This window comes from Nicotiana tabacum, chromosome 19, assembly GCF_000715075.1.
Source record: "Nicotiana tabacum cultivar K326 chromosome 19, ASM71507v2, whole genome shotgun sequence".
In the NCBI taxonomy this organism is placed as follows: Eukaryota; Viridiplantae; Streptophyta; class Magnoliopsida; order Solanales; family Solanaceae; genus Nicotiana; species Nicotiana tabacum.
The window spans coordinates 128,885,095-129,029,273 of NC_134098.1; the positions used below are offsets into that span (position 1 = coordinate 128,885,095).

General features: G+C 37.7%; 6 protein-coding genes and 1 non-coding gene across 10 annotated transcripts in view; 3 read left to right on the forward strand and 4 right to left on the reverse strand.

Moving 5' to 3' along the window:
• LOC107823474 (leucine-rich repeat receptor protein kinase HPCA1) overlaps window positions 1-2,337 on the forward strand; it is a 10,708-nt gene extending 8,371 nt beyond the window's left edge. Inside the window, 3 exon segments of the mRNA XM_016650114.2 lie at window positions 1-162; window positions 1,244-1,476; window positions 1,786-2,337. The exon segment at window positions 1-162 is cut by the window's left edge and continues 58 nt beyond it. Coding sequence (XP_016505600.2) covers window positions 1-162; window positions 1,244-1,476; window positions 1,786-2,271 — 881 coding nt within the window. The 3' untranslated portion in view covers window positions 2,272-2,337.
• A 29,160-nt stretch (window positions 2,338-31,497) lies between these two features.
• Window positions 31,498-31,604, reverse strand: LOC142173943 (small nucleolar RNA R71). The gene has a single exon (XR_012703308.1). It is a non-coding gene; the product is annotated as a small nucleolar RNA R71 (small nucleolar RNA).
• A 32,031-nt stretch (window positions 31,605-63,635) lies between these two features.
• On the forward strand, window positions 63,636-71,789 carry LOC107795352 (leucine-rich repeat receptor protein kinase HPCA1). The gene is made up of 19 exons (XM_016617972.2): window positions 63,636-64,069; window positions 64,896-65,016; window positions 65,101-65,172; window positions 65,278-65,352; window positions 65,437-65,508; window positions 65,987-66,148; window positions 66,223-66,297; window positions 66,756-66,827; window positions 66,932-67,003; window positions 67,089-67,157; window positions 67,322-67,396; window positions 67,614-67,685; window positions 67,799-67,933; window positions 68,093-68,568; window positions 69,141-69,299; window positions 69,381-69,517; window positions 69,692-69,911; window positions 70,301-70,536; window positions 71,033-71,789. The coding sequence occupies exons 1-19, from the start codon at window positions 63,967-63,969 to the stop codon at window positions 71,501-71,503; spliced, it is 2,874 nt and encodes a 957-aa protein (XP_016473458.2). The 5' UTR covers window positions 63,636-63,966; the 3' UTR covers window positions 71,504-71,789.
• Window positions 71,790-71,903: 114 nt separating this feature from the next.
• On the reverse strand, window positions 71,904-73,584 carry LOC107795355 (putative methyltransferase At1g29790). Its single transcript, XM_016617975.2, has one exon. It carries the CDS (start codon window positions 73,449-73,451, stop codon window positions 72,093-72,095), a length of 1,359 nt encoding a protein of 452 aa, XP_016473461.2. The 5' UTR covers window positions 73,452-73,584; the 3' UTR covers window positions 71,904-72,092.
• A 3,970-nt stretch (window positions 73,585-77,554) lies between these two features.
• On the forward strand, window positions 77,555-96,897 carry LOC107795351 (leucine-rich repeat receptor protein kinase HPCA1). 3 transcript variants are annotated; one of them, XM_075238623.1, is made up of 21 exons: window positions 77,708-78,030; window positions 78,128-78,163; window positions 78,798-78,918; window positions 79,392-79,463; window positions 80,088-80,162; window positions 80,261-80,332; window positions 81,157-81,318; window positions 81,393-81,467; window positions 91,328-91,399; window positions 91,513-91,584; window positions 91,680-91,748; window positions 91,905-91,979; window positions 92,179-92,250; window positions 92,419-92,553; window positions 92,695-93,170; window positions 93,969-94,013; window positions 94,290-94,445; window positions 94,540-94,676; window positions 95,266-95,485; window positions 95,569-95,804; window positions 96,146-96,897. In XM_075238623.1, exons 4-21 carry the CDS (start codon window positions 79,405-79,407, stop codon window positions 96,602-96,604), a joined length of 2,667 nt encoding a protein of 888 aa, XP_075094724.1. In that variant the 5' UTR covers window positions 77,708-78,030; window positions 78,128-78,163; window positions 78,798-78,918; window positions 79,392-79,404; the 3' UTR covers window positions 96,605-96,897. The 3 variants fall into 3 exon arrangements, with proteins under 3 accessions (XP_016473456.2, XP_016473457.2, XP_075094724.1); XM_016617970.2 differs by having other exon boundaries at window positions 77,555-78,163; XM_016617971.2 differs by lacking the exon at window positions 93,969-94,013 and having other exon boundaries at window positions 77,555-78,163.
• A 1,014-nt stretch (window positions 96,898-97,911) lies between these two features.
• On the reverse strand, window positions 97,912-100,412 carry LOC107795354 (uncharacterized). Of its 2 annotated transcripts, XR_012702961.1 has the most exons (6): window positions 100,026-100,412; window positions 99,643-99,892; window positions 99,352-99,510; window positions 99,113-99,259; window positions 98,436-98,615; window positions 98,211-98,347 (listed from the first exon to the last, which is right to left on the reverse strand). XR_012702961.1 is itself a non-coding variant. In XM_016617974.2 (5 exons), exons 1-5 carry the CDS (start codon window positions 100,064-100,066, stop codon window positions 98,487-98,489), a joined length of 726 nt encoding a protein of 241 aa, XP_016473460.1. In that variant the 5' UTR covers window positions 100,067-100,412; the 3' UTR covers window positions 97,912-98,486. The 2 variants fall into 2 exon arrangements, 1 of the variants encoding a protein (XP_016473460.1); XM_016617974.2 differs by having other exon boundaries at window positions 97,912-98,615.
• Window positions 100,413-101,606: 1,194 nt separating this feature from the next.
• Window positions 101,607-106,338, reverse strand: LOC107795353 (cinnamoyl-CoA reductase 1). Its single transcript, XM_016617973.2, has 3 exons — window positions 105,789-106,338; window positions 104,138-104,487; window positions 101,607-101,892 (listed from the first exon to the last, which is right to left on the reverse strand). Exons 1-3 carry the CDS (start codon window positions 106,272-106,274, stop codon window positions 101,736-101,738), a joined length of 993 nt encoding a protein of 330 aa, XP_016473459.1. The 5' UTR covers window positions 106,275-106,338; the 3' UTR covers window positions 101,607-101,735.
• Between the last annotated feature and the right edge of the window lie 37,841 nt (window positions 106,339-144,179).

Here is a 144,179-nt window from a genome sequence, read left to right on the forward strand (position 1 = left end):
GATCAATGCAGGGGGCATTTGAGTTCAAAACAGAGATTGAACTATTGTCAAGGATTCATCATAAGAATGTTGTAAAACTGGTTGGATTTTGTTATGAGCAAGGCGAGCAAATGCTGGTCTATGAGTACATTTCAAAGGGTACACTAAGGGAAAGTCTCTCAGGTAATTCTTCTCCTTTTCTCAATGACCTTCAAAGAATATTTATCCCTTCATCATTTCATATGTTTGCTTCAGAGGAACAGATGCAAAGTCCAGACCAATCTGGCAAATATGAAAGATAAAGTAATATTTCTTCACTAAAACAGTACTGATCTGTACGATAATTGTCCTGCTCATACAGTGTAAAGTGTTTCATTTATCTTTGTGTAAAATTGGATTCATTATATTGCTTCAGCTCCTTTATTGGACCTGTTACTGTATATGGATATTCACCCATTCTCCTCCAAGAATATTTCCAACCAAAACTCCATCACTATCATGATTCATGGATTTTCTCCTAGTCACGAATAAAATGGGTACTCAAATATGTGATTGTTGTAGGATACTAGAGATTCCTAAGGACCCGTTTGGCCATAGATTTTGCCAAATTTTTGCCAATTTTTTTTTTGGCAAATACATGTTTGTTCATAAATTTTATCCATATTTTGGCAAATTCCCAAAACCCATCACCCAAATCCCAAGAGTTGGTTTTGGCCCAAAATATTACTATTACATTTTTTAAAAATTACCCCAAACTTTTGTATTTTATAAAAGAGCCTACCATTTATTATTTTGTAACAATGTTGCTTCGTCTTCTCGGTCATTTGATAGTGTATTAGGTAGTTCATTATAAAAATGATAATTTTGTGCCAAATTTATTTATGTTCAGGACTGTGAATTGTGATAATGATAATGAATGTTATTAATGAAGGTACTCTTGGGTATTTGTGATAGTTTTAGAACTTGTGGGTATAAATCATGTTTCATGTTTTTTTTAAAAAAAAAGTGAAATATGTTTTGAAAACTGATGTCCAAACGCATTTTCATCTTCAAACCAAACTTAACCCAAATCAGATTTTTCAAAACAAATTTGGGAATCTATGGCCAAACGCTAGCTAAGTTTTCTAGCCCTCTCTAGCAAAGTTGAAATGAAATATCTCTAGTACAATATCAAAAATGTGCACAGGAAAGTATAGAGTGACAGTTTTTGGGCATATATACAAGTTTAATTTGGTAATTCTTAATCTGCATATGGCTCTTGCAGTCAAGCCAAAAATCCAATTGGATTGGACAAGAAGACTTAGGATAGCCCTTGATGCTGCTAGAGGTTTGGCATACTTGCATGAGCTTGCAGATCCTCCCATAATACACAGGGATGTTAAGTCGAATAACATCTTGCTGGATGACCATTTAACTGCTAAAGTTGCTGATTTTGGCCTATCACTTTTGAAAGACGATGACAAGGGACATGTGACCACTCAAGTCAAAGGTACATTGGTGAGTATTACAACCTCAAACTTTAGTGGATCAATTTGAGCTGTATTACAATTATTATATATTTTCCTTATGTTAAACCGTAAAATTTGAAGGCGTTTGGATAGCACAAAAGCTAACCTGACCATGAATGACTGAACAACATGAAGAAAGATCATTTTGAATCCAATAAAAGATTAGTCATTACATGTTATTCATTATTTAGTGTGGTGATATATGCAAATCTTGATTTCAAAAAACATCATTTGTAATTCCATAATGCACCATCCATATTGTTTCGAAATTCCACTTTCTAAGAAGTTTCCTACGTAGGGGTATTTGGATCCTGAATATTACATGAGCCAACAGTTGACCGAGAAAAGTGATGTGTATAGCTTTGGAGTGGTGTTGCTAGAGGTGATAACTGCAAGAGCTCCAATAGAACGAGGAAAACACATTGTGAGACTGGTTGCAGAGACAAGATATGATTCAAAAGATAACAGCAAGCTCTACCAATTAATAGATCCAAGAATAGGTCCAGGTTCAAAACTCGAAGGCGTTGATAGACTATTTACATTGGGAATGAGATGTGTTAATGAATCCGGGGCTGAGAGGCCTTCCATGGGTGAGGTTGTGAAAGAAATTGAGAATATCATTGAACTGACCAGCTTGACCAAGTATACAGATGAAGACCTCACTTCAACTAGCTTTGAGGACACAACTCAAGTCAGTCTTGACGATTTTTATAATGACAAGGCTTTTGATTATAGTGGTAAATTTCCTTCTGTTGGCGTGCGGAACGCCACTGGAAGTTACTAATGTTTATAACTGTGATATACATTTCTTTGTTATATTTAATATAACTATGAATCACATTTGTTTGTTTGTTTGGTACTATTGATTTTTCTGTTTTATATTTGAAATCAATGTTACATATGGCTTCTTGAGATTAAGGGATCTTTTTATCAATATTTGATGGAAAAAGAAGTTAGATCATACCGTAATACAGGACTACAGATGAGTTCTGTAACTCAAAACCTGGAGCTGTAAAAAATCCAGAGTTCTCTTGTTACACTGACCTTTGCAGCTATGTCAACAAGTGCAAACAATTTAGGACCTTTAGGTCTTTGACTATGAGGATTGTTTTTTATCACTGCATAATTAGTTCCAAGAAATCTATAAAAAGCATTCAATTTCATCAAGGATTAAATGTGCATGAGGTTTTGGTTTGTAACACCTTTTGATATCAGGCAAACGTCAATTGTTTCAATTTTATGTTATAAGATCTATTTCATAACGATAGTGTCTGAGCCAGCTTGCGCGCACATCTACTAATCCACCGCTAACTTTGCTTACCAAATCTTAGGTAGATTTAAAAAAGGGTGAACGACACAACTAATCACAAAAACAAAACTATTTACCCTTGCATGCTCATTTACTTTTCTACTGATCAAACTAATTACCTTTCCTACCCATGACAGCTTTTGTGGGTAATTTTCTCTTTTTTCTCCTTTTCTTTTTTATTTCTCTGCTTCTTTTCTTTTTTCCTTCTTTCCTTTCTTTTCTCCTTTTTTTTTTTTCGTTTTCTTCTTATTTTTTTCTTTTTCTCCTCTTTGGTTCATTTATTTATCATCATCATCATTATTATTATTATTTAATTTCACACTCAATTTTAGCTCCTTTATTTTTTTATTTTCTTTTATTTATTTTCTTTATTTCTTGCTCCTTTTCTAATTTCATTTAACTCTTTTTTTTCTTTTATTTCCTTTTTCTCTTCATAATATAATTTCATTTACTTTTTTCCTCTCTTTTTATTTCTTCTATACAATAAGAAAAGATAACCGATATAGTAAATATTTGTTCACCTTTTTTAAAAAATATAACTGGTATAATATACCTTCTCTTTTTGTTTAATTCACATATTAGAACAACTTATACATTATAACTATTTTCTCCTCTTTTTTGCTTTCATTTTTTTTAAATATTATTTATTATTATTTCAAATCATTTTTTATTTTATTTTTTTATAATATAATTTTGCACATATTTTTGGCTTCTTAATTTGTTATTTTTATTTATCGGTATTTTTATATATATTAATTATTAGAAAATAACTCTGGCATATAGTATATAAAAAATAATATATTAGTAGCAGTTGAAATATATTACTGCAGTATAGTATAATACCCACATGCTATATATTATATACTGACATGGTATATGATATCGAAAACTCTGTTAGAAAATTTAAAAAGGACCCATTGAATTGTTTTTTGAAAAATTAAAAAAAAAATCTTTAATTGTATTGTTACATTATATCATATACTAATAGTATATTGTGAAATAAATTATACACTATTGAATTAAATATTATATAATAAAATGATATATAGTATGTTATTTTGGTATATAGAATAAATTAGTCATTTTTGCTACTTCAACCTAAATGTCAAAAATCTACTCAAGAATTTTCATCAAATTGACGCAAACTTTAGCCACAAACCTTCAATCAAATATTTTAAACTAAATATTATGATTTAAGAAAAAATATTTCGTTGAAAAGTTGAAAATAAACTCAATAAAAATTTTAAAAAATTCTAAAATGACTAAATTGTAATAGTATACTATTACAGTATAAAGTATACTGTAACAGTATATCGTTGGGATGAACTGTATACCAAAATGGCATATAGTATATCATTTTGGTAGTACAAATTCTTCTTCGCCGGTTCAATGCAATAAATTATACACTATTGAATAAATATTATATACCAAAATAGTATATAGTATGTTATTTTGGTATATAGAGGATTGATTCATTCCTTAAAATAAATAGTGGTATACAACTCAATTTCAACCCAAATTTTAAAAATCTATTCTAAAATCTCCACCAAATTGACTCAAATTTTTAGCCACAAACCTACAAACAAATATTTTAAACTAAATATTTTGGTTTAAGAAAAAAATTGAAAAAGCATTAGAACTCTGTTTAAAAGTTAAAAAATAACTCAATTAAAATTTTAAAATATTCTAAAAGGCCCAAATTGTAATAGAATACTATTACATTATATAGTATACGGTAACAACATATCGCTGGAATAAACTGTATACCAAAATGGTATATAGTATATCATTTTGGTATACAGTGCAAATTCTTTTTTGCTAGTTCAACTCAATAAATTATACACTATTGAATTAAATATTATATACTAAAATAACATATAGTATTTTATTTTGGTACATAGAGGATTGGTTAATTCCTTCAAAAAGAATTAGTAATATACTATTGTAATTAATTATATACTCTTGAATTAATTGTTGTATACCAATATGGTATACAATACAATATTTTGGTATACATTACAAATCTATCTTCTTTGCTAGTTCAACTCAATTTCAACCCAAATTTTAAAAATCTACTCTAAAATCTCCACCAAATTGACTCAAATTTTAGCCACAAACCTACAGACAAATATCCTAAACTAAATATTTTGGTTTAAGAAAAAAATTAAAAAAGCATGAGAATTCCATTGAAAGGTTAAAAAAAAATCAATTAAAATTTCAAAAAATTCTAAAATGCCCAAATTGTACTAGTATACTGTTACATTATATACTATACTGTAACAATATATCGTTGGAATGAACTGCATTCCAAAATGGTATATAATATATTATATTTGTATACAATACAAATTCTTCTTCGTCAGTTCAACGCAATAAATTATACACTATTGAATTAAATATTACATATCAAAATAGCATATAATATGTTATTTAAGTATATAGAGGATTGGTTCATTCTTTTAAAATAATTAGTAGTATACTGTTGTAATTAATTATATACTCTTGAATTAATTATTGTATACCAATACGGTATACAATATAATATTTTGGTATACAGTAAAAATCTATCTTCTTTGCTAGTTCTACTCAATTCAACCCAAATTTTAAAAATCTACTCTAAAATCTCCACCAAATTAACTCTTTAAACATAAATTTAATATTTTAATTATTATAACATCTTTAGCAAATATTACTTGTGAAAAAAGTACAAAGAAATAGAGTCATATTTTAGATATTAAATTATTTTTGTATACAGAAGAAAAAGAAAATTTATAAAAACATATTTTCTATTAATTAGGTTTTAATAAAAAAGCTAGTTATTTTAGTTTTTTTAATTACTTCTTGTTGTAATCGAATTACTTATTTGTACATTTTTATGAGTCTAAAAACAATAAGATACTGTATTTATTTTTATTTTTGATTTTGAAAAGAAAAAATAAGAAAAAAAAGGGAAAAGATAAATTAAATCAATGGACAGAAAAATAAAGAAAAGAAGAGTTGGGGAAAAAATGAGTTTCTTAAAAAATAATTATTGGCATACGGTGAAATAAAATTCAGTGTTAGCTAATTTACTTTCTAATATGTTATTTAATGTGTGAGCATAAACATTGATGGATACCTTTTCAAAATAATAATAATAACAATATCCTTTGCTCTCCAGGTTCATATATTTTTATAATATTATATATTATTTAATAAATATTATATTATATTATTTTTAATTAGTATTATTATGATAAGATGATAAAACATATTGAAAAAATATGATGCACTTAAAAGATACAACAAAGGTGCATATGAATCTGAGAACATGAACTTTCATGCTAAACAGTGGCAAAGATAAGAATGGGTATAGGGGTTAAATTAAGTGTGCCGCATAGGTATAAAATGTAAAAGAAATGAACATGGGTAGATAAGGGTAAATATTTTATCTTTTATGGGTATATAGCATAACTTTCCCTTTAATTAATTTAGACAGAACTAGGCGGAAATCAAACTTTATTGTATTTTTAATGAAAATTGTCCAGATAAAGTTGACTTTTTTTTTTGTTTTTGTTGAAGAGTTGGAACCTTTTTCAAACTAATAGCGAATCTGGCTAAACTTTTTTAAAACGGTTAAGGGTCATATTTGCCCATGTACTCTTTAAAAGGGTTATATTTGTCCTTCTTTATATTTTTTAGATATATTTATCCTTATCGTTATATTTTAGGATCATATTTGCTCCTGTACTCTTCAAAAGTGTTATATTTGCCATTCGTTATACATTTTTGACATTTTTTCCTTACAATTATAACAAAAAAATAACGTCTAAATCTAAAAAGAATTGAAAGTAGACGAAGTTTGTCACGACCCCAATTCACCCTCCGTAGGATGTCGTGATGGCACCTAGTCTCTAAGACTAGGTAAGCCTAACAAATTGCGGAATAACATAATAAGAGTCTGAAACTCAAACCTCAATAGTTGTAATAAATGAAAACTGCAAGTCAAAGAACTACAATCTCCCAAAACCCTGTAGAAACAAGTCACAAGCTTCTAAGAGAAATACAAATGTCTCTATACATCAGAGTCTACTAAAACAAGGAAACAACATGATAAGGATAGAGGGGGGACTTCGAGGTCTGCCGCTGGCAGATGTACCTTGAAGTCTCCGTATACAAGTAGCTCACTGATATCTGGGCTGGTAAGCGGTACCTGGATCTTTACAAAAAGATATGCAGAAGAGTAGCATGAGTACACCACAACAGTACCCAGTAAGTGCCAAGCCTAACCTCGGTAGAGTAGTGACGAGGTCAGGTCAGGCCCTACTGAAAATAATAGAAAAAATTAAGACAAAGGATATAATAATATAATGAAATAACTGTGGAGCGAACAACACATCAAATAGAGGTAAACAACAGGGGGCGCTCCCGAGATACCGTCTCGTAGTCTCAAAAGTAAATGCTCAACAGCGGATCTCCCGAGATACCGTCTCGTAGTCCTAAAAGTAAATATGCAAGGGGACCTCTCGAGGTACCGCCTCGTAGTCCCAAAGTAAATATGCAATAGAGGAGGATCTCCCGAGGAACCGTGTCGTATTCCCAAAATAAATATGCAGTACATGGGGATCTCCCGATGAACCGCCTCGTAGTCCCAAAATAAATATGCAGCAGGTAATCGGAGGAACAATAAATTTTCAGCCAGAAATCTTACAATTAAAGATTTAAATCAAATCGAGGAAAGCAGGTAATTCAGCAAAGCATGTTACACATATTGCAAGTAAGAGTTAAGGCACGTAGACATGTGATACTAGGCTAATCATGATCACCACATATACTAAGGCAACTCAGTTAAAAAATTTAAAAGAAAATTACTCAGCAAGAACCGATATTTTCAAATTTAGCCCGTATACGCACTCGTCACCTCGCTTACACGGCACTCACATATCACAAAAATATTACAACAATATCAAATTCTAGGGGAATTTCCTCCACATGGGGTTAGACAAACCACTTACCTCGAATCACGCTCAATCAGTTAAGTAGATTGCCTTTCCCTAGATTTTCTGACTCCGATCGGCTCGAATCTAGTCATAATTAATTTGATTCAGTCAATACAAATTATAGGAATAAATTCCATATGAAAATATAAATTTTCCAACAAAAATCCAAAATTTAACTCAAAAATCGCCTGTGGAGCCCACATCTCGGAACTCAATAAAAGTTTAAAAATATGAACGCCCATCCAACTACAAGTCCAACCATATCAAAATTATTCAAATCCGATACCAACTCGACCTTCAAATCATCAAATCTTATTTTCAAATTCCTAGGCCCAAATCCTCGATTTACACCTCAAAAATATGTAATCTAGTCGGATTATTCGATGATAATTCAATATGATGGAGTAGAAATGATCACAAGTGACTTACCTCAAGAATTTCCGTAAAAACCTCGCTTAAAATCGCCCAGCCCGAGCTTGAAATGCCCAAAAAAGGCAAAAAACTCGGAACCCCTCTGTTTTTGTACTATCCAGGGGTTTCCGTTTCTGCAAGATTTTTAGCCGCATATGCAGTCTCGCAGATGCGAGAATTCCTTCGGTTCTGCGGCTTCATCACTTCTGCGGACAAGAAGTCCGCTTTTGCTGACTCGCTTATGCGAAGCCGCCTGGCCCCCCTCATTTTCGCTTCTGCGATCAAACCTTCGCAGGTGCGACGCCTTTTCTGTGCTTGCCATGCTCGCTTCTGGGAGCTCGCACATGCTAGCCAATTTCCGCAGGTGCGATTGTATTAGATGGCAGAAACTTTCAGATTTTCTTCTATGTCCGAATTCGATCCGTTAACCATCCGAAACTCTCCCGAGACCCCCGGGACTTCAATCAAATACACCAACAAGTCCTAAAACATCATACGAACTTAGTCGAGCCTTCAAATCACATCAAACAACGCTAAAACTACGAATCATACCCCAATTCAAGCCTAATAAACTTTAAAATGTCAAATTTCTACAAACGACGTCGGAACCTATCAAATCACTCCCGATTGACCTCAAATTTTGCACATAAGTCATAAATGACATAACGGGCCTATTCAAATTTTAAGAATCGGATTCTGACCCCGGTATTAAAAAGTCAACCCCCGGTCAAAGTTTTTAAAAATTCAACTTTTGTCATTTCAAGCCTAATTCCACTACGGACCTTCAAATAATTTTCCGGACACGCTCCTAAGTCTAAAATCACCATATAGAGCTATTGAAATCATTAAAACTTTATTCCGGGATCTTTTACACATAGGTCGACATCCGGCTACTATTTCAACTTAAGCTTTAAACCTTGGAACTAAGTGTTCTAATTCATTCTAAAAATTTACCGGACCCGAACCAATTACCCCGACAAGCCACATAATAAATGTAAAGCATAATTTGAGCAGTAAATGGGAAAATGGGGTTGTAATACACAAAACGACCGACCGAGTCGTTAAATTTTCCTACATGGTGCCTATGTGGATTTATTTTTCTTTCAATTTAAATATGGTCACCTATTTAAGATAATTGAACCCGCCCACCCAATTTAAATAAGACTTCATTAACTCCATTATTGTGCAACTTCTCGTAATTTACTTTGGTTACTACAATAATTGTAAGATGTATTAGATTAGTGATTTTAAGTTCAAAGTTATTGTTTGCCAATATATTGTCACTGCAATATCGCTATTGTATTTCGCACAATCTTCATAAATGTCGTATCAGGAAATTACTTTTCGTGGATCAATCATGGTCAATTGACCAAGTTTAGACTTTACAGAGTTGTATCTCTACAAACACTTCAAAACATCATTGAGTGATTCATGTCTCCTAACTCCTAAGTATTAAAGGGAAACAAATTAACATAGACAAAGGTCAAATAATTAAATAAATCAATTAGAGATAACACTATAGTTTCATTCACTCACTGTCCAAAATTTTCTCGCTCTCCGAAAAATATGGAGCTGACCCGAAGAAGAGAGATGGACGAGTGGGGGATGAGTGGGGGGGAGGGGGGTTGGGAATTAGGATTTCTATTTATTTTAGTTAGTGTGTCTTATTTAAATTGAGTGGGTGGGATTAAATTATCTTAAATAGATGACCATATTTAAATTGGAAGAAAAAAAAATCCACATAGGCGCCATGTAGGAAAAAAAGGTGGGACATGACGATCTAACGGATGAGGGGCAAATGTGATCCTAAAATATAATTATAAGGATAAATATGTTAAAAAAGTATAACCAAGGGCAAATATAACCCTTTTGAAGAGTACATGTGCAAATATGATCCTAAAGTATAACGATAAGGATAAATATATCTAAAAACTATAACGAAGGACAAATATAACCCTTTTTAAAGAGTACATGGGCAAATATGACCCTTTTCCGTTTTTAAAAGGCTATATTTTGGGGAATGAAGATGTTTGATCGTGTATTCACTTCATGAAATAAAAGATTTATATTAAGCCCAGAAACTGGACAACTGACCACAAGAGTTACGAATAATATCGAGAAACCAATTTGCCTAACTAGGTTCGGCCATCCAAAAGACATTGCATATTCTTTCTATGGCTATCCCTAATTTGAGGGTAGTCCCAACGTTCAATCCCAAATCCATCTCTATATTGATTCATCAATTTTAATCAATTTGCTATAAATAGCCCCTACCCACAAGCAGACATACATAATAGAGAGACGGGCCATCGACATCTGAAAATTTTAGCAAAAACGTTATATTTACTTGTAAATGTCTTCAAAAATAGTCAAATATTAACAAAGATCCCCTATATAATTTTAATGAACAGTAATAAATTTATATTAAATATAAAAATACTCCGGTGACCGTCAAATCCTGAATTTGCCTCTGCACCTGCCCACTTTTCGTTGAGTCAATTTTTTAGGTGTTTAAAGAAGGAACAACTTGGTTATTTTTACGTTTGAAAAAAAAATGGAAGGAAATCTAATCATGTGGCATAACTAACAATTTGCACAATGATATAAATTCAGGATAGGAGGAGTAGTTGGTTTCATTCAATAAAATTGGTCCCCAATTCCTGCCGTCTCCTTAAGTTTAGGTTTCTATTATTCTTATTTATTTATTTCAAGGAAATCCCACACCCATGCAGGTTCTGCTGGACAAGATAAAATAATCTTCTGGCAGTTAGGTTCCACCGAAATATTAGCTTGAAATAATTAATCTTATAGTATTATATCAACATATATAATAACTTATTCTAAAAAGTAAAGTTGGTAAGTATCTTTTTCCTCTTCGTTTTGTTTCTTATGTTTTGTCAACTAGATCAAATTGGATACTTGTGTTTGTCATTTGTTTCTTATCTCATCCCACCACATCAAGTCAAATACGTTCAAAGGTTATCCTAATGGGCATATAATTTAAACGGGAAAAGGCCCAAAAATGAATTTGTGGTATTTGAAATGGATCAATTATAACCCCCGTTTAAACTTGAGTCCACAAATGACCATGCCGTTATAGAATGGATCTAATAATGCCCTTGTGTTATTCGAAATGGATCAATTATAACTCCCGTTTAAATTTGAGCCCACTAATGACCCTGCCGTTAAAGAATGGGTCTAATATTGATATTTTTCTCAGTTAGTAATGATTAGGGGTGTAAATGTATATTTAAAAACCGACTAAACCAACATAATCGTACCGTATCGAACTGATTTTTAGGTTTCTTTTAATAAAACCGTAGGTTTTTATATAAATCTATAACTGTACCGATAATTAGGGTAGGTTTTTTATTTTATAAAAATAAACCAAAAAAATATCGAACCGTACCGAATAAATTTACATGTGAAACATATATTTATATATTAAGTTTAAAAATAATAATGTATTAAAATTTGTGCATTATTTATATTAATATATTATTATTTATAAATATAAATATTAGACCCTTTCTTTAACAGCATGGTCATTAGTGGGCTCAAATTTTAAACTTATTCAACCCATTCTTTATAAATATTAGACCTATTATCATTTTTAAACTTAATATATAAATATTGAACCGTACCGAATAAATTTACATGTGAAACATATATTTATATTGGGTCTAATAATAGGTCCGATATATTTACATGTGAAACATATATTCACATGTAAATTTATTCGGTACGGTTCAATATTTTTTCGATTTATTTTTATAAAATAAAAAACCTACCCTAATTATCGGTACAATTATATGTTTATATAAAAACCTACGATTTTATTAAAAGAAACCTAAAAATCGGTTTGGCACGGTACGATTATGTCGGTTTAGTCGGTTTTTAAATATTTATTTACACCCCTAATCATTACTAACTGAGGAAAATAACAGTATTAGACTCATTCTTTAACGGCAGGGTCATTAGTGGGCTCAAATTTAAACGAGAGTTATAATTGATCCATTTAGAATAACACAAAGGCATTATTAGACACATTCTATAACGGCAGGGTCATTTGTGGACTCAAGTTTAAACGGGGGTTATAATTGATCCATTTCGAATACCACAAGGTCATTTTTGGGCCTTTTCCCTAATTTAAACTATAGTTAGGCTAACTCTAGTTTAGGAAGTGATTTTGGAGTTATAAGGTTTTTAATCGAGCTTGTTATTTGGGTTAGCTTAAGTGGAGCTTAATGAGGTAAATTCATTATAACTGACAAAATTACCGAGTTGTGCCTGTAATAGCACGTGAGTTGAATTTTGAGTGAATTATATTGATTGATTTAGCATTACTCTCGAACAAACAACAGTTTGATGATCAATAGGTTATGGATACAATAATTGGAAATTATTTACCCCAAGAGGTCGATTTAATAAGTAAAATCCTAAACTCAGGTCTTCGACTGAATTTTCCCTCCCCAAAAGACACAAAAGTAATAAGGCAACATAATCTTTTTCTATATTGATTCATTATAATCTTTTTCATTATTCTGTAATTTATTTTTTCTGATTACAATCCTTATTCTTTCATGTATATCTTTGATTGCGATCCTTTAGGATCCTTCTTTCCTTTTGTACCTGAGCAACCTTGCTCCTCCATCTTGTATTTAAAGAATCTCAATGTAATAGATGAAACAGTTCTCGGTAAACTCACTCTTGAATCTCTTTATGGTATCAAGAGCCTTTACGCTCTAACGAGTTTTTTTCCCTGATCTTTTCCTTTGCTGGTGTTATTCAACATCCCTTCGCTACCATGACTGTCAACTCAAGTTTAGTAGCCACCCCAATTGTGCCAACTTCATCTACTGATTCCAGTTCATCTATTCTTCTTTTCTCATGGTGTTATTAATCCAATCGCTCAGGCTAGCCAGTTTGTCACAATCAACCCAACCTCTCAACTTCCAATCAAGTTGACCGGTAGCAGCAATTTCCTAACATGGAAAGCACAACATGAGATGCTTTTTCTTGGATATGATCTTGTTTCATACATTGATGGAACACTTCCATGCCCGCCAGCCACAAACCCAAATTACAAAAATTGACTCCGACAAGATAGCCTTATTCGACATGCCATCAGTTGATGCCACTATTGTGCCCCTTGTTTCCACGGCGCCCAATGCCTATATGCTGCTTGGACAAAACTCACTCAACAGTACGCAAACAAGTCGCAAACAAGAGTCTATGGTCTCAAGACTTTCTCAATTGCCTTGTTAAAGGCACCAAGCCCGTCGCTCAATATCTCAATGAGATACGTGCCCTTGCTGATGAAATTGCCATTGCTGGATTCCCTACTGATAGTGCTCAAGGTTCTTAGTGGCCTTGGTCCTGAAATACAATAATATGAGTGCTGCTATTCACGTCAGAGACATACCCATCACTCTTGAAGAGCTTTTCAACAAGCTAAGCAGTCATGAAGTTTTCCTTCATCATCGACAAATATCCGATGTCATCACAACCCAATATACCCAAAGATCCAACCAGCAAAATCGCCATCACAACGACAGAACAACTATAATAGCAGTAACAACTACAATGGCAATAACAACCGAAAGAACTACCAACAGTCTCCCAATGAAAACAACAATTGGCCTCCGAATCAATCTACTGGCAACTCCAATCGCCGGCAGAATTGGCGCTCATCCATTTCCAACAACAACAAACCTCGAGTTCAATGCCAGTTATGTGAGAAATTTGGAGATGTTGCCAAGGTTTGCCGGTCACGTACTCACAATGCAAATGAGCCCCAAGCCAACTTTTCAGTTAAGGGATCATCAGGAAATTCTAATTGGGTCATGGATACTGGGGCTTCACACTACATTACTTCTGACATACAAAACCTGCAGGCTTAGTCACACTGTTATTATTCTATATTTGTAAAATAATTCTGGAGAAGAACACAATATATAAACAGAAATATAGAAGAAGTAAAAATTAATCCGAGCCCACTAAATTTACAGTGTTTCCTTAAGGAACTTAATCCCCTCCTAGTACCCGAGGTTGTGAATTATTTCCTGCCACGATAGAACAGATTTATAACGACCCGACCGGTCATTTTGAGTATTACAACCTTGCATCCCCATTTACTGCTCAAATTTTACTTTACAGTTATTGTGTGATTTGCCGGGATAATTGGTTCGGGTCCAGTGAGGTTTTGGAAGGAATTGAAACATTTAGTTCCAAGGTATAAAGCTTAAGTTAAAATAGTGATCGAATGCGGACTTATGGGTAAACGACCTCGAATTCGAATTTTGATGATTCCAATAGCTTCGTATGGTGATTTTGGACTTAGGAGCGTGTTCGAAAAATTATTTGGAGGTCCGTGGTAGAATTTGGCTTGAATTGACGAAAGTTAAATTTTTGGAAAGTTTGACCGGGGGTTTGACTTTTTGATATCGGGGTCGGAATCTGATTCTGGAAATTAGAATAGGTCCGTAATGTGAAATGTGACTTGTGTGCAAAATTTGAAGTCAATCGGACATGATTTAATAGGTTTCAGCGTCGTTTAAAGAATTTGGAAATTTCTAAATTTATTAGGCTTAAATATGTGTGTAGTTCGTATTTTGAGGTTGTTTGATGTGATTTGAGGCCTCGAGTAGGTCCATGGTGTGTTTTAGGACTTGTTTGTATGTTCGGACGGGGACTCGAGTGCCTCGGGTGAGTTTTAGATGGTTAACAGATTGATTTTTGAATTGGGAAGACTGCTGGAACTGAAGCCTTCTGGTGTAATCGCACCTGCGGAAGAGTAGTCGCAGGTGCGAGCTCGCAAGTGCGAGCAGGGGTGCGCTGAAGCGAGGTGCCCAGGTGCGCAATCGCACCTGCGCGAGAAGGAGCGCAAATGCGGGCAGAGGGCTGTGAGGCATTGGTCGCAGGTGCGAGGGAAAATTTCGCACCTCCGTGAGCGTAGATGCGGATGGATGCGCACAGAAGCGAAAACTGGCAGGCGATGGAGTCTACAAATGCGACGATTTTCTCGCACAAGCGGATGCTCAAGTGCGCAAAACTTGTCCGCAGGTGCGGAAATCGCTGGGGCAGAACCTTAAATTCGAGGGTTCGACATTTTCACCCATTTTTGGATTTTGGAGCTCGGGTTGGGCGATTTTAGAGAGGAAATTTTTCACACAATATGGGGTAAGTGTTCTTAACTCCATTGTGATTGTATTCGATGAATTAATCTTCATTTTTGGTATAAGATTATTGAATCTTCAAGAGAAATAGAAGGAAATTTCTATAATGTCACAAAACGAATATTTCAAGTTTGAATACAGATTTGGAGTCGGATTTAAGTGAAATTAGCATGGTTGATCTTTTAATTGGATGGGTTGTCGTATTTTATGAGTTTCTTCGGATTTCGAGACGTGGGCCCCACGGGTGATTTTTGAGGCGTAATTTCGGATTTTGTGGAAAATATTAGCATTTTGATATGGAATTAATTTCTATGAATTGTGTGGACTGAATCAAATTAATTGTGGTAGATTCGAGCCGTTCGGGAGTTGATACGCGCATTATGGGTTAGCTATTGGATAGTTTAGCTTGTTTAGCTTGCTCGATATTGGATTCGGCTTGTTCGAGGTAAGTAACTCTTCTAATCTTGGAGTTGAGGGTATGAATCCTGAATATATGCATTTTGTGAATTGTTGGAAGGTAACGCACATGCTAGGTGATGGGCGTATGGGCGTGCACTATAGAAATTGTGACATAATTATTTCTGTGGAATTTTATAGTTAAATAACCTTGGCATTTTTCCATGCGATTTTATGTGTTAAAGAAATTGAGCTGAAAAGCATATTAAAAATCTCGTTGAGGCTATGTGCCAGTATTATTGGGACCCACAGAGGTCATATTGCTGTAAATTATTGTGTTAAATTAAAAGTTCATACTCAGTCATATTCAATTCATTGCATATCACAACTCAGTTTTATGACCCTATTTTGATGCATATAAATGTTTTGGGCCGAATTACCTGTTTTACAGAAATACCCGAGTGGCTTGAGAGGTTTATGACTGAGTGAGGCCGATGGCCTGATTTATGTTACATATTTATGGGATCGGGCTGCACGCCGCAACATGTTGCATGTTTATGGGATCGGGCTGCACGCCGCAGCATGTTACATATTTATGGGATCAGGCTGCACGCCGCAGCATGTTTGATATCGACCGAGGGCCTGATTGTGAGGATGAGTGTGGATCTGAGCTGCCCGCCCGCAGCATACTTTATTATTATTATAGCACGTGAGTTGTCCGTGCAACACGTGAGTTGTCCATGCAGATTATAGCGCTTGGGTTGTAGGAGCCCCTCTGAAGTCTGTACACACCCCTAGTGAGCACAGGTACCAATTGAGTGCGAGTGCCGAGTGCCGAGTGACTGGGAGGCATGAATGATTGTGAGGTATGCCCGAGTGGCAAGAGTGATTGTGAGGTATGCCCGAGTTACAAGAGTGATTGTGAGGTATGCCCGAGTGGCACGAGTGACTGTGAGGTTAGTCTGAGGGGCTGTATATGAGTGATGTTCTGCCCGAGGGGATGTTTATGATTTTATCAATGAGTTGCATTGCATTGGCATGAACACATGACATACATGCATAGAGATGTATTTCCTCATGCTGTACTGCATCGCCCCATTCATGATTTTGTTTTCACACATTGTTGACAGATGGGCATAGTGATGCATTTATTTTTACACGGGTTATTCGGAAGGAAAATGAAATATCTTATTTATTATTGACAAGATTTTGGGAGAAATTTATTGTTTTCAAGCTATTCATATTTTTGGCAACTCTGGCAAATGATTTGGGTTTTCACTGATATATTTGAAAGGAAGAACTATAATTTTTGAAATCATTATTTGGCTGAGTACTTTATCCCTGAGTTACTTCTGGTATTATTTGCTTTATGTTGTTTTGGATTGTTGTGGACTATTGGTTTTGGACCCAAATTGGTGGAAGCTCGTCACTACTTTCAACCTACGGCTAGGTTTGTTACTTACTCAGTACATGGGGTCGGTTGTACTGATACTACACTTCTGCACATTGCGTGCAGATGTTGGCTGCTGTTGTTGCTGTGCTCGATGGTTGCGGGACTTGAAGATGTACCTGTGTTTCTGTTGTAGCTGCCTCTTGTTCAGGGTAACCTTAGATTTATAAAAACTCTGTTTATGTATTATTCAAACAGACTATGTATTTATTTCATTTCCGCTTTGTATACTCTATTCTTAGAAGCTCATGATTTGTAATACCAGTTCTTGGGGAAAAGTATTGGTTTTAGATATTTTCTTTTAATTAATTGCATCGTTAATTTCATTAGAATCAGATAGTTGGTAATTGGCTTACCAAACGGGTTAGGTTAGGTGCCATCACGACTAGTTGAATTTTGGGTCGTGACAAGGTGGTATCAGAGCCCTAGGTTCATAGGTTCTACAAGTCATGAGCAAGTGTCTAGTAGAGTCTTGCGGATCGGTATGATGACGTCCATACTTATCTTCGAGAGGCTACATGGAATTTAGGATATATACTTCCTATCTTTCCTTCCTTATCGTGCGGAGTTGATTTAGCTTGAAATATAACTTTTTAAATTCCTTCCACGTATTCGTATGCGCACATGAGCGCTCGGTATCAGCTGTGCATCGCCGGTTCAAGATGTGTATTCTATGTTTTGATGATGGGCCAGTCTGGAGGACTTGAGGCTAGGTTTAGACCGCAACTTAGGTTCGGTAGCTTCAGTTGTAACCTGTACATTTGGATTCATATGTCTGGTAATGCCCCTACAAGTGGAATTTGTGGCTCGATGTGCGGTGGAATGACTTTGTGATGAGTATGATGTAACTGCGAAACGTGTTAAGACGTTTTGAATATGACGAGAAGTGTTTCCTTGAAATGTAAAGGAAAGGTCATTGGGTGCTTGATTTTCATTTCTATGTGACGTACAGTCCCGAGTGTGAATGTTTTGAAGGATCTTTCACGATTGTTAAATTTTGGGACAAATTAAGTTCTCATGTCTAGTTAGTGAGTTTGGACTCAGATAGACTAAGTGATTTCATAGTAATTGTGACTGCGAAAGGGTATAACAAGATACCAGTTTGAGGTTAAGCAGGTGGGTTATCCCTTGCGGAGTATTCTACGTAGGTGTATTCCTTATGATGTAAGTAGAGAGTTTCGTTTCTGCCTACGGGGTGTATGGGTGGAGATTTGAATCTAAATCTGGTTGAGAAAGTTGACTTGTGTGTTAAGAGGATGAATACGAGCTTAGCGGATGATTGAGGTATTTTATGGTTGGCATTGTCTGAGTTTGAGAAGAATTTTTTTCGTTGAACCGACTGAAGCATTATGGCAGTAAGAGAGTATTGGTATTGTGAATTATGGAATGTTTTAATCTATGATTTTGAGCCAAGTGGGAGAGTCTGCTACTGACAATTTGATTTCATGGTTAGGTATTGAATTTTAATTTTGGTCTGAGGCATACTTGTGGGTTAGCTATGACTTGCAGAAGTTGAGTTGAGATCAAGGATGACTTGAATAAGGAAAATTCCTGGTTAAGGATTATATTGCACGTATGAGTATATGAAATCCGTGGGATGAGTGAGATGTTATTGGTGAATGATGTAGTGCACACGGAGTATGAATTTGATATGTGTGTTAAAGTAAAGTTACTTCTTTGAGTATTGTTGTGCTAATGGGGCACGTATCTTTGGGCCCATTTGGGCGGTGCAATTAGATTTGAGTAAAGTGGGTGACTCCCGAGAAAAATAAAATTCCAGTGGGTTTGAGAAATTATATATAGCAATTGAGAATATTTCTGGACTTGTGTATGGATTCTACATTTTTTTTGTGTAAGGAAGGTAAGAAGAACAATTTCAAATTCACATAAGGTATTCTCAGAGTGAGTGTTATAGTTGTGGTATTTTTGAAGGTGCTTAAGAAGACTACAGTTGCTTATGGGCCGTAGGGCATTGTGGTTCTATGCTAAGGTTTGTAGGGTGAGTTGTGGTTAAAGATCGTGGTATTTTAGCAATAAGAAGTATCAATCTGAAGACAAATTCGGAAGGGACTTGGAGACATAGGACAATTTGGTAGTAGGTTGGATCAGTATGGTAATGGATATGATCGGTTCTTTGAGTGCTTATGATGTGGGGGTTTTCTACAGGTGCTTTGTGGTAATACACATAGGCTTGGCGACCTGCGTGGCTTGGTTGATTTAGAGAGATTCAACTCTGATGGCCTGATTATGTGCAAATGGATTCCAAAGCATTCTCGAAGTTTTCTACCACGGTTTGAGATGGGTATTTTCCTACCGGCCTGAGGAGCATGTTGGGTATTGTGATTTTATACCGGATGGGATCAAATGTAATGCTTCTGGCTGATCAGATATGTATTTTACTTGTGACTCAGAATGATTATGAGGTTCTCGTATTTTTTTTCTTCAAATAATGGCATGATAGATGTGGTGTGTTGTGTGGAATTAAGGTTGGCGTGTGCAAGGTCATGATTTAGCTTTGAAAGGGAGGTCATAAATTCTTAGAGGGCATGAGCAGTTTTCGATGTTTAGATGAATGCTATAACTATTTGGTATTGCGTGAGTAGAGTGTATATTTCAGAAGGCGCACTATATTTTGAATTATGGATATCTCATAGGTATTGCGTCATTTTTCATGGTTGATCGACTGCTGATATTCAAATTTTGCCAAGTGGCATGAAAGAACCTTCATTTCTCGTGGGATGATCGTGTATGAGAGAGGTGTTAGACATTCGAGCGATGGAGATGGAATCAAATATGGTGATTTGCGTGTTCTATGGATTTAGAGATTGGGAGTTCTCAGGAGCGGATTGTTCATGGTTGTGGACTGTGAAGTTGTGGCCGGAGCTAGCCAGATGATAGAATGTGTTATGATTCAGTCATTATGGATTTTTGGAAGAATTGCTTTTTTATCTATTTGTGGGTAACCCGAGTTGATTTGGTGGTCCATTGGTAGGCCCAATTAAGATGTGTATTCTACACCGAGCCGGAATGGTTGGCTCCATACTGCTATTGTTGAGGGATGTGTCATTCGGTTGATGTTGAGCTTATTCGTGTTCCGAGATGATATGTGAGTTACTCCTTTATGCTACGAGGAGTTGTGATTCATTGGTTATGTGCACATATGGTGCGGTTCTATTTGAGCTTTATAGTAGAATTTGAGCGTGATGAGTATTTGGGTATTGCATGATTGATTGCTTAATGGTTATGTTCTTTCAGGTTTTGTGTGGCATTTTTGTCATTTGCCTCTCTGTGGTTATTGATTTTGAGCAGGGTGGCTCAGGGTATATAATAGGGACCAACGTTTGGATGGGGACATCTATTGCAGCGAAGCTATGTTAAGGTATGAACCTTGTGTTAGAATCGGGTGATGGTTCTATGGTATATGATGAATTTTCAGCGTTTCGTTGTGGCGGTACTTGTTAATCTTGTGAGGCAGTTCTCTCATTTGTGTCATTTTCATGACTGAGTACATTTGAATTGTTGCATATTGGTGCATGGATGGCATGAGTTGTGGCTCTGAGTTATATTGGTGCGGCATGTCCGTGGAATAGTTGCGTTTAGTAATATAAGGTAATTGGACCTAGAATGGGTACTATCAGGTTTGATTTCGGTATATTCAGGAATATAATATTGAAAGTCGACTTAGAAAGGGATCATGGTTCTGGTTGGGGCGAGAGGGCTCAGTGACTTGTTGATCTGGTAAGTGGTCATGAAATTATGTGTGTTTCTTTTATTATCAACAGTGTACGAAGGTTTTGGGATGAGGTTTGGTTCGATATGGGTTTAATACTAGTATGTGGTTGGTTTTGGAGTAGTCACTGCGATCAGGAATGGTGCTACGAGCATGCGAGTTGTGTAATATGTTGCTTGATTATATCCGTGGTTATAGTTATATCTCGATGCAACTTGTTCGGACTTATACGGTGTTTAAATGTAAGATTTGTGTCTTGAAAGAAATTCTAAAGGTTGAAAATTAAATTCCAAGGTTTATGGGCTAGAGTTAAATTAATGATTTTCAGTTGCATTGTGTAGTTAAGCCTGTGTGGGATAGGGTGACGTGGGTTCACCCCTGGGTACGTGTGTGGTAAGATAGAACAGTGATTTGATGGCTTGGAAATAACTCTTGGCACGTTCGAGGACGAACGTATGTTTAAGTGGGGGAGAATGTAACGACCCGACCGGTCATTTTGAGTATTACAACCTTGATTCCCCATTTACTGCTCAAATTGTACTTTACAGTTATTGTGTGACTTGTCGGGATAATTGGTTCGGGTCCAGTGAGGTTTTGGAAGGAATTGGAACACTTAGTTCCAAGGTTTAAAGCTTAAGTTAAAATAATGACCGAATGCGGACTTATGGGTAAACGACCTCGGATTCGAATTTTGATGATTCCAATAGCTCCGTATGGTGATTTTGGACTTAGGAGCGTGTTCAGAAAAAATTATTTGGAGGTCCGTGGTGGAATTTGGCTTGAATTGCCGAAAGTTAATTTTTTGGAAAGTTTGACCGGGGGTTTGACTTTTTGATATCGGAGTCAAAATCCGATTCTGGAAATTGGAATAAGACCGTAATGTGAAATGTGACTTGTGTACAAAATTTGAAGTCAATCGGACGTGATTTGATAGGTTTCGGCGTCGTTTGAAGAATTTGGAAATTTCTAAATTTATTAGGCTTGAATCTGTGTGTAGTTCATATTTTGAGGTTGTTTGATGTGATTTGAGGCCTCGAGTAGGTCCGTGGTGTGTTTTAGGACTTGTGGGTATGTTCGGAAGGGGACCCGAGGGCCTCGGGTGAGTTGCGGATGGTTAACGGATTAATTTTGGAATTGGGAAGACTGCTGGAACTGAAGCCTTCTGGTGTAATCGCACCAACGGAAGAGTAGTCGTAGGTGCGAGCTCACAAGTGCAAGCAGGGGTGCGCTGAAGCGAGGTGCGCAGGTGCGGAAGGTGCTTCGCAGGTTCGGAATCGCACCTGTGCGAGAAGGAGCGCAAATGCGGCCAGAGGGCTATGAGGCATTGGTCGCAGGTGCGAGGGAAAATTCCGCACCTGCGTGAGCGTAGATGCGGACGGATGCGCGCAGAAGCGAAAACTGGCAGGCGAGTGGAGTCCGCAAATGCGACGATTTGCTCGCACAAGCGGATGCGCAGGTGCACAAAACTTGTCCGCAGATGCGGAAATCGCTGGGACAGAACCTTAAATTCGAGGGTTCGACAGTTTCACCCATTTTCGGATTTTGGAGCTCGGGTTGGGCGATTTTAGAGAAGAAAATTTTCACACAACTTGGGGTAAGTGTTCTTAACTCCATTGTGATTATATTCCACAAATTAATCTTCATTTTTGGTGTAAGATTATTGAATCTTCAAGAGAAATAGAAGGAAATTTCTATAATGTCACAAAACGAATTTTTCAAGTTTGAATACCGATATGGAGTCGGATTTAAGTGAAATTAGTATGGTTGAACTTGTAATTGGATGAGTTATCGTATTTTGTGAGTTTCTTCGGATATCGAGACGTGGGCCCCACAGGTATTTTTGGGGCGTAATTTCGGATTTTATGGAAAATATTAGCATTTTGATATGGAATTAATTCCTATGAATTGTGTGGAATGAATCAAATTAATTGTGGTAGATTCGAGCCGTTCGGGAGTTGATACGCACATTATGGGATTTCTGGAGCATTGTTTAGCTTGCTCGACATTGGATTCGGCTTGTTCGAGGTAAGTAACTCTTCTAATCTTGGAGTTGAGGGTATGAACCCTGAATATATGTATTTTTTGAATTGTTGGGAGGTGACGCACATGCTAGGTGACGGGCGTGTGGGCGTGCACTATAGAAATTGTGATATAATTATTTCTGTGGAATTTTATAGTTAAATAACCTTGGCATTTTTCCATGCGATTTTATGTGTTAAAGAAATTGAGCTGAAAAGCATATTAAAAATCTCGTTGAGGCTATGTGCCAGTATTATTGGGACCCACAGAGGTCATATTGCTGTAAATTATTGTGTTAAATTAAAAGTTCATACTCAGTCATATTCAATTCATTGCATATCATAACTCAGTTTTATGACCCTATTTTGATGCATATAAATGTTTTGGGCCGAATTACCTGTTTTACAGAAATACCCGAGTGGCTTGAGAGGTTTATGACTGAGTGAGGCCGATGGCCTGATTTATGTTACATATTTATGGGATCGGGCTGCACGCCGCAACATGTTGCATGTTTATGGGATCGGGCTGCACGCCGCAGCATGTTACATATTTATGGGATCAGGCTGCACGCCGCAGCATGTTTGATATCGACCGAGGGCCTGATTGTGAGGATGAGTGTGGATCTGAGCTGCCCGCCCGCAGCATACTTTATTATTATTATAGCACGTGAGTTGTCCGTGCAGCACGTGAGTTGTCCATGCAGATTATAGCGCTTGGGTTGTAGGAGCCCCTCTGAAGTCTGTGCACACCCCTAGTGAGCACAGGTACCAATTGAGTGCGAGTGCCGAGTGCCGAGTGCTGAGTGACTGGGAGGCATGAATGATTGTGAGGTATGCCCGAGTGGCAAGAGTGATTGTGAGGTATGCCCGAGTTACAAGAGTGATTGTGAGGTATGCCCGAGTGGCACGAGTGACTGTGAGGTTAGTCTGAGGGGCTGTATATGAGTGATGTTCTGCCCGAGGGGCTGTTTATGATTTTATCAATGAGTTGCATTGCATTGGCATGAACACATGACATACAGGCATAGAGATGTATTTCCTCGTGCTGTACTGCATCACATCATTCATGATATTTTTTTCACACATTGTTGACAGATGGGCATAGTGATGCATTTGTTTTTACACGGGTTATTCGGAAGGAAAATAAAACATCTATTATTGACAAGATTTTAGGAGAAATTTATTGTTTTCAAACTATTCATATTTTTGGCAACTCCGGCAAACGATTTGGGTTTTCACTGATGTATTTGAAAGGAAGAACTATAATTTTTGAAATCATTATTTGGCTGAGTACTTTATCCCTGAGTTACTTCTGGTATTATTTGCTTTATGTTGTTATGGATTGTTGTGGACTATTGGTTTTGGACCCGACTTGGTGGACGCTCGTCACTACTTTCAACCTACGGCTAGGTTTGTTACTTACTCAGTACTGACGGTTGTACTGATATTACACTTCTGCACATTGCGTGCAGATGTTGGTTGTTGTTGTTGCTGTGCTCGATAGTTACGGGACTTGAAGATGTACCTGCGTTCCTGTTGTAGCTGCCTCTTGTTCAGGGTAGCCTTAGATTTATAAAGCTCTGTTTATGTATTATTCAAACAGACTATGTATTTATTTCATTTCCACTTTGTATACTCTATTCTTAGAAGCTCATGATTTGTACTACCAGTTCTTGGGGAAAAGTATTGGTTTTAGATATTTTCTTTTAATTCATTACATCGTTAATTTCATTGGAATCAGATAGTTGGTAATTGGCTTATCTAATAGGTTGGGTTAGGTGCCATCACAACTATTTGGATTTTGGGTCGTGACAAGATTATACTCCGGTGTAGCGGTACTTCAAATCCCAATGTTTCAAAGAACACAAATGGTAGCAACAAATCACACTTATTGTTGCTTTGTTATAGTAAAAACAATGCAGAAATGAAGAGGTGAATTCAGAAATTTCGTAAGGAAAATCTGAGGGAATGGTCTTCTATTTATAACCAATAGGTTAGGGTTAAATGAAGAGATGCAACTTTTCAGAAGGTCTGTCATGACTGTTTACGTAAAATGGCCATAACATAAAGGACTATTTACGCAAAATAAAACGGGAATTCAAAACGCGGAGGAAAATTAATTTTCCATTACAAAAATGGATAATTTGGATTAAATAATATTACATTAATATTTAATATTAACAAATAAATTTGGTCCAAAAAATTAATCAATCAATCATTTGACCGAAGCCGAAGCCGAGCGAGCGACGACGACGACATGAGGTTTGCCTTCTTCTTAACTCTTTAAGAGCTAGAAGAAGAGCAATTTTATATATATATATATATATATATATATATATATATATATATATATATATACCCATAAAAAGTCTTTTCCTCCTCAAATTTGGGATAATGTCCCTTTTGTCAAGGAGGGAAAATTAAATTTTTATTTTTCCTTCCATTTCCCATTCGCCCTCTTTTAAGCTAAAATAAGCTTAAAACCCCAACACAGACTACACTGGTACTGATGATGTAATTGTTGGTGATGATAATGGTATTACAATTACCCATACAGGACATACAACTCTTCCCTCTACTTCTCAAAACTTTGTTTTGAAAAATGTTTTATGTGCTCCTTCCATTCATCGCAATTTAATATTTGTTCCTCAATTTTGCGAGCAAAATAAAATATCTGTTGAGTTCTTTCCTACTGTCTTTGTTGTGAAGTATTTGGCCACGGGAGCACCTTTGGCTCAAGGCCCGAATAGAGCTCGTACTTACGAATGGACTAAATCCTCGCCACCACCAGCATCCTATCTTGCTTCTTCTGCCAACAATTCCTCGTTCACCCTTTGGCATCGTCGTCTTGGTCACCCCCATTTAAAAGTTCTAAAGTCAATTGTCTCTCAGTTTAATTTGCCCATTTTCACTTCTTATCAAGATCATTGTAATTCTTGTCTTTGCAATAAAAGTCACCGTTTACTATTTAAACAATCGACTTTGAAAAGTTCAAGACCACTAGAACTACTATTTACTTATGTATGGGGACCTTCTCCAGTCACATCCTCTCATGGATTTCACTTCTATGTTATCTTTGTGGATCATTTCACCAAATACATATGTTTTTTCCCTTTAAAAAGGAAATCTGATGTTGTTTTAACTTTTATCAACTTCATATTACTTGTTGAAAAATATTTTAGTGTTCCAATTCTTACTGTTTATTCTGATAGTGGTGGAGAATATGAGGGTCTCACAAAAATACTTTCAGATATGGGAATTCAACACCTTTTCTCACCCCCTACAATCTTCAAAGAGTTAGTAGTGCTGAATGACGCCATCGTCATATTATGGAAATAACTTTGACTCTTTTACATCAAGCCTCCATACCACTTGCATACTGGCCTTACGCGTGCTCAACAACTATCTATCTTATAAATAGAATGACCACGCCGATACTACAAGGCAAATCTCTATATGAATATCTGTTTCATACCCCTCCAAATTATAAACCACTTCGCACCTTTGGTTGCTTGTGCTATCCTTGTCTACGTCCCTATACTAACCATAAACTTGATCCAAAATCCAAACCATGTGTCTTTTTTGGCTATTCCACCAAATATCATTGCTACTAATGTTTTGATCCTTCTACCTCTAAGCTTTTATTTTCCCGCCATGTTGTTTTCTTAGAAAATAACTTCCCTTTTGTCACCATGTTCTCCTCTTTACCAAGGCAAACTAAATCTAATCTCTACATCTTGCTTGATGTTGTACTTACTGATTGCTCACCCCATACCTCTCATGATCAGAACAATACTACAATCACTTCACATGACCTTTCTCTACCCCATGTCATGTCAACTCCTCTGTTGCAGCCATCAGACACCATCATTTCACCACCTGCTACTTCTAGTTTGTCTTCAACCACCAGTTCTCATGAGTCTCCAGTCCAATCACAGTCCACCTCTACTTCGGCATTGATTGAAGATGCTTCCAACTCTCTTTTGCAGCATGTAAGTAGCCCTACTACTGAACCTGCTTGTATAGCTACTTCTTCTCAGCATAACATCTTTAAACCAAAGAAGCCTCTTGATTACTCGGCTTTAGTTATATCCACAGATTCCATGATCACTCCTCACACATATAAGCATGCAGTCAAATCTAAAGAATGGCGAGATGCAATGCAGAAAGAGGTTGATGCACTTGTGAAGAACGAAACTTGGAGTCTAGTACCTCCCTCATCCACACAAAATGTTATTGGGTGCAAGTGGGTATTTTGGGTCAAACAAAAAGTAGATGGTAACATTGATCGTTTAAAGGCTCATTTAGTTGCAAAAGGTTTCCATCAGCGCCCTAGCATTAACTTCAACTCCACATTCAGCCCCATAGTCAAGCCTACTACCATTCGCCTCATTCTCACATTTGCCACTTATTTCAAGTGGCCTCTCGATCAGCTTGATGTCAATAATGCCTTCTTGCAAGGCACTTTAGAAGAGGAAGTTTACATGGAACAACCCCTGGTTTCGTGAACTATCAGTACCCCTCTCATGTTTGCAGACTTCACAAGACAATCTATGGTCTTCGTCAAACATCTCGAGCTTGGTATATTGAGTTTAAGAATTTCATATGTTCCATTGGGTTTGTTGATTCCAAATCAGATACCTCTCTGTTTACAATGCGTGGTCCAGGTTTTGTTCTTTTCCTACTTTTGTACGTAGATGATATTATTTTAACAGGTTCATCCAGCACCAAGATACTTCATGTCAACAAAGTGCTTGCTGCCCGCTTCTCGCTCAAAGACTTGACTGCACTCACTTATTTTCTTAGTGTTGAAGTTTGTCGAACTACCGCAGGTCTTTATCTCTCCTAGAAGAAGTATATTACTGATCTTCTTCGGCGGTTCAATATGCTTGATGCCAAATGTGTTACTACACCTCTTTCAGCCTCTGTTGTACTTAAGCTTGCAGATGGATCTGCCCCTATGGATCAAAAGCAATATCGTCAGCTTGTAGGTGCTCTTCAATACATCTCTATCACTCGACCTGACATTGCATTTGCTATCAACCGGCTTTCACAATTCATGCACCAGCCGACTCACCTCTACTTGCAAGCTGCCAAACGTGTTCTGCGTTATCTCAAGGCTATATCTACCATTTCTCTTTATATTGCTCCTCGTGCCCCATTTGATCTCATTACTTACTTGGACTCTGATTGGGGTGGAAATCCAGATGATATGTGCTCCACTGGTGCTCCACTGATTCATAGCATGGAATGCAGCTTACCGTAAGTCCCCGCGATAGCTGCGCCTCTGTGCCCAAAAGATCACTAGACATACATGTACCTACACAAAAATGTGCAGCAAGTGTAGTATGAGTACGTAAACAACGTGTACCCAGTAAGTATCAAGTCTAATCTCGAAGAAGTAGTGACGAGAGGTCGATTTTGACACTCACTATGGGTCATTAATGTTAAAATATAAATATTTAACTAGACATAGTTTATGTGAATAACAATAATTTTTCTTAACAAGAGGGAATAAATAATTCTTTCAAATTCAATAATTTCCAATTAATCAATTATCTTCACAAGCTGCAATAGAATGCCAAGGTATCGTGTAATTATTATTATTAAGTATGATTTCTGCCGAGGTCGTACGACCCAATCCAGAGTGTCGTGTACACTGTCGAGGGACGTGTGGCACGATCCATAGATGCATCTATACTTCCAAGGCGTTTGGCCCGCTCCACAAGAAAGGAAGACATTTTCTTATGAACTTCCGGAATGAGAAGTTATTAAAATGCTGACACATAAGGATGTACAATTTCTATTAACAATCAAGTAATTTGCACAAAAATTCAAGTATGCGAAATTTTAGTCTTTTACTCTTTCCTCTAACAATTTCCAATATAATTCTAGTACTTTAATTAAATAAAGGATGCAATTATTATAAGTAATTCATGATTTGAGTCCTAAACTACCCTGACGTAGCATAATTAGTAGCTACGCACGGACTCTCGTCACCTCGTGCGTACGTAGCCCCCCACAATTAGCAATAATTATTAATTTAAATCACTTATGGGGTAAATTCCCTCTTACAAGGTTAGACAAGAGACTTACCTCGCTCTGAAGCTCCATAGACGGCTCCAACGCCACTCTAACACCTCAAACCGATGCTTGTCGATACAAAACTATGCAAACAAGGTGCAAACCAATCAAAATGTGTTATAATACCCATAATTAATCAATTTAAACAATTTTCAACTCCGCTCAAAAAGTCGATAATATCGACCATCGGGCCCACGTGCCTGGATTCCGAAAATTATCGAAGATAAACTTTACCCATAACATCACGAACTCAAATATACGATTTATTTCTAATTCCATGTCCGATTCGTGGTCAAAATCTAAAAATACCAATTTTTATGGTTTTCTTCAAAATCCCAAATTTCTACAATTTTTCATGCTTGAATCCATATAAAATTGATGTGATGCCAAAATGCTTTACTTTTAGCACATTACTCACCCTATATTTTGTTGGTCTAATGAGTTATTGTGTGATATTTGAGCTAAATTGTGTTGTTTTATGTGTAGGAACATCAGAAGGAATCATCAAATGAAAATTTCACAAAAAGAGGACAAAATACAAGAAAAGAGCACAAAAGCATCAAGTATCCAAACCGTGCTACAGACCAGAATTTGCAAGGTCTATAGCCAGGTTGACCGTGCTATAGACCAGGCTTTGCGAGGTCTATATCCAGGTCGACCGCGCTATAAACCAGGCTTTGCAAGGTTTATAGCCAGGTCGACCGCGCTATAGACCAGGCTTTGCGAGGTTTATAGCCAGGTTAACCGCGCTATAGACCAGGCTACGCAAGGTCTATAGCATGGTAATTAAAAGTCACGGGTTAAAAGACCCAAACCCGAAATTGGACCGGGGGATTGACATAAATACTCCCCAAATGAGTTATTCTAGGGTTGGACATGATTTTGGAGAAGAAATAGGCTGCCAAGCACTGTGGAGCAAGAATCAAACGAGTTTTCCCTTCCTTTATCTCTTTACTTTGTAGTTTCATGTTTTTAAACATTATGTTGATTGTTGTTGTATTTATGAGTATCTAAACTCTTTAATCTAAGGTTTGATGGAACCTATTGGAGGATGATTCTTTACTGCGTTTAATATAGATTTGCCTTTGATTTTTCTCTACTTGTTCAACTATATTTTCATTGTTGTTAATTGAAGAGCTCTCAATTAACTGTGCCTATTTAGTGTATATATTTCTTAAGAGAGAGTGCACATTTAGGTAGTTATTGAACAACACCACTCCTAACGTAGTTCAGAGATCGATACGGAGGGTTTAAAGGCGGGATTAGAGATAACGAAGCCTTAGTGTGATCGTCGTGAGCGGTAAATTAGTGCTAGCTAGCGTAGTTCGAGAGAATATGTCTAGTAAATTGTAATAGCTACTAGAGAGAGAGCTACGATACTTAAAGTACTCACGATCGGTAGAAAATATTTAGGCGAATTTATAGGAAACGTAGCGGGTAAGATTCCGATAATAGGGAAAATCATAACCTTAGACTTTTCCAAATCTTATCTACAATATTTGCCTTGTTAGTTATAAATTACTGCATTTTTAATTACTTTGATCTTAGTTAGTAAACTCTCAAATTATTTTATAATATTTCTGAAGGTTGATTACTTAAATTCGTGCAAAACTATTAGTTGTAATTAACACGTTATTTTCCTATGGGATTCGACTCTGGACTTGTAAACTGGATTATATTTGCAACGACCGCTTAGTCCTTTTTATAAGGCATAGTTGGGCGTGATCAAATTTTGGCGCCGTTGCCGGGAAAGCAACAGTGTTACTAATTATAGCTATAAGAATTGTTAGGATTCTTAGTTTAGTCAATTTTCTCCATTTCTATTCATTACATTGAAATTCTAACGTTTGTGGTCTTGTGTGTTATAGGTGTTGCCTAGAAACTCTTCAAGAACTGGTGAATTGTTTAAAGCATTACCGGATCTTGAGAAAACTTTCAAGGCATTAAATCATGCAAACAAGAAAGACAAACAACATCATCACCCAAGAGAACAAATTGAACCAGACATGAGTGACTCTTTGGATAATCAAAACAATCGAAACAATGTGAATGACCCGAATAATCAAGGTGTGGTACCTCTTGTGCCAGAAGCAGCTTTGTATGATTGGGCACAACCCACTGTTGAAAATTTGGCAACTGCAATTGCAGTCCCTCAGATACAAGCAGAGTCATTTCAAATCACAAACAACATGCTACATCTACTGCAAAACAAGGGACTGTTCTCCGGGTCTTACATTGAAGATCCACAACAGCATATGAAAAATTTTCTATCAATTTGTGTCACGCAAAGGCAACCAAATGTGACACCGGAAGCAATAAGGCTGTCGTTGTTTCCATTCTCAGTGACAGGAGAAGCCCAAACTTGGCCTAATTCGCTCCCCATAAATTCCATTACCACTTGGGAGGAATTAGTCAAGCAGGTTTTGAACAAGTTTTACCCACCAAATAAACCGCCAAGCAAGTTGATGAAATATTGAGCTTCAGGCAGAAACCAGCTAAAACATTACAAGAAACATGGGAGAGGTTCAAAGGTATGCTGGTTAAGTGTCTGCATCATGGCATTCCAGATAAGATGTTGGGACAACAGTTTTACATAAGATTGGCGGATAATTTGAAAGCCAATATTGATGCTTCAGTAGGTGGAGCATTTTTGAGCAAGTCATTTAGAGAATGTAAAGTACTGCTAGATAAAATGGCTCAAAACTCAGGCTGGGTGACAAGAGACACTACAATCACCCCTATAGTTTACTCAGTAGCATTGGACCCGAACAATTCCATTGCCGAGAATATGGCTACTCTGATGAAACAAATGAGTATCCTCACCAAGAAGATTGATGAATCAGGCCAGAAGCAAGTACACATAGTTGACATGACTAATGGAGGATTATGTACACCATGCATTAACCAACACACGTGTGTTCATGGAGTGGTGAGAGTGACAACCAGAACTATCAAGAGAACATGAACTATGTGGGCAACTATGGAGGCCAGAGGCAAGGTGGTCAGAATTGGGGGCACAAAAATCAGCAATATAGACCAGCACATCAACAATACAATAACACCAAGAATCCTGGAGCTATGCGACCATAGGGTAAAGTAGTACCTTACCAAAGGCAACATGGATACAGTCAACAAAATCAGCAGCTAGCTTATCAACAACCTCAACAGCAAGAACTAGTGAGACAAGATGATGGGTTGCCTGAAATTAAAGGAATGCTGCAGCAACTGATTAGGTCTAATGGAAAAATGCAAGAGAAGGTGGAAGCACATGAGTCAGCAATAAAAGGCATTGAGATTCAATTAAGGCAGATATATGTTGCTCTGAATAACCGTCCCCAAGGGACTTTACCTGCGGACACACATGTCAATCCGAAGGAGCAGGGCCCGAATCAGCTTATAGCGGTGAGCTTGAGAAATGGTAGAGATCTTGATTTAGAGCAAGAAATTGCTCGTGAGAGCCGGTCAACTGAAACACTTGTGACATTGCCAATTGAGTTAGATGAGTCAACTGAGCTAATAGAAGTAAGAGTGCAACCAGCCCAAGAGGAAATAAACAAGGAAAAAGAGGTTGCAGAGGAGACTAAGAAAGTGCAAGAGAAGGCATTAGAAAAAGTGCCTGAGCAAGATCTAACTCAAGCTACAGGAAAGAAGCGACCTCCGACACCATTACCGCAGAGGTTGGTTAAATATCATAAGGATGAACAGTACAAAAATTTCATGGAAATGCTGAAGGAAATTCAGGTAAACATTCCTCTAATTGATGCTTTGAGGGAGATGCCCGGTTATGCAAAAATGATGAAGGACTTGATGTCTCGTACGTTCGACTTTCAAGACTTGGCAACTGTCATATTGACACAGACTTGTAGTGTTGTTGTGTCAAGACCTATAGCTAAGAAGTTATCCGACCCTGGAAGCTTTACAATTCCATGCACCATAGGCAACTATGCAATTGCCAAAGCATTGTGTGATTTGGGAGCAAGTATAAATATGATGTCATTCTCTATCTATAAGACGTTAGGCATTGGAAGAGCAAGGTCCACATCTATGTTACTGCAGCTGGCTACCCGAACGGTGAAAAAGCCATCAAGTTGGAAAATTTGTGTTTCCAACAGATTTTGTCATTCTGGACTGCAAGGTTGATGAGGAGATTCCCATAATTTGGGAAGGCTATTCTTAGCCACAGGGAGAGCTCTGATTGATTGTGAAACGGGGGAGCTAAAAATGAGGATGAATAATGAAGAAATAACATTTAATGTGCAAAAGTCTATGCGGAGACCCGGTGAGTTTGAAAATGCTCTTTGTTAGACACGGTGGATGTAATCATGGAGGAAGATGAAGAGGCACTTAATGCAAAAGACCCTCTAATAGCCTACCTTATGAACTTAGAAGAAGTAAATGGTGAGGACTTGGTGGAATGGGTGTTGGCTCTTCAAGGGCAAGGGTACTGGAAAAGAGAGCTTGAATTCGAGCCTTTACACTCGGAAGAAAGAAAGAACCCTCCAGCCAAGCCATCGATCGAAGCACCACCATAATTGGAGCTAAACCGCTACCATCTCACCTCAGGTATGCTTTCTTGGGACCTAATTCAACTTTACCTGTTATTATCTCATCTGGTTTGTTAGATCTACAGGTAGAACAACTTTTGCAGGTGTTAAAAGAGTGCAAGAATGCAATTGGTTGGACCATTGCAGACATTAAGGGTATCAGCCCGGCCTTCTGTATGCATAATATTCTACTGGAAGATGGGCACAAACCTTCCAGAGAACATCAAAAGGCTTAACCTTAACATGAAGGAAGTTGTAAAGAAGGAAGTGATCAAGTGGTTAGATGCGGGAATTATTTTTCCCATTTTAGATAGCAACTGGGTTAGCCCATTTCAGTGTGTGCCAACGAAAGGTGGGATGACTATTATGCAAAATAAGAACAATGAATTAATCTCAACAAGAATAGTCACCGGATGGCGAATTTGCATGGACTACAGAAGATTGAACAAGGCCACCTAAAATGATCATTTACCCTTGTCGTTCATTGATCAGATGCTAGATAGATTGGCAAGGAGGTCTCATTTTTTCTTCTTGGATGGATACTCGGGGTACAACCAGATATCTATTGCCCCCAAGGATAGAGAGAAAACGTCATTCACCTGTCCATACGGCATTTACGCTTTTCGGAAAATGCCATTTGGCTTGTGCAATGCACCCGCCACATTCCAAAGGTGCATGATGGCCATCTTCATAGATATGGTAGAAGATATAATGGAGGTTTTTATGGATGATTTCTCAGTGGTGGGAAATTCTTTTGATGATTGCCTTAGAAATCTGAAAAGAGTATTGTGGAGATGTATGAAGACTAATCTGGTGCTGAACTGGGAAAAATACCATTTTATGATACATGAAGGTATAGTCTTGGGCAGTAAGGGCATTGAGGTGGACTGTGCCAAGAATGATGTAATAGAGAAGCTTCCACCACCCACTTCCGTCAAAACAATAAGAAGTTTCCTTGGTCACGCCAATTTTTAAAGGCGATTTATAAAATATTTTTCCAAGATTGCTAACCCTTTGTGTAAATTGCTTGAAAAAAATCACCCTTTTGTGTTTTCTGATGACTGCAGGGTAGCTTTCGAAGGATTGAAAAAGAGGCTAGTGTCTGCACCTATCATAGTTACACTCGATTGGGAGTAACCATTTGAGTTGATGTGTGATACAAGTGACCATGCCGTGGGAGCAGTACTTGGACAGAGAAAAGATAAATTCATTCATCCAATCTACTATGCAAGTAGAACATTGAATGGCGCCCAACTGAATTACACAGTGACATAAAAAGAGATGCTAGCAGTGGTGTTCGCATTTGACAAATTCTGGTCTTACTTGATAGGCTCGAAGGTAATTATTTATACTGACCATGCTGCTCTCAGGTACCTAATTGATAAAAAGGAAGCAAAGTCGTGCCTGATTCGATGGGTTCTACTGCTGCAAGAGTTTGACTTGGAAATTTGTGATGAAAAGGAACGGAAAACCAAGTTGCCGATCACTTGTCCAGGTTTGAAGGAGCTGAAATGAAGCTTGAGGTGGAAGATATCATGGAGACTTTCCCAGACGAACAACTGTTGGCCACGAGCCTTGGGGTAGCGCCATGGTATATAGACATTGCAACCTAACTGGCAAGCGGTATTGTTCCCTATGACTTATCTTCTGTGCAGAAGAAAAAGTTCTTTCGTGATTGTCGCATGTATTTCTGGGATGTACCATATTTATTTCGGATTTGTATTGATAACAAGATCCGGAGATGTATTCTCGAGATAGACCAAGATTTTGTTTTGCAGGCATGTCATGCTTTGCCTTATGGAGGTCATTGCGGAGGAGTAAGGACAACTGCTAAAGTTTTGGAGTCGGGCTTCGATTGGCCGACATTTTTTAAAGATTCACACTTTTGGGTAAAGAGCTGTGATGAGTATCAAAGGACGGGGCATATTTCCCATCGACATGAGATGCCCATGAACCCATCACCCAGTTTAATGCACAACGCACCTGGAAGCTTTACCTCGCGGCACAGATTGCATCGCTTACTGCCCAGCGTGCTTTCCAGCTCCCGTTGCAAGGTAATTACCTCGCGTTTAACATTTCATTGCAAGGGATAAAACAAGCAAAACCTGGCATTAGACTCGCCTCGTGCGGGATGCAGCAACCGAAACCTGGCAGAAGACCTCACATCGCTAGGAAAGCACCTCGTGTTATGCCTCGCGTCGCCAGCTTCTCCGCTCGCTAAGGAGCTCGCCTCACCAGGTAAGTTTCTCGCTTGGAGCTCGTATCGCCAGGTTCTCAGCACACGTTAGACATCACCTCGCACAGTCCTTTGCTCACTGAATGCCTCGCCAACCATGTTTCTTGCTCGCTATTGGTTTCACTGGCCATCCCCCATTTTCGCTATAAAACTCAGCTTCAGAGATCGCCATGAGCCTCACATGCTATTGTCCAATGCTCGCTTGGGAGCTTTCCTAGCGAGATATCGCATTAGCCTTGTGTCGCGCGGGTTATCGCGAGGTACAACTCGCGTTTTCCTTGCATCGCTCGGGTTATTGTGAGGTAAGTTTTCTTTGCTTCTCAATACCATGCATCAGACCTCACCCAACCAGACCACCAGCTCGCTATGGACATCGCTTCGCCTGGCTCTCATCTAGATCTAGAGCTCGCTTCGCCAAGTAAATGTCTTGCTGGGAGCTCGCGTCTCCAGGTAATGTGTGTTATAATTATTTAAGCTTTGTTTTCTAACTTTCTTCTATTAAACAACTATACAAACACACACACCTAACTTAACACTACACTTTTTTCTATTAGCCACACCTCACTGTCCGTCCCTTTTCCCTTCTAATTTTTTTTTAAGCTTTGTTTACTAACTTCTTTATATTAAAACACTACACAAACACACACCTCACTAAACACAATACACTGCCCGTCCCTTCCCCTCACACACAAATTTCATTGAAGACCTTCGCTCATCATCTCTTTCAATCACTTGGGACCTCAATTGAAGAACACGTCAATCCTCCTTAGCATATAAGGTATGTTTCTAACTCTCTCTCCTCTATCAAAAATTCGAATTTAGTTAAAGAAATGCAATTCCACCATTTTTGTGTATATCTTCAAAGCAACAATGTGCTTGCTCGCCCTAATCCCATAAACCCCATATGATTGGTATTTTTGTTGTGTACAAGAGTGATAATATGAAATCCCCAAGCCGATTTGGGGAGGGTGAGGCAATCCCTCATATCGACAACCAATTTGACAACACTAATGCACGCTAAGTGTTTGTCGAAATGCCTCATAGGCATTCTTGGCCCAAATGGAGTTCTACTCTCCGGAATTGTAATGACTAATGTTATGTTGCATTGCAACACTCCAAATTGCTAGTTTAGGCGGGCTAAACAGTAGCTATATGCATGCAATTGTGGTAAACACCATTTTAACATTGTGTAACGACCCGGTCAGTCATTTTGAGAGTTGTAACCTCATTCCCCCATTTACTACTTAATTTATACTTTACAATTTTTATGTGACTTGCCGGGATGATTAGTTTGGATCCGGTGAGGTTTTAGGAATGAATTGGTACACTTAGTTTCAAGGTTTAAAGTTTAAGTTGAAATAGTGACCGGATATCAACTTATATGTAAACGACCTAGAAATGGAATTTTGATGATTCCAATAGCTTCGTATGGTGATTTTAGACTTAGGAGCGTGTCTGGAAAATTATTTGGAAGTTCGTAGTGGAATTGGGCTTGAAATGGCGAAAGTTGAATTTTTGGGAAGTTTGACCGGGGATTTGACTTTTTGATATCGGGGTCGGAATCCAGTTCTGAAATTTTTCATAGCTCTGTTATGTCATTTATGACTTGTGTGCAAAATTTGAGGTCAATCGGAATTGATTTGATGGGTTTCAACATCGTTTGTAGAATTTGAAAATTTCAAAGTTTATTAGGCTTGAATTGGGGTGTGATTTGTATTTTTCGCGTTGTTGGATATGATTTGAAAGCTTGACTAAGTTCGTATGATATTTTAGGACTTGTTGGTGTATTTGGTTGAAGTCTCGAGGGTCTCGGGTGAGTTTTAGATGGTTAACGGATCAAATTCGGACTTAGAGGAAAAATTGGAAACCTGTTGTCATCTGATGCAATCGCACCTGCGAAAATTGGCTCGCAAGTGCAAGCTCACAGAAGCGAGCCTGGCAAGCGCAGGTGCGTGCAAGGGGCTGTGAGGCAGTGGTCGCAGGTGCGGAGCGAGCCTCGCAAATGTGAGCCCGCAGAAGCAACTTCTAGCTCGGAGAAGCGGAGGCAGTGGAGGATTTGGCAAACCGCAGAAGCAGTTGGTTTCTCGTCCTGCGAAACCGCAGGTGCGGAACCCCTGGACAATATACATTTCGAAGGGGCTCCGAGTTTTTTCATTTTTTGACTTTCAAGCACGGGTTTTGGGGCGATATTCAGAGAGAAATTACGGGAAATCTTGAGGTAAGTCACTTGTGATCATTTCTACACCATAATATTGAATTATCATCGAATAATCCAACTAGATTACATATTTTTGAGGTGTAAATCAGGGATTTGAAAATAAGATTTGAAGATATGGTGCTCGATTTGAGGTCGGATTTTGGTAAATATGGTATAGTTAGGCTCGTGGTTGAATGGGCTTTCGAATTTTGTAACTTTTATCGAGTTCCGAGATGTGGGCCCCATAGACCATTTTTGAGCTAAATTTCGGATTTTGTTAGAAAATTTATATTTTTGTATGGAATTATTTCCTATAATTTGTATTGATTGAATCTAATTAATTATGATTAGATTCGAGCCAATCGGAGTCGGAAAATCGAGGAAAAGGCATACTACTTGACTAATTGAGCGCGGTTTAAGGTAAGTGACTTGTCTAACCTTATGTGGGGGAAAATTTTCCCTAGGATTGGTATTGATGTGATACTTGTAATGTGGTGAAAGTCATGTACACGAGGTGACGAGTGTATACACGGGTTAAATGTGTAAGATTATGTCTCTAAATTGTGTAGATTACTGATGCATATTAATTAAATTATTTTATCATGTTATATTCATCATCATTGATCTATTTTATATTCTTAAATTTATCTCATATTTTTCCTACTAATTGTTTTTCCTGTTTAGTTGAAACTTTATTTTCTTTTATTCGGTGCAATTATTTGAAGGTTGGATTTCTTAATTTAAATATTATTAAAATAAAGTATTTTACATTTAAAAATTTTGATATTAAAGTAAGGTGTTAAATTTGAGAAATATTATTTTGCTGAGTTATTCATTCCTGAATACTTTGTGAGATTTTGTACTCATTGTGATTAAGCCGTGAGCTGCTTATTGTGAAAAATATTGTTGTTGTAGATTTAATTTTGGTAAATTGAAATATTTGAGCACTTGACGTACAGATTGTGATATATTATGATATTGATATGCATGCGGTAGTATAAGGCCTCGGTGTTAAAACGCATGCGGTGAAATAAGGGTGGCTTGATATGCGTGGCTAGTAGGGGAACGACTAGAAGTCATGCTTTGTGATAGGGGTGGCTAAAACGCGGTATGCTATTTCGGGAAAAATGTTTTCTTTAAAATTAAATGTGAAGGCTCCCGCTGTGATATAAGAAAATGAGATATTGTGAATTTATTTATGATTTTGGGATTACGAGGCGGTACCTCAGGAGTGCCCTTGTTGATATTTCTTTATGGCTGCATTTGCCTTTGATTATTGTTGTGATTTTCTTAAAGTTGTAAATTTTTGTTTTCTTTCCGCGATGTATTATTTGTCCTTATTCTGTGTAATTTAATGGTGACATACTACTTACTTGATTCATTTCCATTGTCATTTATTGTTATTATATTGTTAAACATTTCACCATGTCTTTTATTATTTCCAGTAGGGCCTGACCTGACCTCATTACTATTCTACCGAGGTTAGGCTTGGCACTTACTGGGTGCCGCTATGGTGTACTCATACTACGCTTTTGTACTTTTTTTTGTGCAGATCCAGGTACATCTTATCAGACCAGACATCAGTGAATTAGCCGTACGAGGAGATTTCGAGGTATATCTGCCAACGTACGCAGACTCCGGAGTCCCCTTTCTATCTTATTTATGTTGTCTTCCTTATTTTCTTTAGACTCTGATGTATAGAGACATAGAGAATAAATTCTTTTAAGCTTGTGACTTATTCCTACCGGGTTTTGGGAGTTGAAATTGTTAAATTTGCAGTTCTTATTTATTCGACTATTAGGATTAAATTTCAGTTGATATTCAGTTATTCCACATTGATAGGCTTACCTAGTCTTAAAGACTAGGTGCCATCACGATATCCTATAGAAGGAATTTGGGGACGTGACAAGTTGGTATCAGAACCCTAGGTTCATAGGTGTTATGAGTCACAAGAAGGTTTAGTAGAGTCTTGTGGATCGATACGGAGACATCTGTACTTATCTTCGGGAGGCGACAGAACTGTTGAGAAAATATTCACTTCTTTGATTCCTTATCGTGCGCATTTGTTGACTTCAAAATTTTAAACCATTGTCTTTTTATTCTCTCACAGATGGTGAGGACACGCATAACTGGATCCGATGATCAGGCACTCGCGCCCCCTATTGGAGCTGTAAGGGGTCAGGGTCGGGGCAGAGGCCGTGCCAGAGGCCGAGGAAGACCACGTGGTGCAGCCAGGGAACCTGCACGAGCTGCTGCAAAGGAGCCACTAGTAGCTCCAGTTGGAGAGCAGGCACCTGAGATGCCTGTTACTACCCCTGCACTTCAGGAGACTCTTGCCCAGTTTTTGAGCATGTTTGGCACTCTAGCTTAGGCAGGGCTAATTCCACTTGCTCCTGCCACATGTCAAGCCGGGGGAGGATCACAGACTCCTGCCATCCATACCCTAGAGCCACAGACCCAGGTTGACCATGCCCCAGAGGTTATACCAATGCAATCAGTTGTTCCAGTTAAGCCCGAGATTAGGGCAACAGTTTCAGAGGGGGAACAACTCAGGATCGAGAGGTACAAGAAGTACCACCCTCTCACATTTAGCGATTTAGCTTCAGAGGATGCTTAGGGTTTTCTTGAGGAATGTTATTATATCCTCCGTACTATGGGTATTGTGGATTCCAGTGGGGTTTCTTTCACGGCATTCCAACTTAGAGGAGCGGCCTACCAGTGGTGGGGGGCATACGAGTTAGATAGTCCGGCTGAGGCAACTTCACTCATTTGGACTCAATTTTTAGATATATTCTTGAGGGAGTATGTTCCTCAGAGTCTTAGAGATGCATGGCGCACAAAGTTTGAGCAGCTGCGCCAGGGTTCTATGATAGTGTCGGAATATGCGGTCCGATTTAATGATTTGGCTAGGCATGCACCGGCCTTAGTTGCTACTGTTCGAGAGCGGGTTCGCCGATTTATTGAGGGGATCCACCCTAGTATCAGATTCAGTATGGCCTGAGAACTGGAGATGGATATCACATACCAACAGGTGGTGTCAATTGCAAGTAGATTGGAGGGTATGCAGATTCGGGAGAGAGAAGAAAGGGAAGCTAAGAGATCCCGAGATTCTGGCACATATAATAATTCTCGTGCCCCAACTGCAGCCCATCATGGTAGAGGTTATGTGATCTGTCCTATTCATTCAGTACTTCCAGCTTCCAGTAGTATTTCGGCTACTTCCAGACCTCAGGTTCCATATTATGCACCGCCAGTGTCTACTATACCTCCTGTATGGGGTGCCTTCAGCGGGCAGTCTAGTCGATCAAGCCCAGCCAGTCCCAACAGCCACGTCCTCCGAGGGCTTATTTTGAGTGTGGTGACACTCATCAAATAATGAGGGATTGTCCCATACTTAGGAGGGGTGCACCTCCACAGATTTCTCAAGACCCACCCATTCCACAAGGCCCCCAGGCTTCTCAGGCCATGATCACTGCACTAGTTGCCACTCCACCTGTATAGCCAGCTAGAGGTGGAGGTCGGGAAAGTAGAGGTCGCCCTAGAGGGGGAGGCCAGGCCAGATATTATGCCCTTCCTGCTAGGACGAAGGCAGTTGTATCTGATTCTTATATCACAAGTATTATTCCGGTCTGTCATAGAGATGCATCAGTCTTATTTGATATAGGCTCCACTTATTATTATGTGTCATCTTATTTTTCCCTGTATTTGGGCGTATCCCGTGATTCTTTGAGTTCTTATGTTTATGTATCTACACCCGTGGGTGAATCTCTTATTGTTGACCGTGTGTATCAGTTGTGTTTAATTGTTATCAGTGGTTTTGAGACCATAGCTGATTTATTATTGCTTAGTATGGTGGATTTCGATATTAATTTGGGCATGGACTAGTTGTCGCCCTATCACGCTATTCTTGATTGTTACGCCAAGACGGTGACGTTGGCTATGCCAGGTCTACCACGGCTAGAGTGGAGAGGTACCTTGGATCATGTTCCTAGCAGGGTTGTTTCATTTCTTAAAGCTCAGCGAATGGTTGAGAAGGGGTGTGATGCGTATCTGGCCTATGTGAGAGATGTTAGTGTTGATACTCCTACCGTGGAGTCAGTTTCGATAGTAAGGGATTTTCCAGATGTATTCCTAGCGGATCTTCCGGGTATGCCACCCGACATGTATATTGACTTTGGCATTGATTTGTTATCGGGCACCCAGCCCATTTCTATTCTACCATATCGTATGGTCCCAGCAGAATTGAAAAAATTAAAAGAGCAGTAACATGAGCTGCTTGATAAGGGTTTTGTTTAGCCTAGTATATTGCCTTAGGGTGCTCACGTCTTATTTGTGAAGAAGAAGGATGGTTCATTGCGGATGTGTATTTATTACCGCCAGTTGAACAAGGTTACAGTAAAGAACAAGTATCCATTGCTACGTATTTATGACCTATTTGATTAGCTTCAGGGTTCCAGGGTATCCTCTAAAATTGACTTGCGATCTTAACTTGCAGCAGCGAAGGTTGGAGTTGCTTAAGGATTATGATATCACCATTCTCTATCATCCCGGAAAGGCCAATGTGGTGGCCGATGCCTTGAGTCATAAGGCGGAGAGTTTGGGTAGCTTAGCATACTTACCAGTACTAGAGAGGCCTTTAGCCTTGGATGTTCAGGCCTTAGCCAACCAGTTTGTGAGATTGGATATTTCCGAGCCGGGCCGAGTTTTGGCTTGTATGGTTTATCAGTCTTCTCTGTATGATCGTATCAGGGAGCGTCAATATGATGACCTCTATCTGGTTGTCCTTAAGGACACAGTTCTGCACGGTGACGCCAAGGAAGTCACTATTGGAGATGACGGTGTATTACGGATGCAGGTCAGGCTTTGTGTGCCTAATGTAGATGGTTTACGTGAGTTGATTCTTCAGGAGGCTCACAGTTCGCGGTACTCCATTCATCCAGGTGCCGCAAAGATGTATCAGGACTTGAGATAACACTATTGGTGGAGGCGGATGAAGAAAGATATAGTAGAATATGTATCTCGGTGCCTAAATTATCAGCAGGTGAAATATGAGCATCAACGACCGGGTGGATTGCTTCAGAAACTAGAGATTCCAGAATGGAAATAGGAGCGGATTACTATAGATTTCGTTGTTGGGCTCCCACGGACCCAGAGGAAGTTCGATGCAGTTTGGGTGATTGTGGATAGATTTACCAAGTCAGCTCATTTCATTCATGTGGTTACTACTTACTCTTCGGAGCAGCTGGCTCAAGTTTATATTCGCGAGATTTTTAGGCTTCATGGAGTACCGGTATCTATCATTTCTGACTGGGGTACGCAATTTACATCACAGTTCTGGAGGGCCGTACAACTAGAGTTGGGTACTCGTGTAGAGTTGAGTATATCATTTCACCCTCAGACGAACGAGCAGTCTGAATGCACTATTCAGATACTGGAGGATATGCTTCGTGCGCGTGTGATAAATTTTGGGGGTGCTTGGGATCAGTTCTTTCCACTTACAGAGTTTTCTTACAACAATAATTATCAGTCGAGCATTCAGATGGCGCCATATGAGGCCTTATATGGTCGGCGGTGCCGGTCTCCAGTGGGTTGGTTCGAGCCGGGTGAAGCCAGGCTATTGGGTACGGACTTGGTTCAAGATGCTCTAGAAAAGGTTAAATTGATTCAGGATCGACTTCATACAGCCCAATCTAGACAATAGAGTTATGCGGATCGGAAGGTTCGTGATATTTCATTCATGGTTAGTGAGCGGGTCTTGCTCCGGGTTTCGCCCATAAAGGGTGTTATGAGGTTCGGGAAGAAGGGCAAGTTAAGCCCGAGGTATATTGGGCCTTTTGAGATTCTTGAAAGAATTGGAGAGGTGGCTTATAGACTCGCTCTACCACCTAATCTCACTGCAGTTCATCCAGTGTTCCATGTTTTCATGCTCCGAAAGTATCACGACGATCCATCTGATGTGTTAGACTTCAGCTCAGTCCAGTTAGACAAGGATCTATCTTATGTCGAGGAAACAATGGCCATTTCGGACAGACAGGTTAGAAAGTTGAGATCGAAGAGCATCACCTCAGTAAAAGCACAGTGGAGGGGTCATCCAGTTGAGGAGGCAACTTGGGAGACCGACCATGATATGCGTAGCTGCTATTCTCATCTTTTCACCATTCCAGGTATAATTCTAAACCCGTTCGAGGATGGACGTTTGTTTAAGAGGGGGAGGATGTAACGACCCGGCCAGTCGTTTTGAGAGTTGTAGCCCCATTCCCCCATTTACTGCTCAATCTATGCTTCACATTTGTTATGTGACTTTTCGGGGTATTTAGTTTGGGTCCGGTGAGGTTTTAGGAATAAATTGGAACACTTAGTTCCAAGGTTTAAAGTTTAAGTTAAAATAGTAACCGGATGTCAACTTATATGTAAACGACCCCGGGATGGAATTTTGATGATTCCAATAGCTCTGTATGGTGAGTTTGGACTTAGGAGCGTGTCCGGAAAATTATTTGGAAGTCCATAGTGGAATTAGGCTTGAAATGGCGAAAGTTGAGTTTTTGGGAAGTTTGACCAGGGATTTGACTTTTTGATATCGGGGTCGGAATCCAGTTCTGAAAATTTTCATAGCTCCATTCTGTCATTTATGACTTTGTGCAAAATTTGAGGTCAATCGGAATTGATTTGATAGGTTTCGGCATCGTGTGTAGAATTAGAAAATTTCAAAGTTCATTAGGCTTGAATTGGGGTGTGATTTGAAGGCTCGACTAAGTTCGTATGATGTTTTAGGACTTGTTGGTATATTTGGTTGAAGTCCCGAGGGTCTCGGATGAGTTTCGGATGGTTAACGGATCAAATTCGGACTTAGAAGAAAAATTGGAAACCTGTTGTCATCTGATGCAATCGCACATGCGGAAATGGGCTCCCAGGTGCGAGCTCGCGGAAGCGAGCCTGGCAAGTGCAGGTGCGGGCAGGGGGCTGTGAGGCAGTGGTCGCAGGTGCGAGGGAATTTCCGCACCTGCATGATCACAGATGCAGACGGATGGGCGCAGAAGCGAATTCTCCGCAGAAGCGGAGCGAGCCTCGCAAATGCGATCCCGCAGAAGCGTAGGTAGTGGAGGCTTTGACAAACAGCAAAAGCGGTTGGTTTCTCGCACCTGCGAGACCGCAGAAGCGGCTAAGTGAGTCGCAGGTGCGGAACCCCTGGACAATATACATTTCGAAGGGGTTCTGAATTTTTCCATTTTGAACTTTCAAGCATAGCTTTTGGGGCGATTTTCAAAGAGAAATCACAAAAAATCTTGAGGTAAGTCTCTTGTGATCATTTCTACTCCATAATATTAAATTATCATCGAATAATCCAACTAGATTACATGTTTTTGAGGTGTAAATCAGGGATTCGAAAATAAGATTTGAAGATTTGAAGGTCGAGTTAAAGTCGGATTTTGGTAAAATTGGTATGGTTAGACTTGTGGTTTAATGGGCTTTCGGATTTTATAAATTTTGTCGGATTCCGAGATGTTGGCCCCACATGCGATTTTTGAGCTAAATTTCAGATTTTGTTAGAAAATTTATATTTTCATATGGAATTATTTCCTATAATTTGTATTGATTGAATCAAATTAATTATGATTAGATTCGAGCCGATCAGAGTCGGAAAATCGAGAAAAAGGTATACTACTTGACTGATTGAGCGCGGTTTGAGGTAAGTGACTTATCTAACCTTATGTGGGGAAAATTTTCCCTATGATTGGTATTGATGTGATAATTGTAATGTGTGAAAAGTCGTGTACACGAGGTGACGAGTATGTATACGGGCTAAATATGGAAGATTATGTCTTTAAATTGTGTAGATTACTGATGCATATTATTTAAATTATTTTATCCTATTATATTCATCATCATTAATCTATTTTATATTCTTAAATTTTTCTGACATTTTTCTGTTAATTGTTTTACCTGTATAGTTGAAACCATGTTTCTTTTGCTTTGTGCATTATTTGAAGGTTGAATTTCTTAATTTAAATATTATTAAAATAAATTATTTTACATTTAAAAATTTTGATATTAAGGTAAGGTGTTAAATTTGTGAAATATTATTTTGCCGAGTTATTCATTCCCGAATACTTTGTGAGATTTTGTACTCATTGTGATTGAGTCGTGAGCTCCTTATTGTGAAAAATATTGTTGTTGTTGATTTAATTTTCGTAAATTGAAATATTTGAGCACTTGAGGTGCATATTGTAATATATTATGATATTGATACGCATGCGGTGGTATAAGGTCCGGGTGTTGAAACGCATGCGGTGAAATAAGGGTGGCTTGATATGCGTGGCTAGTAGGGGAACGACTAGAAGTCATGCTTTGTGATAAGGGTGGCTAAAACGCGGTATGCTATTTCGGGAAAAATATTTTCTATAAAATTAAATGTGAAGGCTCCCGTGGTGATATAAGAAAATGAGATATTATGAATTTATTTATGATTTTGGGACTACGAGGCGGTACCTCGGGAGTGCCCTTGTTGATATTTCTTTATGGCTGCATTTGCCTTTGATTATTGTTGTGATTTTCTTAAAGTTGTAAATTTTTGTTTTCTTTCCGCGATGTATTATTTGTCCTTATTCTGTGTAATTTAATGGTGACATACTACTTACTTGATTCATTTCTATTGTCATTTATTGTTATTATATTGTTAAATATTTCACCATGTCTTTTATTATTTCCAGTAAGGCCTAACCTGACCTCATCACTACTCTACCGAGGTTAGGCTTGGCACTTACTGGGTGCCGCTATGGTGTACTCATACTACGCTTTTGTACTTTTTTTTTGTGCAGATCCAGGTACATCTTATCAGACCAGACATCAGTGAATTAGCCGTACGAGGAGATTTCGAGGTATATCTGCCAACGTACGCAGACTCCGGAGTCCCCTTTCTATCTTATTTATGTTGTCTTCCTTATTTTCTTTAGACTCTGATGTATAGAGACATAGAGAATAAATTCTTTTAAGCTTGTGACTTATTCCTACCTGGTTTTGGGAGTTGAAATTGTTAAATTTGCAATTCTTATTTATTCGACTATTAGGATTAAATTTCAGTTGATATTCAGTTATTCCGCATTGATAGGCTTACCTAGTAGTCTTAGAGACTAGGTACCATCACGACATCCTATGGAGGGAATTTGGAGTCGTGACACATTGCTTTATTCTCATGCTAAAATAAATAGGTGAAGTCTGAGTAGCCTCAAAATGGTTGAACATCATGTAATGAACTCTTAAGTGTGGGGTCGCAAGACCATGTTTTGAATTGATTCATCTGCTTTATCACTGAGGAACATTCACTTATATAGGTACGAGTATGCCTCCTAAAAAAGACGATGGTAAAGGCAAGGGCAAGGCTACTGTTCCGACTAGGGCCAAGGCTTCTTCCAAGCCTCCACAGAAAAAGAGAAAAGGTAGGGAGGCCACTTCAAGCCAAGTTAAAGGGTTGCAAACAGTTGCAGCTATAGCAGCCACACGCCCACAACTTAAGGGACAATAAGAATTTGGACTGAAGAGCATACCTCAATCTACCAAGGCTTGGTACAAGCTTTGTCGGCCGAGTCATATACATCCCGATTCAGCTATTCATGAGCGGCGCCTACAAACGAAGTACCAATCAATTTGGAAAGGTATTCACGACCTTGGCTTAAGCTACATGTTTAGAAACACCGGGGATATAAATGTCAACCTTGTTTGGGAATTTTATACCGGTCTTGATTCAAATGATCCTGAGCAGCTGGTGCCTATTAGAGGTAGGTTGATCGATTTTTTGGCAACAACTATATGCAATTTTTTGGGAGCTCCGGATGTTCCATAGCAACCATTGGAGAACTTCATCACCCATCCTACATATCCGGCATTGAGACACACTCTTTGTGGTGTCATTTCTGTGGCTGCTTCGGTTCGTGACAAGAAGACCCAACGCCAAAGGAAATTTCCAAAAAACAAATGAAGCCGAAAGCTCAGGTGTGGCTGAAATTGATCAACACACGACTATTACCATGCAATCATGAGACTCTTATAAGATATGAAAGGATATGCGTGTTGTACTTCCTCATGACTGGTCAGAAAGTGAATGTGGGCCACTTAATACGCTACCAAATGTCCCAGGTGAGAAAAATCAAGCGCATTGACACATTGTCCTTTGCCAACATGTTGACTCAGTACCTGCGCAAAGAAGAGGTGGAGGAAGAGCGAGATTTTAATAAAGTCATTCCTCCACCCCTCATACTAATGGACATCACAAGCATACAAGTGAAAGAGGAGAATGCCATGGCGACAATGACAGGTACCGAGCGCAATGCTCGAGATGACAGCCTTATGGCACATGTATATGGGATGATGGATTTACAGCTCAGGATTGGGGGAAGACTGGCCACTACTGAGGAGAGGGCCACCTTGGAGGAGCATTATCCATTAAATCCTCATGCGCAACAGCTAGTTAGGCTTGGCGATGGGCAGCGACTCCCAGATGATGAGGATGTCAACACACCAGAATGTTCTGAGGCCAAGCCAGAGTAGTCCGACGAGGATGACGATGATGATGCCGAGGGAGAATAGGACGAGGACTGGACAGATGCAGATGGAGCCTTCGACGATGAGGGCGAGGACGATGTCTGATCAGGGAGTTTTTTCAACCACCTAACATGGTTTTTTTGCTTATGAATTTATACATGCATTGAGGACAATGCATGATCTAAGTATGGGGTGGAAGGTATTCTCTGTCATTTGTAAATATTAGATAAACTAATTAGTTCGTATGTTTAATGTTTATTTTATTTTCGTATTTACCCTTATTTAATATTTTAAAAAATATATATATATATATATATATATATATATATATATATATATATATATATATATATATATATATATATATATATATATATATATATATATATATATATATATATATATATATATATATATATATATATATATATATATATATATATATATATATATATATATATATATATATATATATATATATATATATATATATATATTATTATTGTAGATAGCAATAATCCCTCGTGATTTTTCTTTGTGCATCGGTTCTTTTCCGCGGGATGTAATTGAACTGGGTAGTAGTTTTTGTTTTGTCTTTAGATTAGAATAGAATTTAGGAAATAAAGAAAAAAATGAAAAATCCTAGGCGCCTTTGACTAATTTGATAATAGCATATTTAGGCTCTAGCATGTGTAGTACCTTCCCTATGGTTTGAAAATATTTATTTTGCTTTGTTGAGTAATAACATGTTTATTGACGCATATATCTCATTTTCTTGGCTTGTGTCACTTTATGTTTGATGCTTAATATTTTGTGGCTCTGTGAATACTTGCAATTGTTTGAGAATAGGAATATTACCGTCCTTAGTGAGTCATGTGCCATGTGTGGTGAGAAATTGTATAGTCTCTGTCATTGCATTAGAGTCCAGAACTTGCCCAGCATGTGAGTTGAAGTGAAATTTTAGGTTATGCTCGGTTTGAAAAATGATATTAGGCTTTCTTTGATTTGTTTGATCTTAATGCTTAGCACAATAAAAATTATCCCTAGTCAACCCTTTTTAGCCTATAAACTTTTATTTGGCAACCACATTACAAGCTTATACCCCTTTGTTCTTAATTATCATTGTTTTGATCCTTTTACCTCTTAAAGTACTTTAATTGTAAAATAAGCAGTAAAAGAAGTAAGGATGAAACTTGGGTGGCTTTTGAGTGGAACCAATGAAAGAAAGAAAGGTGCACTTGTATTGTAAGGAATACACCACTAGCAGAAAGGGTAGAAAAAAAAGTATTGTTGAAAAGAAAAAAATACTATGTAGCAAAGGAAAATAAACATATCTTGTCCTTGCTAGTGTGTATGGATTAATGTGGTGCTTAAAGAAAGAGAAAATATTTTTGGGGGTGATAATGTTTGTGAAATTGAAATGGATTGAAGAATTTGCGCTTGAAGTTAATTATGTGATGCGTTAAAGTGTTTAGGAGGGTTAGTCACTATTCCTAAATTTATCCTACCTGTCTTTAAGCCAACATTACAATCATAAAAAGTCCTAATTGATTTTAGATCGAGCAAGCCTACATTAGTAGATGTTTAAATAATGGGCAAGCCTATGGTACTTTGTGCATGCATGTGACTTCTTTGTGAGAGTGAGGGATTTCTTTGATATATGAGAATCCTTAAAATATATTTGAGCATTTGATTCGAATGTGTGGATTCAGCTTACTCTCTTGTTCTTGTTGTGAGGGCACGTGATTTTGCAAGGGATAGGTGACGTTATTAGATTTTTCTATGATGTTAAGTGTTCAAGCCATGAATGCATTATGATATTGCTTCGGTTTGTGAGGTTAGGATTGTTAGAAACATGTTGTCCTTTTGTTGAATAAAGATTTGAAGTATGGCATATAGTAAAGGGAAATGTGTGTCGAAGACATATGCTAAAGTTTAATTGTTGCTATCAACCATAGTCATATGTATGGTGTGCTTCGAATGTGCTAAAAGAAAATAAAAGTGCTCTAGGAATTGGTGGTTGACTTGAGGACGAGCAACGTTTAAGTGTGGGGTGGTGATGTGATGCCAAAATGCTTTACTTTTAGCACATTACTCGTCCTATATTTTGTTGGTCTAATGAGTTATTGTGCGATATTTGAGCTAAATTGTGTTATTTTATGTGTAGGAACATCGGAAGGAATCATCAAATGAAAATTGCACCAAAAGAGGACAAAAATACAAGAAAAGCGCACAAAAGCATCAAGTATCCAAACCGTGCTACGGACCAGGCTTTGCAAGGTTTATAGCCAGGTTGACCGTGCTATAGACCAGACTTCGCGAGGTCTATAGCACGGTAATTAAAAGTCGCGGGTTAAAAGACCCAAACCCGAAATTGGACCGGGGGATTGACATAAATACTCCCCAAATGAGTTATTCTAGGGTTGGACATGATTTTGGAGAAGAAATAGGCTGCCAAGCACTGTGGAGCAAGAATCAAACGAGTTTTCCCTTCCTTTATCTCTTTACTTTGTAGTTTCATGTTTTTAAACATTATGTTGATTGTTGGTGTATTTATGAGTAGCTAAACTCTTTAATCTAAGGTTTGATGGAATCTATTGGAGGATGATTCTTTACTGCGTTTAATATAGACTTGCCTTTGATTTTTCTCTACTTGTTCAACTATATTTTTATTGTTGTTAATTGAAGAGCTCTCAATTAACTGTGCCTATTTAGTGTGTATATTGCTCAAGAGAGAGTGCACATTTAGGTAGTTGTTGAACAACACCACTCCTAACGTAGTTGATAGATCGATACGAAGGGTTTAAAGGCGGGATTAGAGATAACGAAGTCTTGGTGCGATCGTCGTGAGCGGTAAATTAGTGCCAGCTAGTGTAGTTCGAGAGAATACATCTACTAAATTGTAGTAGTTACTCGAGAGAGCGCTACGACACTTAAAGTACTCACGATCGGTAGAAAATATTTAGACGAATTTATAGGAAACGTAGTGGGGAAGATTCCGACAATAGGGGAAATCATAACCTTAGACTTTTTCAAATCTTGTTAACAATATTTGCCTTGTTAGTTATAAATTACTGTATTTTTAATTACTTTGATTTTAGTTAGTAAACTCTCAAATTGTTTTATAATATTTGTGAAGGTTGATTACTTAAATTTGTGCAAAACTATTAGTTGTAATTAACACGTTATTTCCCTGTGGGATTCGACTTCGGACTTGTAAACCGGATTATATTTGCAACGACCGCTTAGTCCTTTTTATAAGGCATAGTTGGGCGTGATAAAAAAATCCTTGTATTTAACTCACAATAGATGGGGATAACTTACCTTGCCATTGATGATGAAAGCCTCAACTTCAAGCTCTCCAAAAATCGCCCCAAACCAAGAGAGAATGAAAGAAATTGCCAAATCCCGCCTTAAAAACAACTCACTGCCCAGCCCCGACCTTCACACCTGCGGTCCTTTTTCTGCTTCTGCGGAGGATTACTCGCAGGTGCGGCTCTCCCTCAATGCCAGCTCTTCGCTTTTGCACTCCTTCACCACAAGTGCGCATCCGCTTCTATGGAAAATCTTCTGCACCTGCGGACTCCCAGTCCCTCACTCCCTTCCGCTTCTGCGATTTGCCTGGCCGCTTTTGTAGCGTCGCACCTGCGGTCCTTTTTCTGAGAATGCGATTGCACCAGCAACCAGAAAAATCCCAACATTCCCTTAGTTCAAAAATCGATCCGTTAACCTTCCGGAATCCACCCGAGGCCATCGGGACCTTAACACAATATACTAACATGTCTGAAAATACAATACGAACATAGTCGGAGCCTTAAACCACGTCAGACAACATCAAAAATCATGAATCGCGCCTTGAATCAAACTTATAAATTTCCAAAATTTCAAATTCTATAACTTGTGCCGGAACGTATCAAATTAAGTCCGAATGACCTCAAATTTTGCACACAAGTCATAATTCACATTATGGACCTACTCCCACTTCCGGAATCAGAATCCGACCCCGATATCAAAAAGTTCACTCTCGGTCAATCTTCCCAAAAAATCACCCAAATTCCAATTTTTGCCAACTGATGCCGGGATGACCTACGGACCTCCAAATCAACATCCGGACACGCTTATAAGATCAGACTCACCAAACAAAACTATTTCCAGGCTCGGAATCCCAAATGGACATCGATAACATCAAAATCCACTCCAACCCAACTTAGAAAATTCTTAAACCTTCAAAATGCCAACCTTCCGTATTAAGCACCGAAATACTCCCTAGCCACCCGATTCTCGAACTGAACATACGCCCATATCCGAAATCATCATACGAACCTATTGGAACCTTTAAATTCTTATTTCGAGGTCATTTACTCAAAAGCCAGAGTTTGGTCAACTCTTCTAACTTAAAGCTTCCAAATTTAGAATTTTTTTCCAAACCAACTCCGAACTTTTTGAAATTAAATTCCGACCGCACATACAAATCATAACACCTGAAGTGAAGCTACTCAAGGCCTCAAGCCACCGAATGACGTGCTAGAGCTCAAAACGACCGGTCGGGTCGTCACATTCTCCCTCATTTAAACATATGTTCGTCCTCGAACGTGTTAGGAATTGCTCCGAAGTTGTCCAAAATCACTGTTTAACACCTTGTGCACCTACCCGTGCCATCACAATTCCAGTTTAGCACCTCAACTCGAGCCGGACTGAAGGTCCTCTCTTTTATTCAATCTATGAGCCTTAGGCCTAAATTCCAACCTCCGAATTTCTTTACAATACCTTATTCTAACATACGAACACCGTATCAATCACTACACACTGTGCTAAAACACGATTGTGCATCTATGCAATAATCACACCACGCACCGCATAACTCATTTGCCCAAGACAACATCCTCCGACCACAATAACTGAAATTTCATGAACCTGATGGTAGCAATACACCTTATAATACAAATAAGCCCGGTTTCAATCCTCACAATACTGCCATGACAAAGAAGATGTGTAGAAATTCATTACCACCTGCTGAATCAATCAAATCATGGAGTCGCTTCTCCTGATAAGGACCATAGCCTCATTCTGAACCGAATAACGATATTCTCTCTTTAATGTACTTATATAAATCTGATTGCACTAAATTTCAGGTCCAATAGTCTCGTCTCACCCAGTATAAGCTACACAGGTAATAAGCCACCTCAACCACTGACCAAGATCTCGTATGACACCAAAAATGCGCCAACAGGCTACGAACTCGAATGCGATATATAAGGAAAACGAACTGTGGAATGGAGCTTCCCAGCCCGTGTAACGAATAAAATGGTCAAACAGACTCTATGTAACTGTACTCAATATCTCACTGTTGCGGCATGCAACCCGATCCAACATGACACTGTTGCGGTGTGCAACCCGATCCAAACAATATACCCATGGTAGCGTTCCACCCGATCCGCACATGAAAATCAAGAAGAAAACACGCACATTAAGCCGTAACGCTTATACTTACGAAATGCCCGAATATTACCACAAGCATGCCGAGTGCAAAAAACAAAATACAACTCTGGGGAGACGAATAGCGCCACACGCTACGAAACTCAAGCATAACTCACGTGCAATAAATGACGTGCATCTCGAGAGCCATCCTACTCACATAATATTACAAGCTACACGGGACCTCACACCGATTCTGATCATACCATGCTAGGCTAATAACCTTTCAAGGATCCATAATGGCCTTATTCATGACACACATGAGCAGCCGTCCCAATCCGGAACAACTTTCACATTAACGATAGTACCCCAAAATCTCCATACTTGGTTTTAATCTATAACAATCAAGTGACTAGCATGTCACACTCATACAATTTCCCCGTGGGGTACGCTCCCATGACCTTCCGCTCAGGTAGCCGAGTCCGCACATCCATACCACAAACTGTACTAATTCTGTAAAGCAAATCACAATCTGCAAATCAATACACAATGCCTCTTCCACAGAACACCATTCTCAGGCGACACTAAGATAACGCCAGCTCACTCTAATCATCTGAATACTTTTCTACTCATCCGAGCTCATGAAATTTTTATCAACACCGAACCGCAACCTTGATCCTCAACCTTCAATTTCTCATGCCGCTCACTGCACCCATCATGCCACTACGTGAGAATACATGAATTCATCATAACCCCTGAACTACCAGTAAAATAAACACTTTATTAGCTAGATGCCTTTCACTTAGCTCATTTCAGAAGAGCCAATGCAAGACGCAACTAAATTCCCAAACCGCAAAAAATAAATACAACCTCAAGCCGTGATCTAAACTGCCATGACTCTTCCAGAAGTCCATTTATGCCACAAGGCCATTTAAAATCACATACCTCCCAAATCAATCAATTTATGGTGGCTATCAAGCCTGCACGTACAACCACAAACCACATGTTATAACTTCACACACCAAATGAATTGACCATTGCCACAAACATGCTGATTCATCCATTACAACCGACCCAACTTCTTTAAATTTACCCTTGACATGCCTTAGAAATAACGTTAGCTCCATTCACAACATAACGAACTCAATCCGCACTCATCCCGAGTGACTCGAATCGCGAGACTACATCGTATCAATACCCATGAATCACCTCATACCTTTCTCCAATGCATAATAGTATCTCCGACTGGTATACCCATTATGCAAAACCTCCCGCAAATCTGAAGCCATTTCTTCCTTTCCTCCAATACTGCACCGCTTACCCGATAATAACATAGAACACTCTAAGTCCATTCGCAATCCACTGCAGAACTCGATCCTTAACCATACAACGGACCCGAAATCTTTAAGTACCAGAATTAAATTCTTGAACTCACTGAACCGTTGTTAAGAGTCACCCACTCTGACCTGGTCTCGGATATAACCAAACTCCATTGCCCTGCTAGTACATGAATACCCTCACAAAGAAGCAACTGGCTAAATCCTTGTACATTACCTCCACAAGAAGCATAACTCTGAGTCTTCCTAAAACCTGTACCTGAATCGATAAGACGAAATATATCACACATTTATCAATTTCTTTACTCGAATTACCCCTGATGTTTCCTTTTTTATTAGTCACAAATAATCCACCAATGCGCCGATAACCGAAAGCTGCACAAGCCAACAACCACGCGATCCAATCGTAGACGGTGGGGCTCCCCCACTTAGATTTAAGATACCATCACCTAATATAGAGCCCACAACTATTCCTCCTCCTCATTTACCTTGATCATGCGCTGTTAACCGCCAAATTTCTCGAAGTCTTTTGTTAAGATTTTAATGAACATTCTGAATCATTCGTCCATCTTATTTCGACCACTTATCGGGCATCAATTAAAATCCTTCGTAGCAACTTCATCAACATAATGCAACCGCTAGCCTGTTCACAAGAGAAAACCCACCTGTGAAAATTCCATGCCGACGTCTTCCAATGAAGCTGCACTAGGTGCAACTACCACGCATTCGGTAACCCTCCGGAGCCCATGCCCATCCACCAGTTGTACAAGTCTGCTCTTTCCTATTGGCATCAATTGAAAGTTCAACCATACCTTCCGAACACAAGTCATATTACATCTGAAATGATAATCTGATCTTCACACCCCTCTTCATTTCAAATAAACTCCTTTCTGCCATATTCAATCTTTCTTCATACATTGACCACCACTTCAAATAAAATCCATAGGCCAAATCACCCTCCATCACGATTCCCAAATTATTCTACACTTTCCCAAGGCACGCGACTATCCTACCACAGAATCCATATGCTAATTTGCCACTCTTACTTCGGTTAAACCATCTCCTTTAAGCAACTTCTCAATCTATGCTTTTATACTTGACCTGCTAGTACTTCAACCACCACGAAACGTTTCCCGCCATGTTCTCCCCCATACTTTGCTGCCCAAATGTTGCATCAAATCAAAATCCATCTTTGTAGCACCTGAACCAATAAATTGCTACCAGCTTTAACCTTCCTAGAAGGTCATCTTACTCGAGCCGTCATATTAGAAATACCAATTCGATTCTGGACCGCTGCACATCTCTGGCAACCACCTCTCAGGCACCATTTCACAACACCCTGACCCGAAGGCTAAATCCAAGAAGACCGTAATACCGGCGAACCGTAATGCATTCAAACGAGGACGGCAACACCGCATCATAATAAAATTCCACCACGCTCGAAAATATCAAGTCTCATTACTCTATCAACCAAACATGGACATCTATAGTCTGATTGCCTTTCCTCCGCTGGAATTAAATGTTAAACCCCTTAATCATGCACTAAGAAATCCTCTCTTCAAGCCATTCACTGCTACACCAACATTGTGCGATAACAACACATAGACATTGTAGCAACCCGTGCACAGTCTCTAAACCATAAAAAATATCGATACTGAGCTAGAACAAAAGAACATCCTTCCGCAAGGTGACGATAATAACTTGATTGAGTGCGCAGGGAGAAACATCCTGCACCATGTCTGTAGTACCATTATAACTCCTTGATGCCCAATTGACACGAGCTCTTAGCATCATATAAGAATGAGTAAGAATGAAATAAAGTCACAAGCCTCAATGGAATCAAACCGCACGATAAAGAAATCAAGAAGGGAAATGCTACTAACAGCCCTGTAGCCTCTCGAAGATAAGTACAGACGTCTCTGTACCGATCCGCAAGACTCTACTAGACTTGCTCATGACTCGTGAGACCTAAGTGAAACTAGAGCTCTGATACCATGTTGTCACGACCCAAAATCCACTGTAGATCGTGATGGCACCTAACGCCGCCGTCAGACAAGCCAACGGTAATTTACTAATTCAATTGCCCATCTTTATTACCTTTGAAATCAAAATTTTCATTAACTAATTAGTATAAAATAGTATTTACAGAGTGAAACAATGATGGTTATGTGGACTACCATACCAAACATCCAGTAGGAACCCCCAAAACCCGGTGTCACAAGTGCATGAGCATCAACTAGGAAAAATATGATAAATGCAACATCTATCTGGAATACAAATTAGACAGGAGTATATAAATAACTTTGATAGAGACTCTGTAGCTGCGGATTCGTAGCATGGAATGCAGCTCACCATAATTCCCCGCGATAGCTTCGCCTCTGCGCCCAAAAGATCACTAGACATACATGTACCTGCACAAAAATATGCAGCAAGTATAGTATGAGTACGTAAACAACGTGTACCCAGTAAGTATCAAGTCTAATCTCGAAGAAGTAGTGACGAGAGGTCGACTTTGACACTCATTATGGGTCAATAATATTAAAATAGAAATATTTAACTAGACATGGTTTATGTGAATAACAATAATTTTTCTTAACAAGCGGGAATAAATAATTCTTTCAAATTCAATAATTTCCAATTAATCAATTATCTTCACAAGCTGCAATAGGATGCCAAGGTATCGTGTAATTATTATTATTAAGCACGATTTCTGCCGAGGTCGTACGACCCGATCCAGAGTATCGTGCACACTGCCGAGGGACGTGCGGCACGATCCATAGATACATCAATACTACCGAGGCGTTCGGTCCGCTCCACAAGAAAGGAGGATATTTTCTTATGAACCTCCGGAATGAGAAGTTAATAAAAGGCTGACACATAAGGATGTACAATTTCTATTAACAGTCAAGTAATTTGCACCAAAATTCAAGTATGCGAAATTTCGGTCTTTTACTGTTTCCTCTAACAATTTTCAATATAATTCCAGTACTTTAATTAAATAAAGGATGCAATTATTATAAGTAATTCGTGCTTTTAGTCCTAAACTACCCCGGACGTAGCATAATTAGTAGCTACGCACGGACTCTCGTCACCTCGTACGTACGTAGCCCCACAATTAGCAACAATTATTAATTTAAATCATCTATGGGATAAATTCCCTCTTACAAGGTTAGACAAGAGACTTACCTCGCTCCGAATCTTCATAGCCGGCTCCAACACCACTCTAACACCTCAAATCGATACTTGTCGATCCAAAACTATGCAAACAAAGTGCAAACCAATCAAAATGTGTTATAATTCCCATAATTAATCAATTTAAACAATTTTCAACTCCGCTCGAAAAGTCGATAATATCAACCCTCAAGTTTACGTGCCCGGATTTCGAAAATATTTGAAGATAAACTTTACCCATAACACTACGAACTCAAATATATGATTTACTCCTAATTCCATGTCCGATTCGTGGTCAAAATCCAAAAATACCAATTTCTAGATTTTTCTTCAAAAATCCCAAATTTTTATAATTTTTCATGCTTGAATCCATATAAAATCCTTGTATTTAACTCACAATAGGTGGGGATAATTTACATTGCCATTGATGATGAAAACCTCCACTTGAAGCTCTCCAAGAATCGCCCCAAACCAAGAGAGAATGAAAGAAATGGGCCAAATACCATCTTAAAAACAACTCACTGCCCAGCCCCGGACTTCGCACCTGCGGTCCTTTTGCCACTTCTGCGCCTCCACTTCTGCGGAGGATTACTCGCAGGTGCAGCTCTCCCCCAAGGCCAGCTCATTCGCTTCGGCGCTCCTTCACCGCAGGTGCGCATCTGCTTCTGCGAAAATCTTCTGCACTTGCGGACTCCCAGTCCCTCACTCCCTTCCGCTTCTGCGACTTGCCTGGCCGTTTTTGCGGCATCGCACCTGCGGCCCTTTTTTCGCAGGTGCGATTGCACCAGCAACCAGAAAAATCCTAGCATTCCCTTTGTTCAAAAATCGATCCGTTAACCCTCCGGAATCCACCCGAGGTCCTCGGGACCTTAAATCAATATACCAGCATGTCCCAAAATACAATACGTACTTAGTCGGAGCCTTAAACCACGTCAAACAACATCAAAAATCATGAATCGCGCCTCAAATCAAATTTATAAATTTTCAAATTTTCAAATTCTATAACTTGTGCCGGAACATACCAAATTAAGTCTGAATGACCTCAAATTTTGCACATAAGTCATTATTGACATTAAATACCTACTCTTACTTTCGGAATCAGAATCCGACCCCGATATCAAAATATCCACTCCCGGTAAAACTTCCCAAAAAATCATCCAAATTCCAACTTTCGCCAACTGATGCCGGGATGACCTACGGACCTCCAAATCACTATCCGGACTTGCTCATAAGATTAGAATTACCATACAAAACTATTTCAAGGTTCAAAATTCCAAACGGACATCGATAACATAAAAATCCACTCCAACTCAAACTTAAAAAATTCTTAAACTTTCAAAATGCCAACCTTCCGTAATAAGCACTGAAATACTCCCTAGCCACCCGATTCTCCACCCGAACATACACCAGGTTCAAAATCATCATACGAACCTATTGGAACCTTCAAATTCCGATTTCGAGGTCGTTTACTCAAAAGTCAGAGTTTGGTCAACTCTTCCAACTTAAAGCTTCCAAATTTAGAATTTTATTTCCAAACCAACTCCGAACTTCCCGAAATTAAATTCCGACCACACGTACAAATCATAACACCTGAAGTGAAGCTACTCACAACCTCAAGCCGCCGAACGATGCGCTAGAGCTCAAAACGACCGGTTGGATCGTTACATCGCTCCTCCACTGAAGCTGAATATAAGGCCATTGCCAATGCAGCCGCAAAAACTAATTGGACTGTCAACCTTTTGAGTGAACTTCATTTCTCTACCTCCAACACTCCAACAATCTGTTGTGATAATCTAGGAGCCACTTTTCTGAGTCAAAACTCAATCTTTCACAGGGAAATGAAGCATTTAGCTCTTGACTATCACTTTGTACGAGAGCAGGTCCGAGACAAAACATTAGTTGTTCATCATGTTCCTTCTGAATCTCAGCTTGCTGATTCTCTTACTAAGGTGGTATCAGCTACAATGTTTCATCGTCATCGATCCAAAAGTGGCATTGTCGAGTCACCGCCTATCTTGCGGGTGCATAATAAGGCAACATAATCTTTTTCTATATTTGATTCACTGTAATCTTTTTGATTATTTTGTAATTTATTTATTTTTATTACAATCCTTATTCTTTTATGTATATCTTTGATTGCGATCCTTTATGATCCTTCTTTCCTTTTGTACCTGAGCAACCTTGCTCCTCCATCTTGTATTTAAAGAATCTCAATGTAATAGATGAAGCAGTTTTATGTAAACTCACTGTAATTAAAATAAAAAGGACTTACACATATTGTTACTATTACATGAATATACGTTGAACATCCCCAGATGGAGCTACTTAAGATTTCATGAAACTGTTAGAATCTTTAATTGCCTGAAAGAGAATTATACGGTAGTTTTATGTGCAAACTTTTAAGAGCTTAGGTTAGGTTTGTATATCCAGAAAGAGAACCAAAAGCAGCTAATTAAAATCTTAGACAATAGTTGAAAAGTCAGAGGAGAATAAGGATATATAACAAAATTAGAAGTGTTTATCTTTGTTTTAAGTTTTAACCTTGTAGCCTGTAGGAAGGATCAATGGTGATTGGATATGGACATAATGAATTCGAAAACTTGTTCGTACGACATTTGACAAAAGGTTGGACACTTAGGTGGTCACACCAACAAGTGGCTAACTTTGTACTTATTTCAAGATGGTATCTAATCTGATTTACAAACTTTGATTTCCACTTGCTACTACCACAATTAGGAAAATTATTAATTTGGTTGCGTGTGCCTTATTGAATAATTCGTTTCTCTCACAACTTACCAAAAAAAAAAAAAAAAAAAGAGAAGAAACGGAAACTTGATTGAATTTGATTTTTAAAAGTTAGATAGAGAAGTCTCTTTCCATATAAAAAATTAAGTTAACATATGTTACTTAGAAATAAATTAAATTTAGACAGTAATACTACAACCCTATAATTCGTGCATGCTTTCGTCGACATACTACAACATATCTTCCTTTTGTAGTGAATTCAAATTACACGTTGGTATATGTTGGTATAAAGTTTGACGAAAGCAATAAAATAGACAAAAACACAACAGCCTTTCAGATAATTATCTTGAAGACCATAAATTTTGCATACCATTTGGCAAGAGAACAATCATTATCTCAATGTCACATGTCTCTTCAAAGTCAGCAAGAGAAATGAGTCTTAACAACATTTTTGATATATAAATTAATTTGTGGTCGACTAAGCTAAAAGAAAGAGAGTCTTTTAGTATAAAATAAACCAAGATTAACACTAAACTAGAATGGAGCATGAGAACTGAGAACTGAGAACTGAGAGGTGAATTGGAACGGTTCGAGTAATGACATAATACATCCATAGAAGACAAAAAAAGGAAGTTTGCGTCAAATCTTAAAGATTTCCGTTTGTCCTTTACCGACAGAAGCTTCAATCTAATTTATTTCGTATGTTCAAATACTCCCACCAGCCTCAACTATGGCACTACTAGGCTGTCAACGTCAACATCCACCGTCAGGGCCGGCCATGACGTGGCTCCTCACTCTTTCTTTCTCGGCCGAATTCAGTTGTAGTATATCTATATATATATAACTTTAAATTTGGAAATGAATGTTTTGTGCTATAATAGTCTCGTAAATAATTTTTACGGTAATTTAAATTGACATAAAATAATATATTTTTAATATCAAGCATGATATGACAAATTTGGAAAATAAAGCAACAATTGTTACTATGAATTAAATTGCATTGATAGTATACTCTAGAGTTAAATAGGAAGGGGAACTTTGGCGTAACCGGTAAAGATCAGGAGGTCACGGGTTTGAGCCGTGGAAATGGCCTCTTGCACAAATGCAGGATAAAGTTACGTACAATAGGACCTTGTTGTGCGACTTTTCCCCGGATTTCGCGCATAACGAGAGCTTAATGCACTACGAGTATACTTTAGAGTTAAGAATTTAGTGGCAGATCAAATTAACAGTGCTTACAGGTCCAATCCGCTATATATACATGCAATAAAACAAGTATAAGCAGGTTAGACATACATTTCACAACCTAGTCGTTCAACTCAGAATTCACCTCATTGCCTGCGAACTCTCTCAATTCGAGGCAACATGAATTCATTTATTAATTTCCAGATATACATCATCAGTTATGATAATGGGACTACATTCACTGTCAACAAGACTCAGTCAAGTCGTGAGGCTACTCAATAATAGTGAGTCTCAGACGTAGACAACACGTTAAAATTCTTCAAAAACCTTCTTGGGCTGTTGACAATATTGATAACTCTAAATACCAACTTTGTATTACTAGTATTTGTTTAACTTTTATTCTTGATATACAATAATGCGTTGACATTGACATGATAAAGCCAATTCAACTATTTAAACAGTACAAGGTAACACTGCCCACCAATATATATACAAGGTAGTTCTTCTTATCAAAGCAGCTTAGATTGACGGGATGTAAGATTTAAACTATAGTCTACCATGATTTTCACCGGTTAAATATAGAAAAAGAAATCACTTAGTGTTTTTTTATTTTCCATGATTCTTTCACTCATTCTAATGACGGCTAGGCTTGGTAATTCTCTTAGGTGTATGCAGGGGCGGATGTAATCTTTGGGTTACGGGTCCATCTTAACCTATAACTTTCGACACGGAATATATATATATATATATGTAAAATTAACTTACTAAACTCTCAACAAATTTTAACGGTATAATTAATTATGTACATAGTTGAACCCATTTAATTTCAATCTTGGATCCGTTGGGTGAGCACTCTTTTTAGCTTATGGGTTTTCCACTCTCATGGAGTTCAACTTCCCTAAAGCGTGTATAGGATTATTCAACTGGTCCCTCTTGGCAACTTCTTTAAATATATAACTTATAGTTGACAATGACATTAAAATTTGATTTTCCACAAAAATCTAAAAAATTGCTTTTTTGAAGAAGACTTTGTCTAATTATGCTAAACCTAATCAAGTTGTTAATATTCTATTTACGATTAACACCCTCTATGGTCAACTATTATCATGGAAAGTGTTCAATATTTGATGCCTGTGATGAAGGGTTAACCAGCTTTGCAAAGAGTTATAAAAGTAATTTGTTGACTTTTTTGGGCATATAAAGACCGAGTAAACTCAACGTGGTCGTGAATTTTACACTTCCAATATTTTATATAGGTGAAAAATTTGAAGTTGGAGGTCAGTCATTGTGTTTAAATTATGTGAACAAAATAAAATAAATATTTCACGTAGAAGATAGTTGTGTGGGAGGAAGTAAAAGTCTGTATTTTTAAAACTTAGACAGTGATTTGGCTAATTGAATTAAACAACCCCTTATTGATGAATACTAGTAAATGCATCAGATAGCTGTCAGCTAAGAGATAATCTTGTCGTGGGGAGCAGAACTTGAAAAGGGATTTGAGGTTGAAATTCTCTTCTAGCTTTTGTGGAGGAGTACTGTTTTTCTTGAACGTTGTCACATGGTAGTTTCTCTGGCAATGATGCCAAGGAGAATTCAGCTTTGTTTTCTTGTTGTTTGGATACATGTTCTGGCAATATCAGCATGGACAAATCCTGATGATTGTAAGTTGATTTTGTTCTTCTATCAATTGTTTCTTAATTAATTTACAGAACTACTTGATTATCTGTGAGTACTGGTGTTCAAATCTTAGTTTTCCTTCAGAATTTGTCCCTTTAGGTGATGTAGGATTCTGATTTTAGAGAAATCTTTGAATGAAATGGTCTATTACTTAATTTGTTCAGTATCAGAGAGGTGGAATAGGATCAAGAATATGAATAAATGCTGCTTTGAGTTCCAGGTGTAGGACTATAACGTCTATGCTGGAATTGGCAATGTTTTGGTTTGCTTTGGTTTTAGTTAATCCCTTAGGAAACACTAAAAGCAAAATGATTTGCTGTCTAAAATACAGTGTCTTGCTTCCATTTTTTCTCAAATAGGCACTTGAATGGATTTTGTTATTTTCTTTTTTCCCCTCAAGATGCTGTTATCGCTTCGACTTTCTGTTAAGCTGGAATATATTGTGGATCCAAGAGTTTTGTATAGGCTTAAGTTGATAGCATTAGAAGGTTTCATAATATAGTATAACTGGTGTGAACTTTGCATCCTTCCTATTTTTCTTCTTGGATAGGTCATTGTGAATTCGAGCATCTTATGTTGTATTTTCGTGTTGTGTAGTTGTTTAAAATTCAATAATCTTGGCTGTCTTGCTCATATATGCAAATAAGACAGATAAAAGAATTGTTCCAGTAAAGGTGTATCCAGTTCTTGATTCAGCGTTTTAGCCCTATGTAAATTTGTGAAAAGGAATCATCAGATATCTCATGTTCTCTTCGAGATATGGTCAATTCAGTTTCTAGTAAAGAAGAACTGATTTAATATTGTATTCAGTTGCTGCACTACAGTCTCTCAAGGATTCATGGCAGAATGTTCCACCCAATTGGGCTGGAGCAGATCCCTGTGGGAGTCAATGGGAAGGAATTGGATGCAGAAATTCACGAGTGATTTCTATGTAAGAATTCAACGCGCCTCCCATTATCGACTACATCAAAATTATATACTTGTAAGGTTGATGTCATCTTTCTCAATTTTTCAGAACATTATCAAGTATGAGTTTGAGCGGTCAGCTATCTGGAGACATTCAAGGATTATCTGAATTGCAGACTTTGTAGGTCTTCTTTCACATTTCCTGATTCTCCTGCACTTACTTTTTCTTATGAAAATAGAGTTGTGAAACTTAAAGCCAATTCTAATTATTGACTGCATGCTATAGGGATCTTTCATACAACAAGGAGTTGACAGGATCTCTTCCTCAGTCTATTGGAAAATTGACAAAGCTATCAAATTTGTAAGTGAATCTGAATAATTGTCCCATTCATTTACCAGCTAATCTCATGATAATATGCTGATTTTTTTCTTAATTTCATGACAGGATCCTTGTTGGTTGTGGGTTTTCTGGACCAATACCAGACTCCATTGGATCTCTGACTCAGCTGGTTTTTCTGTAAGCATTCTACTCTTTTCACTCTGAACGGGAGACCAGTATGCGACATATTTTACCAGTATGCAAAGAAGTTTACTCATCTATTTGGTTTAAGTTGTTTGCACTGTACAGAATATGATGGATCAGGGAATTGATGTTTATATCAGCTTAAACTATGATTCTTTTAGCATTATAAAGTTACATATTACATGATCATTTTCTGTTTTCGTTTCAATCAATGAAATGATGAGCATCTTGAACGAATATTTTTGACGAATACTCATATTTTGGTCCATCTCTTGGACAAGCAATGCACTTCTAAACTGAGAAAACAGTTCACGAGGAGTTAACAGTACTGCTATATATTCTTGTGTTTATACATCATCAAATCCAAATAATTGTGTTTTTTACCATATATATCTGTATATGAAACTTCTGAGTTCTTTCAATTCCTTCTTCTTGTAAACGCTCTAAAACAGCCCCATTTTGCATTATGCAGATCTTTAAACTCTAACAACTTTATTGGACGAATACCTGCTACCATTGGCTATCTTTCAAAGCTTTATTGGCTGGATTTAGCTGACAATAAGCTTACTGGAACACTTCCAGTCTCTAGTGGGAGCTCACCTGGACTTGATATGCTTCTTCACACTAAGCACTTGTACGTATCTCCTTTATTTGTTGTTGCTTTTTCTCTCAAATGTATGTTCTAAGATTATTTACATCACTTCACAGTCATTTTGGGAAGAATCAGCTATCCGGTGAAATCCCAGCTCAACTTTTCCATTCTAATCTGACTCTGATTCATCTGTAAGTTTACTATTGGCAAAATAGATTGAATGTATTATTACATTCGTTAATATTTGAGACACCCACTAGTATTTAGCTTACCTTTTGATAGTCTTGTTAGTGCATGATCTTGCTTCTGAGAGTAATCATGTGAGAGAGGCTTGGAAATCATATCTTTATGGTATTTATATGTTTCTTTGGATGACATAGCACAGACCAATGTATTTAAAATGACTAGGTGAACCTAGGCAAAATGGTCCTGGTCATTGCCCAAGTTATAGAGTGATTGCCCGACGAGTCTTTCTAGGATGTTTGAAATAAAAGAGTACAAATCCCTTTTTTTGCTTATCATGTACTTCATCTACATTTTGTTCTGTTAAGTTTGTCCATATGATAAGTTACCCCCATAACTATAGCAAATAACATTCCTTCTGACCGTGCTTTCTTGTTTCCTCATGCGCGTATATTCTAACTTCTAGGCTAGTGGAGAACAACCAGCTTACTGGAAATATACCGGATACATTAGGACTTGTCCAGACTATGGAAGTGCTGTAAGTATTGCTATCTTGGGCTTTCCTTTTATAATCTTGTAATGTTTCTAGTACTGTCTATACAAAGTGAGTTTTTGTGAACTAAGCTACTGTGCTTGCAACAGTCGTCTTGACAGGAATTCGTTAAGCGGATCTGTGCCACAAAACCTCAACAATCTCACACATGTCAATGAACTGTAAGTAGAAAATGAAACAATTTTCTGAACCTACCTTATGTCCTTATGATTTCCTAATGTAGCATGCTTTGACAATGTATCACAGCCACATATCAAACAATAATTTGAATGGTCTTTTGCCGAATCTCACTGGCATGAATGTCCTCAATTACTTGTAAGTTGCTTATCCTAAGTTTTGTGCCTTGATCCCTTTGAGCTGATAATTGGTTATTGCTCAGAATCGTACTATAAATATTCCTCCCAATCTATTTGTTACTTTTTCGGAAAAAAAGGAAATTTGTTAATCTCAGTATCATGATGAGGGACTTAATTTTGCAGGGACATGAGCAATAATTCATTTAATGCATCAGATTTCCCATCATGGATTCCAGACCTGCAATCTCTGACAACAGTGTATGTTCTCTCTCTCTCTCTTCAGAGCGCGTGTGTGTGTATATATATGTTTGTGTAGGCACGTCCATGAGCAGGTGCGCAGGTGCATGTCAGCATGTGTGCACTGTGCTAGTGTATGCCTGCATCCATTTGAATATGGACAGGTTCTCTTTTTCTCATTTACGGTCTCAATTCCCAGAAGTTCTTCTTAACCTAATAAATGACCTTGTATTGACAGGGCAATGGAAAACACAGGACTCCAAGGATTAGTTCCAGCTAAATTATTCAGCCTTTTCCAGTTGCAGACTGTGTAAGGGTCCCTATAACTTTGTGTCTGTTGTATTTCATGGAACTTGGTTTTATAAACGATAGATATTGAGTATGCTGAGATTTGATGACAATGCACTCATTTCTTATTGACAGCAATATGAGGAAAAACAGACTTAATGGCACACTTGAAATTGACTCCTCGTATAGCAACCAGTTGCAACTCATTGATATGCAGAGCAATCTTATTGATTCATTTACTCAAAGACCAGGATATCCCTTTCAGATCTTGTAAGCTCTCTTCCTTGTTTTTTATCCCTTTCAGATCTTGTTAGCTCTCTTCCTTGTTTTTTTAAACGTCTAAGCCTATTCGGCCATATGATTATGTTCTACGCCAAACTTGACTGTATCATGTTTATTACCTTATTTTGTTACTGTTTTCCTTTGCAGACTTGCAGGTAATCCTGTCTGCAATGAAGGAACAACACAAACTTACTGTGTCCAAGCTCAACAAGCTGATTCATATTCTACTCCACCAGAAAATTGCTTGCCAACTGAGTGCAGCTCTGATCAAATTTCTAGTCCTACCTGTAAATGTGCTTTTCCATATACAGGCAACCTAGTCTTCAGAGCTCCTTCCTTTTCCAACTTGGGAAACAAAACTACCTATGAGACTCTCCAAAAGTCTTTGATGCTTTCATTCCAAAACCGTCAACTGCCTGTCGACTCAGTTTCCCTCAGCAACCCTACAAAAAATTTAGATGACTACCTTGTAATACACCTGCAAGTCTTTCCTTCTATCCAAGATTATTTCAATCGAACTGGAGTTTCTGGAATAGGTTTTGTGCTTAGTAATCAGACTTTCAAGCCTCCGTCGACATTTGGACCTTTCTTCTTCATTGGTGAAGGCTACAAATACTTCGATGGTAATACAACTTTTCCAGATCTATATTTCCTTCTCCTTTTTCTTGGCTCATTTCTCTTCTCCTACTTATATATGCTATCTAATCTAGAATAGTAGAAATTTGGTGGGTGAAAAACCAACAAATATTTGGTATTGATGATTAAGTTTTCATAAACTTGGTTTGACAGAAGAATTAACTCTTCCTGATAGGACTTTGAACATGAAGAGCAATTACTATAGGTCCGCTGTTTTGATTATAATATCAGCTTTATAAGTATTCAACTTAAGAAGTACAAGATTCTGAAAAATTCATCGATCCTCTTGATGGCAAAAATTTAGTTTGCATACATGTGATGGATCAATTTCCATTCTTTGTTCCTATGTTTCTGTTAAGAATTTGGGTAAACCCTAATGAACTTATCAATAACTTATTTGTAACGACACAGGTTTTTCTAATTGGTTTTCTTAGGAAAACTTAATCCTTAAATGACTGCTAGGAATTCAAATTATTTGTTGGAACATTATGAAACTTGCATAATATGGATTTGAACTTGATAGTTATAAGTCTGAGTCTCTGAGTATTCTGTTCTCCAGGTGCATCCAGTGGATCACACAAATCATCTAGTACAGGCATTATCATTGGAGCAGCAGTTGGTGGTTCTGTCCTTGTAATTTTAGCACTAATCGTTGGTCTTTATGCTTTCCGGCAAAAGAAAAGAGCTGAAGATGCTGCAAGGAGGAGTGATCCTTTTGGTAAGATTTAGAACTAACTATTTTCCATTTACCTATTACTTCATCTTACGGTGGTTGTTGCTATCTTTCACTTTAATGCAGCATCCTGGGACTCAAATAAACATAGTGGTGCTGTTCCACAGTTGACAGGAGCAAGATTTTTCTCATTTGAGGAGCTCAAAAAAATGACAAATAACTTTTCAGAAACCAATGATATTGGATCTGGTGGTTATGGCAAGGTTAGCTTTCATTGACTAGGTGCACCCTCCCCCAAACCCCATCCCCCAACCAACACCACCGTAAAAAGAATACTGAATGATATTTCTTAAGGCATAGTCTACCATTTCAGTAAGAAGGTGTTGGCAACAATTTAAACTGAATTAAGTTACAAGTGTGGAAGTTACATCCTGCAGGTTTACAGAGGAACTCTTCCAAATGGACACCTGGTTGCAGTTAAAAGAGCTCTACAAGGGTCTATGCAGGGTGCACTTGAGTTCAAAACTGAGATAGAACTTCTCTCAAGGGTTCATCACAAGAATGTCGTTGGCCTTGTTGGCTTTTGTTTCGATCAAGCTGAACAGATGCTGGTGTATGAGTATATTCCTAATGGCACCTTAAAAGATGGTCTTTCAGGTATATCTTGGTCCCTACCATTCTCTTTCACCATTATTATGAGAAGACTATAGGGTGGTACTTGCTGAATTAGCTATCCAACATTGTCGGAAGTCCAAGAATTTATTTATGATTAGTTGTTGCAAAGTAGTCATTAACAAAGAAAACCAATTTCTTAAATAGGAGTGGAAGTACTGAACCATTTTCACTGAGATAAAATCTCCAACCATTTTGCTTCCTGTTAAGTTCTATATAGAGAACATTAGACTATGTTTAGGTAGAATCAGAAACATGTTCATCGACTAGCACCTTAGACTTTTCCTTCTTATTGATTCTTTGAAACTAGCTTCTTATAACTTCACCAAAGGAAAATGTGCCTCTGGAGAATGTGATGAAATTTATACTTGTAGGCAAGACTGGGATCAGGTTAGATTGGATGAGGAGACTGAAGATAGCCCTTGGAGCAGCCCGAGGTTTGCAGTATCTGCATGACCTTGTCAATCCTCCTATCATACACAGAGACATCAAGTCCAACAACATCTTGCTGGATGAACGCCTAAACGCAAAAGTTGCTGATTTTGGTTTGTCCAAGCTTCTAGGTGACTCTGAAAGGGGTCACATTACCACTCAGGTCAAAGGAACAATGGTGAGTAAAGATTCTCTTCATGCCTGCCCAAACTTGTTTGATTAAGAATATTGTATGCTTATATCCTAGCATTTTCTGATGTCCACAAGTTCAGAAATTGTATTGTCTCGATAATTTCTAGTCCAGGAGGAACCATTACAAACACTATTTCATTTTATAACAAGAACCCTCAAGCTCCTCCTTTCTCGTTGGCCAGCCACCTCTCTCCACAAACAATGAGTAAATAAACACATAGGAATAGGAAAATATGAAAACAAATTCTCCTTTTCACAAATTCTCTTAAGTTAGCAGACTTGGAAGTAACGATCCTTGAATGTTTTGATCACCAAATTCAGGGAGATGTACCTGAATATTATGTTACAGGTTGTAGAAGCTAATATTTGATGATCGTATAATGATCTGTCCATGTAATAAAATTAAGTTAGATCTTGCAGAAGATTGTGCCAGTAATTACCCATAATCTATGTCCTTCTGATGGGTGCCATTCATTTGTTAGGGCTACATGGATCCTGAATATTACATGACACAACAGCTGACTGAGAAGAGTGATGTTTATAGCTTTGGAGTGGTACTGCTGGAGATTGTTACAGGAAAAATTCCTATTGAAAAAGGAAAATATATTGTCAGGGAAGTGAGGACTGCAATGGACAAGACAAAAGACATGTATAACCTTCACGAAATTTTGGATCCTGCTGTTCGCTCAGGTGCAACTCCTAAAAGCATAGAGAAGTTTGTGGATCTTGCAATCAAGTGTGTTGAAGAAGAAGGAGTCAAGCGGCCTACAATGAGTGAAGTGGTGAAAGAGATTGAGTATATTATGGAGATCGTAGGACTGAACCCAAATGCAGAATCAGCTTCCACTTCAGAAACCTATGAAGGAGCAAACAAAGGCCTTCATCCTTATACTGATGAAAGTCTCTTTGTCTATAGTGGGGCATATCCACCTTCAAAGTTAGAGCCCAAGTAAGATCAATGTCTTAACAGGTTTGCCCAAAGTTGAAACATAAGATCACACATGATATGCCATTGCCTGTTAGTTGTGCACAAATTTGAGAGAATGTAGAATGATTCAACTAATTTTGTATATTAAAGAAAAGTGTTCTGGAAGTCCAGCAACGTGACTAGAGATATTGAAATTTTTTGGAAACATTTATTTTTACCTTATGTAAAGTGTGTAAACTTTCCTGGTCTCAATTAGGCTGGTCATTTGTATATGAGAATATATTTCATCCTAAAAAAAGTTGTGCATTCAATATTGCAGCTTTATCTAAGTTTCTTTTACAAAGCTAATTGTGAAATGTTGACATGAGATCAATTTTATATCATTGTCTTTCTGCAGTAATTTGTGCTGATACAAGCAAGACGAATTGATCACTATAGATAATACTATTCCTCTTTCAATTTTCTAATGATTATCTCCTCTTGTATTCTTTCAATTGCATTACAAAAAAAGCACAAAATGAAACTAGCCAGTCAATGTTGGTCACTTGTGCTTGCATTGTGAAACAAAAAACCATCATTTTACGAACTGTCTAAAGATTTACTAGCTAAGTACTTTAGGACATTGGTTTCCCCAACAAAGCAGAGAAATACCACTCATTTTTATCGATCCCTCGATCAAGCTTCATGCCAGCATTCCACCTCAGTTTCTTGAATCCAACGCGCTCCAGCATAGGAACATAAGTTGCATTCAACTGTGTTCCCAGGCAGAAGAAGTGATCCAACCAGAACAGTCCTCCTGGTCTCAGAACTCTGTATATGTCATACATAATTAACTCAAGCATGGTATCCGGGATCCAGTTGCTCAAAATATGCATAGAGTGCACGATATCCAGAGTATTCTGGAAGAAAGGAAGCCTCTGGGACACACCAACGTGCATCGATATCAAGCCCCTGGATGCAATGAAGTTGTTGAATGGACCATCCAAATTCATGGAAGTGGTGACAATGGTTACATTCCTTTCCTTCATCCTAGCAGCAAACGTGCCCACGCCTCCTCCTATATCAAGTCCAATGCGGATTGTGCCCTGACGTCTTGTTGACAGAACCTGATCCATTCCAAAATCAAGACCTCCATTGTCAAACTGCCACCTTGTTTTCTCTCTAAATTGTAAGTCAAAGCAGTCTTTACAATCATAGAATCCTGGAAACTTTCTTCTATCTATCAAACAACTGTAGTTTTTACAAGTATATGGATCCCAAATAATACTTGTATCTGGTGGTGTAGACCACAGGCTTTTTGGCAATGGAGTTGGTTCGACATAACCAGAAGGCGCTTTAGGATGGCACCGCCTTATTGGAAGTGGCTCACAGCCCTTGAGCATTAGCCTTTGCGCGAAAACATCATCAACAGGACACTCGTTTCCAACATTATATGTCATGTACTGTGCTAAATCTTCTTTATACATCAGACAACCTCCTCCAACAGAGGGATAAACCTCATCTGTCCCTGATCTTGGCGAGAGCCCGAGTGGAAGCTTGTGAGGGCCTAAACCAAGCTTAGCTTCATTTGACAAATCATCAAGAAGATCATTGAAGTTTAGCAAGCTGGAATCCGTGGTCCTGTTTATGGACTGGTTAAGGAGGTTAAGTTGAGCTAGAAGTTCAGTGACAAGTTGGTTAGTAGACTTGAGCTGCTGATGCAAAACTATGATTTGGGATCGACTCGTTTCGAGTTCTTTCTTAGTGGCATTGAGCTCTTGCAAGAGGGAAGTAGAATCAAATGCAGGGAAAAGAGAATTAGTTGTGTACTTGGAAATGGGATGCAAGTTGAGAGAAGGGCTAGTGAAGATGTAAATAGTAAGAAGATTGGTTAGGATAATGAGGACTAGTAATTTGAGCTTGTACTTGGTTTGATCATTAATACTCTTATGTGTTTGCTTTTTAGGCAAATGGTCATCATCTGCACTTCCCATTTTCTCTCGATATATTTACTAGTCTTTCCTTTATCAAAGATTTGTGTTTTTAGAGGAAAGTAAAGTGACTGGTGATAATGTTTTGGGGGAATGAAGTGAAGGGAATGGAATATAATGGAAGTAGAAGGTGAAGAATTTGATTAGTACTTAAAGCGAGGCATGCTTCAATGTTTTGGGATGCTCTTGTAGTACAAGAAAGTATTTGTTTTTGTTTATTTCTGCTGTTATTTTATTGAAGACTAAAACTCAGATTTCACTTTGACGATCTGTGCAATTAAAGGACGTTGTTCATTGTAATACGCCGTTTTAGACGTTCGAGAATGACTTTTGTATTGCTATTTAAATTAGTCGGTTCCCTGGGAAAAAAATAGTCCTTGGAAACAAAGATCTGATATGGGATACAATGGATTTAATATAGGTCAAAAGTTTTTTACACTTGTTAATTATTTAACATGCTATGTAGGTAACTTACTGGAGTCTTTGTCTTTTTTGTTCTTTGTTATGGTTGCTCCTTTTCGAAAAAATATATCATATATAACAATTTTCTTTGTTTATTCAAAAAATGATAAAATTTCTTAAAATATTACTATATATTTATATTTTTTCCCTACCCAAAAGACTAATCTAGTAGGTGGGAGAGTCCATTTAGCTATAAACTCCTTAGTATTTTTCTTTTTAACTGATGAGTGACAATTAGGGGCATAACAATTGCGCCCCGCTTGAGGACCAATGACCTTGTTGGTTACGACTATTGGGTCTAGACCATCACTCCGAGTAGTGGTCTCAAGCGTCGATGGACCTACTCTGAAGTATAAAGAGATTGAAGTATAAAGAGATATCAATGTATTCCATTGAAGTAAAATAAATTCTACTTACAGAGATTGTTTAACGAATCTGAGTTGTAGATTATGTATTATAATAAGTTATGTATTTGTTAATAAATCTGTCTGAAAATCGGGCGAAGATTGAAGCAGCACCCACCGACGGCGACGTCATCATAAAATCAACCATTTTCTTCTTCCATCTCAAAAATCAACCATTTTCTTCTAGGAAGTAATTCTAGGGCTCAGTACTCTTAAAACCCATAATTTTTCGCTACCCATTTTCCATATCAATCAATGGCGACTCAGTCATTTACCGAAAAATCCCACCGTTATTAATTCACAATAATCGCCGCCGAATTCCAATAATATAACCTCCCAATCAGATCCATCTCCGGCATCGTCGATCCAGCCTTACTCCGCCATACCTCCGTCGTTTCTTCCTGCGACGCCGCCAGCACTGGTAGTGAGTGAGAGAGATATTTCGGAGAAATATTTTGAGGCGTGTTGATGAAGGAAACGGGCCGGCCCTCTTTGTCAATTTATACGGGTCTAACTTATTTATTTAGTGGGCAAACGGGTCACGGGTCACGGGTGGGAAAAATGTGATGTAATGGGGTCTGTAGGGTTTAATTTGGTGGGGTCGAGTGACTTGGCAGCTGACATGGAAAAAATTGAGGGGGTCTGTAGGGCAATTTTTAAAAGTTGATTAATGACAGGGGCTAGATTGGATGAATAGTATAACGGGTGTCAGAAGTAAACAATATAGTATAGTAGAGGGGCAATTTTGAACATTTTCCCTTATTTATATTATAAACAAAATTTGAAATAACTTAACTGTGTGTTTCTATTTGTTAACTTACTAATAAATAAAGATTTTTACCGAGTAGATCACTTGTCTAGAATTATTCACATAAATAATACTACTTTTCGTTTATTTTAAAAATAGCAGTTTTTTTTTTTTTACAGTTTTAGATATCTCAAAGATTATGCATTAAATGACAACAGATTAAAAAAATTTACAAACCCACAAATTAAGGAATTAGTATTTAAGTCCGTATTAATCTTTACACTTTCTCCCTCATCTTAGAGAAATATTCTTCTCTCCGAAACTTTCCACTGTTTTTTCTTAGCCATTGACTCGACAACTTTCTTTCACTCAATCTTCACATAGGATTTGCTCAATTGTTTTTAGCAATATTGTAAATAACTTAGATAAAAACATAAACTCTCATATTATTATCCAGGTATTACGTTCTGCAATTATAACACTTGCAAATAAACTACATAACAAAATACATCTGAAATATCAAGATTTCGTTATTATACAATAATTATATCATATTTTATATCTGGGAATAACTTATATGATAACACATATGAAAGTACTCATGATACAATACCATTATTATACAAGTATTATTCCATGTATCATACTTAAATTAATCCATGAATCATTAAATACTACTATGATACTAGAATTATACCATATATAATACCTGCAAATAACTTACATAAAAAAATACATCTAAAGCACTGAATATAATTATTATACCAGTATCAAACTATATATACCATCTCCAAATGACATACATAAAAATACATGAAATATCAATATACCATTTTTAACAAGCAGCGATAACACTTTTTTCTGTGTGTTCTAATTGTAGAATACAAGGAATATGTTGAATATAATGAATAGGGACTTGGGAGCATTTCTATTTCAGTTATAGAAATTAATATCTTAGAACGAAAATATAGGAAGTGAATCATTTGCGATTGTATTCACGTGATTCTCGGCTGAATTGCTTTGCTCTATTAGAATCTTTTATGATATGTTAATATTTCATTGCCAAAAATATTAATTGATGAATCCTGCTAAGACTTTGTAAAATTTTTGTAAATACTGCACTATTATGTTTTTTCCCCATAAAAGTTTTCATTAATCCTAAACGATTTGAGAAAAAGATCAGTTCTCACACTTTGACTTTTGATTCCAAAATATTTTAACATGTTGGCAGGCTTTGGCTCCCCAAACGCTTGCAGTCAACTCTTTCGAAGGTGTAAAGTACGTAGGGGTAGAAAATCACTTGGCAAAATCTATAGTAACTTTAAATATCTTTCCACTAGTTGGAAAGTTACAGGAACCATTTCTCTAAATTCAATAAGTTATTCTAAAACCTTCTTTTTAATTAAAATAGTCTCGTTTAAATTTTTTTTCTCTCTAATCTTTCCGATGACGGTTAGAAAAACTTTAGTAAAATGTAAAATTTTCGTGGATCTATCATTTTAAATGGGTCCAAAGAATCCTTCTCGCTACAATTCCAGTCTCCATTATAAATTTCCTTCAGAAGATGCGAAAACATCAAACGGTTCAATCAAGCCTTGGGTGCATAGCCATAGCATCAAAGAATTGAAATGTTTCACATACTTAATTTATTTATTTTTGGGTAATTAAAGACATTTATTACCAGGGAAAATTATGTACATACAAAACAAATTAAAACCTAATAGTTGGACAGGACTCCAACAATTGTACAGAATATATAACAAACTTTAATGGAGTATTAAACTTTACTAACTGCTGAAGTTCTTTTTTCTATTTTCTTTTTTAGTTTTTCCTTTCCATCTCACCAATATATCCAACTAGGGCAACGTCAAATCATCAATAGGTCATTAAGGATGATTAAGAACATCGGAGTCAGCACGTCTTCTGCTATTTATTGGGTTTACTGTACATTATTGGGTGTATTTATTGGGTTTTTATTTTAATTTTCTGCCAGAGAGACTGGTTTCATGACTATAAATTGTGATATGAGCAAAAAGAAAAAAAGAAAAAAAAGGAAAAAATACTTTGATAGTATATTTTTCTCAATAATTTGCTTCCAAAATAGCAATAGCATACCTTCTGAAAATCAAATATATTTTTCTTAGATAACACTCCTTGCCAAATTTCCTTCCTTGTGTTTGGACAACCAATATTAATTAGACTGACTGACCAGTGACCACACCTCATTAAGAGCAAGATGCCTGAGTCAACAAGAATGGACCCCTCGCTATGGGTGATCACATAATAAAAAGAACATATTTTGACTTAATCACTTGCAACGAAACTAGCTGGCGGCTATAGAGACCAAAGTTCTACGTTCCCTCCGTGGACACCAAATTTAACTTTTTTGTGGTTTTGTTTTATTGGACACAGAAGAAACGAAAAAATTTGAAATTTGTAAGTTATACACATTGGAGACAATATAAATTATTTCATTAAGGATTAAATATATTAGGGTAAAGTATTTTGTTTTGGGATGGACTATTTCATCTAAGTAGAACAAAGTCGTTCGATCAAGTAGTTAAGTACAGGTTCTATGGGGTCCAACACTAGGTGTAACATTACAACATTAGTAGAGTTACACCTTTACATAGATCGAGGGAACTGTTTTTAGACCGTAGCAGGGTTTATCTTATTGTTCAGAATGAGTTGGCATAGGTTTTGTCTCTGAGAGAAGACTAGAGTCAAGTCTTCTACGTATAGAGATAGATATTATCTTCTTGCTGTTTAGAGTCCTCAACCACTTGTGGTTTGATCTTCTTCCCATTTCTTTTCAAAACCTTATTCTTTCTTAATTTGACCCCTTAGAAAGAAGAAGAAGAAGAAGAAGAAGAAGAAGAAGAAGAAGAAGAAGAAGAAGAAGAAGAAGAAGAAGAAGAAGAAGAAGAAGAAGAAGAAGAAGAAGAAGAAAGCTTAATTAGCTTGCATGGTGGTGGTTAATTCCTTAATTTGAACAATATATATATATATAATGGTCCAAACAAGAAGAATCCAACTGATCTCTTGGTTGCTTATTTTTATGCAAGTTTTGGGGCTGGATGCACTGACCAATTCTGGTGACTGTAAGTCTTATTTAATCCATCTATATATTTTTGTACTAGTAGTTGAGCTTTTCAATTAAAAATTTAGCTTATATGTACCGACTCTGTACAGAATTTTAAACTATCAGCGTTACTTAATTTGTTGTCTACATTATTTTCTTAGTTACTAATTACTCGTACTTATTTTGGCAGTTAGTTATTATAGTTACTTGTAAATGACCTTATAGCCTCACGGAGAAGCAAAATGTTTTCCAGCTTTGCTTCCACTCACGAGTATGTCTAAAATCATGTATAGATGTACATGCTCCAAATCATATGATAATATCAGGGATTCGAGCTGTGGAAGCCGCCACTAGTACTTGCATTAGAATAATATCACACTTATTAGGATGCGACTCTTACTGGACATGCGGGCTACTTTATGCGTTAGGCTGCCTTTTATAAGAGTCATGAAATTGAGTTCTCAAATAATGATTGTATAGCTCAAAGCCCTTCTCCACTTTGCTATCTCTCTTAGTTTTAAAAATTGTTCTATTTGATTATAGAAGTTTGTGAGTACCTAGTCTTCCAAATATGATTTTTTTTTTTTAAAGAAAATTTATAAAATCATATCTGAATGGTGACGAAAAATTAGATAATTTGACAATTGATGCAGATGGCGTTCTGGAGTCACTTAGGGAAGAATGGGAGAACGTACCTCCAAATTGGAGTGGTACAGATCCTTGTGGGGATCCATGGGATGGCATCGAGTGCAACAATTCACGTGTTGTTACTATGTAAGTTTCTTCTTCTTCTTTTTTTCTTTTTTTTTTGGTGATTAAATGAGGATCATATTATTTGAAAGTTTTTTTTTAAACTCTTTAAGATATTCTTATATTTTGGAATAAAATATTGAAATTAAGAAATGAAAACACAGGTGCACTTACATATGCTCTTTTACTTATCGCTCCAATATTTAGTCAAGAGTTCATTTTTCCTTAGCTCAACAATGTCACATGCTAATTTAATGTGCATCCTACCTCATATTGTGCCAGCTAATTCTAATAATTCCTTTTCGCATTAAATTTACTAGAATAAATAACAGAATTATTTTTGAAATCAGAAAATTTGAGACAATTATATAACTGGTATTGTATTTGCTATTCCATTTGACGCATATCCAACGTAAATAGTTTACTTCTCTTTGCGACTTGAGGCTCTCCAATATATTAAATTTAAGTTAGAGGTACTAATAATTCTGAAATTTCAGAAAATTATCAAGCATGAATCTGAAAGGGGAGCTATCTGGAGACATCGAGGCCTTGTCTGAATTGCAGATACTGTATGTCTTCTTCTCTACTCATATTTGAGAGTCCTTGCCGCATTAGTCATATTAGTTCATTAAAATTTAAGAATCATCTGAACCTTCACTTGGTACTAACTAAATAAGTGGTAAAAACCAACTTTTTACGGATCAATTTAGTTATAATTCCTCGTTTCCTTTTCCCCGAGTTACAAGTGCTCTAATAATTTAGTGAGAAATTTGAAATGTTCGTCTCAATTTTTTTGACACTCTTTGCTTATTGATAGTTAGCTTAACCAAATTTTTGAGGTTAAATCAGACTAATCTAAATACTTGAAAATTACAAAAAGAGAGTATTGGGATTGAGTACAAAGCTTAAGAAAGACGGAAAGATTTTTGAAACTTGTAGTCTGAAATAAGCCATGTATATTATCTGTGGCTATGAATCATCTCACTAAGAGTAAAATGAGAAGTTTGAAGTTAAATTATTTCTATATATAAAAAGGTATCAGTTTTTTTGGAATTGCCTTAAAAGGAAAGTTCATTACATAAATTGGGACAAAGAAAGTATTATATATACATTGCTATTTTTGCATGCATAGAAATATTGTTGCCTGTTGAAAGCTTTTAGATTCTGTTCTAATTATCTGCTTCCTTTTATAGGGATCTATCATACAACAAAGACTTGACAGGTTCACTCCCTCAATCAATCGGAAGTTTGAAGAGTTTATCAATTCTGTAAGGGAATTACATGATAATATAAAAAAATGTTAATTCACCAACTGATTTCTGTGTTTCATATTTTTAGAGAGTAATTGATCTTAGCTGCGTCGCAGGATCCTTGTAGGTTGTAGATTTTCTGGACTGATACCGGACACAGTTGGATCCCTTAGTCAGCTGGTTTTTCTGTAAGGATATCAAGTTTGTTCTATTTATAATGTTTATTTATAAGGATATCAAGTTTGTTCTATTTATAATGTTTGTTCTATCAAGTTTGTTCTATTTATATGGAATGTATCCTGTGTAAGTCTTATTTATATGACTTGCTTGAATTTGAAAAAATAAAAAATAAAGCTGGTAAATTGACATCCACATTCCCACCGGTATAAAGATGGGTCCAAAAACTATGTCAGAGTTGATCACATGGTTTGGATTGTTTTGTTCCCACAAATTGATCATTTGAGTGATCTTCATGGCATGCATTAACTTGCTTATTACAAATGTGTATAAGCTCAATGCTTAATGAATTCAAGATATTGAGATTATGCAGAATATGCTGACATTTTAGTACAAGGAAGAATCTATAATATCACATCCGCCGCCTAAATTGAGTTTTGGATGCTAACAATTTAGTAATCTCCTCTACATTGTCATTTCTGGTGGTATCAAGGGCGAGTTCATGTACTTTTGCTACTGACCATAGTTCTGTTACCCTGGTTGTACATGATGAAGTGAATTATCCATCAGCCTTTTCACAGATTTATATATACGTCAGAAGAAAATATAAAATTCTTCTAATATAAAAATATAAAATATCCATCAGCATTCATATAGCCGACACCAACTTATTTGTTACAGTTATTGTTGTTGTTGTAATTCTTGTATCCCTTTGCATAGTCAATCTATGCAGTCTTAGACATGTAGTACTCTAAGTAGATTAACATGCTCTCTAAATCTTTTCCTGTTGCTTTTTCTGGGCTACATCTCTAAAACACTAATCTGAAACATGCAGATCTTTGAATCTTAACAACTTTGTTGGACCAATACCAGCTTCTATTGGTAATTTATCAAAGCTATATTGGCTGGACTTAGCTGATAATAGGCTGAGTGGACCTCTTCCAGTCTCCCATGGAAGCACACCTGGTCTGGACATGCTTGTTCATACAAAGCATTTGTGAGTAATACTGTCTGTTTCTTAAGTAATAACTTGGTCTGTCATTTTCATCTGACATACCACTTACCTCGCAGTCACCTGGGGAGAAATCAGCTCTCAGGTGAGATTCCAGCTCAGCTATTCAGCTCAAATATGACTCTCAAACATTTGTAAGCTCCTCTGAACTGAAAGTGTATATATTTTGAAAATTATTTGATCGATTAACAATAGTGTAGCTGTGGGGTCCATCCCCATAAATGAAAGGGAAGAAAAAATGTCAAATATGATACGCTAACGCTACAGGATTTGCAAATCTGTAGACCATAAATAAAAGAGAAGAAAAAATGTCAAATATGGTAGGCTATGGGATTTGCAAATCTGCAGAAGAAAAATGTCAAATATAGTAGGCGTGAGAGAGTGAGGCTCCGCCTATAAAAGGAGAGCTTCAGCTCTCATTTTTACACACCAACAAAGAAAAAAAAAAAAGAGGTTTCACACACAGGGTATAAGAAAACAGTCTGTGAAAAAAATATAGAGCGAGCGATATTGTAATGAGGTGGAATATCAAAACAGAGTTATTTCTTTTGAGTATTGTAGTGGTCTTTGGAGTATTTTACTCGAACCTACAAAGTGCAAAATTCCTTGCTATAGTAATATCAGTTTCTCGTCTCGGGGCCGTGGTTTTTTCCCTTATTCAAAAGGGTTTTTCACGTAAAGATCTTGGTGTCGTTGTTACTCTTTTATTCATATTAATTACTGTATCTCGGTGCTACGTTATTATTTCGCTTTTATTACCGTGAATATTATTTTTGTAGGGGGTTTATTCCCAACAATTGGTACCAGACCACAGGTTCTGCTCGTTCACAGAAATACTGTTCACTCTCGGTAGTACTATACTCGGTGAAAAATAAAAATGTCCAGAGTAAAGTACGAGGTAGTAAAATTTAACGGTGATAGTGATTTTTCAACATGGCAAAGAAGGATGCGGGATCTGCCCATCCAACAAGGATTACACAAGGTATTAGATGATGATGCCAAAAAACCTGATACCATAAAAGCTGAGGATTAGGCTGACTTGGATGAAAGGACTGCTAGTACAATCAGGTTGCACTTATCAGATGATGTGGTAAATAACATCATTGATGAAGATACCGCACGTGATATTTGGACAAGGTTGGAAAGCCTATACATGTCCAAAACGCTCACAAATAAATTGTACCTAAAGAAGCAGCTATACGCCCTACACAACCATCCTGCACGGTAAGACTACCATTGAGTTGAAAGACGCCACATCTACTCTTCTACTCAATGAGAAGATGAGAAAGAAGCCTGCAAATCAAGGACATGCTCTCATCACACAAGGTAGAGGCAGGAGTTATCAAAGGAGTTCGAGCAACTATGGTGGATCTGGAGCTCGTGGGAAGTCTAAGAACTGATCCAAATCAAGAGCCATAAATTACTACAATTGTGATCAACCAGGTCAATTCAAAAGATATTGTCTAAATCCAAGGAAGGGCAAAGGTGAAACTAGTGGCCAGAAGAATGACGACAACATAGCCGCCATGGTACAAAATAATGATAATGTTGTCCTCTTTATAAATGAGGATGAGGAATGTATGCACTTGTGAGGTCCATAGTCGGAATGGGTGGTTGATACATCAACATCTTACCATGCCACACTGGTAAGAGATCTTTTTTATAGATATATAGCAGGTGATTTCGGCACTGTGAGAATAGGTAACACACGTTACTCAAAGATTGCGGGGATCGGTGACATTTGTATCAAGACAAATATCGGATGCACATTGGTTCTAAAGGACGCGCGACATGTACTTGATTTGCGGATGAACTTGATCTCGGGAATTGCTTTAGACCAAGATGGATACAAGAACTATTTTGCAAATCAAAAGTGGAGACTTACCCAGAGATCATTGGTGATTGCAAAGGGAGTTGCTCGTTGCACTTTGTACAGGACAAATGCAGAAATATGCCAAGGAAAATTGAACGCGGCACAAGATAAGATTTCTGCAGATTTGTGGCACAAAAGAATGGGTTATATGAGCGAGAAGGGATTGCAGATTTTTGCCAGGAAATCACTCATTTCTTATACCAAAGGTACAACGGTAAAACCTTGTGACTTCTGTTTATTTGGTAAGCAACAGAGAGTCTCATTTCAGACATCGTCTGAAAGAAAATTAAATATGCTTGATTTAGTATATTATGATGTTTGTGGTCCAATGGAAATTGAATCGATGGGCGGTAACAAATATTTTGTTACTTTTATTGATGACGTTTCACGAAAATTATGGGTTTATCTTTTGAAAATCAAAGATCGGATGTTTCAAGTTTTCGAGAATTTTCATGCTCTGGTGGAAAGGGAGTCAGGCCAAAAGCTAAAGCGTCTCCGAAGTGACAATGGAGGTGAGTAAACTTCAAGGAAATTTGAAGAATACTGTTCGATCCATATGATCAAACATGAAAAGACAGTTCCTGGAATCCCACAACACAATGGCGTAGCCGAAAGGATGAACTGCACCATTGTGGAGAAGGTGAGAAGCATGCTCAGAATGGCTAAACTGCCTAAATCATTCTGGGGTGAAGCAGTTCAGACAACCTGTTACCTGATTAATAGGAGTCCATCAGTTCTGTTGGACTTTGACATCCCAAATAGAGCTTGGATCAACAAGGAGGTGTCCTACTCGCATCTGAAGGTGTTCGGTTGCAGAGCTTTTGCACATATACCAAAGGAGCTAGAACAAAGCTGGATGATAAATATGTTCCCTGCATATTCATCGGATATGGAGATGAAGAGTTCGGATACAGATTGTGGGATCCTATAAAGAAGAAGGTCAACACAAGTAGAGATGTAGTCTTCCGAGCAAGTGAAGTTGGAACTGCTGATGATATGCTAGAGAAGGCCAAAAATGGTATAATTCCTAACCTTGTTACTATTCCATCTACTTCTAACAATCCTACAAGTGTAGAAAGTAGGACTGACGAGGTTGTCGCGCAGGGGGAGCAACCTGATGAGGTTATTGAGCAGGAAGAGCAACTTGATTATGGTGTCGAGCAAGTGGAGCACCCCACTCAGGAAGGAGAACAACCTCAACCTTTGAGGAGATCAGAGAGGCTAAGGGTAGAGTCATGTAGGTACCCTTACACAGAGTATGTCCTCATCAGTGATGAAGGGGAGCCAGAAAGTCTTAAGGAGGTATTGTCTCATCCAGAAAAGAACCAGTGGATGAAAGCCATGCAAGAAGAGATGGAATCTCTACAGAAAATTGGCACGTACAAGCTGGTTGAACTTCCAAAGGGTAAAAGATCACTCAAATGCAAATGGGTCTTTAAACTCAAGAAAGATGAAAATGGAAAGTTGGCCAGATACAAAGCTCGATTGGTGGTTAAAGGCTTCGAACAGAAGAAAGGTATTGATTTTGACGAAATTTTCTCACCTGTTGTCAAAAATACTTCTATTCGAATAATTTTGAGCTTAGGAGCTAGCCTAGTTCTTGAAGTGGAGCAGCTGGATGTGAAAACTGCATTTCTTCATGGAGATTTGGAAGAGGAGATTTATATGGAGTAGCCAGAAGGATTTGAAGTAGCTGGAAAGAAACACATGGTGTACAAATTAAAAAAGAGTCTTTTTGGATTGAAGCAGGCACCAAGGCAGTGGTACATGAAATTTGACTCATTCATGAAAATTCAAACATATATAAAGACCTATTCTGATCCATGTGTATACTTCAAAAGATTTTCTCAAAATAACTTTATTATATTGTTATTGTATGTGGATGACATGTTAATTGTAGGAAAAAATAAGGGGTTGATCGCAAAGTTGAAGGGAGATTTGTCCAAGTCATTTTATATGAAGGACTTAGGCCCAGCACAACAAATTCTGGGAATGAAGAATGTTCGAGAGCGAACAAGCAGAAAGTTATGGCTGTCTCAAGAAAAATACATTGAACGTGTACTGGAACGCTTCAACATGAAGAAAGCTAAGCCAGTCTGCACACCTCTTGCTAGTCATCTGAAGTTAAGCAAGAAGATGTGTCCTACAACAATGGAGAAAAAGGATAACATGACTAAAGTTTCTTATTCCTCTGTCGTCGGAAGTTTGATGTATTCAATTATATGAACTAGACCTGATATTGCTCACGCAGTTAGTGTTGTCAGCAGGTTTCTTGAAAATCCTGAAAAAGAACACTGGAAAACAGTCAAGTGGATACTGAGGTACCTGAGAGGTACTTCAGGAGATTTTTTGTGCTTTAAAGGATCTGATCCAATCTTGAAGGGTTATGTAGATGCTGATATGGCAGGTGACATTGATAACAGAAAAATTTACTATGTGATATTTGTTTACATTTTCAGGGGGGAGCTATATCATGGCAGTCAAGGTTGCAGAAGTGTGTCGCACTCTCTACCACTGAAGCCAAGTATATTACCGCTACTGAAGCTAGCAAGGAGATAGTATGGTTGAAACGGTTCCGTCAAGAGCTTGGATTGCATCAGAAGGAGTATATCGTTTATTGTGACAGTCAAAGAGCAATAGATCTTAGCAAGAACTTCATGTACCATGCAATGACCAAACACATTGACGTGAGATATCACTGAATTCGAAAAATGGTAGAGAATGAATCTTAAAATCTTGAAGATTTCTACAAGTGAGAATCCCACAGATATACTGACCAAGGTGGTATCAAGAGATAAGTTCGAATTTTGCAAAGAACTTATCGGCATGCACTCAAGCTAGAAGTACGGTGTTACCTCCTTCAGGTGAATAGGTCTGGAGAGAGAGATTTGTGGGGTTCATCCCCATAAATGAAAGGGAAGAAAAAATGCCAAATATGGTAGGTTATGGGATTTGCAAATCTACAGACCATAAATGAAAGAGAAGAAAAAATTTCAAAAATGGCAGGCTATGGGATTTGCAAATCTGCAGAAGAAAAATGTCAAATATAGTAGGCGTAAGAGAGTGAGGCTTCACGTATAAAAGGAGAGCTTCAGCTCTCATTTTTACACACCAACAAAGAAAAAGAAAGAGTGGGGTTTCATAGACAGGGTATAAGAAAATAGTGTGTGAGAAAAATAGAGAGTGAGCGATATTATAGTGTGGTGGGAATATCAAAAGAGGGTTATTTCTTTTGAGTATTGTAGTGGTCTTTGGAGTATTATACTCGGACCTACAAAGTGTAAAATTCCTTGCTATAGTGATATCAGTTGCTCATTTCGGGGCCGTGATTTTTTTTCCTTATTCAAAAGGGGTTTCCACGTAAAAATCTTGGTATCTTTGTCACTCTTTTATTCTTGTTAATTACCGTATCTCGGTGCTACTTTATTATTTCACTTTTATTATCGTGAATATTATTTTTGTAGGGGGTTTATTCCCAACAGTAGTCACGCATGTGTTGACTGATAAAGTTATGTTTGAACCTTCTCGTTGACCAATTTTATTTTTATTTTTTCTTAGAAAAGGCTTGTGGATAGAGAGTATGCATTTGTCTTTTGTATCTGGTGAAATAGCATAGATATGTCCCCGGCGCTTGAGACAGATTTCCCCCTCCCTGAAATTAGAAAAGGTACAATAATTTTTCAGAGTTCCACATTATTCAAATGTACAGGTTATTGTATAGTTTTAGACAATTCCCATCTCTTGAGCTATCTATGAAGTTGAATTAGGTCCAACATCCATTTTCCTTTCATTGTATCAGAATCAGACTCATCTTTATTGTTGTGTTACCCAGTATTGGGCTCCTATATTATGGTATAAATGCTCAAAATATCCGGACATGGTCATGCCGGAGGAGGGGGTAATTAAAGTCTCGCATTGATCTATAAATGGAAAATATTGTATCGATTCTAAATTCATGGTGGAAAAATCTTTCTCAGTAATAGGTGAGGTCTAATAACTTATCATTCATCATTACTAAAGGCAAGCAAAATCTTAATCTAATGTAAACACAAGTTATCATGTATTGTCTAAAATGTGATAATGTTTAAATACTTACATATTCTTGTTTTGGAGTGCTTGCACCAATCAAGCCTATAAGATATACTTGATGGGTTCATCTCATTCAAAAGCCAAAGTAATAGGCATGTACCTAAGGAAAATATTTTGCTGAGAATTTCTTTAGTTTAGTAGCCAACTTTATTGAATTTCTTTGGTTTGGTAGCCAACTTTGTTGAATTTTTTTAGTTTGGTAGCCAACTTTGTGGAATTGTCAACATTGAAGAAAAAAAGGAAAAGTGTATGCAAATTGTCAAATATAGTAGGCTTTAGAGAGTGAGGCTTCGGCTATAAAAGGAGAGCTTCAACTCTCATTTCTACACACCAACAAAGAGAGAGAAAAAAAGTGAGGTTTTACAGACAGAGTATAAGAAAATAGTGTGTGAGAAAAATAGAGAGTGAGCAATATTGTAGTGAGGTAAAAATATCAAGAGAGGGTTATTTCTTTTGAGTGTTGTAGTAGTCTTTGGAGTATTTTACTCGGACCTACAAAGTGTAAAATTTCTTGCATTAGTAATATCAGGTGCTCGTCTCGGGGCCGTAATTTTTTCCCTTATTCAAAAGGGTTTTCCACGTAAAGATCTTGGTGTCGTTGTCACTCTTTTATTCATGTTAATTACCGTATCTCGGTGCTACGTTATTATTTCATTTTTATTACCGTGAATATTATTTTTGTAGGGGATTTATTCCCAACAATTGGTACTGGACCATAGGTTCTGCTCATTCACAGAAATACTGTTCACTCTCGGTAGTACTATACTCGGTGAAAAATAAAAATGTTCGAAGTAAAGTACGAGGTAGTAAAATTTAACGGAGATAGTAGTTTCTTAACATGGCAAAGAAGGATGCGGGATCTGCCCATCCAACAAGGATTACACAAGGTATTAGATGATGATGCCAAAAAGCCTGATACCATAAAAGCTGAGGATTGTGCTGACTTGGATGAAAGGGCTGCTAGTGCAATCAGGTTGCACTTATCAGATGATGTGGTAAATAACATCATTGATGAAGACACCGCACGTGGCATTTGGACAAGGTTAGAAAGCCTATACATGTCCAAAACGCTCACAAATAAATTATACTTGAAGAAGAAGCTATACGCCCTACACAACCATCCTGCACGGTAAGACTACCATTGAGTTGAAAGACGTCACATCTTCTCTTCTACTCAATGAGAAGATGAGAAAGAAGCCTGCAAATCAAGGACATGCTCTCATCACAAAAGGTAGAGGCATGAGTTATCAAAGGAGTTCGAGCAACTATGGTAGATCTGGAGCTCGTGGGATGTCTAAGAACCGATCCAAATCAAGAGCCATAAATTACTACAATTGTGATCAACCAGGTCAATTCAAAAGAGATTGTCTAAATCCAAGGAAGGGCAAAGGTGAAACTAGTGGCCAGAAGAATGAAGACAACATAGCCGCCATGGTACAAAATAATGATAATGTTGTCCTCTTTATAAATGAGTACGAGAAATGCATGCACTTGTGAGGTCCATAGTCGGAATGGGTGGTTGATACATCAACATCTTACCATGCCACACTAGTAAGAGATCTTTTTTGTAGATATGTAGCAGGTGATTTCGGCACTGTGAGAATAGGTAACACACGTTACTCAAAGATTGCGGGGATTAGTGACATTTGTATCAAGACAAATATCGGATGCACATTGGTTCTAAAGAATGTGCGACATGTACTTGATTTGCGGATGAACTTGATCTCGGGAATTGCTTTAGACCGAGATGGATACGAGAACTATTTTGCAAATCAAAAGTGGAGACTCACCAAGGGATCATTGGTGATTGCAAAGAGAGTTGCTCGTGGCACTTTGTACGGGAAAAATGCAGAAATATGCCAAGAAAAATTGAACGCGGCACAAGATAAGATTTCTGCAGATTTGTGGCACAAAAGAATGGGTTATATGGGCAAGAAGGGATTGCAGATTTTTGCCAGGAAATCACTCATTTCTTATACCAAAGGTACAACGGTAAAACCTTGTGACTACTGTTTATTTGGACAGAAGGGTTACCTTGGGATCAACTACACTATAGTAAAATTCCTTACTATAGTGATATCAGTTGCTTGTCTCGGAGCCGTGGTTTTTCCCTTATTCAAAAAGGATTTTTCACGTAAAAATCTTGATGTCGTTGTCACTCTTTTATTCTCGTTAATTACCGTATCTCGGTGCTACGTTATTATTACGCTTTTATTACTGTGAATATTATTTCTGTAGGGGTTTATTCCCAACAACTGGTATCAGAGCACAAGTTCTACTTGTTCACAGTAGTATTATTCACTATCGGTAGTACTATACTTGGTAAAAAAAAATATTCCGAGTAAAGTACGATGTAGCAAAATTCAACAGAGATAACGATTTCTCAACATGGCAAAGAAGGATGAGGAATCTGCTCATCCAACAAGGATTTCACAAGGTACAAGATGCTGATGCCAAAAAGCCTGATACCATGAAAGCTGAGGATTGGGCTGACTTGGATGAAAGGGCTGCTAGTGCAATCAGGTTGCACTTATCAGATGATGTGGTAAATAACATCATTGATGAAGACACCGCACGTGGCATTTGGACAAGGTTGGAAAGCCTATACATGTCCAAAACGGTGACAAATAAATTGTACCTGAAGAAGCAGCTATACGCCCTACACATGGGTGAATGTACGAATTTTTTGTCACGTTTAAATGTATTTAACGGACTAATCACACAGTCCGCCAACCTCGGAGTGAAAATCGAGGAAGAAGATAAAGCCATCTTGCTATTGAACTCGTTGCCATCTTCGTACGATAATTTGGCCACAACCATCCTGCATAGTAAGATTACCATTGAGTTGAAAGATGTCACATCGGCTCTTCTACTCAATGAGAAGATGAGAAAGAAGCCTTAAAATCAAGGACAGGCTCTCATCACAGAAGGTAGAGGCAGGAGTTATCAAAGGAGTTCAAGAAACTATGGTAGATCAGGAGCTCGTGGGAAGTCAAAGAATCGATCCAAATCAAGAGCTAGAAATTGCTACAATTGTGATCAACCAGGTCACTTCAAACGAGATTGCCCAAATCCCAAAAAGGGCAAAGGTGAAACTAGTGGCCGGAAGAATGACGACAACACAGTCGCCATGGTGCAAAACAATGATAATGTTGTCCTCTTTATAAACAAGGAAGAAGAATGCATACACTTATCAGGTCTGCAGTAGGAATGGGTGGTTGATACAGCAACATCTTACCATGCCACACCAGTAAGAGATCATTTTTGCAGATATGTAGCAGATGATTTCGGCACTGTGAGAATGGGAAACACAAGTTACTCAAAGATTACGGGGATTAGTGACATTTATATCAAGAAAAATGTCGGATTCACATTAGTTCTAAAGGACGTGCGGCATGTACCTAATTTGCGGATGAATTTGATCTCGAAAATTGCTTTAGACCGAGATGGATACGAAAACTATTTTGCAAATCAAATGTCACGACCCAATTTCACCTATAGGTCGTGATGACGCCAAACATCATAGCTAGGCAAGCCAACTAGTGATTTAAACATATATTTCCTCTTACAATAAATTTTCGAGTAATTAAACTCTTCCGAAAAAATAATTTTGCCACGCTGGATTGCTTAGGTGGATGGCCATATAAGCAAATCTAACCTAGTTAGACTGTCATGTCACCTTCAATGGCAAGACTAACGGTTTAAGGGTATTTGTGGTCCAAAACATAGACGTCATAGATATTTTTGGTACCAAAAACAAACGGAAGACATTTTTGAGCTATTTCAAATAGTTCAAAGGCATTTTTGGCCCTTTTACGTTTTTGGATTTCATTTTTCGTAAAGCTTTGTGAATACTTCAACAGCTATCTTAAACTTGTAACCCCCTTCGCCTAATTTTATAAAAAATCGATTGTCTTCCATATACATTATTGTCCCAGCCCTATGCTACGGTGCTAGCTAGCTCTGACACTTGTAGCAAACTACTTCCGTTTGGCTAATGATTTCTTCTGTTTGTGTTTGGTAATTTCACAGGCTGCTTGAGAATAACCAGCTTACTGGAAAAATTCCCCCTACATTAGGACTTGTGAAGACTCTGGAGGTGGTGTGAGTATTTCCAGAATCCAGCACGCTCTTAAAGAATTTTAATAAATGTGCCATCTTTCTTGCTTTTCATTACTTGGGAAAATTTATTAACTGGATATCCATGTGCGCTGTAGTCGTCTTGACAGGAATTCATTAGATGGATCGATTCCATCAACCCTCAATAATCTCATGCGTATGAGTGCACTGTGAGTAGACAAGTGACATGCTAATACAACTTTGGTATGATCTCCTTTTTTATGAGTGTATCAGACCCCCTATAAATTTTCCATATCACTTGCAGCTTCTTATCAAACAATGAATTCACTGGCCCCTTGCCTGATCTCACTGGCATGAATGCCCTCAACTACTTGTAAGTTCCTTGACTTGCAATGCCTTGGGAGTACTGATGTTTTGATTGAAGCTCTACTCTGTTAAGAAAATACATCAATTTTCATGTTGTCATGTTACAGATTATGTCTTTAGATTACTTTAGTTTTCATTAGTGTCCTATGATCATGTTTTGCAGAGATATGAGCAATAATACATTTAGCTCAGCTGATTTTCCACTGTGGTTTTCAACCTTGCAGTCATTGACGACTCTGTACACTTCTCTCCCTCTCTCTCTCTCTCTCTCTCTCTCTCTCTCTCTCTATATATATATATATATATATATATATATATATATATATATATATATATATATATATATATATATATAGATCCATCTGAGCGTCTGTTTTATCCTAATGGAGTTGGTTCATAGAATTTGTTATGCACCTCATAAATTAAACTGCTCACAGGGTAATGGAAAACACTCAACTTGAAGGAGAAATTCCAGCAACACTCTTCAACCTCTTTCAGTTGCAGACAGTGTGAGTGTCCTTTTACCTTTAGTCCATGGTGCATGTCTTGCAACTATTCTCTTTTCCTGCTATGTGATAGTAATGTAACAAAGTTTTTAAGGAACATCAAGTGATCTACTATATGATTCTGTATTTTGCATTTCAATTTTATGACCATGAGTTGGTTCCTTATGACAGCATCTTGAGGGGAAACAAAATCAATGGAACCTTGGATATTGCGTCCAACTATGGAAGCCAATTAAAATTGATTGATTTGCAGAACAATTACATCGATTCATTTACAGAAAGACCTGGATATCGTTTTCAATTAATGTAAGCTGTCCTCAAGCCACTTTTTCTTCACTTTAGCAATGAGAAGAGAAATACTGGATAATTCCTGTTAGGACAATTGATTCTTCTGAATCCCATTTTATAATTTTAACAATCTCGGTTTTCGACTTGTTCACTTGGCAGACTTATGCACAATCCAGTTTGTCAAGAAGGAGGATCAGAAAACTATTGTGGCAACCCCCAAGAGAACTTTGGATATTCAACCCTACAAGATAATTGCTTCAGAACTCAATGCAGTTCTGATCAAATTCCTAGCCCTACCTGTAAATGTGCCTATCCGTACACTGGCGACCTATATTTCAGAGCTCCTTCCTTTTCTGATTTGACAAACACAAGTATTTATGTGTCACTTCAACAGTCTATGATATCTTCTTTTAGCCAACATCAGGTGCTAGTAGATTCAGTTTCCTTGAGTAATCCGAAAAAGAATTCAGATGACTACCTTGTATTACACCTGCAAGTTTTTCCATTTGGCCAAGATCGTTTCAACCGTACAGGGATTACCACAATCGGATTTGAACTTAGCAATCAGACTTTCAAACCCCCACCAAATTTTGGACCATTCTTTTTCATTGGTGAAAGCTACAACCACTTTGAAGGTGATAAAACATTTCATAGATATGTAAATATTTCTTATGCACAAGTTTCATCTATTTATGGTCCAGGATAAACAATATGAAAAGCTAATAACAAAGAGAAGTAGTTGTGCTCAAATTTCTGTATACGCTGTTAGAGAAGGGACATATTCAGTGAAAATTCTTTTTGATAATGGGTGTTGGTGAGACTTGAAGACATGACCGTTGCCTGCTCTGATACCATGTTGGAGTGTGGGAGCACCTCATCTAAAAAGCTCAAACTATTAGAGGAGGGATACATCTATTTGTTTATGTTTGGTCTGATGCAAAGGGAAGACACATATGTCTTGTCTTTCCAGTTTCCACTATGTTTCTATCGTTGCAATGGCGAAGGCAATACATTGATTTAACATTAGGATCTTTTCTTGATCTCTTTGCAAATCAGGAGAGGTGAGAGGTTGTCCTTGGGGTCAGAGGACGGGGTAGAGGTAGGCCAAAGAAGTCTTGGGGAGAGGTGATCAGGTGGGACATGGCGCATCTAGAGCTAACCGAGGACATGACCCTTGATTGAAGGGTGTGAAGGTTGAGGATTAGGGTAGAAGGTTAGTAGGCAGTCGAGTGTTTCCCCTTGTCTTATTGTTTCCATAGTATTAGTGTTAGTATAGTATTATTTTTATCCTTAGATGGCTATTACTACATATCTTGTATTGTACTTGTTATCGGTGCTTCTTTCATCTTGTATCTTGATATCTTAGTCTCAGTTTTCTAAATATCTTGTATTGTCCTTACTTGATATTAATGTTTCTTTCATCTTTTCTTTAGCTGAGAGTCTATCGGAAACAGCTTCTCTGCCCGTCCAGGATAGGGGTAAGGCTGCGTACATCTCACCCTCCCCAAAACTCAGTTGTGGGAATACACTGGGTTGTTGTTGTTGCTTTAACATGTTGCAAATACTTTGCTTCACTGTATTAGCAAATTTTAAAGAATACTGCAATGCTATTGTTATAACTAAATTAGTACTTAGTAATTATTAGCTTGATGGATATCATGCTTGGGCACTGAATGCAGTTAATGGATGATAATACAATTTAATTTATATATCTGTTACTAGAGATTTAACTGTACAGGTATTGTGCTTAACAGTTGGATCAAGAGGATCTCACAAGTCAATTGCTAAAGTAATTATCATTGGAGCAGCTGCTGGTGGTGTTATCCTTTTAGTTTTATCACTTATTATAGGAGTTTATGCTTGCCAAAAGAAAAGAGCTACAGAAACTGCTAGAAAGAGTGATCCTTTTGGTGAGTTCTCTGATTGTTCTTTAGTTTGTATCTATCATTTTATTTTTTATTTTTTTTTGGCTGCTGGTTACCATCTTTTTTTTTATCTATCCAGCTACATGGGATTCAAATAAAGACAGCGGTGCTGTTCCGCAGTTAAAAGGTGTAAAATCTTTCTCATTTGAGGAGCTGAAAAAATACACCAATAATTTTTCAGAAATCAATTACATCGGATCTGGTAGTTATGGAAAGGTTGGTTTCTATTGACTTTTGATAATACAATGTTATATCATGATGACTGATTAAGAAACTGTTGTTTTAATTTAGTTGTGGAGACTATTTTCCAACACTCGCATTTAAAACTGCATTATGCCTCGTGCTATCAGTATTGCCTAGTTGGAAGTTGGAACCTAAGAAATGTTTGGATCCATAATAACTTTATGTTATTACACTACTTTTAGGGTAAGGGGAAAAGAGATGGGGAACAATAGAACTTTTGTTCGTTGCGTCTACAGTCCTGGTCTGTCATAAACAGGTCTAAATGTTTTGCTTTTCATGTTGAGGATTCCGCTGGATTATTATAGCTGATGTCTGGTTGAGTAATTTGAGAATTGTAGCATTTCCACTGAGGATGAGTTCAATTCAATGTGTAACATTACCAGCTGACAGTGCATTAGTTAAAGGAGCTCATATAGAGAGCAAGAAGCCTTGTGAATAATAGCTAGAGCAGATTCTAATTTCTATCCATACTATCTGCACTATCCTTGGACATTAGCCCTACAAACCAGCAAAAGTTACGAGTCAAAAAATATTTCCAAACCAACTTTTTGCGAACATACAGGTATACAGAGGCACACTTCCAGATAGACAACTTATTGCAATTAAAAGAGCAGAGCAAGGATCTAAGCAGGGTGCCCTTGAGTTTAAAACTGAGATTGAGATTCTCTCTAGGTTTCATCACAAAAATGTTGTCAGCCTTTTAGGCTTTTGTTTCGGGCAAGGTGAACAGATGCTGGTCTATGAATATATACCAAATGGCTCCTTGAAAGAAAGTCTTTCAGGTATATATGTGAACTCCTATTGACTGTTTTAAAAATCAGCTGTAAGGGATTACATGACCCGCGCCTAATGTCAATTTGTGCAGGAAAGTCTGGGATTAAGTTAGATTGGAAGAGGAGACTTCGGATAGCTCTTGGAGCAGCCAGAGGATTGCAATATCTTCATGATCATGTTTACCCTCCTATCATCCACCGAGATATCAAATCAAATAACATCTTGCTGGACGAGCACTTGAATGCCAAAGTTGCTGATTTTGGTCTCTCCAAGTCAATGAGTGAACCAGAAAAGGGTTACGTCTCCACTCAGGTTAAAGGAACAATGGTAAGTCCAGACCTTACTAAATGCGTAAGTTTGATGTTGTCATATGGTGGTGTTTTTCAGTTTCTATAAGTAAAATGATCTCACGTCTTTATTGGAGTATTATTAGAACATAAAACAAACAAAAGAAAGAAAACCCACGAGCAGAAAGTGTGTGATACAATTTTCTCAGAGACATTTTTTGCTTGATAACGTGAGAAAACTTTTGCATGACATTGCTTTCTGGTTTCAACATAGAGTATGAAATTTTGGAAGTTTTAAACCTGAACACTTGATTTCAACATTGCTGAAGAATTTGTAACTGAACATATTCAATGAGCTGTTGTGTACGTTTATTTGCTTAGGGCTACATGGATCCAGAGTATTACACATCACAACAATTGACTGAGAAGAGTGATGTCTATAGCTTCGGAGTTGTGCTACTAGAGCTTATAACAGCAAGGAGTCCTATTGTGAGAGGAAAATATATTGTGAAGGAAGTGAAGCAAGCAATAGATAAGTCTAAAGACATGTACAACATTGATGGTTTCGTTGATCCCACTATCCCCTCAAGCATGACACCTATAAGCTTCAGAAAGTTTGTAGATCTAGCTTTAAGGTGCGTCGAAGAAGCAGGAGTTCATAGGCCAACAATGTATGAGGTCGTGAAAGAGATTGAGAATATCATGGAAATGGATGGAATGAACACTTATGCTGAATCTGGATCAACTTCTGCCAGCTGTGAAGGAACTAGCATAGCCTGTGGCCATCCTTACAGTGAAGAAAGTCTAGTTAGCTACAGCGGGGGCACCAATTCGCAGTAAGTGTACAAATCTTACTCCTGGAGCCAACAGCTTTTAATTAATGTGCTTCGGCATTGAGCTACATGTACATGCCAGAGAAATGGGAAGTGATATGTACATACAAATCGTGTCCTTGTGTACATTATATTCTCTGTTGGTGTTTTTGCATAGTAGAGTAGTAAGAGCAGTGAGTGAACAGCCTTATACTAGAACTGATCCAAAAGTTGAAGTATGTTTCTGAATTCATATCAATCTTGTATTTCCTGTCTGACATTATATGCTTAATTGTTTGGAAATATTAATTTCCTTGCATGTTAGCCTTTGGGCCTCCTTTGTGCTGAAAATTGTGTCTCTGATGTCTAGGCTGTTTCCTCAGAATAATTAATGTGTACAGCTAGTCCATTTACTCCAATTAGGTAAAGGTGCAACATATAAAGCTCTCCGACTTGACCAATCTATGAAATTTTCAAGTCCCAAAATCTCTCATTTTTAACCAAATCGTAAATTCCTAATACCTAACACATGACTTCCCTATAGGCAAAATCTAATTTTGTTGGCCAGTATTGGAAGTTTTTGTGATCTTCTTTTTCGAGGACGGACCAATAGTTTAATGGTGTTGACTGGCAGGAAAAGGTCAATTTTTACAAAGTGGTTAGGATTAATTAATGGGTTATTGAAAGATATGTCACATACGATAGGTAGAATCGTTTATGAGAAATTAATATGTTATTGAGAGAGCAAAAAGATGTTATTCAGTATGCACGAGTTTTAATATTTTTCTTCCATTTCGCCACAGAAGAAACAAAAATCATTTAATCATTTGTCATCGAAACCATTAATATAAAAGAGAAATTTTGGGACTGGAACCAACAAATCGGGCAAAGACAAGTTGAATAGCCAAATTAATTAGTTTTAACCCCTAACAATCTCAAATAAATAAATTCAGTTTTTATATATATATATATATATATATATATATATATATATATATATATATATATATATATATATATATATATTAATGGCCTAAGTAGGCTCGTATCGCACAAAATAGCCGACAAAAAATACTGTTTATTTTTCAGTGTATTTAATATGTCATACCATCTTGCATGCCTAACTTTTCGGCCTATTAATCCCACGTATATTACGAACGCTTACTTATAGTTATCTTTTAGAAGACAAGATAAGAGGTATAAATTAGCTCTTTTCTTGATGTGCTCTTTTTGGTGCAAGAGAAGGTGACAACTACTGAAAGCCAATGCCCAATTAATCATGCTAGTTCGATCGAAACAAGAAGTTTATAATCATAGCAGCAACCACTTGGGAAATTAATGAATGGATCCTTATATATAAAGATGCTCCTGCCATCATATTGTCTTTTCAACTTTCAACAATATTCGCATATACTTATGATATTGGAAACTCCACCAATTCATTCATGCTATATAGCTATCAATGGTTACATATTTACAAATGTTATGATTCAAAATTTCAAAACTTTTCTTAGTAAAAATTAAGATGCATGGTCCTCCGGACTGGGAGTAAGGGACGACAACAACAACAACAATTCAGTATAATTTCACTAGTGGGGTTTGGGAATGGTAGTGTGTACGCAGACCTTACCTTTACCCTGGGGTAGAGAAGTTGTTTCCAAATGACCCTCGGCATCCTTCCCTCCAAGAACTTCTCACCTTGCTCTTGGGGTGACTTGAACTCACAACCTCTTGGTTGGAAGTGGGGGTGCTTACCATCAGAACAACCCACCTTGTCGACCGGGTATGGGAGATTAGGGATTTCACTATGATCAAAGAAGTTCATATTTATATATTCAAAACTATATAATATTACTCACTTTTTCTTCCGCTTTTTTTTGTGTTTTTTATTTGTTTGTACAGAGTAGTAATCAAGTACTATCATCACTATTGGTAGGGCTAGCTGAGAGCACTTGCTTTTTAAGGTTATCAATTATCATAACCAATTTTGTGTTGAAACGATTCACAAAGCATTTTGGTAACCATCCTGCTGGATCCAGCTGAAATTTAATCAACAAACAAAAAAAACAAGGATTAATTTCAAGTTCTGAATTAGGAATTTGCATTTTATGAAATTAAAAAATAATTTTCGCTAACGGACAATTAAGTGGATGAAAATAATAAGAAACTGCGGTTCAAATTCTCTGAAAGACAAAAAAACTTTGTGATTTATCCCATCTGCCTAAAGCCCTAAACCTTAACACACAGAGTTCCACAGTACTCGCGTTGGCAAGAGGTACAAGTACTTGACGCAATAACAGTGACGAAACTACAAAATTAAATAAGGGTGTTCAAAACCTATTTTTTAATCAATAACAATTAATATTTTATTTTATACGTAGTATTATTTTTCGACGAAGGGTGTTCAGTTGATCACTCTAGGGCCAACATAGCTTAACCCCTGCGCAATAGTCGAGGCACATATGCAAGTTGATCTGCACATCACTATTATAAAGAAAATAATGATATTTTTTTATTGAAAATTTTAAAGAATTACCTGGACAACGTAAGTAACCATGCAAGAGTCATCGTGAAGTTTCTCAACTACCCATCCAGATTGCAACAATAGGCCTCGAATTGCATTGCTTTGCTTTGGGTGCAACCCTGCTGCTATTTCTTTAGGCAAAGAAGCTACTGCTACTACCTGCAATTTAAAAAGAAAAAAAGAAAAAATTAATTCATTCTACATAATTTTTCAAACAGAAACAAAAATAATTTAATAAATTAGAAGTATACCAGGGTTCCATCATCCATAGTTTCACGACGTTCGTAGACAATAAATTCTCTGTTTCTGAAGAGAGGCTTTGAATTGTCCCCAAATCTAAGCCGTATAATACTCAGGTTATCTTCTAGATCCTTTATGTATCTTGCTTCTACTAAATCTCTGTCCCATTGCTGTAATTTTGTCCAAAAAAACATATATTTGACGGCACTTCATTATAGTAAAAATATATATCGAAATAAACAAGACTATTATAGAAATGTTTGATTAATAGATAAAGGCCAACTTGCTAATTTTGAACTCACCCTAGCAGCATCAATGGCATTAGCCACAGTAATAAACTGTTGAGGAGATACGGATTTCAGCAACCAACGGCTACGGAAAGTGTGAAGTGAACCTGAACGGCGTTTCGATATCTCCACGCCGTTATCTAACCCAAGTATTTTCCAGCCGTCATTATTCCCACTTTTTGAATCTGAAGCTGATAACAACTCTTGGATGCAATTTTCACTTGCATAGAACACATATCTTCTCAACGAGTCCTCACTAATTGACCTACACAAACAGAAAATAATCTCGAATTTAACTCCCGTTTACAGTAACAGACAACTTTTCATAGCAAGTCCGATATGATTATCTCAAAAATAGTTTAACAAACTACTCTATATATTCAGTTAAATTAACTTACCATGATCTACTACAAGGTGTAGGACTAGAAGTATTACTCATCTTGAATAATTGTACCAAATTAAACTTATAGCCACAAATTAAAAGAATGAGAAAGTTTAAGAATGGTGTTGTTTAGTTTTGTTCCTCAAACTCAGGGAAAAGATAGATGAATTTAAGAAGAATATATATGGCTGAGAGGGGGTAGGGGAGTAGCAGTGGGGTGGGTGGTTGTTACATCAAAGTACAATCTTAGATTGTTTTGAAAGAAAAGATATGGAAGTTATATACTTTATAAATCTGTAAAATAATAAGAAGTGGGAAGAGGTGATTGATGCACATGGAATGCCAGAGAAAAACTCCATGATTAGAACAGACTACTGCTAGTCATTATCTTCACTCTTATTTCAATTCCCTCTATCGATTTTTATTTTTCTTAGCTAATATACATAAATTATATATTGATTATATACAATTATACATTTGTTATATATAAATTATGCATATCCGTCGGTTATTTTTAATTTAAGCAATTGGATGAGTGACTATTTAAATTAATTCTTCGTCTTTATTTTTCATATCTTCTCTTACTTCTTTTTCTCTCTTTTTTTTTTTCTTCTTCTAACATAAAAGAAGCTACCAAACATACCATGTGCATCATCTTCCCCACTCCCTTTAGCCCCTTTGTACCTCTTTTTCGAATAAAAGCATCTTTCTTTTTTATCTACAAAAAAAAAAAAAAAAAGAAGATGAAGAAAAAGACTAACAACTAAAGCCAGACTAATATTGCTCACAATTCATTTATTTTCTACCTAAACTTGCTTGGTTATGGGTGACAACAACATACACAAAAGGTTCCATCTTTTAACTTTGGTCCCCTCAATCACGTGCCACTTAGCTAACTCACAAAAATGTAACACAGCAAATACCCTAATAGACAAAAGTTAAATTACTTTCTTACTGAAAAAGAAATTAGAGTGTTATTTGCTTTACAATTTTTTTTTTTCTTGTATTTAAAATAATAAATATGAATCCATTCAAAGTACTAGAATAATTCTGCAGTAACAGTACCTGCTAAACCAGCCAAATCAGTTCTCTGTACTTGAAAAGTAAAACAGTTTCACTTATTACTTTTATGGTATTTTATAATTTATCTTTCGGTGATCGAAAAAAAATCAGTTTTGGAGCTATTATGCTGAATACTGATTCTCTCACAGTAACAGAGCATGGAGTTGTAAGGAATTCAAGAAAGCATCACGAATCAATCTTTTCAAAAGCAAAAGTAAACATTCGACTGTAGAGAATTGGATTTGGATACCCTATCATTTTCTTCAATGTAAAAAGAAAACTCTTTATCGTAAAATTAACTAATCGCAGTAATAATCAGCTACGGATCCTAATAGATGGAGAAAATAAAGATCATGAATTTTAACAAGTGTCCATTATATTAATCAAAACGAGAGGTAATCCATTGTTTTAATCATCACTGTGAATTAAAAACAAAAAGGGTCATGATCCATAAATCTCATTGGAAAATTAAAGCAACAATGGATGTCACCATATGTGGAGGTATAATAATTATCATCACAGGGATAATCATAAATGAATTAAAGAAGTCAATTAAATTACCCAAAAAGACAGATAGAAATAATTCATTTAATGGTTATTATGAATCCATCTAAGCAAAAAAGAGAATCATGTGAATTTCTAAAAGCAAGTGGGTTCAAGATAATTAATTCTGCTGTTGCTTGAGGAAGCCTTTGGCTTTAAGACTATCCACTGTGTCCCGAACAGCATCTTCAACTGGGGTGAAAACTAGTCCCAAATCAATCAATTTTTTAGCAGCATCTTTGCAAGACACCAAGCCTGGCTGGGTTTCGCCTGTGAACCTGTTTTCAAAATTTTATTCAGCATTATTTGAGACAAGACCAGACCTATCATAAGAAAAGGAATCTTTTTTCTTATAAAAATATGGTAAATTATGCAATCGAAACTAAGACAAGAGAGAAATTCTCAAAAGGAAAATATAAAAGCTTATTTTCTGATTCAACTTTATGTGTCTTGCCTGACTCCATCACCTAGATTTATGGTCCTTTGCAACTAGTATTCTAGCAGAGTTACTGTCAGCCTTTCAATTTGACGAAATAATATTTCAAGGAGTAAATAAAAGTATATAATAAAGGAAATCGTTGGTAAAGTGGCCACTAGTTTTGCACATGAATTTGTAGAAAAGCACATTCAATGCTCATGAAAATGCAGTCCACAGTCAATCTGGTTATAAGTCATAGCTAAATAAATGCAGTTAGGAGACATTTCAATATGAGGCACATGGTAGTTAGGAGCGAACAGATGGTTAATAGATCATTTTCATTCCCATTGGAAAATCCAGACACTCTAGCATAAACAGACAAATTGGATTGTACTGAAATAAAATTCGGACATGAGGAGTTCATAAAGCCAGTTTCTTGCTTATGAATTGCCTAATGGCCCTTATCAAATAAAGTTAAGCTGATTAAGCTTAAATTATGAAAATGTTACATAACTAAGAACATGCTGAGGCAGAACTTCAGCAACATGTCTCCATCGAAAAACTAATCAGGATAACGAGAATAGAATCTCCAAAAGGAAGTATAAGCTCAATGGGAAACATGGAAGGTGACCAGTGGGACTTGGAATGGCTATAGATGTAGCTAGCAGTTCATAGTGGGGTTTCTTTGGGTTGCCTATCAGTTTTGTAGTGGGGTTGTTAAGGCCTAGATAACATAAAGGTGGTCTTGATTCTTGACAGTTGTGACTTTTGCATGTGTGAGCAATTGGAATTCCTCTAAGCTAATACTGAAGGTGGGGGTCAATGCATCAAATGAGAGCAATATATACCTATACTCCTAAAAGTTAGGGTTCTTACTGCAAAATTTAGTTCATGCCAAAGTGGTGACAGAGCAGCTCCTGTTGCCCCCCTCCAAGTTCCAACCACCCCACTACTATAAACCATGTAGTAGTTGATTCTACACTAAATGAAAGTATTATTGCCTACAAATATTTAGTAGTCGCTCCATTATATCACTTACCAATCTTGTATGAAATGTAGGAACACAATGCTAATAGATTTTTCTACATAGTATAATAGTCTACCTCCCATTTTCATTGGACCTACTTCCTATTTTCTACAACAATTTCTATGAATATAAACTAAACTTCTTCACACTATTTCAAACTTACCCTTAACATCTTTTTCACCTTAACCTATTATTGTGGGTGATTGAAAGCTCTGCCTTTTTCACATCTCAAAATAATGTTTAAACATTTAACCTTATTCAGTAATATAACATTCAGACATGTTACTCGTAATCTATCTGAAGTTCAAATGGTGGCTGATTAAAGGGACGTAGGAAGTAGCTTGAAATGTAAAACTGAAGTAATTAGTTGAAATACGTTTTATCGATTTTGAAATAAAATAAACTAGTGTTAATTTAATTATTAATTGGAGGTGTTGGTGCACAAAAAAAGCCCGTTTAAAGGAAAAGTTCAACCTTTTCAAGCAAGCCAGAGCAAAAGTAAGTGATTTCCATTGAGCTAGAGGAAGTAGCGTGGTGATAAAAGTGATTGTCTATATGTAGTGCCGAAGAAAGTCTTGTAACTACATCTTTTAAGTAACTACCGAAGTTCTCCTCCCAAATTTTCCAGCTAGATATCAGTTCTTAAGGACTCAAACCTGTTCATTTCATACAGTTCAAATGTAAAACAATACAAAATCTCAGTTTTATCATTATCTAGTCAAAGGAAGCATAGCTGCATCTGTGCTTTTGACTTGTGCGGTAAACAAGTAACTAGTTGGCTATGTAAAATTCAGTGTGATAGAACTTAGAATTTTATTTGTTGGGACGAATATAGGACTGGATTAACAAATGTGAATTCATGGCTTTCCATCAGATTTACTCCAGGCTTTTCAAAAGTCTGAAACAGAATCCATATACTGATATACGTGCTATTTTTGCCAACAGTTGGGAGAAGCAGTCAGAGAAGATTAAACTTGAGGATGGCATATTATCTTTGAATTGAATGCGGAAAGAGACTTAAAAAGAAATTACTTACTAGAGAGGGGCAAAAGATGAACTAAAAGATATGACAACAAACCTGTGGATAGGGAATTCATGGTAAAGTTTTGAGACTCTTTCAGCAAAATCACCAAACTGGTAAATGCCATTGGTACACAGGTGTCTTCCAGAAGCATGAGGGGACTCGAATAACAAAATCTGTGCCTTCGCAACATCTTTGACGTGCACAGCCCCCAACCAATGATACTCTTGAGTGTCTGTCGATCCCTGAAGCAGCTGTTGCAAAACAGCGCAGCTTGCATTCAGTCCAGGTTGCAAGAGTTGACCAAGACATGTAGCTGGATTAATTGCTACCACATCCAATCCATTCTTCTCAGCAAATTCCCATGCAGCCTTCTCAGCAAGTGTCTTTGAAACTGGGTACCATTTCTGTCATCAAACTCGATTATGATTATTGTGTTTAAGAACTCTTCGCCATGTAATCAAATAATTAAAGTGGCATATGAGTGATAATTTTATCATATATGTTCATCACAGAATCAGGAACTGTCAAGTTTTGAATCCTTACAACTTTTCTAAAATAACAGTAATCTTAGAAGTTAAGGAAATCAAAAAGAAAGCGTTCGTATATTAGGACATGGTAAATAATTGAGTGCATTACCCTCGACAAAATTGGAGTGTACAAGAGTATAAGAGTTTAGAGTAGTGGATACGCACGCAATAATCTCATATAAGCCTAAAGCTCTGCAATAAGTAAAATAACTGAGATATATAAATTTGATACACTAATCACTTCGGCTGACCATTATACTACTAGTATGTACAAAGTTAAATGAAACACATATTAGGCAGTGTTCCTCTATTGGAATGTCAATTATTTTTGCTCAATCTTCTCTTTGTGTTATTTCATCATGCGTTCAATTATTATAGACCAACACAAATTAAAACCAAATGGCATCGTTTATTATTAATAGAACTAATTCCAATTTTTACAATACCAAATTGAAAACAATGTTGTTTATAGTAAAAAATTTATACATGTAAATAATACTTATACCTCGTAAAACTAAATTGGAAAACAAATACTAGTAGTAGAGAACACATAATAGTAAGCTGCATAATTTTTCTTTTTAAGACACTAAACTGCATAGTTGCACGTAAAACTCCTGCATATTTTAATGTTTTTGAGCACTACAGGTTAATTGGATATCCAAATTAAATATGGTGCAATAACGATCTTAGTGAGAGTGATGCAGATTTGGGAGCATAGTCAATCATATACGAGAATAAATTTAACCATGAAACCTTGTTAATTTACCATGATTAATTGAAAAAGCATGTAATATTACATACTATTAATTAACGATGTTTGAAAAATACTCTAAAACTTAGGTGAAAGACACGTGTTAATTAAGTTTATTTTTTTAAAGATTAAGAGGTGAGTGGACATCTTAATACTAAGATGTGTATTAAGATTACAATGTCTAAATAAGAATACACATCTCAATATTAAGGTATATATTAATATCTAAATTTAAAACTGTTTGTTTTCTCAACATCTAAATGCATAATCTTTATATAAAAATTAATAAATAGAAAATTCAAAGGAAGGAGTAATTACTTTGCAATTGTATTAATATTCAATTTACTCAAACATTTGAGTGAAATTAAGAAAATAAATAAATAAACATATCACGTGACATGCACGTGTATAGGTAAAAGAATGACACCTGGCGAGACTTGCAATAGTCAAGATCAGTCCATGACGACTCATCGAAGACCTTATTCTCCGGCCAACCAGGATTAGGCACCATCGCGGAGATGGAGGAAGTGAGCACCACGCGCCGAACATTAAACCTCTTCGCCGCCGTGAGCACGTTGATGGTACCCTGTACGGCCGGCTCCACTAGCTCCTTCTGCGGGTCCACGGGGTCCTCCAGCGTACACGGCGACGCGACATGGAAAACTCCACCGCCGGCGCATCCCTCAATTGCTCTGGCAACTGCATCGGCGTCAAGTATATTAACTTCGTGCACCAATAGGCGGATACCGGCGTTATACGCGCCGGTGAGAGAGTAGAGGTGAGAAGGATCGGAACCAGGGAAGATGGCGGCGTGGATGGTGGTGTAGCCACGCTCCAAGAGCGTCTGAACCACCCATGAGCCGATGAATCCGTTGGCTCCGGTGACGCAAACTGGTGGTTTTTCGTTTGCCATTACTGGAATTGTGTAAAAATCAAGTGATAGTGATGTACTTAAATTAGCAGATAAAACTTTTGGTGAATATATATATATATATATATATATATATATATATAATATGAATGTGTTAGTGTAAGAGTTGAAATTGGATTAAAAGACAACGAAAGTTTATCCTTTAATCCCATTATTATGATTTTATCCATTAGAGTCGTGATTTTTCATGACACATTGGGTCCGAAATTGTAGTTGCAGTTTCCGATCAAGAATGAAGTTCCTTACATGCTATCCCGTTTCAAATAGAATGAAGCGTTCTATATGGGATCAATTTTTTGGTTATAATTTAGATATTCATTTATTCACTATATTTTTAATTAAAAATACATATTTAAAAATAGATAAATACAATTAGTTTGATCTCAAACTATAGAAAGTGTTATTCCTTTTTCGGATTAGATAATTTTGTCATAACCTTAACATCTTTTCGATTTTTAAAGGGCAACCATATCTTTTTGCCAATTACAATGTCGGGATAACATGTCACCAAAACGTTATGACAAAATTGTCTATTGTACTTTTTCAATTTCCTATGACTTACTCGGATGATTTTTTTTTTTTTTGTTAACAAAAGTCTACCATTGGTGGATGATGGGGTTTAGGCGTGACTCCGAACCTGTATATTATCAAAAAGAACTAGTACACGAAGGTGGATATAGGCTATAGCATCTAGAACAAGATGAAGAGTGATATTAATCACTCTTATGTACAAATGCCTGAAGCGAGAAAGATAAGTTTGGGAGATATTCTCCATAATAGAGGAGTTAGTGGGACCTTTACAACAGTATGCTCGACACAGAGTCAATATCACTATAGTCATGATTATCTATTATTAGCATCATTAATAACAAAATGAGTCTTCCTTGGTTTTATTCTGAAATTCGGGATGCCCTCTCGATCAAGCCTTAAAATTGACTTCACTTGTTCTGGCAAAGAAGAAACGTCATCAATAATAATGTAATTTCTTAGGCTTTTCCCGTAATTAGCTAACTGGTCAACAACCATATTGCCTTCTCTGCGAATATGAACAAAAATAAAATTACCACTCCTAGAGAGATGGACAATATGATCAATGATGTGCTGGATATGCCAATGGGCCTTCATTTAGTAATTAATCAGGTTGATAATCAGTTGAGAGTCAGATTCCACAATCACCCTAGATAGGCCTTTACTAATACACAATTGTATTCCATGGAGCAAAGCTTTAGCCTCCTCCATGTTGTTACTTTCCTGGACGTAGTACTCAGCATAGGCCAAAATAAAATATCCCAGGTTATCTCTAATGATACCCCCTCCTCTAGAGCTACCCGGATTTCCTTTGCAACAACCATCAATATTCAGCTTTAGCCAACCATCATTAGGTTTCTTCCGGCGAACCATTTGAATGCTAATGGCTTGTTTAGCTTTCTCCACAACATTGCACATATCATTCCAATTCAAAGGCTATTGGACATCAGGGAATTGACTATTAAGAATAATAAATATGTACCTGGATACTTGCTAGATAATAATTCTGCTATTCATGGGAATATTTTCGTATCTTGCGGTGCATCTACTCTTCCATATCTCCCAACAGATAAGTATTGGAAGGCATTGTAATAGCATTGCATGAATTTTGTTATTTGCTTTAGATAGCCACCAAGACATAAGGAGTTGTCTAGTGTTACCAAGTCTAATATTGATACTACAACTTTGACCAAAGAATGACCAAACGTTCTTTGAAATTTGGCTTTCACAAAATAAATGTGTAATGGTTTATGCCTTATGATTAGCACAACAAGAGTACTTAGATGGAATCATCATAGTAAATTTCTGAGTAACATCATTTGTAGGAATTCTATTTCGGAGCATCCTGATGATGAAGAACGATATTTTAAAAGGAAGTTTTTTATGCCAGATCATGCTAGCAGTGAAGGAGCAGTTCTTATGATTTCTCAAATACTGCCAAGCAGATTTGCAAGAAAAGACTCCAGAAGTATCAATTCTCCAGATTGGCCAGTCCTCTTTTCCATTATGAATCTCAATTTTGAGGATATCATTTACAATGTTGTCTGGAAGGATGTCTCTGAGCTTTATAATATTCCAGGGCCCTTCATTGATGTAACTGTTCATAAGAATATTTCTGGATGCATTATAGTAATGAGTGAGCATGGCTAGTGATCCACTGCGGGTTCAATTATCCCACCAGAAGGACACCAAACCTGAGCCAATTTGCCATAAAATGAGCTTTTCAGTATCAACCTTTATATTCATAAGTCTCTTCCAATTATGAGATTGACCATATGACCAATTTCTGAGTAATAGATATTTTCTTTTGCAGTATTTGGCTTCCAGAAATTATCTCAGGAGACTATTCTTGGTCCTAAAGTTCCACCAAGCTTTAGCAGAGAAAGAGGTGCAAATATTCTTGAGAGATCTAAATCCAACCCCTCCCTCTTGGGTAGAAAAATATAAATTTTTCCAGGATATCCAATGGAATTTGTTCCTATTGACCTCTTTGCCCCAAAAAAATTTAGCAATAATTTTTTCGATTTGGGTGAGGATAGTTTTAGGAGGATCCATGGTAGTCAGTAAGTATAGAGGAAGGGAGTGTAAAATTGATTTGATGAGTACTGCTTTACCATCATACGAAATGAGCTTCCCTTGCCATCCCTATAACCTGTTGGCAACTTTAGCTACCATATTATTGAAGTAAATCACTTTTTTTCTTCCCAAGTAAATAGGACATCCCAAGCGTTGCATTGGAAATTGGAATTGATTGAAGCCTGTAATGTTATGAACATCACTGATTTGAATGTCTGAGAGGTTGGAAGAGATATAAAAGCCTGATTTGTTTTTTTGTTCTTTTGCCCAGAAATACGCTCATAAAGTTCCAAATTAGTCATCATCCTCTTCAGGGATGTAGGATCAGCTGAGGAGAATAATATAGTATCATCTGCATAACACAGATGTGTGATTAATGGACCCCTTCTTTCAGCTAAATACGGAACAAAGCCATCTTCAGAGAGATTGTTCATTAGCCTAGACAACAACTCAGCACCAATGACAAAAAGGGATGGGGATAATAGATCCCCTTGTTTAATTCCTCTAGTTGATTTGAAAAAACCTTGTCTGGAACAATTTGATTTATTGAAGAACTTACTTCAAGCTAGAGGAAAAGATCCAAGAGGGCAATAACATTTTGATTTTATCTATTTCATCACCCCCTCACCTCACTCTCAATCACTAATAAGGGAAAAGATCCAAATTTACCCATCTACTTTCGGATATTGTCTACATTTAACTTCCATTATACTATTTGGTCAAATTTACCCCTACCGTTATACTATTCGGCAAACCTCTACCATCAGTAAACTTTTAAAAATTACCCCTCAGTCTGTTAGGTAACCCAAAATCTCTCAAGTCTCTTTTATTTAAATCACTTGTTCGTCTTCTTGATCCACTATTTTTATAATTTAATATTAATATGAATGCTAAAGGTACCAAATTATTCATAAATATTTTTAGTTACTATTACACCCACTTCTCTTCTTGTGATAATGATTTTGGAATTGGTTTGAAATTTTTATAATTTTTCAACCATATACACACCGCAGAATTCTGTGAGTCTATCTGTTATGTACTATATGCGGTTTCTCATCATATATGTACATATATATATTTGAATATATTTTGTAATCGTTTAGTTAGTATAGAGTTCGGTCTACTAACTTAAGAGTGCGCAATGCGTATGCATTTGATTAAAGCAAAGTTGAATTCGACAATGCAAAATCTCCAAGGAACTTCAACTTCTATCACTAATACTTGCAAAGTCTCCATACCTTTGGTGAAACGAATTCATTAAAGTTGGGTGTTGTAAATACTTTTAAAATTTAAACAAGGTACCCAATTTAAATTCTTCAATTTACTATACTTTGTTTACTAGCCGCTGTATTATTTTAATATTTTTTTCTCTTATTTTTTTTTTTATCAATTAAGAAAGCAGGTAAATACCAACTATTTTAAAAATAGTGAATCAAGAAGAAGAATAAGTGATTTAAATAAAAGGAGTTTGGGAGATTTTAGGTTACCTAACGGACTGAAGGGAAACTTTTAAAAGTTTACTGATGGTAAGGGTAAATTTGGCCGAATAGTATAACGGAGGTTAAATGTAAACAATTTCCAAATGTAGAGGGGTAAATTTGGACCTTCTCTCAACTAGTAAATATAGCACACTCTACTCACATTTGTAAGGAGAGATTTGGAGTATTTCAGCACTTTTTGTTACACCCCATATTTTCGTACATAGAAGTACGCCATAAGTAAATTGATATAAGCTCGGAAATGAGATGTTACATTCCGTATTTTTGTATATTAAAGTTTTGTCGTAAGGTAATCGACGTAAGTTCGGGAGATTATTGTGAGATTATAAGTATTATGCTATTTTAAACAAGTGATGAGTAAAATCGTGAAGGTGAGAGGGTAAGCAAATCAAAGAAAATGAATTTCGTCGAAATTTGACATTTTGGGATAAAATACGGCTCGAGCTAAAATATCCGGTATTTATGGACTAGTACCATACAAGGTACCACATGGCCATAAGGTACGTTAAAAGTGAGTAGCATTTTAAGTAATTTGAGATAATTCTTAATTATGCGGGTAATTAGTTAATTACCGGGTAGCGGAATATTACCTAATTAGTTAATTAAGCTATTGGATAAGATTATTAAGCCAAGAACGTGGCAGTAAGGAGTTAAGTCATTGTGACTCATTGGTCTTGACAAATAGGTGGCATGTGTAGGAAAATTTTGGATTAAATAAACCCCAAAAGTGGGGCCCATAAGTCTTTAAGGCAAGAGAATTCTTATATCTTGTAATTGAGCACTTATGTTGCTTCAGCAAACTGTTTTACGTGATTTCATACAAAGACTTGTAAAAGTAGTCTTTCTAAGCATTAAAGTCAAGTGGGGCCTACCAAGCAAGTCATTGAAAGAATTCATTTTAAAATTTTAGAGAATTCATTGTGAAGTCCAAGGCTTTGGACGTGAGCTTCATATTCAATAACGTGAGCTTTCAAAAAATTTCAGTAACTTGAGCTTTCATGGATCTTCAAGAATTAAAAAACGTGAAATTTCATACAAAGTTATACTACGTAATAGCAACAGGATTTTTGCGATTCTAAGGGAGTACAGTGTAATCCTTCTCAAGAATATCACACGGATTTTCTCCTACTCCAGGTATGTTAAGGATATCCCTTATTTTATTTTGGCATGATCCATACGACACAAACGAAATGAGAAAATGCACAATTTCCATACATGACTCTATTCATAGAAATATTAGGGGTGTCTATATTCTTGATTCCCCATGTGAATTATTATTATATCTTCTGTTCATGGGTCTTAGAAAAATACGTATTGTAAAATTTATCCGACAAGCAAATTATTTTTATGACATTCCGAGAAAATCTTATTAACGTATTTCTTATGGCATATTATTTTTATGACATTCCAAGAAAATATTATTTACGTATTTCTTATGCATTTCATGCATTTGTACATATGCATTGACCCATGACCAGATGGTGTTATATACGTGTATATATGTATATTATATGTATATGGAATATGAAAAAAGGTTATGGTGTTATATACGCACCACCACCTGATCAGCTGGTATACATTGATGATTTGCCCACAATGGCTGAAATGATATAATGGGATGCCCTCAGAGGCTTGATGATGCTATGAACGCATATACCTATGCATGGTATGACATTTATATGCATATGCATGACATTATAAAAATGAAATGACTCACAGAGCTATGCACACGTATATGTCGAGTCTTTTACTCCATGTTTCTCTCATGTCTATTATTTAATAATTTTCATTCCTTACATACTCAGTACATTATTTGTACTGACGTACCTTTGCATGGGGACGCTGCGTTTCATGCCCGTACGTCTCGATAGACAGGTCGAGAGTCCTCCAAGTAGGCGATCAGCTCAACAGAAGATATTGGTGCACTCCATTTGCTCCGGAGTTGCTTGTTTGGTCAGTATGATTTAGATGTGTATGGTTTGGTATGGCGAGGCTCTGTCCCGACCTTTTATGATAATTATGTACTCTTAGAGGCTTGTAGACATATGTCGTATACGTGAAAGATTGTACGGCCTTGTCGGCCTATGTTTTGAGTTTATAAAGGATGATGTTGGCCTATTAGGCCCTTATGTCACGTGTATATGATGATGTAATAAGAAAGGTACGTTACGTTGGTACTCGGTTGAGTAAGGTACCGAGTGCCCGTCGCGGCCCATCGGTTTGGGTCGTGACAAATGTGGTATCAGAGCAGTTCTGTTCTAGGGAGTCTACAAGCCGTGTCTAGTAGAGTCTTGTTTATGGGTGTGTCGTGCACCACACTTATAAGCAGGAGGCTACAGGGCATTTAGGACTGTCACTCTTTATTCTTACTCTAGATAGTGTCATAGAGCTCAATTTTCTAACTCTATCTTATTCATAATACGACGATGCCTACATCCAGAAAGACGTTTGGTAAATGATATAGCTGTGGAAGAGTTGAGTCAGAGGAACTCAATTTTTGCATCATGCTTATAATGGATAAATATGAGGTATTTAGCAAATCATATGTATACTAAGATGTGTATGCTTCTTGATAAGGATCTCTAAGGCAAGAATGCCAATCCACTCTTACGGTAAAAAGGAATAAGGAGGGAGACACAAGTTTCAGTAAGTAAAAGAAGCAAGGTGAAGAAGGGTACGAGGCACCCAGTTAAGGAAGATTATTAGTTCCGGCAGAAAAATATAAGCATTGTGAGTTACCCTCAACAGTAACAGAGGTATGTATAATTGGCCACACCCATCTCAGTTATACCTTATTGGGGGCTAACAGGTGTAGATTAAGAAAAGGACGGGATATCAGAATCCGGCTGGGGTTAGAGTAACCCAAAATGGTGAATTGATTGTTTGTTTTAGTTGACATTTCCGAAGGATATTGCAAATGTGCTAACAGGTCTCCTTGTGAGACACCCAAATGGCGCACTCTAAAATAGTACAGCTAGATATGAGTGCTACAAAGACAGGCACTGGAAGCCTGGAAAGGATAAATATTATCTTAGTGTGACTCCCGTCCCTAGTAGAGAAAGAATGTTAGGCAACCCGAAGAGCCGGTGGATGGAGCAAGGGGAGCTAAAAGCAAAAGAATATCTTGTTGGAATTTTCAGAATAAAGTGATAGACATAAATATTAGCAGGGGAATAAGAAGAGAATTAATGAAGCATTATGAGTAAGATGTGATACATGGATGACAACGGTAGATCAAAAAGATGACAGTATTACAGAGTCTATTGTCAAGTGAAGGAAAAGACGAGAGGTGACAGGCCTTGAGACAACAAAAGAGTATAGGCCATAAAGCCATATCCTCATTCGAGAAATAACTTCGTGACTCTAACGCGACTACCAGAAGGAAAAGTTAGACCCCAGAATAATAAAAATCAGTATGGGCGGGTGAACAAGATAAATTAAAAATGAATTAGGGGCTGAGTGATTTGATAGTGGTCGACATCATGAGAATTTCAGATTTCGTTCCGACGATAAAAGAATGGACAAGAGAAGAAAATTCATGAGAAATTCATAGAATGGTCATTCAGGAAGACGCTTCCCTAAAGCAAGCAATGTGAGCAAAGTCAAGGTTAAGAGACTGTATATGCCAGTCATAGTAATTGCCACCCTCGTGAGTAAGGAATTTCGTTATCCTTAGTTCAAAAGGATTACCGCAAGGCGAGTAAGGGTCATCGATGATGTGAAAAGACACCAAAAATGAAGAGGTAAAACATCTATAGGTAGATTGTTGTAGCTCCAACTCTTAGTACTTCCCTAAAGGGGGGGATATGGAGTGATATGGCATTACGTCAGAATTTAGTGGTTCAGGTAACTATGGAATAGTAAAGGAAGAATACGATAAAAATGAGAAAGGGATGAGATTGTACCTATTCAAATCCTACGTATATGCTATGATTCCAGAGCATTAAGCAAGCACGACGCCAAGGAGAGGAAGTAAGGGTTCCGGCCGGGATGTTATTGATAAATAAAGAGCCAGCGTAAGATGTAAGTTAAGACAAAGGAAATAACCCAAGAAAGATTACTTGGAATATTGATATGAGAATGGGCCAACGAGTAGTTAGTAGTTGATTCAGGAAAAGCCTAGTTATGTCTAGATAAGAGGATACAGACAAATCAACAGATCGTGTAAGATAAACATAGTGAACCCCAACATGAGGCATTTAGTCTCGCAGATATGACATCATAACCGTAAGAAATATTAATATAGAAGGGGTGGTAGTAACGGTACTGTATGAGGGTTACGGAAATAAAAGAGAATGCCACTGGGAAGATAGTCGAAATATCAGTTCAGAAGCAACCTTGCAAGTATATGGGCGTGGAGGTAAGTAACTACGGATAATTATAGGCGAGGAAGGACATCAAAAATTCGTTCGAGTATACGACGTAATAAGTTCACAGCTTTACAAGAGTTAGAGGGTCCTCCCTAAGTACTACAATAAAAGACTAGCTAAGAAAATAAGAAAAAAGGTTTCAACCAAAGCACAGTGACCTAAAAAGGAAATGGATGTGTAATAACAGTCTCACTACAAAATTGTATGCACTCCAAAAGAAAGTGGCACCTACCATGGCTAATGAGCGGGGAGTAAAACCAAAAGTAATATTCGAGACCATATGAGTTGCACGAAAATTTTGGCACGCGTGAGAACTTAGATAAGCTAAGTATGCACGCAACAAGGGGGCAAAAAGACCAGGAAAAGTAATTGATTACATTTAAAGAAAGATGAGAAGGAACAGAAGGAATTATTTGATCAATAATCCAGAGTTAGTTACATTATGAACGCACTTAAGATTTCGGAGTATTATCCATGCAGCCTATATGTTGCCAATCATACAGCCATAGAAGACTCCGATATAAGTTAAAAGAAAGAACAGAGTCCAGTCATAGACAAGGGATTGAATTGTTAAAAGATTGTATCCTGGATATTCCATAGCGTCTATGAAAGGCTAAAGTAATACTATGAGAAGCAGATCGGAAGATAGCTTAAGCCTACATAAAGGCTGATCAGAAGGAAGAGGAAACTAAAGAGTTACATCAACAAAGTAAATCAGGATTCTGATTATTGGACCCAAAAAATTATAGAGCTCGCGATTGAGAACATTACAGGATCACTCTTAAATATAAGAGGTACAAGAGAGATAGTACAATAGCCATATTCTATAACGGCTCTACGATAAATCCAGTCAGAAGAGTACCGGCCTCCTAAGAAGTCAGTATGAAGCTCTCACCGGATTGTGTATGGACTAGAGGTGCAAGTATTATAATAGAGCTTCAAGTTGTGGATGTAAATCATACCTATGTGGAAGGGAAGTTATGAAAGAGATAGACGATGTGATGTGAGATTTTAAAGCAAGTAAGGTAAAGGTGAATAACGTACGAGATACTCAAGTGCAGAAGATGGTGAATAGTCTATACTGCAGATAAAAGGCTAGAAGCGCGAGTATTCAGTACCCAGGAATGATAGCATCGTCGTCAGTAGCATAGCTTCCAGCCTATAGTTTCTAGGTACCAAGAGACCTAGCCGAGAGAGTGAAGAAGAGTTAGAGACGATGCGATGTCTCGCTTGATGTTCCAGAATAATATAAGGAAATATATGGTGCAAGCAAGATTGCGAGCAGTATAAATGGATATATGTAGGTCGCAAGCTAAAGTATGGTAAAGCGACAAGGTTTTAGGAAGACAGAAGCGAGGATAAGAAAGGGAAAGTGAGGAAGGTGACGAAAATGGATAAGTCCTCAGGATTAAGCCCATGAAAACAAGAAGAGCTGATGGTTTCTCTAAGTTATAGAAAGCTCGGTATAGCCTGAATGAACTCAAAGGAGTTTAAGACTAGTAACATTTAGAAGAGATGGAATGCTGCCCTGGTAGTAGAATGAGGGTGTAATTGTGGTAAATGGTACATGATTAAAATACCCACGTAAGGTGAATAACATTGGGATGCTATGAAATATGGTTATAGAAGCATGGTATCACCCCCCCCCCCCAAGGTGGATCAGTCTAATCATTTCAGATGTTCCCCGATAAGACGTAAGCCCTAGTAATAATGTTTTACATGAGATGTTTCAAGATATTAGTGGTAGATTGTAGATCAGCATTGAGGTAAATCAACAATGCATGGATAAAAGTTACAAAGTACAAAATGAGATATAGCAATATTCGTAAGTTCAACAATGTGAGGCCTAGATATTGGCTAAAAGCTGGAGGAAAGGGAAGAGAAGCGTCTCATAGGCGCACATACAAAGTTAGAGTCGTACAGGCTGCATGATAGAAGGTAGCAACAATTACGAGATTAGAAGGATTCTAACTACAAGTCGTGGTATGAGAAAGAGGCTTAAAGGAGGGAATGCCCTAGCCTTTGGATTTATTCAAAGAACAGTTGCCTAAATGGAAAAAAGAGTATTAAAGTATTCGAAAGAGATATGGGTTATGAGAATAATAAAGTGCATCAGTCAACATTCGAGGACGAATATTCCAAATGGGGGAATACTGTTACACCCCATGTTTTCGTACATGGAAGTACGCCATAAGTAAATTGATATAAGCTCGAAAATGAGATGTTACATTCCGTATTTTCGTATGTTAAAGTTTCATCGTAAGGTAATCGACGTAAGTTCGGGAATGAGATTATTGTGAGATTATAAGTATTATGCTATTTCAAACAAGTGATGACTAAATTCGTGAAGGTGAGAGGGTAAGCAAATCGAAGAAAATGAATTTCGTCGAAATTTGATATTTTAGGATAAAATACGGCTCGAGCTAAAATACCCGGTATTTATGGACTAGTACCATACAAGGCACCACATGGCCATAAGGTACGTTAAAAGTGAGTAGCATTTTAAGTAATTTGAGATAATTCTTAATTATGAGGGTAATTAATTAATTGTCGGGTAGCGGGATATTACCTAATTAGTTAATTAAGCTATTGGATAAGATTATTAAGCCAAGAACGTGGCAGTAAGGAGTTAAGTCATTGTGACTCATTGGTCTTGACAAATATGTGACATGTGTAGGAAAATTTTTGGATTAAATAAACCCCAAAAGTGGGGCCCACAAGTCTTTAAGGTATTAGATTTCTTATATCTTGTAATTGGGCACTTATGTTGCTTCAGCAAACTGTTTTACGTGATTTCATACAAAGACTTGTAAAAGTAGTCTTTCTAAGCATTAAAGTCAAGTGGGGACTACCAAGCAAGTCATTGAAAGAATTCATTTTGAAACTTCAGAGAATTCATTTTGAACTCCAATGCTTTGGACATGAGCTTCATATTCAATAACGTGAGCTTCATATTCAGTAACGTGTGATTTAAAAAAAATTCAGTAACGTGAGCTTTCATGGATCTTCAAGAATTCAAAAACGTGAGATTTCATACAAAGTTATACTACGTAATAGCAACGGGATTTTTGCGATTCTAAGGGAGTACGGTACCTTCTCAAGAATATCACACGGATTTTTTCCTACTCCAGGTATGTTAAGGATATCCCTTATTTCTTTTGGCATGATCCATACGACACAAACGAAACGAGAAAATGCACAATTTCCATACATGACTCTATTCATAGAAATATTAGGGGTGTCTATATTCTTGATTCCCCATGTGAATTATTATTATATCTTCTGTTTATGGGTCTCAGAAAAATACATATTTGATAAAATTTATCCGACATGCATATTATTTTTATGACAATCTGAGAAAATCTTATTAACGTATTTCTTAAGGCATATTATTTTTATGACATTCCGAGAAAATATTATTAACGTATTTCTTATGCATTTCATGCATTTATACATATACATTGACCTATGAGCAGATGACGTTATATACGCATATATATGTATATTATATGTATATGGAATATAGGAAAAGGTTATGGCGTTATATACGCACCACCACCTGATCAGCTGGTATACGTTGATGATTTTCCCACAGTGGCTGAAATGATATGATGGGATGCCCTCAGAGGCTTGATGATGTTATGAACGCATAGACCCATGCATGGTATGACATTTATACTCATATGCATGACATTATAAGTATTGAATGATTCACATAGCTATTCAGACTTTCATGTCGAGTCTGTTACTCCATGTTTCTCTCATGTCTATTATTTAATAATTTTCATTCCTTACATACTCGGTACATTATTTGTACTGACGTACCTTTTGCATGGGGACACTGCGTTTCATGCCCGCAAGTCTCGATAGACAAGTCGAGAGTCCTCCAAGTAGGCGATCAGCTCAGCAATAGATATTGGTGTACTCCATTTGCTCCGGAGTTACTTGTTTGGTCAGTATGATTTAGATGTGTATGGTTTGGTATGGCGGGGCTCTGTCCCGGCCTTTATGACAATTATGTACTGTTAGAGGCTTGTAGACATATGTCGTGTACGTGAAAGTTTGTACGGCCTTGTCGGTCTATGGTTTGAGTTTATAAACGATGATATTGGCCTATTAGGCCCGTATGTCACGTGTTTATGATGATGTAATAAGAAAGATACATTACGTTTGTACTCGGTTGAGTAAGGTGTCGGGTGCCCGTCGCGGCCCATCAGTTTGGGTCGTGACACTTTTAAAGTCGATGTAAGGCACTGCACCTTACTATGAAAAGGTTCAATGGGAATTAATAAAGGAATTTGCATAAACCACTATAGTTTAAACCCTAATAACTATAGTTTGCCTAATTACCATTCGTAGCTACTATTATATTGTTACTAACTTGTATCACTTGTATTTAAGTGCGCAACAAATATAACTTGTGTCACTTATATTCATTCGCGCAACGAATACAACATGTATCAACTATATTCGTTTGCGCAATTATTCTCATTCGTGCAACGAATACAATATGTATTAACTGTAATCAAGGCAAAATATAACTTTTATCAACTGTATACATGAGTGTATACAAAGGATACTATTTACCCGTAAATGATACAATTAAATTTATATGTGGTTTATAGACAAGTGAATCGCTTTGATCCCAAAATAATAAATAAATTAAACAAGAATCTAATACTTAGCATTGAAATTGAGATAAGGCAGCAGAAATCTGAGTTTCGGGAGCGGAGCTTCCGGAGGCAGTAATAGCAATATTAATAAGCAAGAAGATAAAATATTATTGAGCTTTTGAATAAGTATAGTATCAGCTTGTCAGAAAATTTATCCCCTTACAATGGTTGTTGAGTTCTCTATTGATAATGGCGCCTAGGGAACAAGGTCCTAGGATCAAGCCCTTCTTAAATGATAATTATGAGGGCCATTGAAGAATGTATAATGGTAGGCAGTGATTGCCATATTCTCTGTAACGAACTATGTACTTAATGTTATAGAATAGTCTCCATTAAATGCTACTGGGTGGAAAGCATTTATTTCGCCTTCACGTGTACCACTCTCTTCGGGAACAAACGAGATTGCTACCTTCGGAACTGGTTACCTTCTGTCTTCGGCTCTACATGTCACTTTATCGTGCGAGCATTTAATATGAACATATTTTTCCTTAGGGTTGTAGGTTAGGAGGTACTTGAGTCGTGCCTTACTTCGTACCATTGTGGGACTAGCCATGTAAGGTTTTTGTCTAAGATAGCTAGGGGCAATGTTGTGGCTTACTATTTCGCTTTTCAGTGCATGTCCTATTTACTAGCTATCGATTTTTCTTTGCATCTTTCTTCTAGATTTCATGGTGTTCCTATTGTTCTTATGATTGTTGTGGTGATATTAATATTTACTAATATTGTCTCCCTTTGCTTTGCATCCTTTTTCTGGATTTCATGGTGTTTTTATTTATCATATGATTGTTGTTGTGATACTAATATTGTCTCCTTTTTGTCCTTTTGTCTTTTTGTTTTTTTTTAGCCGAGGGTCTTTCGGAAATAGCCTCTCTACTCCTTCGGGGTAGGGGTAAGGTCTGCGTATACACTACCCTCCCCAGACCCCATTAGTGGGATTTTACTGGGTTGTTGTTGTTGTAGTTGTATATTTTTCCTTATACAGATAGTCCCCTTGCTTTTCGGTGGCATAACCTTGTGTTACCAGGAAGTTGGTAGAGATACCTTTCTTGGCATAAAATTCTCTAACACCCTCTAAAAGGTTTCTGACGGTTTATTAGACGCACGTCTCTCCGCATTTAATGCCCCGAACATGCGTCATCCCACGATTCAGCAACACTTTTGCCGGTTATCGAGGTAATTATGGCCACGATTTTAACCGCCTATTCCTTTACTTATACACTTCAATTTACTTCTTTTACACTTCACATACTCTTAGAACTCTTTTGATTTCTTTACTTAATTCTTTATAACTTTCTTTACCCTTCTTCTTCAAAGAAATTTCTTACTCCTTTTTACTAAATATGGCTTTTTCTTCCAAAAATCCCGGTTCTTCAAAGAACAAAGGAAGTGCTGATGATGTTGCTCCACCCATGGTGAGCACCATCATTCCTAGAAAGCTTATTAAAACTAAGGACTTCAAAGAGAAGTATCCTTCTTCTAACCCCCGAACATGGGTTGTTGGCGTATATCCTTCTTCCATCCTTCCTTCGAGCATCCCTATTGTGAAGGAAGATTGTGGTTGTCATGATTTAAACATCATTACTCATGATGTGGCAGAGCGGGTTACCTTCTACTAGAAGGGTTCTATATATATTTATGTGTCTCACTTTACTTTGGGCCCGTCCTTATTGAACATGAGGCTTGACTCCATTATCTAGGAATTTTGCCTTCGTTACCAAGTTTGCTTGGCACAAGTGAGCCTTTCTGTGTGGCGGATTGTTGCTTTTCTTTGGCGGCTAATCCAGGAGACCGGGGAAGAGCTTTCCATTGGCTTAGTTGATGTACCTTTACTCCCCCAAGATTATTCGTGGGGGAATGATAAATTTCAGCAAACGTGGTCACCATGCTTTGCTCATCAGCATGGATGATAACAACGACCGTGGGTGGATGGAGCGGTTCATTGTAGTTTCCACCAGGGACATCATTCCGGCCACGACTGCATCATTTCCTGAATTCTGGAACCGTACTCGTAAGTTCATCGTTTATCTTTTCTTCTAGTTAAAGATCGTCCCATGCTGTTACTGATCCTTCTTCTATCATTATTTCACCAACTCGGTGGATACCACCAAGGTTTGAAGGTTTGGACCAATGGGTCCAGAAGATTTTAGATGTCACTACTCCCATGACCCACACGTGGAAAGAGCCTTAAATACGGGTGAAAGGCAAATAATTATGGTAGGTTGAACTCATCTTGCTTTTACCTTTCATAAAGGAAAGTTGGATAACCTTTCTCTCGCGTTGAATACATGTCTATCACAGAGCTCTGTTACCGTCCCCGAGGAGGATGTTTTGGCTGATCCAGCCGATGCGGCGAGGTTGCTGTAGGAGGCCTTTACCCAAACGGGTGTCACTGGGCCTGCTTCCGGTGCAAAAGCTTCTTCTCCGAGTCCCGGACAGAGAACAAGCAACCAAAAAGGCGTTGTTCCTCCGCGGCTGAGGGTAAAAATAAAAAAGTGAAGAACGCCGCTCATGAGCCTGCCGCAGATGCTGTGGTGATGAGTGTCGCATCTGAGCCGGCCATAGACACTATGGTGATCGACGTTGATGGAGGAGCTAGTGATGAGGGGGTTTCTCTACATAGATGATGGCGACCTTCATCAGCTCACCAGAATGCTCAATCTGTTGAGCTAGTAATGCCAACCGAAGATAACGCCCCGACGCTCTTAAGGGAATATGACATGGTGGAAGATGCTAACTCCTATTTTCGAGTCCCAGTCGTCGTGCCCGGTCCCGTGAGGTTGGGTACCGGGTCTCTTCTATCTTCGGTTGATAAGCAACCAACAACCAGCATTGCACTTGCCGCAACTGCTTCTTAACCTACAACGCTATCATCTTCATCAACCTTACCTTTGCCACCAGCAACTGCTACATAATCTTCATCGGCCGCAGTTGTCAGAGAGTAGGATGTCCCTCTTTCCCAGTCCCCAATTCATGGGAATTTGGGCCATAATTATTCTTCCCCCTCCGAATATTCTCAAAGGAGAATGAGCATCTCTCTCTCAGTTTCTACTGGATGCCATTTGTTATCCCAGCCGGTGGAACTTGCTAATTTTCTGAAGCCTCCGGCTTCAAAAAAAGATAGGAATAAAATACAATCTCTCTCGGGAGAGTGTTTGTTGAACAATGCCATGCACAACGCAGCGACGATATGATTTTTGTTTCCTCTGTTGTTTCTTCTATCATTGTTATGGCAAGGTTTTTAGTTTGTACTTCTATTTTACAGGCTAACTTCCTTACTTTCGAGGGCCTTCAGGGGTTAATTCTTGATAATGAGGAACTTACCTCCGAGCGGGATCGATTGTTGGCTTAACGAGATCAAATTGCTGCTCGTCTCCTAGAACTGGAAGCGCGGGTTGCCGAGGTCGTTGAGTTAGAGGCTCGGTTGCAGCAAAGCGAGCAAGGGGTAGTGACCCCCAGCTAAGAGGCAACCCTGTTAAGGGTATAATTTGAAGAAGCTAGGGCAATATGGGTTAAGGTCCACAATGTCGTTCTTGCTGCATCCGATCGCGAGGCTGCCTCTACCGAAAGATTGAATAATTTGGAGGCATCCTTGAATTCCAAAGCTGAAGAAGTTGTTGCTGCTAAGAGTATCATAGATCACAATAAAGTTTTAAAATCCACTGTCCATGACCTCGATGTCAGCCTCCAGGCGTCAATGACTTTGATGCCAAAATCGCTAAGGCCCATGAGCTGGAGTCAACTGCCCGAAGGGGTCTTCCAGTCCAACTTGATGCTACCGACTCTTCTAGTTAAGATTCTGAGTTCTCGGGAACTAAAGAAGAATCGGAAGGGGATGATGCTGAAGGCCAAGATGGTGAGGGTTAAGATATTGAGCCGGCCAGATCCGCCTACTTCTCCCGGGGGTGCAGATACTTCTCTTCCTCCAGATTCCGAGGGTGAAGTAGTTTAGCTTTTTGCTTTCTTTTCTTTTCCATACCTTTGTATTTGTGCTGCTTGGCACATTTGCTGTGAATAGAAGTCTTTTTTCGTTTAAGTATTGTGCAAGTTTTTTCTCTTTGCGTACTTTTCATTTAAGTATTTATGCAAGTTTTTCTCTTTGCGTCGAATTATGCAAGGCTTCAAGTGTATTTTTCCCCGAGAGCATTTGGGTTCCGGGCAAAAGCTCTTCCGGAATCAACCCTTTACCATGAGGATTTCATAAGAGAGGACCCTCTTATGTTTACGGTGCTCTTGAAAAGGACATCTCCTGTTCATTATGGTACTAGCATTTGAAGTACTTGTTTAACTTTCAAATGATAAAATTAATTCATCGATAGGACAAGAAACAAGATAAAAATAAAAGGACCTTACTTTATTCCTTCCATTTTCAAAAGTACATAAGCATTTGTTATGCTAAAAAGCAATTGCCATTACTTGTGGCTAACTTGTTTCTACGGGGCTGGTGTCACAACCCAAAACCAACATGTCATGATGACGCCTATCATGGTACTAGACAAGCCGACTACGCAGATATTTACCACACTCGAAAACTTTGAAAGATATGGAAGCAGTTAAAATTAAGGAAAACCTTTTAAAAATAGAGTAAGAAATCATAATTCCATACAAAATCTCTCCCAAAACCGAGGCATCATCGAATACATGAGCATCTACATAAAAACACAGTCTAATACACCATCTAAGAAATAATAACTGAAACATAAAATGAAAGATAAGGAGGGAGAGTCAAGGTCTACGAATGCCAAGCAGCTACCTCAGTAGTCTCCGAAAATCCGAACTCCACAACTCAGCAACCGCCGTGACCGGAAGCATCTGGATCTGCACACGAGGTGCAGGGTGTAGCGTGAGTACAACCAACTCAATAAGTAACAAATCTAACCTTTGGACTGAAAGGTAGTGACGAACTCAGCAGGTATAGTTCTATATAGAAATAACAATACAGAAATGTAGGCATGCTTTCAAGTTCGACTGGTAAAACTCAATTCAAGTAAAATAGATCAAATTCTCTAAATGATATGAGGAGTATGACCTCTCTATATCTACATGCCAATGCACATGATGTATGTGATGCACCACTCTGAAAACCTCGTGTACTCACACTCTCGGAATATTCAGTCACTCAATATTGTATATGTCCAATCCAACCCAGGGAAGATCCATCCCATATATATATATAGACAGTTAGTCACTCAGTACTGCATAAGGCCAATGCAGCCCACGGGAAGATCCAACCCCAAATTTAAATGATTCGGACAAGATCCATGTCCAGGGAAGATCCGTCCCTCAATATAATCAATTGCGCTCACTAGGGGGTATGTAGAGACTCCAGATGGGCTCCTTCAGCCCAAGCACTATAATAAGCCATCTCCATGCATAAATCAATAAACATATTGCAGCGTGCAGCCCGATCCCATAACTGTCACTCTCATTCAGGCCCTCGGCCTCACTCAGTCATCAATCTCTCCAGTTTCTCTCTCTCTCGGGCTCATAGTGTCGTGAAATTAGCCGAAAATGATGATATGACATAGCAATAAATAACAACAGAGACTGAGATATGATATGCAATGAATAAATATGACTGAGTACGAAATTTCAATGTAATCAATAAGTCAACAGCAAGAAACGACCATTATGGGTCCCAACAGTACCAGTAATAGCCTAAACATGATTTCTAGCATGATTGGCAACTCAATTACTTATCACATGACGAAAACACGTATATCAACAAGATAAATCCACTATACAGTTCCATGAAATCGACTAGGTCACAGTTCTTATGGTGCACGCCCACACACCCGTCACTTGGCATGTGCGTCACCACAACACCAATCATATAACACATAATTTGGGGTTTCGAACCCTCAGAGCCAAGTTTAGAAGTGTTACTTACCTCAATCTGAGCAAATCTCTACTCCAACACACCCTTTCCTCGCGAAACGGCCTCAGAATACCTCGAATCTAGCCATAAAATATTCGATATAATCAACACGAGCTAAAGGAATCATTTCCAGAAGAAAAATACTAAGTTATTAATCATAAGTCAAAAATCGACTCAAAAGCCAACCCCCGAGCCCACATCTCAAAATCCGCTAAAAGTCACAAAACCTGAAAGCCCATTCATCCACGAGTCCAACCATACTAAAATTACCAAAATATGACACCAAATCGTCACCCAAATCCCTAAATTCAACTCTCCAAATCCCTAACCTCAAACTCCCAAATTCCACCTTGAATACACATAAACTATATGGGAAATTCAATGTGGAAGCAAGATTATTGATAAAAATGAGCACAAGGGACTAACCTCAAGAAACAAGAAAATCCTCTTAAGAATCGCCCGAACCCGAGCTTGAAATGTTTAAAATGAAGCAAAATCGCGAACCCTTAGATTTAAGTGTTGTCTAGCACTTCCGCTTCTGCGGAAACTTAAATGCATGTGCGGCGTCGCAGAAGCAACATTCCACTGCTTCTACGGTGAACCACTGGAGCTGGGCCTCCGCTTCTGTGGCCCTCGCCCTCGCATCTGCGCAATCGCAGGTGCGAATTTCCCATCGCACATGCGCACCTTCCGCTTATGTGCCCATCACGCTGCACATGCGGCCACGCAGGTGCGGAAAACTCCTCGCACCTGCGACCACAGTCCTCCCCAATCTTGGCCGCATCTGTGCTCCTCAGCTCGTACCTGCGAGCTCGTACTTGCGATCAAAGCTCCGCAGGTGAGATTACACCAGCAGAGTCCCTGCTTCAGCCATACACCAAGTTCCATTTTCGATCCGTTAACCATCCAAAAATCAACCCGAGGCCCCCGAGACCTCAACCAATCATACCAACAAGTTTTAAAACACGATACGAACTTAGTCGAGCCCTCAAATCACCTCAAACAACATCAAAAACACGAATTGCACCACCCCAATTCAAGCCTATTGAAACTAAGGAAATTTCAACTTCTACAAACGACGCTGAAATTTCAACTTCTACATTACGGACCTACTCCAACTTTCAGGATCGGAATCCGACCCTGATATCAAAAAGTCCACTCCCGGTCAAACTTTTCAAAAATCTAATTTTCTCCATTTCAAGCCTAATTCCATTACGAACCTCCAAACCACAATCCGGACACGCTCCTAAGTCCAAAATCATCCAACAGAGCTAACAGAACCATCGAAACTCCAATCCGTTATCGTCTACACCTAAGTCCACATCCGGTCAACCTTTTTAATTTAAATTTTCATCCTTGCGACTAAGTATCTCAGTTCATTCCGAAACCTCACCGGACCCGAACTGACTACCTAACAAGTCACATAACAGCTATAAAGTACAAAATGAGCAGTAAATGGGGGAACATGGCTATAACTCTCAAAACGACCGGCCGAGTCGTTACATCATCCCCCTCTTAAATAAACGTTTGTCCTCGAATAGGTCTAGAAACGTACTTGGAGTCTCAAATAGGTATGGATATCTGCTCTACATCTCCCGCTCGGTCTCCCAAGTAGCCTCCTCGACTGGCTGACCCCTCTACTGCACCTTTACTGAAGCTATGTGCTTTGACCTCAACTTTCGAACCTGCCGATCCAAAATGGCCACCGGCTCCACATCATAAGTCAAATCACCATCCAACTGAACCGTGCTGAAATCCAAAACATGAGACGGATCGCCGATGTACTTTTGGAGCATAGAAAGGAAATACTGGATGCACACTTGACAAGCTAGGTGGCAAGGCAAGCTTGTAAGCCACCTCCCCAAACCTCTGAAGTACCTCAAAACGCCCAATGAACCGAGGGCTCAACTTGCCTTTCTTTCCGAATATCATAACACCCTTCATGGGTGAAACCTTAAGCAGTACCTTATCCCCAACCATGTAAGCAACATCACGAAACTTCCTATCGGTGTAACTCTTCTGTCTGGACGGCACCGTGCGAAGCCGATCCTGAATCAATTTAACCTTATTCAAAGCATCCTGTACCAAGTCAGTACCCAATAGCCTAGCCTCACCTGGCTCAATCCAGCCCACCGGAGATCTGCACCGTCTCCCATACAAAGCCTCATACAGAGCCATCTGAATGCTCGACTGGTAACTATTGTAGTAGGCAAACTCTGCGAGCAGCAGAAACTGATCCCATAAACCCACGAAATCAATGACACAAGCGCGTAGCATATCCTTCAATATCTGAATAGTGCACTCGGATTGTCCGTCCGTCTGAGGATGAAATGTTGCACTCAACTCAACCTGGGTGCCCTCGCTGCACGACTCTCCAAAACTGTGATGTAAATTGCATGCCTCGATCTGAAATGATGGACACTTGCACACCGTGAAGGTGAATGATCTCACGGATATAAATCTCAGCCAACTGCTATGAAGAATAAGTAGTCCCAACTAGAATGAAGTGCGCATACATGGTCAGCCTATCCAGAATCACCCAAATAGCATCGAACTTCCTCGAAGTCCGCGGGAGCCCAACTACAAAATCCATGGTGATCCGCTCCCATTTCCACTACGGAATCTCTAATCTCTGAAGCAATCCACCCGATCTCTGATGCTTATACTTTACCTGCCGATAGTTTAGGCACTGAGCTACAAACCCCACTATATCCTTCTTCATCCTCCTCCAGCAATAATGTTGCCTCAAATCCTGGTACATCTTCCCGGCACCCGGATGAATAGAATACCGCAAACTGTGGGCCTCCTCAAGAATCAACTCACGTAGCCTATCAATATTAGGCACACAAATCCGACTGTGCATCCTCAACACCCTATAATCCCCAATAGTAACATCTCGGGCATCACCGTGCTGAACCGTATCCTTAAGGACAAGCAAATGGGTATCATCATATTGTCGCTCTCTGATGCGATCATACAAGGAAGACCGAGAAACCATACAAGCTAGAACCCGACTGAGCTCTGAGATATCTAATCTCACGAACTGGTTGGCCAAGGCCTGAACATCAACTGCAAGTGGTCTCTCACCAACAAGAATGAATGCAAAGCTACCCAAACTCACTGCCTTCCTACTCAAGGCATCGGCCACCATATTGGCCTTCCCGGGATGATACAGAATAGTGATATCATAGTCCTTTAGCAGCTCCAACCATCTCTGCTGCCTCAAATTTAGATCCTTTTATTTGAACAAGTGTTGGAGACTCCGATGATCTGTAAATACCTCACAAGACACACCGTAGAGATAGTGCCTCCAAATCTTTAATGCATGAACGATGACAGTCAACTCAAAATCATGGAGAAGGTAGTTCTTCTCATGGTGCTTCAACTGTCGCGAAGCATAAGCAATCACTCTACCCTCCTGCATCAAGACACACCCAATATCGATCTGAGAAGCATCACAGTACATTATATAAGAATCAGAAGCTGAACGTAGAACTAGAACTGGGGTTGTGGTCAAGGCATTCTTGAGCTTCTAAAAGCTCTCCTCACACTCATCTGACCATCTGAAAGGAGCACCGTTTTGGGTCAATTTAGTCAAGGGCAATATAATAGACGAGAAACCCTCCACGAAGCGATGATAATAACCGGCCAAGCTGAGAAATCTCAGAATCTCAGTAGCTGAAGATGGTCTGGGCCAAATCTGAACCGGCTCTATCTTCTTCGAATCCACCTGAATCCCCTCACTGGACACCACATGCCCCAAGAATGCCACTGAACTAAGCCAAAACTCACACTTGGAGAACTTGGCATAAAGTTTCTCCTCCCTCAACCGCTGCAACACAACTCTCAAATGCTGGACATGCTCCTCCTGGATACGAGAGTACACCAGGATATCATCAACGAACACTATGACAAATGAGTCAAGATAAGGCTGAAACACATTGTTCATCAGATGCATGAATGTTTATGGGGTGTTGGTCAACCCAAAAGACATCATAAGGAACTCATAACAATCATAACGGGTCCTGAATATTATCTTTAGAATATCCGAGTCCCGAATCTTTAACTGGTGATACACAGATCTCAAATCAATCTTGGAGAACACCCTCGCTCCCCGAAGTTGGTCAAATAGATCATCAATGCGCGACAAAGGATACTTGTTCTTGATTGTAACTTTGTTCAACTGCCAAAAATCGCTGCACATCCACATGGTACCATCCTTTTTCTTCACAAACAGGACAATGCACTCCAAAGTGACACACTAGGCCTAATAAACCCCTTATCAGGGAGTTCCTGAATCTGCTCTTTCAATTCTTTCAACTCAGCTGGTGCCATATGATACGGATGAATAGAAATGGGTTGAGTGCCCGGCACCAAGTCAATACCAAAGTCAATATCCCTATCGGGCGGCATGCCCAGCAGGTCTACAGGAAACACATTCGGAAAATTTTGCACCACCAGAACAGAATCAATAGGAGGAGTATCAGCACTAACATCCCTCACAAAGGCCAAATAAGATAAACAACCCTTCCCAACCATCCGCTAAGACTTCAAATATGAAATCACTCTGCTGGGAACATTGTCTAGAGAACCTTTCCACTCAATCCTTGGCAACCCCAGCATCGCCAACGTCACGGTCTTAGCGTGTCAATCTAGAATAAATTGACATGGAGACAACCAATCCATACCCAATATCACGTCGAAATCAACCATACTAAGCAATAAGAGATCAACTCTAGTCTTCAATCTCCCAATAGTCACTACACACAACCGATATACACGGTCCACAATAATGGTATCGCCCATTGGCATAGATACATGAACAAATGAAACTAAGGACTCACGAGGCATATATAGATAATGAACAAAATACAATGATACATACGAATAAGTGGAACCAGGGTCAAATAATACAGAGGCATCCCTGTGGCATATTGAGACGATACATGTGATCACTGCATCTGAAGAAACAACATCTGGTCTGGTAGGAATAGCATAGAATCGGGCATGACCTCCACCTGATCGGCCTGCCCCTCTTGGGCGACCCCTAGCTGACTAAGCCCCACCCCGAGCTAGCTGGGCGGGTGGTGAAGTAATTGGTGCTGAACTCGTAGTCTGACTCTTCTGTTGGACTGGACCTCCCGAAAGGCGGGGACAATGTCTCTTTATGTGACCCAACTCTCCACACTCAAAATAACCCATCCCTATAAATGGCGGTAAGTACTGAGGTGGACCCCGAGATCCAGAGTAATAATCAGAAGGACCTGGTACAGATGAACCCTGAGTTGATGGTGCACGAGACAAACTCTGAGCTGGAAGGGCACTGAGAGATGACTGACCCTGATGAGTATTGTATGAACCATGGCTGGATGATGCACCATGGTGAACTGGACGAGCCGTTCGGGTGTGCCTATAAGGACATCCCCTGCCGTGGTAAAACTGACCCCTAGAAGGAGCACCGCTGAAACCACCAAAGCTACGAGACCTCTTGGCCTCTCTCTCTCCACGCTCCTGACTGCGGACCATCTCTATCTGCCGAGCAGCATTGACCACCTCGTTGAAGGTTGCTCCAGATACCCTCTCCCTAGTCATAAGCAACCACAACTGATACGTGAGGCCATCAATGAACCTCCTAATCCTCTCCCTATCAGTGGAAACCAACCAAACATCGTGATGAGCCAACTCCGAAAACCTTATCTCGTACTGGGTCACAGATATGCCATCCTGATGAAGCTGCTCAAACTGTCTGCGCAGCTCCTCCCTGTGAGACTGTGGCACGAACTTCTCCAAAAAGAGAACGGAGAACTCACGCCATGTAAGTGGTGCTCCACCGACTGGCCTGCGCCTCTCATAGCCCTTCCACCATCTGAAAGCAGCCCCAGTAAACTGAAAAGTGGTGAACGAGACCCCACTGGCAACTAAGTACATATACTGTCTAGGGCATGGCAAAATTACTTTCATTACTATATTCTTAAACTATATCTATGTATATCTTACATACAGTTCTTTTATCTCTGGTTCTAAATTGCTTCAAAGTCTTGTATGAGGTAATTATTTTCTCTATAAGTATGAAGTAGCTGATTAATATCCGGTTCAGACATTGGCTAGCCTGAAAGAGATAGGTCGCTGTTGCCGAGGTAGGCGTTTAGACCTTGCTAGGTGATCCCGTCGCTAAGATGACTTTAGAGAAAAAGATGTAAAACCAAGAAGACCTTACTGAGAAGCCATTAGATTTAAGAGATTAAGGTACTGTATTCTGATATGCATATTTACTGTTTACTTATACGTATTGAATAGTTATTTTAGCTCTATAAGCCCCTAAGACAGTATTTTCATATCATGAATTCAAACCAGCATGTTTTGAATAATGTTAATTTATCTTCTGCAGCAACTAAGATTGCTAAATTAGAAACTGATTTACAAAATTGAAATATCCCCAATGAACCTTTTAAAAAGATTTATGAATTAGAAAATTTCAGTTTCATTAAGAAGCATAATATTAAGACCTGTGAGTCCACTATTGCTATTAATAATTCTTTAGAAATTATTAAACTACTTTCTGAGCAAGATCTGAATAGATATAAATGTCAATTCAATTACTTGCATATTGGTTTCACTTATTTCGACTGCCCACTTGACCAGCCTACCTGAAAGTTTAGGTTTATGAAGAATATTCCGCAGGGGAAAAGTGCTAACCACGGCTATCAGATGACATTGGAAATAAGGCCTAAGCTTTCGAGCAGCGACTACGAGATCTAAGGCCAGTTTTTCCAAATGTGGGTAGCGTGTTTCTGCTCCCGTTAAAACTTTACTAACATAATATATAGGAGATTATGTACCTTCGTCCTCACGGACTAAAAAGATACTTACCTCTACCTCAATACCGCTAAGTAGATTAGCAGTTGTTCGCCTTCCTCCGATTTTGACAGTTTTAGAGGACTCGACAAATACCTTTACAAATCCTTCAAAGCATGCTGACATTCCGGAGTCCACTTGAAGTTGTTCTTCTTTTTAAAGAGTGAAAAGAAATGATGGCATTTTTCCGATGACCGGGAAATGAATCTACTTAAAGCGGCCAGTCTTCCTCGTAACCTTTGAACCTCTTTCACGCTAGATAGTTGGGCTGGGATGTCTTCGATAGCTTTAATTTTATCGGGGTTGACCTCGATCCCTATTTGCGACACCAGGAATCCCAAGAGTTACCTCTTCTTTGACGAATTTGATTCTGACCTCGGCAATAAGACGCTTTTTCTGCCTTATCGGAGGGATGTTGGGGTCTAGGATTAATTTGTGTACGACCACTTCTAGAGGGATACCTGTCATATCCGCATGCAACCACACAAAAAAGTCAACATTAAACTTAAGAAATGCGATAAATCTAGACCTGAGCTCGGGGTTTAGCCCTGTCCACAAGTAGAACTTCCTCTCCAAGAACTTTTCGAACAATGTGACCTGCTCAATTTCTTCTGCTATGGATTTTGTTGCGTCCATTTCTTCTTGTACCTGGAAATATCTGGTACCTGATATAATTCCGATGACTCCTCCCCCTGGTTGACTTCGTTTAGCACGAGAGCAGGTGTCAGTTCCTGTAATTGCCATACTGCTTGCTCCTTCCCTTTGCTACTAGAAACTGAGATTGCATTCGTCTCCCTTGTTGCCGGTTGTCCACCTTTTATTTGTTTAATCCCGTCAGAAGTTGGGAATTTCAGCAAGTGATGATACGTTGATAGCACAACCTTCATCTCGTGCAACCATGGTCTCCCCAAGATAATATTATAGCCCATATAGCCATCAACTACCTCGAAAAGGGTCATCTTCATCATCCCCTAGGCATTCTTGGGCAGTAGGATATCTCATCGGATTGTCACGCTTACTAGGTTGAAACCGGTGAGGAGTTTTGTGTCCAGAATGATACTTTCGGTGAACTTGGCTTGCTCCAGCACCCTCCACTGAATTATATTGGACAAACTTCCCAAACCTACCAAAACACGTTTAATTTTAAAATCTAAGACATTTAAGAAATTACCAATGCATCGTTATGCGATAGCAGTAATCCGTATGCGTCTTCCTCCATGAAAGTAATGTCGTCCTCAGCGACTTTTTGAAGTCTCTTACTGTGGGTTACTAACACCTTCGTCTTTTTTGTCGCCGAAAATGTCACGCCATTAATCTCGTTCCTCCCGAAAATCATATTGATCGTCAAATGTGGAGGATCCTTCTCCTGCTTTCGAAGGTTCCGCGTTATCACGATTGCGGCCGTAATTGTTTTTAGCCCGATCACTCAAGAATTCTCTGAGATGGCCGTTTTTCAGCAATGTCGCCACCTTTTCGCGCAGATGTCGGCAGTCCTCTGTCCGGTGGCCATTGGTCCCATGGTATTTGCATCACAAGTTAGGATCCCTCTGGCTGGGATTGAATCTCATCGGCTTTGGGAATCGTGCTTACTTAATGTTCCTCATAGGCGATACTAGCTACACTACGCTGACGTTGGAGTTGAAGTTGTATTCGGAAAACCTCAGGTAGGAGGAGTCCCGGGAACCCGACATCTCCTTGTCATGCATTGTTGTATTATTCCGGCCGTGATCAGCTCTCCTTTCGGTTGTGAATCTATCCGCCGACCAAAAACCTCTACCACGTCCTTCGACCCTTTTATAGAGCAAACTCGACCTCTTGAAGACCGTCGATCTGTGTCAAAATCATCTTTTGGCTTCTCTTTATTCTTCTCCCGGTCTCGACCATTGGTTGATGCCGGGAAACCAAGCTGATCATCTTCGATTCTTATCTTTGACTTGTACTGGTTGTGAACATCTACCCATGTTGTTACTTAAAACTCGAGCAGACTTTTTTTCAATTTTCGGGAAGCATCGGAACTTCTCGAATCCAGACCTTTAGTGAATACTTTAACTGCCCATTCATTTGGCACGGCCGGTAGCAGCATCCTTTCCTTCTAGAATCTGGTCACGAACTCCCGCAACAATTTAGACTCTCCTTGTGAAATCCTAAATATGTCAGCCTTTCGGGCTTGTACCTTTCTGGTCCCGGCATGGGCCTTGATGAAAGAATCCGCAAGCATCTCGAAGGAATCTATTGAGTGCTCGAGCAAGAGTGAATACCATGTCAGGGCCCCTTTCGTGAGGGCCTCCTCGAATTTCTTCAGCAAGACTGACTCAATCTCGTGTGGAGATAAATTGTTTCCCTTCACTGTCGTTGTATAGGTGGTGATGCGATCCTGAGGATCTGAAGTCCCATCATACTTCGACACGTCTGGCATTTTGAACTGCTTCGAGATCAACTCAGGTGCAGCGCTTGGTTTGAATGATAATTGGGTGTACTTCTTTGAGTCCAGTCTTTTCAACACTGGTGGTACGCCCGGAAATTGATCCATTCGGGCATTTATTTCCTTCATAAACTGCATGAGTTTGATTTTAAAAGGATCATTCTCACTGTTGTTACAGAATCCGCTACCATTCCCCCCGGCCCTATCGAAGCCGACTTCGCCCCTCGGGGTGTTGTTGTCGACCCTCTGCGTTGTTTGATTTGCAGGAGCACCGGGAAGGACTGGACCTCATCCATTCGTGTTGTTGAAAGCACCCGAAAGCTCCTACTTTAACTCCATCATGACTTGATCCTGTCGTGAGAGGTGGCCCATAATGGCTTTTTGTTGCTCTCTCAGGATCCTTACTGTTTAAATGACGTGTTCGTCTTCTGGATCATTAAGAGTTTCCTCTCGAACATGTCGCGGATATTGCCTGTCGTGGCCCTGCGTGGCCTCATCCCCCTCGGTGCGGGTATCACTGATTGAATCTTCGTGCTGAGGATGATTTCTATGGGCCTCAACATTGTGTGCGATGCGGACATCGTTATCTGCCATTTTCTATGATTTTTGCTAAGAACAAAGAATCAAATAGGTTAGTAATAGATTGAAGGATCAACTCAATTACACAATTGTCTAAGCCCCACGGTGGGCGCTAAACTGTTTAACCGTAAAATTGTACAATTGAATTTATACGTGGTTTATAGACAAGTGAATCAATTTAATCCCAAAATGATAAATAAATTAAACAAGAATCTAAGACTTAGTGTTGAAATCGAGATAAGGCAGTAGAAATCTGGGTTCTGGGAGCGGAGCTTCCGAAGGTAGTAATAATAATATTAATAAACAAGAAGATAAAATATTATTGAGCTTTGAACAAAGTATAGTATATGCTTGTCAGAAAATTCGTCCTCTTACAATGGTTGCTGAGCTCTCTATTTATAATGGCGCCTAGGGAACAAGGTCCTAGGATCAAGTCCTTCTTAAATGGCAATTATGAGGGCCATTGAAGAATGTGTAACGGTAGACAGTGAATGTCATATTCTCTATAACGGACTATGTACTTAATGCTATAGAATATTCTCTATTAAATGCTACCGGGTGGCAAGCATTTATTTCGCCTTCACGAGTACCACTCCCTTCGGGAACAAACGAGATCGCTGCCTTCAAACTTGGTTGCTTTCTGTCTTCGGCTCCACGTGTCGCTTTATCGTGTGAGCATTTAATATGAACATCTTTTTCCCTATACAGATACAACTTTTATCGATTGTATATAGGGGTGTATACAAAGGACACACCATGTTTTGACTGTATTTGTTCGGACAACTATGACGAAATACAGAAATACAGAAAAATAAAATGTTCTTGTTAAGAGTCGAATTCAAGACCTCCGCTAACTAAGTGAGCGCTCTAACCAACTAAGCTACGAGAGCTTGTTGCTCTCTTTTTTCTGTTTCAAAATAATTAATCTCTTATTTTATGGATTTGATATAAAATTAAAATATAGCTACGAATGGTAAGTTTGCTGAAAGTATAGCTATAATGGTAAATATAGTGTAAATGTTTGATGTGTGGCATAATTTTTCCGAATTAATATGTGTGAGTTAAATCAAAATTTGTAGTGTTACTTTCTCCAAATGATAAGCTCGTTTCCATTGGGTCTGAACTTGGGCTGGCCTATTTAAAATTCAATTTTGTTTCCAAATCTTATTGCAAAGTCCACTAATGTATCTGAACTCTTCGTTTTCTTATTTTCACTCTTTCAACCATCATTTTGGGCTTTGAGTTCATGAAACTGGGCCGTTAGAAACACCAATTAACACCATATACAATTAAAATATTTATTTTATTTAGTATACATCTTTTATAAATTTATTTAAACATATAAACCTACTGTATTCTAAAATATAATACTGTATATTTTAAATTAGAATATGGTGGTATATTTGATTTGGATATTGTATTTCAATAGAATATTGTAGTATATTTGATTTGAATACTGCATTTCAAATTAGAAAATTATGGAATGTTTGGTTTGATTACTGCATTCCAAATTAGAATATTATAATATATATTTAGTTTGAATATTGTCTTCCAAATTAGAATATTGTAATGTGTTTAGTTTGAATACTATATTCCAAATTAGAATATTGTGGTATATTTACTTAGAATATTGATTTTCAAATTAGAATATTATGGTATGTTTGGTTTAAATATTATATTCTTTATTAGAATAATGTAGTCTTTGATTTGGATATTTTATTTTAAGTTAAAATATTATGGTATATTCAGTTTAAATAGTGTATTTAAAATTAAAATATTGGTGTATGTTTAGTTTGGATATTATATGTTACTATTCATTAGAATATTATGGTATGTTTGATTTAGATTGTATTCCAAATTTGAATATTATGGTATACTTCAGAATATGAGGAAAGATTTGGAGATACATGTTATAATACTTTTGAGATATTTAATGTAATTTTAAAACTTAGATATATCATGAAAGTGAGTTTTACAAATGGGTATACTAGGAAACTTCCAAGTTAAAGAAAAGAGCCTGCATCTATCTACTTAAGGTAGAACGCGAATATTTCGTTAACTTTGACAATATATTAGGGTATAAAAGTGAATTGAGTTATTATGTTTGGGATGTAAGAAGACATTTATGGCCATTTGTGTAAAAATCCCCTTTTTCATCAACTAATAATTCTTCTTTTTTTACGGAGAGATTTAGCAATTCCAATATCCATCCGACTTTGAATTTACTTTGTAAAATCCAAGCAATTTTCAAAAGTCAGCATCATTGGATGAATAACTCTACGAAAGATGATAACATCAAGACGAATACACTTTGATTTTGATAAATACATCACGGAAAAGTTGATCCCATAAAAAAGAAACACTTTGAGTTTGATAAATACAGGGCTTTAAACGGATGACCAAATGACCTTATTTTTAATCTAATCGACTCTATAACTTAGTGGTTCACTAGATCTAATGCTTTTATATCCTCATAACCTAAGATATTAATTCCTATTCAAATCTTAAAACTTGTCCTTGCTGAAAAACCGTTAGTACTATCACTATGGGTGAGTTTGAGTTAACTCTATACACTTTTTACGAATGGAAAAAATATGACCTCATTTATTTAAATGACACATTTATATTGTGAATCCTCCTCTGAGACAAAACAATAGAAAAGTGAGATTCTCATGGGGCATTTTTTCGAAATTAGCCTGTGGTGTCCAATAAAATTTGAAGCTCTAATACCTTGTTTAGTTGTTTATCCCATTTAACTGGAATATTTTTTTAAATCTTATTTCTTTTACAAGACTTTTTCTCACCACTTCTCAATATGGTAAATCGGTTAGCCACACAAGAGGAGCAACTGAGATTTTACTATAAGACAAGCAAATAACTTCTTAAAATTTTACTAATACATTATATTCTCAAGATTTTACTATAAGACAAGAAAATAACTTCTTAAATTACTAATACATTCTCACATGGGGTTTTCTTTTTTTCTTTTTTTTTTTTTGGTTGAAGGAAAAATATTATTAATCTACAAAATCCCAAATACAAACGATATTGTTTCTCTACATCTCATACTCCCATCTAAGGAGCATTCCTACCTACTTCCCTTCTCTATGCTATGCTATATGCTATAAGACTATTCCTTATCTCTACTTTTATTTACAAGTATTCCTCACTCTAGCTCTCCTTGTTGGATGTCTGTCTTTGATTTGTTCATCTGTATAATCCTTCTATCCATGTCCTTTCTCTGCTGTTTTGTCTTCCTTTCCAGTTTGCCTACAATCTCAATCTGCTTTCTTGCTTTATCTGTGCACATATTGTGTGAGGACATGGGACTCACTGCTTCCATAGCGCTTCATTTCTTGCTTTCCACATATTGTATATCAATGCTACCAATACAACTGCAACAAATGCACGGCACATTCTTCCTTTTATCTTCCTGGTCATTCTCTTCCACAACCCAATATATTCTTTGTTCCTGACTTCTATTCCCATCCAGTCTAGCATGTTGTTGAGGCATGATTGTGACAGATGACACTCAAACAATAGATGTTGCACTGTTTCAGTATCTTGATCACATATTACACATTTATCATCCTGGCGACTCCCATTCTGAAAATTCTCTCCTTTGTTAAAAGTATGTTCTGCATTGCCAGCCAGCAAATAAAACTGTTTTTAGTACATTGTGCTTACTCCATATCCATCTGATACTTGGCCATCTCCCTTGTACTCCTCTCTTCCATTCATAGCCACTACTAATTGAGTATTTCCCAGTTTGTGTTAGCCAGCTATTCTCCATGTATCCTGCCTTGAATTTGTCCCTTATATTATAAATCTTCCTCCAGTACCAACTACAGTCATTTGGTGGCTTATATTGCCACCATGATTGTCTTTTTATATAAATATGGTTAACCCACTTGACCCACATATTGTCTGCTTTCTGGGCAATGTGCCAAACATATTTAGCCAATGCTTCTTCATTCCATGTGATACACTCTTAAACTCCCAAACCTCCCTTTTGTTTAGGTCCACATATTAGATCCCAAGCTACCAGAGGTGCTCTACTTGTATTGTCTTTGCCATACCATAGGAAATTCCTACAAATGGTTGTGTTCTTCTTCAGTACACTTTTGGTAATATGAATATTGATGCCAATAAGTTTGAATGTGCATCAACACTGAATTCACCAGCTGCATTCTTCCTGCATATGATAGGTTCCTTGATGCCCAGCTCCTTATTCTAGCTGTCATTTTCTCAACTCTTATCTCACATTCAATACTTGATAACTTCTTAGGGGAAATTGGCACTCCCGGGTATCTGAATGGCAGTTTTCCCCTTTGATATCCCGTCAATTCACATAAATCAGCTGTACTCTGTGCATCCATGTTGGCACAGAAAAGACTAGACTTGCTTGTATTTGTATTTAGCCTAGATGTGTTTGCAAATGTCAGTAGTCCTCTTAGCATGCCTACCACTTACTGCTGTGTCCCTTTACAAAATAATAGTACATCATCTGCAAAACATAGGTGGTTCAATTGTAAGCTCCTGCACTTTGTATGGTATTCAAACACCTGATCTTTGTCACCCTCCTTATTATTCTTGTGAAGTATTCCATGCAAATTACAAAGATCAGTGGAGACATGGGATCTCCTTGTCTGAGTCCCCTTTCTCCTTTAATACACCCATACATTCCCCAATTTATAGCAATATTGTACTGAGTGGTGCCACACCTCCTTTTTCCCGGAGGATAGGGGAGATTTTTTAATTTAAATGACATTAATCGAGATGGGATTATTTATTTAATTCAGAGTCGCCACTTGGAATAATTGTTATGGTGTCCCAAGTCACCAGTTTATTTTAGAATCCCAAATCGAGAAAATTGACTCTATTTATGGTCCGCAAACACAGAAGATCGGGTAAAAAATTCTGTTAATCCGGGAGAAGGTGTGAGGCACTCCCGAGTTCCGTAATTTTAGCATGGTCGCTTAACAATTAATACTTGGCCTAATTATCTGACTTATTACATGTCTACAACATATTCTGCATTTTTACTTTTTAATCGCTTTTAATTATTTTTAGCCCTTTTAGTATTTATGGAATTTATTTGAACAAGTCACGATGTCGCGCACTCGTTGTTTTGGTACATATTGCAAATCACGCCACATGAAATGTACCCGTGATTCACAACATGTTTATTTTAACTATTTAAAGTTGGGGTCAAGTCGCGTGAAACGCGCATTTGAGTTGGGATTTACGTATCATGACTATGCCACGGGAACCGTACCCATAGTCACAATTATTTATTATTAATCGCGCCTAAAGCAAGCTACGATGTTTATTCTTCCTAACTTGAAATTATTGTTATAAGTTATGGAACTTATGGTGGAAGGAATAAATCAGATTTATTATGGACAGATGGGCTAGCTTCAAATTAGCTCTTAGGACCTCGAAGAATTCATCTATTTGGTCCAAATGTTATATCACTACTATGGTTCAAATTGTTAAAATTTATCGGACAAAAAAAATGAAACTTATATTTTTGAAGTTCTTGGCAGTAATCTAACCAACAACAAAAATTTAAAAATTAACCATTAACTTAAACAAATCAATCTGAAACCCAAAACAGCCCAGTTATCTCATCTAATAGCCCATATTATAAGACAACCTATTATTAATCTTACAAACTTCTGATATACATCAAAACTTAGAAATTTTATTCAATTGTAATATAACAACTAGAGAAAACTAATAGGCTACTAATCACACACACAAAAGAAATTATACTATCAAGGCAATAATAAAGAAGAAGAGTGGACCTCTCTTTTGCTAAATTTCTTTTCTGTTGCGTACAATGATATGGAAGCTCCTGAAGCAGAACTCTCGGAACGAGCCATCAACCAGGACCTCGAACTGGCAAATTCGAACATCACCTTACTCTAGCGATAGTTTCGGGACTAATTTTCAACATGTTTCTATGAAATTATCTTGGCTGAAATTTTGGTATTAAAGGGTGGTGAAAGACGGAGAAAGAATGACACGAATAGAAATTCCCTTAGCGTAGAGGAAGAAAAAAATAATTCTCTCAATTCCCTCCTCTCTTTTTTTCTCTCCTTCTCCCTCTTTCTTTTTTTCTTTCTCTCCTATTTATAGAAACATTTTCGGAATTTTTCAGATTTTTTTTTAATTTTTAAATTTTATTAATATTTTTTAATTAAAAAGAATTCTCACTTCCCATTTTTCTTCTTTTTTAAAAAAAAAATAATTCTCCACTTTCATTTAGTTTTATTTTTTAATTTTCTATTTTTTTACTTTTATTATATTTAAATTCCCACTTTTTTTTTACTTTTCTTTTTTTATTTCCCTCTTATTTTACCTTTTTTTTAATTTTCACTTACTTTTACTTTTTTTTAAAAAAAATTCAGATACCTTTACTTTTATTTTTTAATTCCAACTTTCTTTTACTTTTCATTTTTAAAATTTCCACATTCTTTTACTTTTATTTTTTTTAATTTTTCACTTTCTTTTACCTTTTTATTAAACAATTTCTTTTACTTTTTTAATTCTATATTTCTACTTTTTCTATTTTTTTATTCCCATCCGAAATTTAAAAAAAAAATATTAATTGTTTTTTTCAGTTTTGTAATTTAATTTATTTTAAAATAAAGATAAAAATAAAAATAAAAATAATAGTAATAATTGACCTTTTAAATTTTTATTAATTTTTACCCTATATATAAAAATAATGTAACAAAGCTAAAAAATATATATTAAATTTTTGAAAATGTTTACATAGTAGAAGATAATAAAAATTCAAATATAGTCAAAAATTAGGTGTTCACAAGTGGTTGTGATGCAAGCCATTATCCACTTTATGAATTTGAGAGGAAAGTTTAGTGCATGAAGGATTTCTCTACAAATCCCCATTCCATTCCATTAAGTCATATGCCTTCTTTAGATCTATCTTAATTAAGCAGCTCTGGGTAGTTCTTCCTGTTGTAGAGTCTTATTAGGTCCTGACAAATCAGTATGTTTTGAACAATACTTCTGCCTGCGACAAATGCACTTTGGTTCTCTGAGATTATTATGGGCAGCACCACTTTCAGTCTATTACATAGCATTTTGTAAATGACCTTGTATATTATATTACAACATGTAATTGACCTGTAGTCTCCCACTGAATTAGCATGGTTTCTTTTAGGCATTAATGTAATCACTGTCTTGTTGAAAGCTTTCAGCATTTTTCCATTTCTGAAGAACTCCATTACAGCTTATCCCCACATACCCCCCTCCCCCCACAATGCCTCTTTCTCTTCTTCTAAGCTAAATTCTCTTTCTAGCATACTTCTCTGGTCATCTTTGAGTATATTGCCTTCCCTGACAAGGCCACTTTTCACCCTTGTTCTGGTAGCTGTACTAGTTCCCAATAGATCTTGATAGAATTCAATGAAAGTATTTGCAATCCCCTCTGCTGATGTCTCAGTCTTACCCTCAGAGTCTTTAACTGAGAATATTCTATTCATGTTCCTCCTAGTCTTTAGCATACTGTGGAACAAATCGGTTATTTTAACTTTTAGAATCCCGTTCCCTAAAATAAAACTTTTTGTAGGTGCTTGTAATGATTTATGACTTGCGGGGATGGTTGGTTCGGGATTTGGAAGTGTTTGGGGTGAAACCGGAACACTTGGTTCCTTAAGTTAGCCTTAAAGTGCTAAGTTTGACTTCGGTTAATATTTTGATAAAATAACCCCGGAATAGAATTTTGATGATTCCAACAGCTCCGTATGGTGATTTTGAACTTAGGAGCATGTTTGGAATTTTATTTAGAAGTCCGTAGTTAAATTAGGCTTGAAATGGCTAAAAATAAGAATTTAAGTTTGGAAGTTTGACCGATGAGTGACTTTTTGATACCGGAGTCGGAATCCAGTTCTGAAAATTTTTATAGCTCCGTTATATAATTTATGACTTGTGTGTAAAATTTGAGGTCAATCGGAGTTGATTTGATAGGTTCCGACATCGAATGTAGAAGTTAAAAACTCTTAGTTTCATTAAGCTTGAATTGGGATATGATTCATGGTTTTAGCGTTGTTTGATGTGATTTAGAGGTTCGGCTAAGTTCGTATGATATTTTAGGACTTGTTGGTATATTTGGTTGAGGTCCCGAGGGCCTCGGGTGAGTTTCGGATGGTTAACGGATCAAAAGTTGGACTTAAAAAGCTGCTGCAATTTTTCCTTCTGCTGTATATTCTGGGCTATGATCGAGCCCCAGATCGAACCCAGATATCGAGCCCACGATTGAGGCCTGAGTCGAAGTCAGGGATGAGGCTCAGTATCAAAGCCACGATCGAAGGCAAGGCTCGAGGGCCATGATCGAAGGCAAGGCTCGAGGGCCAGGATCAAGACCCAAGATCGAACTTGATCGAGGCCATGACCATGTCCAAGGCTCGAGGCCTGATCGAGGCCATGACCAGCTCCCAAGATCGAGCTCCTTGATCGAGCTCCCAAGATCGAGCTCCCGAGATCGAGCTCCCCTGATCGAGCTCCTTGATCGAACTGGACAGAGTTGTAAGTTATAAAAACAGAGGACATTCGTCCCATTTGCTATTTTTGACGAACTTGAGCTTGAGCTTGAGCAGAGGCAACTTTTGTCAGATTTTCAAGGGAAAAACATTGGGGTAAGTGATTCTAACTTGGATTTGGTCTACATATACAAGTATATCATTGTTTTCACCATAAATTAGTATTTTGAGATTTAAATTTGGGAAAATTTTAGAAATCTCATAGAAACGAATTTTTGAGATTTCGGTATCGATTCAGAGTCGGATTTGATTAAAACTGGTATGGTTGGACTTGTAATTGAATGGGTTGTCAGATTTCGTAACTTTTGCCGGATTCCGAGATGTGGGCCCCACAAACGAATTTTTAATTAATTTTGGGATTTTTATTAAAAATGTAGTATTTTCTTATAGAATTGATTCCTATAATTTTTAGTGATTGTATCGAATTATTTTGGATAGAT

What these genes read in the sequence shown, in the direction of transcription:
- LOC107795352 (XM_016617972.2), top strand. Translation starts at nt 63,967, where the DNA reads ATGGTAGTTTCTCTGGCAATGATGCCAAGGAGAATTCAGCTTTGTTTT. An exon ending in CTTCTTCACACTAAGCACTT is followed by an intron (nt 66,149 to 66,222) that starts GTACGTATCTCC and finishes ATCACTTCACAG; the next exon opens with TCATTTTGGGAAGAATCAGC. An exon ending in GTCCAGACTATGGAAGTGCT is followed by an intron (nt 66,828 to 66,931) that starts GTAAGTATTGCT and finishes TGCTTGCAACAG; the next exon opens with TCGTCTTGACAGGAATTCGT.
- LOC107795355 (XM_016617975.2), bottom strand. Translation starts at nt 73,451, where the DNA reads ATGGGAAGTGCAGATGATGACCATTTGCCTAAAAAGCAAACACATAAG.
- LOC107795351 (XM_016617970.2), top strand. Translation starts at nt 78,073, where the DNA reads ATGGTCCAAACAAGAAGAATCCAACTGATCTCTTGGTTGCTTATTTTT. An exon ending in CTCATGCGTATGAGTGCACT is followed by an intron (nt 91,585 to 91,679) that starts GTGAGTAGACAA and finishes TATCACTTGCAG; the next exon opens with CTTCTTATCAAACAATGAAT. An exon ending in CTCTTTCAGTTGCAGACAGT is followed by an intron (nt 92,251 to 92,418) that starts GTGAGTGTCCTT and finishes TCCTTATGACAG; the next exon opens with CATCTTGAGGGGAAACAAAA.
- LOC107795354 (XM_016617974.2), bottom strand. Translation starts at nt 100,066, where the DNA reads ATGAGTAATACTTCTAGTCCTACACCTTGTAGTAGATCATG. An exon ending in CTATGGATGATGGAACCCTG is followed by an intron (nt 99,260 to 99,351) that starts GTATACTTCTAA and finishes TTTAAATTGCAG; the next exon opens with GTAGTAGCAGTAGCTTCTTT. An exon ending in TGGTTACTTACGTTGTCCAG is followed by an intron (nt 98,616 to 99,112) that starts GTAATTCTTTAA and finishes ATTAAATTTCAG; the next exon opens with CTGGATCCAGCAGGATGGTT.
- LOC107795353 (XM_016617973.2), bottom strand. Translation starts at nt 106,274, where the DNA reads ATGGCAAACGAAAAACCACCAGTTTGCGTCACCGGAGCCAACGGATTC. An exon ending in ACTATTGCAAGTCTCGCCAG is followed by an intron (nt 104,488 to 105,788) that starts GTGTCATTCTTT and finishes GTTTGATGACAG; the next exon opens with AAATGGTACCCAGTTTCAAA. An exon ending in CATGAATTCCCTATCCACAG is followed by an intron (nt 101,893 to 104,137) that starts GTTTGTTGTCAT and finishes TTTTGAAAACAG; the next exon opens with GTTCACAGGCGAAACCCAGC.